Source organism: Haliotis rufescens, unplaced genomic scaffold, assembly GCF_023055435.1.
Source record: "Haliotis rufescens isolate VD_foot unplaced genomic scaffold, xgHalRufe1.0.p SCAF_9, whole genome shotgun sequence".
Lineage (NCBI taxonomy): Eukaryota > Metazoa > Mollusca > Gastropoda > Lepetellida > Haliotidae > Haliotis > Haliotis rufescens.
Genome location: NW_025964383.1, coordinates 45,088,474 through 45,201,752, shown reverse-complemented (window position 1 = coordinate 45,201,752; position 113,279 = coordinate 45,088,474). Strand labels below are relative to the sequence as shown.

The 113,279-nt window shown below is 40.2% G+C and overlaps 5 protein-coding genes across 8 annotated transcripts; 1 reads left to right on the top strand and 4 right to left on the bottom strand.

The window, feature by feature from the left end:
- Positions 1–2,721: 2,721 nt before the first annotated feature.
- Positions 2,722–24,080, bottom strand: LOC124149940 (serine/threonine-protein phosphatase 6 regulatory ankyrin repeat subunit B-like). 2 transcript variants are annotated; one of them, XM_048391467.1, is made up of 7 exons: positions 23,998–24,080; positions 17,926–18,042; positions 17,156–17,233; positions 15,750–15,818; positions 13,079–15,129; positions 4,847–4,906; positions 2,722–3,260 (listed from the first exon to the last, which is right to left on the bottom strand). In XM_048391467.1, exons 2-7 carry the CDS (start codon positions 17,999–18,001, stop codon positions 3,249–3,251), a joined length of 2,346 nt encoding a protein of 781 aa, XP_048247424.1. In that variant the 5' UTR covers positions 18,002–18,042; positions 23,998–24,080; the 3' UTR covers positions 2,722–3,248. The 2 variants fall into 2 exon arrangements, with proteins under 2 accessions (XP_048247424.1, XP_048247423.1); XM_048391466.1 differs by lacking the exons at positions 2,722–3,260; positions 4,847–4,906 and having other exon boundaries at positions 12,486–15,129.
- Positions 24,081–28,502: 4,422 nt separating this feature from the next.
- LOC124149938 (aldehyde dehydrogenase, mitochondrial-like) lies at positions 28,503–53,953 on the top strand. Of its 2 annotated transcripts, XM_048390879.1 has the most exons (15): positions 28,503–28,674; positions 35,459–35,563; positions 36,608–36,748; positions 38,430–38,556; positions 39,508–39,569; positions 40,185–40,313; positions 41,440–41,553; positions 47,274–47,376; positions 48,159–48,343; positions 49,329–49,414; positions 49,512–49,590; positions 50,072–50,229; positions 51,803–51,877; positions 52,836–52,875; positions 53,395–53,953. In XM_048390879.1, exons 1-15 carry the CDS (start codon positions 28,627–28,629, stop codon positions 53,425–53,427), a joined length of 1,485 nt encoding a protein of 494 aa, XP_048246836.1. In that variant the 5' UTR covers positions 28,503–28,626; the 3' UTR covers positions 53,428–53,953. The 2 variants fall into 2 exon arrangements, with proteins under 2 accessions (XP_048246836.1, XP_048246835.1); XM_048390878.1 differs by lacking the exon at positions 49,512–49,590 and having other exon boundaries at positions 49,329–49,493.
- Positions 53,954–56,568: 2,615 nt separating this feature from the next.
- Positions 56,569–62,468, bottom strand: LOC124149936. Its single transcript, XM_046521782.2, has 3 exons — positions 62,169–62,468; positions 61,640–61,858; positions 56,569–59,046 (listed from the first exon to the last, which is right to left on the bottom strand). The coding sequence occupies exons 1-3, from the start codon at positions 62,466–62,468 to the stop codon at positions 58,711–58,713; spliced, it is 855 nt and encodes a 284-aa protein (XP_046377738.2). The 3' UTR covers positions 56,569–58,710.
- Positions 62,335–65,897, bottom strand: LOC125377425 (ribosome-binding protein 1-like). 2 transcript variants are annotated; one of them, XM_048390675.1, is made up of 3 exons: positions 63,538–65,897; positions 63,182–63,249; positions 62,335–62,528 (listed from the first exon to the last, which is right to left on the bottom strand). In XM_048390675.1, exons 1-3 carry the CDS (start codon positions 65,893–65,895, stop codon positions 62,480–62,482), a joined length of 2,475 nt encoding a protein of 824 aa, XP_048246632.1. In that variant the 5' UTR covers positions 65,896–65,897; the 3' UTR covers positions 62,335–62,479. The 2 variants fall into 2 exon arrangements, with proteins under 2 accessions (XP_048246632.1, XP_048246631.1); XM_048390674.1 differs by having other exon boundaries at positions 63,182–65,897.
- Positions 65,898–65,899: 2 nt separating this feature from the next.
- Positions 65,900–93,851, bottom strand: LOC125377377 (the record flags this gene model as incomplete). Its single annotated transcript, XM_048390438.1, has 4 exons — positions 93,730–93,851; positions 75,790–76,079; positions 73,610–73,792; positions 65,900–66,051 (listed from the first exon to the last, which is right to left on the bottom strand). Coding segments are annotated over exons 1-4 (747 nt in total), but the record flags the coding sequence as incomplete, so codon positions are not given.
- Between the last annotated feature and the right edge of the window lie 19,428 nt (positions 93,852–113,279).

The window sequence follows — 113,279 nt, the reverse complement described above, 5'->3', positions numbered from 1 at the left end:
TCGCCACCTGCCACTAGCCTCAGTCGCCACAAGCCTTAGCCGCCACCAGCCTCAGTCGCCACCAGCCTCAGTCGCCACCAGCCTCAGTCGCCACTAGCCTCAGTCGCCACCAGCCTCAGTCGCCACCAGCCTCAGTCGCCACTAGCCTCAGTCGCCACCAGCCTCAGTCGCCACCTGCCACCTGCCACCAGCCTCAGTTGCCACCAGCCTCAGTCGCCACCTGGTACCTACAGCCTCAGTTGGCACTAGCCTCCACCTCCACCTGCCTCAACCTCCACCTGCCTCAGGTACATCACCTGACATACTCTAAACTCTTATCAAACTAATCCGGACCAGCCAACATGTCCAGCTGTCCATGGTCTAACCGTAAACAAAGTTATTGTTCCTAAAGTTATTGTTAGTAGATTAGTGATGGCTAGTAATAGATGTTCCTATCCTGATGCTTGTTAAATCCTCTTTCATATATGTTAACGAAAATCTCATCACTTCAGGTGTCGTTCCGACTGACCAGAGCGCAGCCTCAGTCACCTCAACAGTTGCCAGGCGTAGTTGCCGTCCACCCTCACTTTCCACCAACATCAGCCTCACCCTCCAGCTGCCATTGGTCTCACCGTCAACAGTCCAACAGTCACTGACTCATTCCTCCTTCAAGCCATCTGGTGTTACCTCCTAAGATGCAGTAAGTAAAACTGAAGCTGTAAAGGAATCATTTATACTGTAGGAATTAATTCTTAATGTATAAAGATACAGTTGTCATATTAGTGCATGCAATTCCTAAATTATTTATCCGTCTTCAAAAAATGTTAATTGATCGTCATATTTGTTTTAAAAAGTGATTAAATACTTCTGAAATTAACAAAATATTGTTTTTCTTCAGGTGCGGTGACAGCTACCTTCTCCAACATCCACCAATTACACCGCTTCATGTGCAGGAATTGACACCCTCTGATACACTCTTTATCCATGTATCTTATTACTAAACTATACAAAGCATTTCATCAATCTTCACATAACCAGGATGATCCAATGATGCCAACTTAACATGTTGGAATGATCAGGATCTGTTTTGTATGTTTAAAACTTGGTACAGCATCCTGCTTTTGACACGATCGTCCTCTTACAAGTCCCGGATGTTGTCCATGTGTACCTCCTGATGACTCGGCAGCTCTGAGGTGTTGAGGGGCGTTCCATGTTTCATGGCTCACATTTCTACCTGAAACACCCGCTAACACCTTCTAGTTGAACGATGACTCGGTTGTATTCGCAAACATTTTTCTCGGGTAATTGTATTTGGTCAGCGTCTTTAGTCAGGGGATAGTTGTAAAAGATTAATTTTTATTCAGGAATTATGTACTCGTTTTAAAATGAGCGTGTCATATCTCACTGGTATCTTCCGAGAACGTATGAAATTGCATTTGGTTAAAACAACTCAACAAAATATTTCGGTTGACATTCATGATACAATGAGTTGATGGAGAATATTCCCAATCATGTGCGGTGTAAGGTAGGATGTTGGCAGTATCAGTCTACCACTGACGTGCAGGGATGATAAGGTAAGTTTCAACCTGGGCTTTTTTGATGGTTAAAAATGTTTAGCCTCACTTATAGACAGTTTCCCTTTACAAAACACGCATTTGGTCAATTCAGTTCTAAACTTCTGTTCCTATGTAAGCAAATGACATCTGATCACAATCTCAACTTTTACAGGCACCCTTGCTGCAGCTATACACCGCCCCGTCTACCGCAACCGTCGCCGTTCTAATCAATGGTGAGTGTATGAACGCTCGGTCGCTGCAGTTAATGTCTGTAGTATTGATTGTATACCAGCTGTAGTAGTCACCGTGGCTCACCACAGAATGGTAGCGTGTTAGTGCCAGTCTCAGACATATTACCATTACACTTTCGTCGACGTATGCGATTTTAGATATTATATATACGTTTCTTTACTCAGACAGTGATATTGTCTTGTGAAGTTGCGACCCTAGTTGGACACTAGTTTATACAAACCTTTGTTTAGCTGATTCCTAATTAAATATTTGGCAGCGCGTTTATTTGGCCTTTCCATATTTGTATAACATACTCGAATCATTTCAAATTGTCAAACAATCAGCTCTGAAATAAAAACACAGATACTGCAGAATTGTACCTTCAGTGCTTCATTGGATTTGACGGGTATTGGTTTGAAAAAGTTTTATATAGTTTGGATAATTCTCATGCTTTCATATTCGCGTTTTACCTCCTAAACCCACTTTCAGTAATAGAGAAATCATGACAAACAACATATTCGAGTGATTTCTTCAGCTCCCATCATGTTGTAACTCAGCTAAAGGTTTGAGTAATGACCTATGGTTGTTTCTTTGTTTGTAGTTGGAGAACATTTTGTACTCACCTTATTACCATTGTAAAACAGTGTGACAATTCGATGAGGAAGATACTTTCTTCTATGTAGGACGCGAATGTGTTTGGGGATGGTAAATATCCTGTATTACGAATAAACACTATGTTTATCTCGCCAAGGCTCGCTAAATACGACGTTTGTTCCTGATGCAGGATCTTTACCATCCCCAAACACACTCGCGTGATAACCTCTATATACGTAGATGCTATATTTTAGACTGTTGCACTAATACGATTCCATACCACGGCCCTGTCATATATCAGTAGGCAAATAATGACAAGAAATTGTAGTATAGCATATTTATCCATAGGGCCAAAGGTACTGATACAATTATTTTCAGTAAAATGTCACTGAGCATTAAAATTTCTTCTCCATGCTTACTGTCTACGTCCTTCCGTTGTCACATTGTTTGCGACACGTACCCCAGCAACGTCACGTCATATCTAGTCACGGCTTGCATATAATGATTATTGATGCCATTCCTTGTTGATGACGTCTGTCTGTGACGTAGTCAATCTGTTATTGGAACTGAGATTATGTCTCCACTACTGATAACACAAAAACACCTGAGGTGACTGTGGTAATACATAGAATATCCCCCTACTCGCTACTCGAATGACGCATTATATGTCCCTAGTGAAATAATGTTGATAATAGAGATATGAATATACACATGCGTGATTAACCATCTTCCATCTGCATTCATATAAAACGAATGTATCTCTTCAACAGGCATTTCCCCCGAATACCAATGGACTAGTATGGACCCAGCTTCTGTCCTCCACGATGTATATCAACTCTCCAGGACTGGAGTGTCCCCATAGCCATGCTGCTCCCACATCTGTGCTTGTCACACTGAAGCCTACAACACGACAATCTGTATAATCATAGTTACAAAGGATGCTGACTACATCACATATCAGTTCATACAGTTAACCAAGTCTTTCTTTAATTCAAATCCCTTCTCCTAGATCGGTTATAATTGTCTTTCAACGTCACCTGTTTTGGGGTACAACGTAATTCTTACCCCCCTGTTCTATTACCACTAACTCCAAAACCGTCACATGATATTTATTTTGGTATCTATCAGATGGATGGATATATACAGGTGTAGTTGAGCCATGCTGCCCTGGATATATACATCTGAATACAAATAAGTACAGATCAAACGTGAATATGTTGACACTCGGGGAATTCAAAAGTTTAGTGTATATAGTTGTAGGATACACACAGGGTGCCGCAATGCTTCAAATTCTGTCTGCATTTTTCATCTTAATTTGGAAACTTTCTTTCGGCCTTTCATGAGAATGGATACATACAGAAGTGGTTGAGCCATGCTGCTCTGGATGTATTCATTTGATACCTTCCAAACAAGTATAGTCTTCAAAGCATCAGTAAAAAGAGAGGTATCAAACCATAATTAAACTGTACAAACAAGTCAAAAAGTAAATCGAAATGTTGATCTGGGTCACATTTGATCATGTCATTGTAAATTCCAGTGATATCAATGACGATAAATATTTCATATCTATAACCACATATTCATAAAGTATAAACGTTTTACCTTGAGGTGATATCTTCGTTGAAGTGTTTAAAGGGTTAGGTTCGATTGTTTACATGTCAGTGTCTTATTTTCTGATATTCTTAATATACAGCTAAGAGCAGTCAAAAGCCACAAAACCATGATAAAACATGTATATGTTTCTATATATTTGTCATACACCTTTCATTGTCTCATTGTAACATCTTGTAAGAAAACGTGTCTGTTTAAATGTGTGATTATTTGGTGCTTTCCCTTATTACATTTTTAGCGGTCGGGTAGCCTAGTGGTTAAAGCGTTCGCTCGTCACGCCGAAGACCCGGGTTCGATTCCCGACATGGGTACAATGTGTGAAGCCCATTTCTGGTGTCCCCCGCCGTGATATTGCTGGAATATTGCTAAAAGAAAGCGGCGTAAAACCGTACTCACTCACTCATGACATTTGTAAATTTGTTTTTAATAAAGTTTTAAACTCGGCTATATAATGTTGTCAAGTTGTCACCTGGTTACTAGTTGCTGCCACGTCTCCTGCCTGGATCCCTGAGCGTGGGTTCGAATCCCGGATCCCAATTTGTAAGCACCACGCTCTTTCTGACTGGTTTTAGTGCCAAACGTGTACGAACTGCATCATTTCAGGCTCTCCTCACACATCAAGCTGACACGCCGTGATATGACTGGAATTCTGTTCAACACTGCGGTAGCCTCCTACATGGGGTCCCTGACTATAATGGGGAGCGGTTTTCATTTATAACAGCCATTCTTAATGCCAAATTCTTCCCTATAAATTGGTATCAACAAAACATACAGAACAGGATTCATAGCTTTTATATGATGTACGACAACAGAAACACGAATAGTAAAATGTGTTACGTGATGTGTGACAGTTAACGCTAATGGCGGACACATACCATGTTGAATGCCATCTGAATTCTTCGTGACCAACTCGCGCCAAAAGGAGACTGGTTTCCCTTGAAGGAATGCAGAGGTATGAACATCAGATGCTGCTTCAAACAAGAACGATAACTCCTATTCTTCCAGCGTCAAAGCTTATCGACAAATGCATGTATTTTTTTAAAGAGCACATTTATCAACCAATTCAATTCATTTATCTTAATGTTTTACTTGCAAATTAAGATTGTAAACTTAGATGTTAAATAAAATGTCAGTAAGGTGGATTTTGGTTTAATAATAATTTCCACAATGTAATATTCAAACCCCGTGGTGATTCCGAGTTGGACGTGAGCTCCAGTTTGTAGTTAGAGGTGACAATGTATCGGTTGCAATTGGTCAGGCACGGCGACTTGGTTGATTGCGTGTCATTGTACCACCCCAAATTTTGATTTTGTGCATATTACCAACTTGCTTTTTTCGAAGTGTGTCAGTATATACAAGATCAAAGGCACATATTGTAATATATGTTGGACTAAGACTTTTCTTTCACAAATTTCGAAATCTTCTCATGTTTGTGCGTACATAATTCATGCTATACGATCCTCCATATAGTTGTGAATTTTATCCGAGGAATCTAAGTTTACAAACAACCTACAAAAATATATTTAGTTCTCTTATTAATGTAATAAAGGTATGTGATACGGATCAGACAACAGAGGACACACGTCGCCACTCGCCCATTTCCGTAACCTGCAAGAAGACTCTTGGCCCCATCGATGAATGTTATGCGCGAAAATACGACAAACCAATCAGAATGCGCGTATGATTTTAAGTTCTTCGTCAAAGAATCCCTCAGAAATTATTTTTGATTTTACATATGTCTTGCATCTAAAAATGTACCAAAACACAGTTAAGTGTGTTCAATCATACTGTATAATTCCGCATGTCCAGATGCACTTTAAATTACATCTGAAAAATATATAATATATGTGAACCATTACGCAACGTGTTGACAATTGTTTTAGCTATGCCCGTTTGCGCTAAGACAGTACCCGGTCGCAAAAATGGCCATGAGAGGGGTACGAGTTGCTATTCGGCTTGTCCCGGAATAACATGCTGTTCACGAATGCAGCGAGGAATCTATTAGGGAATTGCAAAATAATTCAACATCCGGAATAGTCTGCGTAACTAGTCCGGGCTAGTATATGCATGCACGCCCAACAATACATAAGTGCAACATTCGTGACCGGAATAGTAAACCCATTTCATCTCACCTTAGATGCACGGATTTTTTAAAGTGTAGCGAACATCAGATTTCCGAGGCCCGTGGTTGGATTCGAAACAGAATTTCTGATTCAATTTTGGATTGGTTTGATTGGTTTGTTGTTTAACGCCGCACCCAACATTCGAGCTATATGACGGCGGTCTGTAAATAATCGGGCCTGGACCAGACAATCCAGTGATTAATATCATGAGCATCGATCCATGCAATTTGGTTCGATACCATGCATCAACTTAGTCAGTGATCCCGTTAGTCGCCTCCTACGACAAGCATAGTCGCCTTTTACGGCAAGCATTGGTTGCTGAAGACACCAATTTTGGATGTCTTGTGGACATGGTCAAATGTCATGATTCAAGCTGCCGAGGTAATTACGTCATCTGTGGGAAAGCTCCACGGCTTTGCTACAAAGGTACAAGGAACACTGGTTGATTGTCATGTACTAGGCATTTAGACGCCCATTTCACGGAACACATGCTCTACAAATCCTGCAATCGACCGAAATCTGTACAGCAGTCGCCGTTGATATTTCAGACAAAAACAAAGTCAGCCGTCTTTTAACGTTCAAGGGAAAAGGGTTTGCTTTCACAATTGAACATTTGTTTTCACCAAAGGACAATCAAATCAAGCCAAAAACAGTAAAAATACAAATATAAGGATAGCGACCGTCATTATACAGCGAGGGGGGAAATTCGTCTGCTCTAACTGCCTTCACAAAAACATTCCAGCCCTTAATTACCGAGGCTGATGTGACGTAGTAGCATTACATTCGCTGCGTTTGCAGCATATAAGATGTGTAATCTGTGGAGTGACTGAAGTAATATTACGGCTGAAATCTTACTTGCATGGTTGTTTAAAAAGAAAAGTAACGGTTTAAAAACACAATTGTTCTTATATAATGTTTTTAGGTTTGGTTTATAAATACAAGAGAAGATTTTTTATACATATAAAACTGGTCGAAAATACAGTTGTGAATAGTGACAAATTTTAATTACATCACCGTGTCAATAATTATTGATTGATTCCGTCAAACAACTGTCAAACCATTTATTGCCATGTACGTACATGTACACAGGAAGTCGGCGCTGTCGGAGGCTCCAGGTAAATAAACACCGTGGTTTTATGACGGGAGATCAGACGAACCGTGAACCAGGGGCATGCGACGTAATTACACCTAAAGGTGGTAGAACCAGGGTATTGTCTCTTGGACTGGCTAATTGACCGTACGTATAATTGGTAAATATATTCGTTTTGACACCCGTGTTTCATGCGCATCCCGGCTCATTAGCAGAATACAGACAAATGAGGCCCCGTGATCAGCGGAGCGTGAACAACATGGATGCCGCCTTTCGGCCGTACCGAACAGTCAAGCTGCGATCTCGGAACTGAATCCAATTGCAAGCGGAGACAAGATTACTTCCCTTACCCAAACATGATCGTTGCTCAGAAATGTTCAAATCTATCTTCAGTAAATCATGAAATTAATGCGAGCATGACATTTATGCGAAAAATACGATCGGAAGTCCCTCTGATTATTTTAATATGTTTCATTTCATCATGATAAAAAAGTTAGTCACTTATAAGGTTACCACGTTGAAAATGGAAACGATCGTTAACAAAAACAACAAAATGTATTCTCTCATCACTCAGCCTAACAGTGATATAACTGCAAATTAAACAATCAAGTACGCTAAAGTATTACACATGGTGGGTGGAGGACCAGGGGCACTTTGAGTTTGACTGGTGTCATCAACTGGTCAAGTAACATCACGGTTTGTATATTCACGTTGATTGGACAGTCTAGACTGGCGCCAACTAATCATGACGGCGTCTTCAGAACAGAACAGAACTGTATTTCTCTCAGGTTTAGGCTTACGTGGATAACGGAAAATTTTGTTTAAGTGATAGCACATTTGTAATTCAATCTAATATACTTTCCTCGATTGATTATATGGCTGCGGTCGTAGATCCGGATGTATCTAAATATGCTCAGTATATACACAGGGTTTATTGTTATACTATTAGGATTAATAGATACAATTGAGTATTTATACCCTTGATCATAAAGTTAGTCACTACTTTCACACTTTGATTTGTATGATTTGGGTTATGATTAAATTGACAAAATAAGAAATCATTCGGTGTATATGTGTATTATATATTGTACCCCAATACGTAATTGAATTGTGTATATATAAGGACACTAGGTTAATTACTGTAATTGATTATTTGATAAAGATATTCACATTTAGTTGTGTGATATGTCACAGAGGTAAAGCTAATTCATTACAACTAATTGTCCCATTTATTTGGTTTCTATCTTTTATATGAAACAAATGCTATAACATGGGGTGATAAACTTCATTGGCAATAGACGTAGCATATAATTGTCCACATGAACAGTCTACTCTGTTCCAGATATGTTTATTCATTTTGTCAGCATTTAAATCGTTGCATTCCTGGCTCAATGATTCATTTGACGAAATATTGTTCCCTGTTTTGAATTACCGTCAGATAGTTCCAGAACAATTATAAAATTTTCAGCCCTAATTCCGAGATCATTCGAATTTCATATTCTTGTACGAACACTTATCAAAATTCATTTATACCTAGTACTATTATGTACATATGTATATTAGTTCAAATTATAATAATGAGGCCCTCTATATTCTCGAAACGGTCTTTGTTCTACGACAACCGTAAGTCGGTATGGGAAAACAAAATATTTGTTTAATTGTTCAAAGTTCAAAGTCAATGTCATATGATTATAGACAAGGAAGATAAGAAATTAGATATAAAGAGTATCCACTTTAAATGACAGAATTTCATTTAGTTAAATTTGCTCATAATTTGGTCTTTTCGTGGTACATAGTGCCAAAATACTCTTAATTATTTACTTTCATGTCATTACTAATCTCACATAAGGTCAAAAGTTGTACAACGTTTAACAGATATGATTATGACATGTTGTATCCAAACATTTCCAAACATTTCCAAACAAATCCAAGCTTGGAAATATGACCTTTCCAAATATTGGAATGGTCATATTTCCAATTGGAATGGTGGTATTTCCAAGTTTTGGATTTTTTTGGAATGGATGATATTTTGTCCAGTGCACGGCTCGGTGGCCCGTGCCCCTCCTTGGCATATCGCGGGATAACAGCTTCTAATATTAAACTCCAAGATATAGCCCCTACTCAACTTTTCTCATCTCCTCTTTGGCAAATGGTAAAGCCAGAGGTAGACCTGACATTAACAAAACTAAAGAAATCAGATACTAACCAATTAATTTACCAACAAGAATTCCATCAACTAAGAAACACTTACGACACTTTTAAATATATATTTACAGATGGATCCAAGGATGGTGGCGCAGTTGCTAGTGCCACTGTCATTGGATCCAGATCAATATCTTCACGATTACCCAATAATAGTTCCATATTTACAGCAGAAGCACATGCCATTTTTACAGCACTAAAATATATTGGTCATCAATCTAAACATAAACAATTCATTATTTTTTCTGATTCACTTTCGTGCCTTCAGGCGATTAACAATATGTCTTCGAAACATCCACTTTTAATCCAAATTCTCGAATTATTCAATGATCTTGCTACTGGCCAATATGACATCGTCTTTTGTTGGTAACCAAGCCATGTTGGTATCACTGGTAACACAATGGCCGATGCTTGTGGTAACGCAGCACTCACCAAATCTGTGACACCACTTCCCACCCCCTACACTGATTATAAACCTGCAATTAGATCCTACATTCGTGATCTGATGCAAAAGAAGTGGGACACCCAAGTAGGTATCAATAAATTACATGAAATTAAACCAAATATCGGTTGCACCTACTTGGGCTGTCAGTCCAGATTTGAAGAGGTCATAATACGACGATGTCGTATTGGCCATAGCAGATATACAAATGAATACTTATTGAAAGGTGAGGATCCTCCGTTTTGTGTCCCTTGTCATGAAAGAATCACGGTCAAGCATGTCCTGCTTGACTGTATTGATTTTTCCATCACAAGGGATACATATTTCAGTGTTAAAACAATTAAGGACCTTTTTAATGATGTTAATTCTCGTTTAATATTATGTTTTTTAAAAGAAATAGAACTTGTTCATAAATTTTGATGTTTTTTATGCATTATTTTACATATTGGTAGTGCTAATTATTAACTTAGATTGTTAGTGGCTATACCCTCAAAGGGGGGTTGAAGTAGCGTAAAATTATTGTCCCCCTAAGATGGTATGTAAGTCCCACATCATTCAAAGTATTGTTATTCATGCCAGAATTTTAAAACGTAGGATTTTTGTCATTTTAGTATAAGGCTTCACTGGTAAACTATCGCCAGTGACTGAAGGGTTGATATAAATCCTGCCAGGGTCCATGCAGGAAGCAAAGCTACTGTAAGTCCCCATGGTCCCTGGTATGGTGATCTCCCTTTAGTTACTGACGATCTCTAGCCCATTTGTATATTGTGTTGATCCTTAATACTTAATGCTTTTAAATGTTCCGCAACTAGTTTTAAATCTTATCTGTGATATTCTAGTTATCATACTGTCCTTCGATGACAGATTTTTATAAAGTTTAAATATATCTATATTTCATGTATAAATTCTCGTCACGATATGGCTGAAATATTGCCGATGTGACGTATGGCATTAACTCCCTCGCTCACTCCTTTGATTGTTTTAGAAAACTTAAGGTGCCTTGTTTTCTTGATATGCTTCACAAAAGGATCATCACACAAACAAATGTGTTTAAAAGTGCACAAACCAATTCTATCATGAAGAGCCTCCACAGTAATCAAACCATGCCCTCCCATGATATTTGGTAAATATCAGCGATTGAGGGAAGAACGTGGATGGGTGGATCTATTGTCTGACATGATTCTTCGTGTACCCTTCGTGTTCTGCAATACCCTGAATTTCTATCTATAGTATACTTAATTTTAATGACTTGATTCACAAGGATGTTGTAAATATACCCTTCAAAAAAAGAAACTTGACATGAGAACCAAATAAGTCAAACAGAAAGATGATGTGTCTATAATTCGCGAAAACACACGCAAAGCACATAAACGTAGCGTTTGGGGACTGAATGCAACTCAACGGAACAACGCCATTGGGAGATTACAAGCTGGATCAACTCAGCAAGAAGTGGTCAGGCACTTTGGTGTATCCAGACAGACAATCTCCGTACTGTGGACCCGATACAACAACACCAACAGAGTTGACGACAGACCAAGGGTGACAACCCAAGCACAAGATCGATACATCCGGCTGCGACACCTCCGAGACCGCACTACCATAGCCACGTCTACAACCACACAGATCCCTGGGGTACGCAGAATATCAGATCAAACGGTACGCAACAGACTGAGGGAGGCTGGACTTTTTGCACGAAGACCTGTTCGACGTCATATATTGACCCCACGCCATTGCGGACCGTCTGCTTTGGTGCCAACAGAGGGTTAGATGGGCACGTGCAAGGCGGAGAAATGTACTGTGTACTGACGAGTCCCGTTTCCTACTCACACGTGCTAATGGGCGCGCACGTGTTTACAGAAGTCGGGGTGAACGTTACGCCCCCAACTGTGTGCAGCAGGTTGTCCCATTTGGCGGCTTGACTGTCATGGTATAGGCCGGAATTCATCACGGTGGTCGGACACCTCTCGTGCAGGTGGCAGGTGCATTGAAAGGTGTGCGTTACAGAGACTTGATCCTACATCCTTACGTTCTTCCTCACGTCAACGTTCATGGCGGACAGTTCCAGCAGGACAACGCTCGACCGCATATTGCACGTGTTTGTCAGGACTTACAGCACAACAACATCCAGACAGTACCTTGGCCAGCCCGGTCATCAGATTTGTCCCCGATTGAGCATCTGTGGGACGAGTTGGATCGACGCGTTCGCAGAAGGAATCCACCGCCCCAAACACTTCCGGCGCTTCTTCATGCACTTCATCATGAATGGCAGCACATCCAACAGCGTGTTACTGACAACTTGATTGCATCTACGGGTCGTCGGTGTCAAGCGGTGATTGATGCACGTGGTGGGCACAACCGATACTGATATTTCTGTACCCCTGTGACATTAACTGTATCGTGTACGTGTGTCTGTCTAGGTGACACGATTAATGTTTTGAACATTGTGTACATTGATCTTCCAACAGTGTTTCAATTATGGTTTCTGTGTCCTATTTTGAAACAATCGCATTATGTTACATTTTGAAAGTCAGTGTCAAGTTTCTTTTTTTGAAGAGTATACTACCATCTTATGGATCTATGTTACCCAAATATCAAATATTGAACAAATAATAATAATAATGATAATAATAATAATAATAATAATATCAAGCGTGTCAATATGAAACCAATATTCTACTTTTCAATTAGCTTTCGAAACCACAGGTGATGGTGTCCACTCAATCCAACTGATTTGTGGAATGACCCATCACTACTTATACTCTTTTAGAGATCCACATAGGGTTTAAGGTGAAGATGTTGAAGATATCAAACATCACCATACTTGCAAGTTGAACAGTCCATAACTATATAACGTCCAAGTCTTCATCGTAAGATCAAGGTTGCTACATTGATCTCCTTTCTAACCATATGCCCTTGGTCATTTTCTGATTTTGAAGATGTCTTTGCCTCACTCCATTGGCTCTGGGATGTGAGAAAGGATGCTTAAATATCAACACAAGCAGCATCGATTATTTTGTCGCATCCTTCTCATGCCATATCCTTTGCTTTCAAGGAGTCTAATAACTTTCTCGTTACACTCCTTTTCCGCCACCATCATTGGTGTTAGCCCTTTCTTATTTTTGCTGTTTAGATCATCTAACTCTTGTGTGATAATGTACTCAACAATCTGTACATTGTCACTAACACATGCACAATGAAGGATGTTTCTATCTGAATTATCTACCAATAATAAATTACATTTTTTGCTCACCAGTAGATCAAAAACTTTCTTCTGTCCATTCACAGCTGCAACCATCACTGGTGTGAGCCCATTCTTATCTCTGCTGTTAATGTCAGCAATGTTGTGTAAGAGAATGTACTCAACAATCTGTACATTACCACCAACACAAGCATGATGAAGGATGTTGCTCCCTGAATCATCTACCGTTGACAAATTACATCCTTTGTTCACAAGTAGTTGAAAAACGTTCTTGTGGCCATTCATAGATGCTGTCATCACTGGTGTCTGATCTGTTTCATTCTTGCTATCAATATGAATCATATTGTGAGCCATCAGATAGCCACAAGAAAGGATGTATTCAACAATTTTGACGTTACCACCCGAGGAACCTGCATGAAGAATGTTGTTCCTCTGATCATCCTTAACAGAAAGATCACATCCTTTCTTCACGAGGAGATCAAACACCTTCCGCTGACCATTCACTGCTGCTTCCATTACCGATGTGAGCCCATTTTCACCTCTGCTCTCTATGTCAGCTAGATCACGCGAGAGAATGCAGTTCACAAAATTGACATTATCACTTGCACAAGCTGCATGCAAGATATTGTCACCCATGGCATCTACTACCGATAGGTCGCATCCTTTCCTGGCAAGGAGATCATACACTTTCTTCTGGCCGTTTGCTGCTGCCATCATGACTGCTGTGAGCCCGTCTGAAGTTCTGCTGTTAATGTGGGCTATCTTACGTGAGAGGATATCTTCAACAATCTTTACATTGTCACTACTACAGGCAGCATGAAGAATATTGCAACCATCATTGTCTAGTACCTCTAGATTACATCCTTCACTTACAAGTAGATCAAATACTTCCTTGTGTCCTTTCTCAGCTGCCAGCATCACTGGTGTTGCTCCATCCTCAACCCTACTCTCAATGTCAGATACACCGCGTAACAAAATGTCTTTAACTAACATTGCATCATTGCTAAGACATGCTGCATGGAGGATGTTGCCACCATTATCACTAACGTCAAACTGATCACATTCATTGCTGACAAGGAGATCAAACACTTTCTTATTGCCTTCTTTTGCCGCCACCATCAATGGTGTATTTCCATCGTAACCTTTACTGTTTATATCAACTAACTTCCGTGAAAGAATGTCCTTAACAATACTGACATTATCACTGTAACAAGCATTATGCAGGATGTTGTCCCCGTGATCATCAACTACAGATAGGTCACATCCGTTCCTTACCAGTACATGGAACACTTCTGTTTGTCCTTTCATTGCCGCCACCATAACTGGCGTTATCCCACACGCATCTCTTCTCTCAATGTCAACTATTTTATTTGAAAGAAGATAAGTGACAATATACACACTGTCACCACAGCAGGCAGCATGAAGAACGGTGTTATCTAGTTCATCCACTACCGATAGGTTGCATCTTTTTCCACGAAGGAAATCAAACACTTTCTTCTGTCCGTTCTTTGACGCCACCATCACTGGGGTCATCCCATCCTCACCTCTACTCTCTATATCAGCTACCTTTTGTCGCAAAAGATACCTTACTATAAACACACTGCTACCGGAGCAAGCATAATGAAGCATATTGTTCCCCTCATAATCCATTGCCGAAAGATTACAACCTTCTTTTACAAGTAAGTTAAACACTTTCTTATTTCCAGTGCTGGCTGCTTTCATCAGTGGAGTTCTACCCAAAAGGTCCTTTTTCTCAAGACTTATCTTATCGTTTGAAACTAACTCTTTGACAATGGCAGCATTGCTTCCAGAACATGCCACATGAATTATGTTGTCACCATTATCTAACACTAATGAAAGGTCGCACTGTTCTTTCAGTAAAGTATTAAATACTTGTGTATGTCCTAGACATACTGCAATCATCACTGGGGTCCATCCTCCAGGGCTTATGTTGTTTATATCCACACTACCTTTGGATATCAGTTTTGTCACTCGATTATTTTTTCCTTCAATGCAAGCTTTATTGAATATTTGATTCGAATATGTTGGATTACTGGTCCCATGTCGAAATTGCGGCGTTGATGTCATGGGGTGTTCATTAGCTGCAATTACATGAATAGTTGATAATTGTAATACATTAGTAATTCATAACCACAGAACAACATACATGTACACTTATTCTTGTGGATGTTCAAAAAGCTGTTTATGAATATTTGGCCTCTTCTGTTCATTTCAAATTACTATTGTTATTTCAGGCTAATAGTTTTACAATCGATCAAATTATTGATGCCTCACAATTGTCCCTGAACCAAATTCAGGACATCACTGACAGATACAATTATATAAAAACTACATAAGGAAAACAAATAAATAAATACAATGTTAACCATTGGAGCCATGTGGATATTCTTTCAGAAAACGTTAACATCTATAAGCATAACATTGTAGGATAATACATATACAAATCAAATCAAATCAAATCATACTTGTATGAGAACAGTATCACAATAATAATTGTTAATATTATGGTATTGTCCCCATTGACTAGCAAGCATTCTTTTCTTGAAAAGATAAGCCGTACATTTAAAGCATTGTAGAAACTAAATTGAGAATGGTTGTAACATGTGCTTCAACCGTAATACAGTCACTGCTCTATGTGCTGGTTGATGAGTTTGATACTGAATTGAGGGCAATCCCTTAAAAAGATTGGAGACTAACTTACGCAGTTCTCTTGAACTGTCTGTGGCAAGCAGTCCATCTGGTGTCACATGAATTACATTCTTTGTGTATGCTGAAATGTTAAACATACACAAGTATGTTTTGTCCATATCATAATGTTAGCATACGAGTTCCTCAAAACATTCGTAATGTTTGTAGTTTGATGAGTTTGATACTCCATCCAGCAGGAGTGAGTGAGTTAAGATGTATAGTCACATCGCCAGTATTTCAGCCATATCGTGACTAAATCAAGTAGTACATGAATAATACATAAATATAGACATTTACAATCTGTCGACAAAGGACAGTAGACACACTAGACTATCACAGTTGTAGATTTTAAACTAGCATATCATCATAAAATTTTATCAATTCAAAACAGTACACAATACAAATGGGCTATAGATCACCAATAACCAAAGGTAGGTCACCATACTTGGTACCATTGGGACTTATGATACTTCTGCTACCTACATGGTAACCCAGCAGGATTTACACCATCCCTCTGGCTACTGGTGATTGTCGGTAAGTTTAAGCCAAAACATTAAAAAACAACAAAAATTCTACGATTAAAAACATGGAAAATGAAAAATACTTTGAATGAAATGGGACTTACATACCTTCTCAGGGGGACAATTATTTTACGTTACTTCAACCCCCTTTGAAGGTACAGCCACCAACAATCTCAGTTATTAGTTCATTCTACCAAATTAAAATCACATACTTTTTACAATACATTATCAACATTACAAAATTTATCAATCAATTCTATTGCTTTTTAAAATTCCAAGAATTAAACGAGGACTTACAGTTCATCCAGGAGGAGGTGAATTAAGTCTTTAATATTTCCTCAAGTTAAGAGTATGGATGGTTTAAACGTGTTCTTTGTTCATACCAGAATCTAAGCACACTCCTGACACAGAACTGTAACTAACAGTATTGCAGTATATCAACACTTCAGTCCTTCATTGGAAAAATACATGAAAAATAACCTCTGGTTGAAACAGATGATTCAACAGCTGCATTCTGATATGTATATAAAAGTATGTATTTCTCTTTCCAAATAACGACATTTACCAATTCTTAAAATATAGAGCATATCTCGCAATATGTTTAAGGCAGAAAACGTCGTCACTTTACACTTTACGAAAACAGAGCTTTGAGCCTGGCACTTCTTAGTGATACTTTAGGTACTCGTTGAGTCTCATGCCAGAAAGTAACACAATGTGCGATTGTAAGTGAGTCTCAAACCATACTGCTTCAAACATTATCTTAAAAAAAACAACAGAGTTTGTGATTGGTTTTATCATGTAACAATCCAAAGGTTACAGGTCCAAACATCCATATGAGTTCAATTATTATTCCTATTTATCGATTGATCATAAGAATACCAAATGGCCAGTATCTTACCAATATAATTTCTGATCCCAGTAGTATGGCTGTTTTCAATACTTGCATGATCAGTGCCGCCTCGAACATTCAATTGTCCTGAAAAAAACAACCATGCAATTTGCTATCGAAGCTTAGTGTGGGTCATCATAATATTGATTGTGTACTCTTGACTACACGATGCACCACATATAAAAAATTTCAGTACACACGACAAATTGTCAAATATTGCAAATGTATTGGTCACTAGTTTACATTTCAAGTAGATGTCCAATAACACAGTGTTTGTAATTATTGGAAGTACAACTACAGCTACCAGTACTACAAGTACTACTACACTACTGATAATAATAACAATACTGCATGTATTGAGCACATGTAATGAACACACTCTTATCATGAAGCACTTTTCCATTTAGATGGGATTTGTCCAAAAACTCCCTATAGAGTTTTGAACACACAATGCCATTTAGAAAGTGGTCAAATGTAACAAACGTTATATTTTGGGTAACACTTTCTTAGTAAAGTACAGATATAAATCTTGTTGATTGATTGATTAAATTGACATAAATGTTTGATACTGATCCTCTCTTATTTATGACTTGTAACACTGGTACTGAAATGATGATGTCTACTGTATCCAATGAAATGCAACGGTTCTGTGGTATCTCAGTTCGTGACTTAAGTGACATTATCAAGACAACCTACTCAGCCTTCATTTACTACAGGAAATGAAGTTGATCTCATACCAAGATACATATACTCTTAACATTTTGAATGTGGTTATTTACCTATAGTTCCTTTGGGTCTCCTTCTCTGTTTGGTTTGCACAGCCTTAGATTGGAGAACTCCTTTTCCTGAAGCCATGATGCAGAACTCGAAACCACAGGATGAAAAGGAGAACAGTGCTGAAAGAGACATACAAGACAATTTATGTTTTAGAGTGTCATCGTTATCTCTTTTTTACAGTTCAATTTGAGTCGATTAAGTCTATGTTCGTCTGCCATTCGTCCGTCAGCACTTAACTAAATACTTTTTCTCCTCCAGAACTAATGAACACATCGAAATAACTTTCACAGAACATATCCTACTTTTCTCTTTTGTTGATTGTCAAACATTCAAAATGGCATCTACAGCTGCAGTAAAGACTACAGCCATCTTCCTAGATATGCCTTTCAAAAACGTTTAGAGAATGTTCGTGAAATCCTTCATTACATTGTAGCAAGTATTGTTTGACATATCAAACAATGTGAACCTGAAACACAAACAATCTGTGCAAATTGGCGGTTTGGTGTTCTAAGAAAGCAAATCACTTCATTGTTAATTGGCTTGTAATTGAAACACATATACTACTATTACATTTTTATTAAAGATTTGTTTCCTTCACTACTAACACACACGTATTTGTTTGCATTGTTTTGTTTTAGTATGGAATACATTATTTTATCAAATCATCAGCGTCTGCATGATGATGGCTGTGGTCAAGTTTCTGAGGGATAGATGCACCTATTGCACCTCAGATGATGGTGTCCCAGAAGGCGTGACATCAGGTGATGTTGTCTCTGATTATTAAAATGTGACAGTTTGGTCAGTCTCCGTGCATGTCTCTGAGGATGGTTTTAGAGCCGAAATTGCCACTATCAGATTATTGTCACGGAAAAGGAAATTGGAAGCTGTCAAACTAATGTTTGCCATCAGAACCTAATTAAAAAGCAGCTGAGGGAATCCCCCAGATTCCTCTGTGATGACAGGAGTCCTTCTGAAACTGGACAAACGTCAGTCCTACAGTCCTTCAGTTATTGGTATTGTAATCAGCTACTCAAGCAGCCAGTATGTCTTTCACATCACAGGTGGCTCTTTCAACAGAACCTTGATGTCTGGACTTGCGACGTAACAATCAGGTCAAATTTGCTTCAACTCGTAATGATTGTAATCACATGTGCAGTGAATTTTCAACCATCGTCGCTCTGTATGCATTTTAATATGTTTGATGGTCATTAGGAAAATATCCAACAACTGGTACGTGACTTATGATGGTCATTTGGAGGGTAGAGGTTAGAGCACGAAGAATTTAGTAAGATGATCCTGGTAGGTCATGATCCAGCTATACTGTATTTGTCACATCGAATGCATATCAACCAGATCAACATGAGCAGGGAAATTTCGTTGACAGGATTGCTCTACAGAAATACCAAGTGCATGAAATAACAAAATAAAAGAGTTGGCAGTCTTTCCAAATAACGCACTGTCAACGTCAATGTGTTGAGTCTCTTTCAGCACCACACAAGACGTTAGCACAGGCATAGACACAAGAAAGGACAATACATTCATCTGGAAGGGTTGTTGTTTCTCTTTCAGGAACCGATGGGGTTGCACAAAGTGAGAACATGACTATACTCTGTGACATTGAAAAAAATTAAACTCCGTCTCTATATAAAATATGTACAAAGAGAGAGATGTAAAGTAAATAGACAAACAAACATGATAGAACATTAGTTACATTGAATGACAACAGCTATATGACTATATATGTTTGAGTCTGAATAAAGCTCACCTTATTATAATCATATGCAAATATACAAACTGACAAAAACTTACCTACACCACACCTCCTTAGCATGTACATGTACTACACTGGAGATAGAAACGGCATGTGGTGACTGCATATGTGACCTGCATAGCCTATCTATTCAGCCAAGATATTGATTGACAGTCATGTTGTGTACCGTCGAGATAAATCTCCTACTGAGCCTCCTCTCAACGAAGAATTGTGTTTTGTGTCGTGTAGGGGGGGCGGGGGGGAGGGGGGGGTGGGGGGGTGGGGGGGTGGGGGGATGGGGATGTGGTGGTGGTTCACGTGACAACGTACGGTGCTACTTGTTGACGGCGTCTTTGATCTCGGCTCCATATATTTTGAACCAGTAAAGAGGACACGTGTTGACATTTCTTGACAAATCTTGTGAAGTTGATTAGAATTTTACTTTTATATATCCATGGTAAAATGATCACATGTCTGCACACTGTTTTTACGTTTATTACTGCACATATACGTATATACACAAAACAAAAAAACACATTAGATTGATATAGATATGCCTGTCTTAACAGAAAGTGTAACGACCAACGCAAACATGTTTAATCAAACAAGTACTATTATTGACCGCACTGAACTATGATAAATTCCTTCACGTATTCAGAATGACTTTTGCTAATAGTTATCTTCGAGGCCCCACACGACCATCGTGCACCCTAGCAACAAAACATAGCAACATGTATACCCCCTGTGCAGCCCACTGGGAGAAAATCAATACACATGTTTATCTTGGCAATAAGGAAGTATGTTCAACTGCAGTTACTTAAAGGCGCAAAGCAACCACATATTTAAGTAAATTGGAAAAGAATATTCTCAGGATAATAGTCAATAAATCATGTACGTGAAAAACAGTAACTTTAGGGACACTTTGATTAACTTTCCTGTCCACGAAAATATAACAGTAACAACGCCTTTTAACTGTATATTTTTTGTCTGTGGCAGTTTGATATCAGCCAAGTGTTGCTTATCATGTTGTGAGTCAACGTTCATATCAAGAATTTCATCCAGTAAAAAGGGTTACACTAAGTCTGGTATAATTTAAGATTTAATGTCGTTTACAATGAAACATTATCTACATCTTGGTCAAGTAAATAAATTCACTATTCAAGGAATTTCGTATCTATAGTAATATTTTCCATATATTTATAACATCACAAACTTTTAATATTTAAGTGGCATTATGATAGTATTTCTATACTTACAATCAGAAGAAACTATAAAATATATAGTGAGACATCTAATATTCTACTGCTTGACACATATTACATATATATTTTAATACATCACTATGTTGCCATAACTGTCTCCGCTTGTGAGGTTTAGCAGAAACCTTACGCGATCATTGCTAAGACCTCGGGGTCTTTCTACTCGACAATTCGACTGTGAAATGCCTTTGAAAACCTTTTAACATAAACATGGTCTCCAGCCACATGTAAAGCTATATCACCTAAATGATAGAGATAATGTGTTTCTTCGTATTCTCCTAGTACAACTCAATCGTTTAGAGTGAATGCGCTACCGTCAATAAATAAGGAAACTGATGATGTAGCTGTCGGGTACATTTACAATATCGTGGCAATGAGCTTAAAACTACCTCCAAGTATCTCAATGAATAGACAAAATGGCATGTTGTTGGAACAATAGATGGAGTTGGGGTGGGGAGGCTGGGGCGCCTGTATCCCGTGTTGCCCAAATGTTCCTCAAGGAGCACAAATAGTCAACTGTGGGGCAAGTTCTGTCAAACGGATGGAGTTGCAATGAGATCTGGGGCGTGGCAGCCATAACGACATCTAGACAAGATCAAAGCATTACTTTAATTACACTATGCAATACATCTAGATCTGCTCCTGTTATCAAAGGAGATTTCCGTACAGTACCTGATATTTCAATATCTGAGGTTAAAAACTGAAAGCAATGCATCCTGTGCCATAGGCAAAGGTTGGTGTGGGCTCGGCAACACCAGTTACGGGCCCACGATTAGAAATTATCTACAGACATTTTATATTTATACCCCCTACAAATTGTCATTTTGCCAACGTACTTCAATGTTTTACAGCCAATCAAGGTTTTGTCTTCAATTCAAAGATGTCTGAGAACGTAGTTGAGGTAAGCTAGAATTTTTGACCAAGATCGGAATGGGAGTGGCAGTGTCATGGTGTTCTGCGGTACCACACATGACATGAGTACTGATTTGATTATTGTGATTTTCATTTGAACGGCAGTGATATGTTAACGAAATTGTGCATCCTGTCATTTTTCGTTTCACTAGAATTGAACATCTGTGTATCTGTGCGACGTTCTCGGTTGGAGATTGTACTCCAGAGGCCTAGCACTCGCCAATCTGGCACAGCTTAGGATAAATCTTTATGTGAAATGGCAGGCGATATCAGGAAGACCATAGGCAAGTTAAGCATCAGCGTGTCACTAAGGTGTCGAGCATGTATCGCCCAACATGGTGTACACACCAGATATTGATCTACATGCACGAAATTCGTTTTACAAAAATTTATCGTCATTCCACATTCACTACCATTTCACCAGTTACCTTATTTGTTTTGTCGGTAGTATATTGATCAACTTTTATGCTCCATATTTACTCAAATGTAATCTTTACTACCAAAACATCAGATAAGACATTAGAACTACTCATTGAAATAGATATTTGTCATTTCACAACTATAAATCTACAGAGCACATAGACTGTGGTTCTACTGCTAACCGAAGAACAACACAATGAATCCTCAAAGAAGAGCTCAACACAATAGATCTATAACTAACACGACACATTCTTCGAGTCGAAAACGAAACACGAGTCATTCTTATGCTTGACCCATCACAAGTTTAAGCTTTAAATGTCATACTACTTGCTCAAAACCATTCCTGACTGCAAAAGTGCTCAATAATCACGCTATAATATATACTCCGGAAACTCAGCATATATCCAAAGTTGTGGTGGGGAAGAAGGGTGCGCGAGACAAGCTACAATGCGTATGTCTGAGCATATCCCCGATGATCAAGAAGAAAATAACGATTAGGCGGTTGATTGGCTATGGTGTGGGGTGGCATCACCATGTCTGACCCAACCCCACTCCATATTATACCGGGAAACAATACCGGGACAACATTCTTACACCCTTCGTTGTCGATTTGTATGGCTTTTTGGTCGACGTTTAATCTTTCAGGACAATGCTCACCTCCTGCAGCACAAGGTCCATAGAATGCCATAGTCAGCATTTACATTTACCCCATTGCAAACGTCCAGGACCCTTATGCTTAGCAACGGAGTGACAACAACCAAGTGATGAGAGGAATATATGCATGATATGTTGTAATAAGCAGCAGATTAACATTGACAACTACAGGTAATATATGACAAGTAGCATGTACAGTAAGAATAACAAATATCACACAGGTAATGAAGCACGCGGGTAATAAAGCCACAGTTAGGATATGGATTAAATGGATTAAACAGTTGTGACAAGCTGAGTGGATCCTAATTAACATTGTCTGTTGCTGTATTAGATCTTCATAGGCAGACGAGATTTAATACACTTAGTCTTTGTTGATCAAAGGTTTGTAACAGTGGATTTCTATAGCTTCTGAGTTTTCTTTGGGTGAAATCTTGATGTTTGATAAATAATTATACATCAGGTTCCACAGCATACCTAACCTTACTAGAGAGTCTAGATATGCGACCTGGTTTCACGTTCTGTTTACTCAAGCCTTACACTGTGAACATAGTGAGACTTAAGACTTGGTTTATCTATAGCGCAGGGCTTAAACAATGTACCCCAATGTCATTGTGACATCCAGATATAGAGGCATAATGTAACATGTGTAGCCCCGAGAAAAAGCCTTGATACTACCTGTTACTTACACCAGTTGAGACACGGGAGATTAAATTGTAGCGGGAAGATCAACAGCCGATATTGCTACGTGCGTCACTAGGATTATTTGAACTACACTGGCCTTGCAGAATGTTACTAAACTTTTATTATTTATGTGGCCATTTACGGATATTATTTCAAATGTATTGATACTGACCCCACAGGTCCCTGGTTGCTAAGACACATTGATTGTTGTACCGTTGAGATAACGCTATCGTTGCACAGAGGTGCTAGGTGGTTCATGCCACAACGTACAGCACTGTCCTTTGTCTATTAGACATATAAGATTACATAACAACCGTCATATAAATATATATATTCGACCCTGATTTAAGCTCATAGTATCAAATTCAAATGTAAACATACGCACTAACACAACTTACCTCCAGCACGCCTCCGTGTTTACTGCGCAGTGGGCAAGACCTACAGGTAGTGACTCCACAGTCACCTACATAGCCTATCTTCTTAGCTAAAATCATTGAGGAAGGTGACGGTCACGTGACTGGGAACAAGGATATAGTAGTGGTGTAGAAGCCACGTAAGGGGTGGGTTTTGAAACTGGCCTGGATCATCTTTGCTGAATTTTCCATGGCGACATCTTTTTAACTGCTTTATTTATGCCCCCCTTATATTACCTTTCTGAACGGCATAGCCTCTCTGTGTCCTCGCCCTGTCTTCTAAGGTACAAATACATCCATCTGTGGCTGAGCGTGATTCCAGTGCAATCTTTCGAGTTGAGTTGATTGGTTCAATTGTGTCATATGGCCCTGTGACGCAAGGGTAGGATTATGCAGATGGCTGTTACAATGAATGCTCGTTCCACCCGTGACGAACAGGTCTGGTTGTTGATGAAATGTAGTGATAGCTAAATAGACATACTTTTTATTCATGCACCGATTGCCCTTAAATGTAATATCCAGTTATGTATGACTGTTTAATAATCTCATACCAACTTTGACTGGAGTAGGTCCAATAGTTTTTCAGATATTGTAGTAATCGTCGGTACCTTAAATTAACTTCCAAACTATAGTTGTGTAGACAGGCTCTTGTGATCCGTGCTGTATGCGGTCGAGCGTTGTCCTGCTGGAATACACCCTTGCCGTTGGCTGCAATTAGGAGGACGTGTTGTAGGAGAATTTCGTTGATGTATTGCCCTGGGTATGGACCAAACCTGTCCTGTCATGATGACAACTAGCGCCCACATGATAACGCTACCCCCACCAAACCTGTCCACTTCCTGTACGCAGTTTCTGGCGTAACGTTCTCCCCGACGTCTTTGGACCTATGCTCTGCCATCCCCTCGACAGAGGAGATATCGTGATTCGTCGCTGACTCAGACATCTCTTCATCGCAGTTGCGGTCATAACCTATGTGACGACACCAATGCAGTCATTGTTGAGGATATTGTCGACTCAATATGACGCGTCGAACAGGACGTCTTGCTCGTAGACCTGTTGCTCTTAAACGGTTTTGTACGGTCTGGTCATAGATTCTGCGCAGTCCTGGTATTTGGATGCGGTTGAAGTGGTTGTGGTCGTCCTGTCACGTAGGTGGCGCAGTCGGATGTAGCGATCTATGGCGGGGGTGATTTCTCTTGGTCGTCCCGACCTTGGCCGATCCCGTGTTGACCCATACTGTTAAAACCGATCACATAGCCTTGTTATGGTGCTCGGCGCTACATTGAAAACTCTGGCTACAGCTGATCGGGATTCCCCTACCTGCAAGCGGCCTATGACGTTGTTTCATTGCACTTCTGTCAATCTTGGCATGTTGTTGAACTGTCACTGTTGATTGACGCAGATGCCAGGAAATCAAAAACCCTGCACTTTAATACCGTTCATAGTGCTGCTGCACGTGCAGTACGTGCAGCTCCATGACCCTTTTGTTAATGCACTGTGCGCGTTTTTTCCGAATCGTACGTGTTTCCTGACTAATGGTTTGCATGTCCTTGTTGTGATCATTTTGATCCGGGAAATTTGTCACTGGCACTATAACACATTAAACCTCTTCATTGTGCACCTCTTGGTCCGCTAACTTTTGCTTTTATGGCCTCAAATATCGGTATTGCGTTTCTCTCTTTTTTAACGTGTATAGTTAGACTGTTTTGCACGCCCCACATTTGAATGTGCTTTGTTTAAATCCTTTTGACCTTTATGAACGTCAGTTTAAGCTCCAATACCTACTGTTCATACAAGCCTAGTAATGACTCCTTGCCGGATCAGTATTGGGTCCGTACATTTGTTGTTTGTTTGTTTGTTTGTTAATGCCGCACTCAGCAATAGTCCATCAAGCAATAATCAAGTCTGGGCAAGACAATCCAGTGATTGACATCATGAGTATCGAGAAAAGCATTTGGATCAACCAGGTCAGCGAGCCTGGCCACCCGATCCCGTTAGTCGCCTCTTACAACAAGCATAGTCGCCTATTATGGCAAGCATGGGTTGCTGAAGACTTATAATCAGTCAACAATCATAAAAGGCAATGATTGTGTAGAATCTCTACACTCTACAGTATATATTTAATAATATTGGCACATTACCATCTCATCCTACCGGGTACCCGTTCATTGCTGGTGAACAGAGGCACATTTCGAACAGAGTCACTTTGCCCAAGGAGACACCACATGTGCTACAAGTGGTTCAGTTTGGGGCAGAAAATATTCAGGAGTCAAGCTGCCGAACGTGGTCACCCATCCAACTGTATATTCAAGTTCGTATTTCTGCTATTCTAAGTGTGACTGAGGCCGTCCTTTCAACAGTCATTTCTGAGACATTTATTCATTAATTCCACCCGCATTTTTTGCATTCATAATTAACTCTCAAGTTAATTTAAAGATTTATAGTTCACACTATTCAAAAGAAGTTAAAGAACACCCGATTGTTTCATATGACTATGGTCAGTTATGAGAGAAAGCGAGAGCGAGAAAGCGATATTTCCCATAATGCCGTACATTAAAACGTTTTTTGCTGATATACAGTGATCCATTCCTATATATAATTCTCATCGCTATTTTGCCTCTTATATTTAGATTTTTTAAACATCTTGTAGTAGATAAATATGTTACATATACATACTTAATGCTATCTCGTTTAGTTTTCATTCACGCATGTGTTTCTTTCCTTGTAGTGTAGTAAATTAGCAAGATTGACAGACTACAACAGAATAGTCGCTATTCAAATTTTAATTTTGTTCATAATACCACCCAAATCTTCCATCAATCTTAAAACTGAAACTTTAAAGGATAAATTGAACAGGAACAATAAAAAGATCATATATAGACAAATATTTGTCAGCATTATCATCAGCCACTGTTTGTATTGTTTGTAATGTCCAAAGAATTATTTTGTCGGTTAACAGATTTGGAATTAAAGCTGAATATTTGCTCGTCCGATTTCGGGATGACAATTATATTGTTAAAGATGCATGTACATCATGCAGACAAAAGTTATAAATGTGCAAAGTTATGTTTCCCTTACAAAATACAGATCGATTAGATATATGTCTCTACCTTAAGTCACATATAGGACTTTTGAGAGCGTCATCAACCCGTAACCTCATTCCTTGGACAATAGAAATGAAATGCGTTAAAAATAACATTTGAAAATAACTCGTTTATCATAATTCCTTTCGATCAAACTGTCTTCGGGAATCAAATTTAATGCTGAAGTGCTTGTAAAATAGACTATAACTTTCCCGCCAGGGGGGAGACTAGATATCCAATTATAGTATCGGCTCAAGCAGGAATATATATACATATTTATGTAACAATTCTCTATCTATTGATCTGTATGGTTAACAATTGTGCGTTGTGTTATGTAGTTATCTACCACATATATACACAATGACTCATATGACAATGAGTCACACACACACACACACACACACACACACACACACACACACACACACACACACACACACACACACACACACATACATAATTTTGACAAAACTATACTTAAGATATACATAAAATATTAGAATTATGAATTCCCCGAGGTGATATTTCTGGATTAATGTTAAAAGCGACGTAAAACCATTCTCACTCACTCACAGCGGTGTTTATCAAATTACAATATGCAGGTTCATATACTTGTAGATTTGCACAAGACAAGAGACACAATACAAGGTGATCATAAATCAAATATAAAAAGGAATATTTACGGACAACAGTATGACACACTGTACCATCATATACTACTGAAAACAAGTTATAGAACACCCACAATTATAAGATTGTATTTTGCAATACAGTCAGCCGTGACTTATTAACCATAGTCTTCTTACCTTATTTTGAAAAGTATATATTAACATTTTAACCTGATTTATTTAGAGCGTATTGACATGATCCGCCACGCGCTTTCGGCGTGATGGTCAAATAAAACTAAATAGGGCCATAAATAAAGGAATTACATATTATTCAGAAACCTGTGGATTGTTTTAAAATCACCTACGTCTGTACAGTTAAATTATTTTTTTAAGTAAATAGTGAGAAAAGTTCTCCATTCCCTCCCAATTGAAACAGATAACACCTGCAGCCTACAGTGGTCGTGAGGGGATATGGCTTTACAGCGAGAAAGCGGTGTCCCCTCTCGGCCACCATAGTATACAGGTACAGATAATTGTCAATTCATCGCCGATGAGTCTTCTCCTAAAATATTGCTGATTCGTCGTTGTGCAATAATGCTTTGGACATACTAAAAAAAGCGCCCTGAAAATCATCATAAGCTGAGCTTCGTCTCTTGATGTCCATAAGTAGACAAGGCGCATAGGTAGCCGGGAACTAATTTAATGTCATCCCACAAAGCTCTTCACAGCGATGTCGTAACCCGATCGATCTTCATCTGCCGAGAGCATTCCACGCGATGCATAATATGGGGCACGTGGTGATGTGGAGTGCGTATCTAAAGGTGAAGGTTGGATCCGAAATCACAAGTTGGTGAATCTGCTGGGTCTTTCTCAGGACGTGGAGTTGTGTTCCTCCGTGTGCTTGCAAGCAATAACAGGTGACAATGTCTGATCCGACGCCCAACCGCAACCCAGAAATCAAATACAAACAAGTAAGTAGTTGACACTGTCTAGAACCAGTGTGGAAGTCGGTCGCGTGTCGGCGGTTGTATTCAGGTCACACCCCCACATTGGGTCAATGATTGGCGACATTGTTTTGCTACTGTCAATGACAGTGTCATTTGTTGAACGGTCCAGATGAGTATTAGCCTCTCAGTCAACACGACACGAGTCAGTGAATCTTACTTTTGTTTAGTTTGGCCACAGGAATTCGTAACTGTGTGTGCTAGGGCTGGGCTGGGTAACTCGGGTATTTGGGTCGGGTGGGTACTGAGTAGGACCCGGGTACCCACAGGACTCCCCGGACCCGTGGTGAGACACGTGATAAATTGTTTAATGACAAAAAATATCTAGAACTCTATGGTTACACTACAAGTCACTAATGATCGCATTTCTTTCTGACTGTGCACCCTTCTGATTTTTCATGTGGTTGAATAAAGATATAACTTAATTCAACTTCAGTGTATGAATGACCAGATTGTTTAATATGTGTATCTAAATACGTTTTGCTCCCAATCGGACATTTTGAGACATCTCCTGAGACCTACAGTGGGTACCCAGGTAGGGTCAGGTAATAGGGGGATGGGTACCCGGGTAGTAAATTTGGACTCGTCCTAGACCAAGTGTGTGCAATTACAAATCATTATTACCCATGTATATGATTTGGCCGTATATATATATATATATATATATAATTATATATATATATATATACCGGTACCCTATCAGTTTTATTTGTGTGGTGTACAGCTACTAGTTCATGTGGTTTTTTCCCAACGTCAGCTAATTGTGAGGCGTACAATTTCCAGATCTGTGAATCATGACAATTATGATGCAGTTTTTCCATGCATGTAATACGTAATAGTGATGGTTCTTTCAAAGACTTGATTCTTACGTTACACGCACATATAAACTATAAGTGCTTTTGCCCCACCTTTCAACTCCATTGGTTTCTATGTTGGATCAGGTTCCACACAATTCATTTTCATATTTTAACAGTGAGCAATATGTTGAATTGAATTTGCATTGAGAGTCATAAGGCATCCTTGAAAATATTTCCAGTTATATGCAGTATATGCAGTAATTGTACACCTGTCGTGTGCATACTAAAAAAACACAATATATTATCTGCACTTGTTTTATATTCTCCTGGTTTTGGCATTCAATTATCTTCCTGCCATTATGAGTCTGAAACTAGTTACTGCAATGACATGTGTACAATATGATACATCAAAATTACTTATGTGGCCAGCCTAGATCTGTCACACACACACTGTCCCACATTGTCACATCTTACACAGTCCATTCAATTCTATTTCATCTGTATCATTTTGGACAAATCTAAACATTTAGATAAACATATTTCATGATTAAATACCCTAAAATTTGTGAAAAACTGTTTTCATTTCCGTATTTATCCTGTCCTCGAAGCCCTGCAGAGACCTGGCGATACAGTCACTTTGATGTAATCCAAGAGACCTGGCGATACAGTCACTTTGATGTAATCCAAGAGACCTGGCGATACAGTCACTTGGATGTAATCAAAGAGACCTGGTGTTACAGTCACTTTGATGTAATCCAAGAGACCTGGCGATACAGTCACTTGGATGTAATCGAAGAGACCTGGCGTTACAGTTACTTGGATGTAATCAAAGAGACCTGGTGTTACAGTCACTTGGATGTAATCGAAGAGACCTGGTGACACAGTGACTTGGATGTAATCAAAGAGACCTGGCGATATAGTCACTTTGATGTAATCGTAGAGACCTGGCGATACAGTCACTTGGATGTAATCCAAGAGACCTGGCGATACAGTCACTTTGATGTAATCGAAGAGACCTGGTGTTACAGTCACTTTGATGTAATCCAAGAGACCTGGCGATACAGTCACTTGGATGTAATCGAAGAGACCTGGCGTTACAGTCACTTGGATGTAATCAAAGAGACCTGGTGTTACAGTCACTTGGATGTAATCGAAGAGACCTGGTGACACAGTGACTTGGATGTAATCAAAGAGACCTGGCGTTACAGTGACATGGATGTAATCAAAGAGACCTTGAGTTACAGTGACTTGGATGTAATCAAAGAGACCTGGCGTTACAGTCACTTTGATGTAATCCAAGAGACCTGGCGATACAGTCATTTGGATGTAATCAAAGAGACCTGGTGTTACAGTGACTTGGATGTAATCGAAGAGACCTGGTGTTACAGTCACTTGGATGTAATCCAAGAGACCTGGCGATACAGTCACTTTGATGTAATCCAAGAGACCTGGCGATACAGTCACTTGGATGTAATCAAAGAGACCTGGTGTTACAGTCACTTTGATGTAATCCAAGAGACCTGGCGATACAGTCACTTGGATGTAATCGAAGAGACCTGGCGTTACAGTCACTTGGATGTAATCAAAGAGACCTGGTGTTACAGTCACTTGGATGTAATCGAAGAGACCTGGTGACACAGTGACTTGGATGTAATCAAAGAGACCTGGCGTTACAGTGACATGGATGTAATCAAAGAGACCTTGAGTTACAGTCACTTGGATGTAATCAAAGAGACCTGGCGTTACAGTCATTTGGATGTAATCGATGAGAACTGGCGATACAGTGACATGGATGTAATCCAAGAGACCTGGTGTTACAGTCACTTGGATGTAATCGAAGAGACCTGGCGACACAGTGACTAGGATGTAATCAAAGAGACCTGGCGATATAGTCACTTTGATGTAATCGAAGAGACCTGGCGATACAGTGACTTGGATGTAATCGAAGAGACCTGGCGATACAGTGACTTGGATGTAATCGAAGAGACCTGGTGTTACAGTCACTTGGATGTAATAGATGAGACCTGGCGATACAGTCACTTGGATGTAATCGATGAGACCTGGCGATACAGTCACTTGGATGTAATTGAAGAGACCTGGCGATACAGTGACTTGGATGTAATCAAAGAGACCTGGTGTAACAGTCACTTGGATGTAATTGTAGAGACCTGGCGATACAGTCACTTGGATGTAATCGATGAGACCTGGCGATGCAGTGACTTGGATGTAATCGATGAGACCTGGAGATGCAGTGACTTGGATGTAATCGAAGATACATGATAAGCCTACACCAGGGGTGTGGTCACAGGAGCAGAAACATCTCTTGTGGAATAAGGCGAGCAAAGCCTAGTGAACTCGGGGGTTATCGGCTGTTGTTTACAATCAATGCTTCAAAACGGTCAACATACTGACCCTTTCATACAAGAAAGTTCAAATCCTATATCATGAGAGCTACCACGTTTTATGTCATGTAAATTGTAAACCAACCATAGCGCTCTCAGAATCTGACTGACCCACTTCACATCACGTACCAGGAGGGTCCTGATGGGGGTTGTCACAGTGCAGTTGTCACTCAGATTTGGAACCTTTTGTCAGTTGTCATTAATTTTTCACCTTAGTAAAAAACGTCGAGAAGTTTTTCACATCATATTTAGTCAGTTAATTTTGAAATGTAAATCACTCCAGAAGAAAGTGTTGAAAATTACATTATCTAAGATGCGGGAACATGTTGCTTTTACTGCAGTAGAATATACATCAGCATAAAGGAACGCAGAAGAACTTCTGTGAATCATTCAGCTGAATAGAAATCAAATACTAGAACACCGCTGTTTCGAACTTTGATGTGTCGAACCTATGGTAGTCTTGAAGTAAAAGCTTGGTCTTTCAATGTGACACACACACACACACACACACACACACACACACACACACACACACACACACACACGCACACACACTGCAGCACATTAGGGGATGTAACTCTGACACTCCTTTTTATAACTTTGCCAGTAGACGCCTTGAGTGAATTTATTATGCGCATTCATGTTCTGTGAGTGATAATTAAGAAGCATGTGTGCATGAATTACAATGTGGCATTTCCTGTAGGTTAATTGGCCATGTTACGAGCTCTGTACATGCTTACCCCTATCCCCTCCTCATATGTTTAATAGTTATATATGTTTAGTCTGACCTGATGTTATGGGCCTTCATCAGCTCTAGTTAGTAAGCAATAAGGTTCTAATCCAGTGATTAATATAATGAGCATTGATCCACGCAATTGGGATCGATGACGCGCTTCAACCAAGTCAGGGAGCCTGACCACCTGATCCCGTTAGTCGCCTTTTACGACAAGCATAGTCGCCTATTACTTCAAGAATAGGTTACTGAAGATCTATTCTACTCCGATTCTTCACGGGTCTTGTCAGTTTAGGGCAAGGTATTTATATTAACAGGTTTTGATGTTGGATATGATCATTTAAGTGTGTCTTTTGTCAGCATGCATTATAAAATATGAAGTAATTACAAAACCAAAAATTAATTAATCCATTGTGTAGGGAGTTTGTTATTTATACAAATACCTGTTTGGCACGTCCTCCCCCTAACATATTGGGTCACTGATTGAAGGTGAGCCCCTGTACCTGCTGGTGGAATACTGTGGATAAAGAAATACTTTGAAATATGGGTTATCTAGTTTATAATAAAAATTGCATGGAAATGTGGGTTATCTATTAATCTCAGAGTTTCACAACCTTTTCAAAATTGAGATCAAATGTGTCACAAAGTCAATGTCACGTAAATAGTTTGATAAGAATCATGATCTAGCAACAAAAATAAATCTTACTGTTATTCTCACGAGGTTTTCCCAGATGCAATACATGTGTGTACAATTTGTAAAGGGATGAGGGGCGGTCGGGTAGCCTAGTGATTAAAGTGTTCTCTCGTCACGCCGAAGACCCGGGTTCGATTCCCGACATGGGTACAATGTGTGAAGCCCATTTCTGGTGTTTCCCACTGTGATAATGGTGGAATATTGCTAAAAGTGGCGTAAAACCATACTCACTCTCTCACTGTAAAGGGATGCACACAGGATGGACCTTGTGAGTCCCGGAGAACGTCTGTTTGAAACATCCCTTGGGCACGCCAGAAACCAAGGATTGGGGGTTCGAATCCCCACCCCTCTTATGTTTCTAGGTTTGTCAGCACCATACCCAACGTAATAAGACATGACATAGTGACGTGTTCCAGTTTCATTATACAATGACTATTGTTCCAGGTTCACCCTTGTGTTTAATCAGCAACAATTAAGTTATGTATGTCCCATGGAAGGCGGTGTGTTTGCCCTTGTGTTTAATCAGCAACAATCAAGTCATGTATGTCCCACGGAAGGGGGCGTGTTTGCCCTTGTGTTTAATCAGCAACAATTAAGTTATGTATGTCCAACGGAAGGCGGCCTGTTTGCCCTTGTGTTTAATCAGCAACAATTAAGTCATGTATGTCCCACGGAAGGGGGCGTGTTTGCCCTTGTGTTTAATCAGCAACAATTAAGTCATGTATGTCCCACGGAAGGCGGCGTGTTTGCCCTTGTGTTTAATCAGCAACAATTAAGTCATGTATGTCCAACGGAAGGCGGCGTGTTTGCCCTTGTGTTTAATCAGCAACAATTAAGTCATGTATGTCCCACGGAAGGCAGCGAGTTTGCCCTTGTGTTTAATCAGCAACAATTATGTCATGTATGTCCCACGGAAGGCGGCGTGTTTGCCCTTGTGTTTAATCAGCAACAATTAAGTCATGTATGTCCCACGGAAAAGGGCGTGTTTGCCCTTGTGTTTAATCAGCAACAATTAAGTCATGTATGTCCCACGGAAGGCGGCGTGTTTGCCCTTGTGTTTAATCAGCAACAATTAAGTCATGTATGTCCCACGGAAGGGGGCGTGTTTGCCCTTGTGTTTAATCAGCAACAATTAAGTCATGTATGTCCCACGGAAGGGGGCGTGTTTGCCCTTGTGTTTAATCAGCAACAATTAAGTCATGTATGTCCCACGGAAGGCGGCGTGTTTGCCCTTGTGTTTAATCAGCAACAATTAAGTTATGTATGTCCCACGGAAGGCGGCGTGTTTGCCCTTGTGTTTAATCAGCAACAATTAAGTCATGTATGTCCCACGGAAGGCGGCGTGTTTGCCCTTGTGTTTAATCAGCAACAATTAAGTCATGTATGTCCCACGGAAGGCGGCGTGTTTGCCCTTGTGTTTAATCAGCAACAATTAAGTCATGTATGTCCCACAGAAGGGGGCGTGTTAGCCCTTGTGTTTAATCAGCAACAACCCCTATGTCCATGCCCTGGACCCCTATGTCCATGTCTTGGACCCCCATGTCCATGCCTTGGACCTCCATGTCCATGTCTTGGACCCCCATGTCCATGTCTTGGACCCCTATGTCCTTGCCTTGGACCCCCATGTCCATGACTTGGACCCCCCCAACTTATTCCATAGTCTCCACATGAATCCCCCTTGTAATATCAGTAAGCTGTTAAAACACAGACTGATTTCTCTTTTCTAAATTCTAAATTTCTCTTTGATGTCATTATTTTGATGTATGTACAGAAGTGTTAAATCTGTCTTTGATACAGCATGATGCATAAATTGCTTCCAGATATGGATGCATACAAGGCATTTTTGAAATCAGTTTAGCAGCGTTTTGTGTTGTCAGTTATGTTACGATATGCACTTGCTGGAATGATTGATATGACTGGTATAATGTTGGTCACAAGATGTTTGTCATGTTAGATTTATCAATGCAGTATTGGTGAATGAACTATGAAAATATTGCATCACAACGTGGCCCTTGTTGAGAATCAGGGACTTCAGGAGGAGATCTGGATGGTCAGCTTGATTGACGTTATAACAATATTTTACGAGCTATGTTCAGTTGATTATGACTGATGTTTCTTCCTCCAGCTGTTCATCAACAATAAGTGGGTGGATGCTAAGAGTGGCCGCACCTTCACGACCTTGAACCCATGCACAGGGGAGGTAATCTGTGAGATTCAGGAGGCAGACAAGGTGAGCATTGAAAGCGACTTTGGTTGTGGACATTATGAAATAATATGAGTTCCTTTTCTTTATTGTTCAGAACGATTTTGTTACAAAACAAGAACTTTTACAGTATTTTCATATAGTTTATTTGTTTAACGTCACACTCAGCGATATTCCAGCTATATGATGGCAGTCTATACATAATCAAATCTGGACCAGACAATCCAGTGGCTAAAATAATGAGCATTGATCTACGCAATTGGGATATGCTGACATACATCAACCAACTACCAAGACAGTGAGTCCGACCACTGGATTGTCTTGTCCAGATTTGAATTTTCACGACCATATCGCTGGAATATTTCTATACAGACCTGCAGTGATTGGGTTGAAAGAGTTAACCAAAGTGGATGAGTGGCCAAGGCTGATTGCATGTCATCGCAACAAGACATCATGAGAAATTGCTCATAATATCAACCACTAGCTCAACTGGCCCCGATTCACATACTTATAGGTTGTAGTGACCATGGTGATATAGCTGCAATACCGCTGTGTCCTAAATTACAAACATAACAAACAATTGACATTTGACATGTTGTATGTTAACTGAGTGTACTTGTAAATTAAGTTTAGATCTACCCGTTTTGACCATGCAATCCTGAAGCTGGTCGCACGTATTACCATGGATACAGTCACATGAAGTCTGTCCAGACAATTCACTCATAACTCATGACATCCAGTGATAGAAACTGTTTTAGTCCTCCAGACCTTAAAATGAAAACACATAGCAAACCCCTTAAAACTGCAAATTTCTACTCGTCCTTGTGATACCTCAACCATTGGGTATTTTTGCAAGGACTACAGGACTAGTGCCAATTTCTAATTCTGACATCACTGTACAATGAAATTGCCAAACTGAGTGAGTGGTCTGGCTTGATGACGAGGCTGATTGCGTGTCATCACAACAAGATGGCATGAGACTTTGCTCATAACATCAACCACTAGGTCATGTGACCCAGATGCACTTACCTCCAGGCCGTCATGACCATTGTGACATGTTGCATCCTACAGATCGATGTAGACCTGGCAGTTGCAGCCGCCCGATCGGCCTTCAGGACGGGGTCAACATGGAGGACGATGGACGCATCCAAGAGAGCAGCTCTCATCAACAAGTTTGCCGATCTACTGGAGCGAGACAAGGAATACATTGCGGTAAGCAATAAAAACAAACTGGCCTTCCACCATCTTATTTCACGGATCTACTACGTTCCTCCATCGCCTGTGGCCACATTGTTCTGATATGAAGTGTGGTAGTGATGTGTGGCTACTTTTAGTTTGCTGATGAAATGAATGAATAACTCACAGAAGTCAAATGAGTCCTACTCCATTTTGTCATACAGACCCTGAAACAAATATATCCAATACAGCCCTTGCAAGTCTATAAAAGTGGGCAAGTCTAGATTACTGCAGTATCTGAAAATGAGGAGAGTCTCTGGAGTCCTTTTTATTCTTCGGGTCATAGGTTTTTGGACATCCTACATTTTCGAGCAGCCATGTTTATTGCGATTCCTCGTGCTATAACAAGGGGTGTGGGGTCACTCAGACATTGTAAATACTCAGATGATGATCTGTTTTTAAGATAAAGTTGTCTGTTAAAAGAGAGTGACTTGTTTTACAGATGTTCTTGTGATTAACAAAATAGCGACTACACCACAAAATGGCTGTGTGTATTCACGGATGATGGAGGAACGTAGTGTAGAGAAACCTTTTGATATGTTCATAATCACATGGAAAGAGATTTTGATTCCTTATAGGGCTTGGACAATACACAGTGTACTGATACAATATGAATACATCTTGATTCTGAAAGAACGTCCCAGGTGATAAGGGTGGTCGATGTGCAGTTCCCACCAATCACAGTGTCTGTCTGTCTTAGCATGATGTTTCCAGCCAATGCAACCAAACGCATAAATTGATGCTGTATCAGGATGTCAAACTGTTACATGTCATTTGATTGGCTGATCCCTGTTGAAGCATATTGGAGGACCTCCGAGACCTAACTTTGCATACATTATAAGTTGTAGCATCCCATGTTAGGTTTTATACTACAAGCCGGAGGGACACAAAACCCCTTGTACCCCTCATGATCCTGTTACAACATTTATCATACCTACATGTTTTAATATGAATATGTAAAAGAATTAAAACAAATTCAATATTGACAGAAAACAGCTGTTCATTTGAGCTGAGGTTATCTTATGCTATGTCACATGACTTCATTGACTCAGAAAAAGCATGCAGCTTTTTGCTTCAAAGCAAGGTATAAGGGATTTATTTGACCTCAGAAATCCTTGTGGAGCCTGACTTGCTCATGTCGGGGTATACGGGATTTACTCTCCCACTGTGAAATATATTTCCCTCCAAGCCAGGATACATCATATTTTGTCAAGACCATGTGAACCAATCAGGTCTCATCATTCTGACATGGATAACAGGTTTTATGCGTGACATGTGTTAAGAGTACCTCAGCAGTGTCACTATATTGGTAATGTTATGAGAACCTTTTTTACAATATTTTGATGCGTCAGTGTGTCATGATTCTGTTGGCTGTGTTGACATGATTCTGTTGGTTATATTGACATGATTCTGTTGTTGTGTTGACATGATTCTGTTGGTTGTGTTGACATGATTCTGTTGGTTGTATTGACATAATTCTGTTGGTTGTGTTGACATAATTCTGTTGGTTGTGTTGACATGATTCTGTTGGTTGTGTTGACATAATTCTGTTGGTTGTGTTGACATGATTCTGTTGGTTGTGTTGACATGATTCTGTTGGTTATATTGACATGATTCTGTTGTTGTACTGACATAATTCTGTTGGTTATGCTAATAGAGCCTGGAGACTCTGGACAATGGGAAGCCATTCCTGGATTCTGTGGACGACATTGGAGCAACCATTGACTGTTTCCGCTACTTCGCTGGCTGGTGTGACAAGATCACTGGTCAGACTATCCCTGTCGGTGAGTCGTCCAGTATGAGAGGGAGAGGGTTGCAGTGATTAACCCAGTGTTCAGATACTCTTTACTTTGACAGGAGAATTGTACTGGTCATGCATTGATACAAAGTGATAGATGTATGTAAGGAAACATGTAAAATTGTTTGAAATTGATTGTAATTTTTGCTTTTTTCTACAGTTATGTGCAATTGGTTTCAAGCTACTGTTTCATGAATTTAACTCAAAATCTATGTAAACCATTCATTCAATTGATGTTTGAATGTTGACAAGATTTGATTCTATGTGTATATAAGTTCCGGCGGAACCATTGTCTTTGGAGGTGCAGATCACGCCAAGGTTTGGTTCCTCGCACACTGACATTTGTTCATACAGGAACTCTCACACACATATGTTCTACCTTGTGAAACTGTCAAGTGTCTAAAAGAGGGATTACTTTTATGGGGATGTATTAAAAAAAGTGCTCGGTTATTAGGGGGTGAGAGAGAAATAGAGAAAGGATACAGGAATTTTAAGCATGGAATCAAACTTTTCAGTACAGGGTCAAAATTTTGTCACCACAATTTTATGTATCTGATCCTGATACTTTTTACGGGTGAGAACTAAATTTGAGCAGATCAAAAGCATGAAACAGATGTGATAGGGATAGCCATGATCAATATGTTACAGGTTTGTAAGCACTGTCACGGGTACATATGTATGTCCGCTTTGTGATGAAGTCACAGTTTAAAAAAATGATTCAATGATACAAGCCATGTCTGCTGTCCGTATGCTCAGATTAATCAGCAGTTTTCCTGGTGCAACATGTGCAATGTTTCTGCCTAGTCCCTGAGTCCACTGTTTTCACAGTTTCATCTTGTGTCATGTTGTGTTTGGGTGTGTAACCCGATGTGTTGATGCTGCTTCATCTTGTGTCATGTTGTGTTTGGGTGTGTAACCCGATGTGTTGATGCTGCAGATGGAAGTTACTTCACATTCACTCGGCGTGAGCCTGTTGGTGTCTGTGGACAGATCATCCCGGTGAGTTATGCATACTTAGTTTACACAAAAATATTGTCTTTTTCTAAAAAATCATCTGTCTTTCATGCAGTGTTTGTTTGTTTGTTTGGTTGGTTAAATCCGTACTCAGCAATATTCCAGCTTTGTGATGGCGGTCTGTAAATAATCGAGTCTGGACCAGAAATTCCAGTGACTGACATCATGAGTGTCGATCTACGCAATATGGATACGCTGACATGCATCAATGAAGTCAGCGAGCCTGACCACCCTATCCCATTAGTCACTTCTTATGACAAGCATAGTTGCTGTTTGCGGGAAGGATGGGTTGCGGAAGACCTGATCTTCACAGGTTTTTCCATCCAGTGTGATACATCATTTGCTGCCTGATATGGAGATGTAACCTGATGCCATTAAGAATAATGTGAAAAGATATCAGCCAATAACAGTGATTGGACTTCTAGAATTTTTAGACTAGAATATGCATGATTATTAGAAAATACCACAGCACACAGTGATCTTTTGTGCTTTTTGTCTTTGAAAATATCAATGAATTGGTTTATGATTTACAATACATATAGTAAAATATAGATGTGTTTTAGTTATGTTATTGATGATATAATGACACGGTTATTTCAGTGGAACTACCCCCTGGCCATGGTGTCCTGGAAGTGGGCTCCTGCACTCGCCTGTGGCTGTACCGTCGTGATGAAGCCTGCCGAGCAGACCCCCATTACTGCCCTGTATGCAGGGGCACTTATCAAGGAGGTAGGTGAAACCAGGACAGATCCCTCACAGACCCACTCACAGGCCCCCTCACAGACCCCCTCACAGACCCCCTCACAGACCCTCTCACAGACTCCCTCACTGCCCTGTATGCAGGGGCACTTATCAAGGAGGCAGGTGAAACCAACAGGACGGACCCCCTCACAGACCCCTCACAGACCCCCTCACAGACCCCCTCACAGACCCTCTCACAGACTCCCTCACTGCCCTGTATGCAGGGGCACTTATCAAGGAGGCAGGTGAAACCAACAGGACGGACCCCCTCACAGACCCCCTCACAGACCCCCCTCACTGCCCTGTATGCAGGGGCACTTATCAAGGAGGCAGGTGAAACCAACAGGACAGATCCCCCTTACAGACCCCCCTCTCAGACATCCCTCACAGACCTCCTCACAGACCCCTCACAGACCCCCTCACAGACCCCCATCAGCCCCCCATCACTGCCCTGTATGCAGGGGCACTCATCAAGGAGGTAGGTGAAACCAGGACAGATCCCTCACAGACCCACTCACAGGCCCCCTCACAGACCCCCTCACAGACCCCGTCACAGACCCTCTCACAGACCCTCTCACAGACCCCCTCACAGACCCTCTCACAGACCCTCTCACAGACCCCCTCACAGACCCCTCACAGACCCTCTCACAGAAACCCCTCACAGACCCCCTCACAGACCCCCTCACAGACCTCTCACAGACCCTCTCACAGACCCTCTTACAGACCCCCTCACAGACCCTCTCACAGACCCTCCCACAGACCCTCTCACAGACCCTCTCACAGACAAACCCCACAGTAACAACATCCCCCTCCCCAAAGCCTCCCTACCTCTTCTTCACCTCTAGACAATAACACTACAGTTACATCAGCAGTACCTTAAAGGGCTTCAACAACTGAGTTGTCAGTTTCACAGCATGAAGTTTTGTCCTTATTTGAGCAATTTCTGTATTTTTTTAAAACTGTGGAATTTCTGATGATTTAGCCATATATTTTCAATGGATAAAATTTATGTAAACGTGCTAATGTTTAGCACATGATTTAGTGCTTTTGTCCCATATACATGTTTAAGAAATACAAACTTTGATGATAACTGACTGTGAGTCTTGTGTTGCAGGCTGGATTCCCCCCTGGGGTGGTCAACATTGTCCCTGGATTTGGTCCCACAGCCGGCGCCGCCATTGCTGAACACATGGACGTGGACAAGGTGGCCTTCACAGGCTCCACTGAAGTAAGCAGGGTGTTACACTGTGCGGGGCCTTCACAGGCTCCACTGAAGTAAGCAGGGTGTTACACTGTGCGGGGCTAACCCCGTGGACAAGGTGGCCTTCACAGGCTCCACTGAAGTAAGCAGGGTGTTACACTGTGCAGGGCTCACCCCGTGGTGGCCTCCACAGGCTCCACTGAAAGAAGCAGGGTGTTACACTGTGCGGGGCTCACCCCATGGTGGCCTTCACAGGCTCCACTGAAGTAAGCAGGGTGTTACACTGTGCACGGCTCACCCCGTGGTGGCCTTCACAGGCTCCACTGAAGTAAGCAGGGTGTTACACTGTGCAGGGCTCACCCCGTGGTGGCCTTCACAGGCTGCACTGAAGTAAGCAGGGTGTTACACTGTGCGGGGCTCACCCCGTGGTGGCCTTCACAGGCTCCACTGAAGTAAGCAGGGTGTAACACTGTGCGGGGCTCACCCCGTGGACAAGGTGGCCTTCACAGGCTGCACTGAAGTAAGCAGGGTGTTACACTGTGCGGGGCTCACCCCGTGGTGGCCTTCACAGGCTCCACTGAAGTAAGCAGGGTGTTACACTGTGCGGGGCCTTCACAGGCTCCACTGAAGTAAGCAGGGTGTTACACTGTGCGGGGCTCACCCCGTGGACAAGGTGGCCTTCACAGGCTCCACTGAAGTAAGCAGGGTGTTACACTGTGCAGGGCTCACCCCGTGGTGGCCTCCACAGGCTCCACTGAAAGAAGCAGGGTGTTACACTGTGCGGGGCTCACCCCATGGTGGCCTTCACAGGCTCCACTGAAGTAAGCAGGGTGTTACACTGTGCACGGCTCACCCCGTGGTGGCCTTCACAGGCTCCACTGAAGTAAGCAGGGTGTTACACTGTGCAGGGCTCACCCCGTGCTGGCCTTCACTGGCTCCACTGAAGTAAGCAGGGTGTTACACTGTGCAGGGCTCACCCCGTGGTGGCCTTCACAGGCTCCACTGAAGTAAGCAGGGTGTTACACTGTGCGGGGCTCACCCCGTGGTGGCCTTCACAGGCTCCACTGAAGTAAGCAGGGTGTAACACTGTGCGGGGCTCACCCCGTGGACAAGGTGGCCTTCACTAGCTCCACTGAAGTAAGCTGGGTGTTACACTGTGCGGGGCTCACCCCATGGTGGCCTTCACAGGCTCCACTGAAGTAAGCAGGGTGTTACACTGTGCAGGGCTCACCCCGTGGACAAGGTGGCCTTCACGGGCTCCACTGAAGTAAGCAGGGTGTTATACTGTGCAGGGCTCACCCCATGGTGGCCTTCACAGGCTCCACTGAAGTAAGCAGGGTGTTACACTGTGCAGGGCTCACCCCGTGGACAAGGTGGCCTTCACTGGCTCCACTGAAGTAAACAGGGTGTTATACTGTGCAGGGCTCACCCCATGGTGGCCTTCACAGGCTCCACTGAAGTAAGCTGGGTGTTACACTGTGCAGGGCTCGACCCATGGTGGCCTTCACAGGCTCCACTGAAGTAAGCAGGGTGTAATACTGTGCAGGGCTCACCCCATGGTGGCCTTCACAGGCTCCACTGAAGTAAGCTGGGTGTTACACTGTGCGGGGCTCACCCCATGGTGGCCTTCACAGGCTCCACTGAAGTAAGTAGGGTGTTATACTGTGCAGGGCTCACCCCATGGTGGCCTTCACAGGCTCCACTGAAGTAAGCAGGGTGTTACACTGTGCAGGGCTCACCCCGTGGACAAGGTGGCCTTCACTGGCTCCACTGAAGTAAGCAGGGTGTTACACTGTGCAGGGCTCACCCCGTGGTGGCCTTCACAGGCTCCACTGAAGTAAGCTGGGTGTTACACTGTGCAGGGCTCACCCCATGGTGGCCTTCACAGGCTCCACTGAAGTAAGCAGGGTGTTACACTGTGCGGGGCTCACCCCATGGTGGCCTTCACAGGCTCCACTGAAGTAAGCAGGGTGTTACACTGTGCGGGGATCACCCCGTGGTGGCCTTCACAGGCTCCACTAAAGTAAGCAGGGTGTTACACTGTGCAGGGCTCGACCCATGGTGGCCTTCACAGGCTCCACTGAAGTAAGCAGGGTGTTACACTGTGCAGGGCTCACCCCGTGGTGGCCTTCACAGGCTGCACTGAAGTAAGCAGGGTGTTACACTGTGCGGGGCTCACCCCGTGGTGGCCTTCACAGGCTCCACTGAAGTAAGCAGGGTGTAACACTGTGCGGGGCTCACCCCGTGGACAAGGTGGCCTTCACAGGCTGCACTGAAGTAAGCAGGGTGTTACACTGTGCGGGGCTCACCCCGTGGTGGCCTTCACAGGCTCCACTGAAGTAAGCAGGGTGTTACACTGTGCGGGGCCTTCACAGGCTCCACTGAAGTAAGCAGGGTGTTACACTGTGCGGGGCTCACCCCGTGGACAAGGTGGCCTTCACAGGCTCCACTGAAGTAAGCAGGGTGTTACACTGTGCAGGGCTCACCCCGTGGTGGCCTCCACAGGCTCCACTGAAAGAAGCAGGGTGTTACACTGTGCGGGGCTCACCCCATGGTGGCCTTCACAGGCTCCACTGAAGTAAGCAGGGTGTTACACTGTGCACGGCTCACCCCGTGGTGGCCTTCACAGGCTCCACTGAAGTAAGCAGGGTGTTACACTGTGCAGGGCTCACCCCGTGCTGGCCTTCACTGGCTCCACTGAAGTAAGCAGGGTGTTACACTGTGCAGGGCTCACCCCGTGGTGGCCTTCACAGGCTCCACTGAAGTAAGCAGGGTGTTACACTGTGCGGGGCTCACCCCGTGGTGGCCTTCACAGGCTCCACTGAAGTAAGCAGGGTGTAACACTGTGCGGGGCTCACCCCGTGGACAAGGTGGCCTTCACTAGCTCCACTGAAGTAAGCTGGGTGTTACACTGTGCGGGGCTCACCCCATGGTGGCCTTCACAGGCTCCACTGAAGTAAGCAGGGTGTTACACTGTGCAGGGCTCACCCCGTGGACAAGGTGGCCTTCACGGGCTCCACTGAAGTAAGCAGGGTGTTATACTGTGCAGGGCTCACCCCATGGTGGCCTTCACAGGCTCCACTGAAGTAAGCAGGGTGTTACACTGTGCAGGGCTCACCCCGTGGACAAGGTGGCCTTCACTGGCTCCACTGAAGTAAACAGGGTGTTATACTGTGCAGGGCTCACCCCATGGTGGCCTTCACAGGCTCCACTGAAGTAAGCTGGGTGTTACACTGTGCAGGGCTCGACCCATGGTGGCCTTCACAGGCTCCACTGAAGTAAGCAGGGTGTAATACTGTGCAGGGCTCACCCCATGGTGGCCTTCACAGGCTCCACTGAAGTAAGCTGGGTGTTACACTGTGCGGGGCTCACCCCATGGTGGCCTTCACAGGCTCCACTGAAGTAAGTAGGGTGTTATACTGTGCAGGGCTCACCCCATGGTGGCCTTCACAGGCTCCACTGAAGTAAGCAGGGTGTTACACTGTGCAGGGCTCACCCCGTGGACAAGGTGGCCTTCACTGGCTCCACTGAAGTAAGCAGGGTGTTACACTGTGCAGGGCTCACCCCGTGGTGGCCTTCACAGGCTCCACTGAAGTAAGCTGGGTGTTACACTGTGCAGGGCTCACCCCATGGTGGCCTTCACAGGCTCCACTGAAGTAAGCAGGGTGTTACACTGTGCGGGGCTCACCCCATGGTGGCCTTCACAGGCTCCACTGAAGTAAGCAGGGTGTTACACTGTGCGGGGATCACCCCGTGGTGGCCTTCACAGGCTCCACTAAAGTAAGCAGGGTGTTACACTGTGCAGGGCTCGACCCATGGTGGCCTTCACAGGCTCCACTGAAGTAAGCAGGGTGTTACACTGTGCGGGGCTCACCCCATGGTGGCCTTCACAGGCTCCACTGAAGTAAGCAGGGTGTTACACTGTGAAGGGCTCACCCCGTGGTGGCCTTCACAGGCTCCACTAAAGTAAGCAGGGTGTTACACTGTGCAGGGCTCGACCCATGGTGGCCTTCACAGGCTCCACTGAAGTAAGCAGGGTGTTACACTGTGCGGGGCTCACCCCATGGTGGCCTTCACAGGCTCCACTGAAGTAAGCAGGGTGTTACACTGTGAAGGGCTCACCCCGTGAACAAGTTGGCCTTCACTGGCTCCACTGAAGTAAGCAGGGTGTTACACTGTGCAGGGCTCACCCCGTGGTGGCCTTCACAGGCTCCACTGAAGTAAGCAGGGTGTTACACTGTGCGGGGCTCACCCCGTGGTGGCCTTCACAGGCTCCACTGAAGTAAGCAGGGTGTTACACTGTGCGGGGCTCACCCCGTGGTGGCCTTCACAGGCTCCACTGAAGTAAGCAGGGTGTTACACTGTGCGGGGCTCACCCCGTGGTGTCCTTCACAGGCTCCACTGAAGTAAGCAGGGTGTTACACTGTGCGGGGCTCACCCCGTGGTGTCCTTCACAGGCTCCACTGAAGTAAGCAGGGTGTTACACTGTGCGGGGCTCACCCCGTGGTGGCCTTCACAGGCTCCACTGAAGTAAGCAGGGTGTTACACTGTGCGGGGCTCACCCCGTGGTGGCCTTCACAGGCTCCACTGAAGTAAGCAGGGTGTTACACTGTGCGGGGCTCACCCCGTGGTGGCCTTCACAGGCTGCACTGAAGTAAGCAGGGTGTGACAGTGTGCGGGGCTCACCCCATGGTGGCCTTCACAGGCTCCACTGAAGTAAGCAGGGTGTCACACTGTGCGGGGCTCACCCCGTGGTGGCCTTCACAGGCTCCACTGAAGTAAGCAGGGTGTTACACTGTGCGGGGCTCACCCCATGGTGGCCTTCACAGGATCCACTGAAGTAAGCAGGGTGTTACACTGTGCAGGGCTCACCCCGTGGAGAAGTGGGTTTGAATCAGCTCCCCAGGATCCTATGTGTGTGGACGGGGAGACTGTGGGGGATTGGGTGTCATGGTAACTTGACGACCTGAGATTGGATTCTTCTTTGGTTGACTACAGTCCTCAAAGTTTAATTTTTTACCAAGTAGCCATATGGCTGCAAGTATTTTTTCCAGGTAGCCAGTGGTAAAATTATGAAGTGTTGGTAGCAAAAAGCATTTGAAATTGTCTTTTATCAAATAATTATTATATGTACAAGTCATAGCACTAGTCTTGGAATTGTATATTAGTATAAACTGTACTTGAGTTATTTGTGACTCGAACAATGATGCTAGATTGTATAGGTATATCCTTGCTTATCCAACTATCAACTAAAATAAAATACTAATTACATTCATATTTATGTATTTCGGTTCATTATTTGCGGAGGAATTATTTGCCATTACAATTAGTAGCAGACATGTTTATTTTTGTGTCTACATATGAGTAGCAATAGACTTTAGTTGCCACAAGATATTTTTCAAGGTAGCCATTTGGCTACCTCTGAATTTTAGACAGCGGACAAATTGAAATTTAGGTTTTGAGGCATGTTGCCTATGATACTGCTATGTATTCTGACAACAACATGTACGTGTCTTCCCTGCACAAGCTACTAAAGGGAGGCAACTCTTCTCTGCACAAGGATAGCTACGAAAGGGAGACAACTCTTTCTTAAAGAAAATAGCCGCTACAAATAACAGTGCGCCATATTTACATGCTTCAATATTATAATCATAAAATAACAATTATTTCCCAGTCATAATCCATGATTATTGACATATTTGTTGACCAAACATTACCCTGTGTGTGACTGCCTGCTCCCCACCTAGGTCGGCCACCTCATCATGCAGGCTGCGGGGAGGAGCAACCTGAAGAGGGTCAGTCTGGAGCTTGGGGGGAAGAGTCCCCTCATCATCCTGGCTGATGCTGACGGTGAGTCTCTCAGTGTGACGACCCTTGGAGCATCCTGATTTCCTGGCATGATAATAATATATATATTGAGCTACATCACACAAATCGCTAAACTATTTAAACCGGTCACTAGATCAGTTTGTGATGAGTTTTCGTTCTCTGCTCACTGAGGAGTATTCAACCCAAGCTGCCTGTGATACGTTAGAAGGTTAACAGTCACATCACCACTCATCCTGGGTGAGTAGAGGCACATTTCGAGTGAAGTCACTTGCTCCGGGAGACTCCACGTGTACTATTATGTGCTTCAGTGTGGGGCAGGACTAGAATCCCTCATTTGGCCCCGAACAAGGTCACCCATCCACCTACTCACCGGGACCTACTTTGCTTAACATCACAACCACAGTTTTCAGTAAAAATGTGTTTGATTTTTATGTAAATAAATTGGAAGTGAATCTGTGACATTTGATTGGTTAACCAAGCAACGATAGTTTGCATTTATATGTTTCAATAAACCTCCAAGAAACTGACCACACCCACTAACGGCTTGCTTGTTCCCTGATTGGTAGTTTGGGTTGCATTATTACGCTGTATGATGTCACTCATTCCCTGTTGTTGTCCTCAGTTGTTTGATGTAAATGACGAAACAAGCATTCTGTGAAGTTCTTTTTGTTGGCATTTTTATGTTATAGGAATTGACTTAAGTATTTTTGCATTTTTGCTACAGATATTAATGCACACCAGTTTCTACTCCAGAAGTTGAAAGAAATATTGAATTTCAATTCTTATTGTGTGTATTTTTACAGTTGAGGATGCGGCCATGTGGGCCCACGCAGCCATCATGACCAACCACGGCCAGAACTGCTGTGCAGGGTCAAGGACGTTTGTGCAGGAAGGGATCTACGACAAGTTTGTGGAGGTTGCGAAGACCATGGCGGAGAACCGAGTTGTCGGAGATCCGTACGATGTCATGACGCAGCAGGGGCCTCAGGTAATAACTCTTTGTGGTCAAAGTCTGGTGTATATGACATCATTCAATTTCAGTGATATTGTTGTCTGCTTACTACAGATGTCCGGGCTAGACATGGCCACTAGCCTGTTAGTCAGAGACTATAGTGTATTCTACCAAAAGCTAGTATATTTCACAAACACCACTTAAAAAAGTAAAAAGTAGCCCCTGACAAGTAGTCTACTCCTGAATGTGTATCAACATAATAAAGGAGTTGGTCAAACATTAGGAATATGCCATGGGTGTTACTGAAAGTAAAACGAATATTTATGGCAGACACATGTAACCCTAAAGATGCCACAAAGTTTAAGTGATAGAGGATGAGTAGCAGTACTATTTGATATGAAGGTACAGTTGGGAGTGAACAAACGACAACCAACTGTTCCTGTTAATCATAATAAAATACTATCACATGTCCTCTATGTGACTGAGAACATTCGAAATTCCTGTCTAGCAACAATTTTGATCCAGATTCCACTAAAACTCATGACCTTTGCAAGTACTGAGGTGCATGCGACTCAAGTGGCACCGTTGTATGAAGTGTATGGATTGGAGAACATTATCGGGGTACATGTGGCCCAAATAATAAACGTCCTCTGGATCAGAGCCATAGGCTGTGTTCTGATGTGATGAAGATGTGGGTTTGGTGTTGGGAGTGACAGGAGTGTTTGGGAGGGGCTGAACCAGAACACGACTGTAGGGTGCTGGCGCTATTGGCCTATTTATCTATGAAATTCATGGTTCAGAGTTGTGTCTCTTAGTGATGCCAGAATTTGCTGATCATTGGTGAGACTCCAAGATCCTGACTGATCATGGTCCTTGGTTTGTCAGCATCATCCATGGAAACTCCTCTAGTATTTTGTCTGACTCAGAACATAGGCTGCAAGTCCTCCACCCTGTTGTTGGAGCTGACTTATACGCAAGTTGTATTGAGTCTGTGGTCAATCCTGACTTCTGTTTGCTGTAGGTTGATGATGCCCAGTTCAAGAAGATCCTGGACATGATAAAGAGTGGCAAGGATGAGGGAGCCAAGTTGCAGTACGGGGGAGAGAGGTGGGGCGACAAGGGCTACTTCATCAAGCCCACAGTGTTCTCCGATGTGACGGACAACATGAGGATTGCCACGGAGGAGGTAGGTTGTAGGAGAGAGGTGGGGCGACAAGGGCTACTTCATCAAGCCCACAGTGTTCTCGGATGTGACGAACAACATGAGGATTGCCAGGGAGGAGGTAGGTTGTAAGAGAGAGGTGGCGTACATGCCTGTATCAGGATTCATAGGGAGGTGTGCCCTGCTGAGTGCTGTTTGTGGATTATGACACAGGATTATTCACAGGCTTGAATATTGCTAAGATGTAAAACAACATTCACTCACTCACTCACCCACCTCACACAGTTGGGGGCATGGATGACCAAGTATCCGAAAGTGCTGCAAGTCTCTGAGCGTAGTTGTGTCCCTTTGACATGCCAGGACCTTGTGATCATGGGTTTGAATGCCACATTTTCCAAAAATATCGTCATTGGTTTGTCAGTACCAAACCTATACTTGTAGGTTATAGTAAAAACATCTTAACACATCACTTTTTCCCACATTAAGCTGACACAAAGAGGTACGACTGAAACACAGCTAGATTTGGTGTTACGCTGAGGCCACTTCCTCACACTCTAATTGTAATCTAATTGTAATCTAATTGTAATCTAATTCTGTTGCAGATATTCGGGCCTGTGCAGTCTATCATCAAGTTCCGTGACGTGGAGGAGGTTCTGGAGAGAGCCAACGCCACCAAGTACGGTCTGGCGGCAGGCGTCATCACAAACGACATCAACAAGGCGCTCGTGTTGTCACAGAAGCTCCAGGCTGGCAGTGTATGGTGAGTAGGTGTTGTCATGGAAACCATTCAAATCTTAACCCTCAGCTATTTGAGATGCTTGTTTGGACACTTGTGATGACTTTTAGATATCAGTCAAAAGTCATATTTGTTATGAATTAATGTCACATGTCATTGTCTGGAAGTTGTTGACAAAGATCAGTATGTTCTAAAGAAGCGTGCATGTGAAACTGCTGTCTATGGCACTGGATGAGGTGAGGTGAAACAGGGTTTGATGTCACATTCAGGATGGCTGTGGTTATATGGCAACGTGCATGAATGTATGTGTGTTGCTACTTGTTCTGGGGGAGCACGGGTGGCCCAGTCGTCTAAGGTGCCGCAAATCGCTGTGCAGGGGTGCACGCCAGAAACCTATCTTTGGTTCGAATCCCGGTTCACCCCGATTATGTTTCTAGGTTTGTCAGCACCATACCCGTGCTCGTGGCTTTCTCCGAAGTGGTAAACGCCTGAGAACTGCATCACTTCGGGCTTCCCTCCCACATTAAGCTGACATAAACTGGAATACACTTAAAAGCGGCGTAATCCCAACTCACTCACTCACTGCTTGTTCTAGTCCATACTAATGCTGGTTTCATAGTAATATCCCACTGAAATGTGGCAGTTCTAACATCAGCTACACGGCACAAGCACTCTATACTGACTCCGAGACAACCAGTTCATGTTATATGTCCTTAATGCTGAGCTCTACGTAGGGTACATGTACCATCTTTTAACATCTTCTTGGTGTGACATGTCTTTGATATGCTCACCATACAGACGTTTTATTCACAAGACAACTGATGTCGCCTTGATGCTGGATGAAGTAAAGGATCTACCAGACATTTCTCTATATAACAGCAATTGAACAAAATACTGCATTCCAATCTCTCTATCCATTAACATTTTAGATAGATCAAAATTATGTTTGTAATATTTTTATATCCCCGACAAAATGTCGGGGGTATAAAGTTATACCAAGATTCCGTCCATCCGTCCGAAAACTTTGTCCTTGCGATTTCCCTTAAACTATTCTGGGGATTCATCTCAAACTTAGTACATATAATTTTGTCATATGGAGGGGTGCCGTCAAAAGAAAAAAATTCTTGTTATTAATTTTCCATTTTTTTATGAATTTTTCAAACCCTAACGTCCGTCTGCAAAATTTGTCCGTACAATTTATCTTAAACTATTCAGTGGATTCATCTAAAACTTACTACATATAATCTGTGTCATATGAAGGGGTGCAGTCAAAAGAAAAAATTGTTTTTATTAATTTTCCATTTTTTTAATGAACTTTTCAAACCCTAAGTTGCCCTAACCCTATCCTAGCTATTTAATTTGTAACTACTGACACACTAGGCGGGTTGGGGGCATTAGCGAGCCACGCTCACTTATGCACTTGTTAATTATTATATTCATATTGAATTTGTTAGGTTTTGTGATGTCTTGGAGGTCAACTGGTGAATATCTGAGGATCAAGTTTTGCAATGTTAAAATAAATGAAAAAATAGTATCATTTTCTTGTGTTTGTAAAGAAATCAAGCTTTCACCATTTCTATTTTCATCTGTTTTGAAGGGTGAACTGCTATGACATCGTCACCTGTCAGACACCATTTGGAGGCTTCAAGATGTCTGGGCAAGGGAGAGAACTGTAAGTTGACAACACAGTGGACTGTTATCAGTAATATCTTGGTTACAGATTTGTATTATTTCTCTTGATGGAGGGAGGTGGAGGGATGTGTTTCATCTAAGGGTTTAAGAGTGGGAAGAAAGGCACGTACAATGGTTGCCAAGTGAACCAACAAATGTGACTCTGATTATTGTGTCATTGTTTGAGATGGTGTGGTTCATTATTCATGCAGTCAACCCTCCTTCGCCAAACAAAGGCGTAATTATTTACAGGCTGCCATGATATAGCTTGAATATTATTTCAACATTCAATCTATCTATTGACAAGTCAAACATACGATCACACAACGTAAATCTATGTGTTTAAGTCCGGGTCCCAGACATGTAAACCAGGAATGTCTGCAGGTATGTTGTTCATTGCTCAAATCACATTGTTGTGTCTAGATAATCTTTTACGTTTTTATCAATCACGAATATGGAGTGATACTGCCAAGAAGTTGTGATAGACTAAAAGTTTCATGGTCAAATACACAGTGACTTTATCTAGAGTGGAGTCTCCAAGTTTATACCTCCCACTGTGTGCAGTTTACCTCTTCCTCCTCCGGGATTGGATGGAATCATTTTAGACTTGATGCTGAAACTGCAAGCAGTATGATAGGTGGAAAGTGGTTGGTCAATAGGAGGGACTTAATGGCAACTGGTTGCGCTAAAGTCAGGCCACAACATTGCAGCCTAGTTCCTTCGGCAAGGCTGGAAACTAGACTTTTATAGTCAGCTAACTCACTTGCCTCGGGAGGGTGAGAAATTGTTGTGACAGACTAAACGTTGTAAGACACAGTAACTTTACATGGCATGGAGTCTGTATGTTTTACTTCCCATTGTATGTAGGCAGTATACAGTCTCCCTCCTCCAACATTGCATGAGGTTACATTAGACTTGAAGCTGAAACTGTATTGATGTTTGTGGTTTTCAATTTTCAGGGGTGAGGAGGCCCTAAAGCAATACACAGAGACCAAAACAGTAAGTCAGTGTGATGATTGCAAACATATATCACTGCTTTTCTGGCTCAGAGGCGATCAAGTACAGGTCACTGTGATGGAATATCGCTGACTCAGCGTAAAGCATGATGCACTCACTCCAAGTCCCGTGGGGATTCTGGGCAACCTATGCTTGGCATACGAAGCGATGTCATGGATCAGCTTTTTGATTGAGTGTCATCGCTCCGAGACGAAATAGATCCTTGCTCACAATATCAACCACTGGCTTGTCTATTCAGACTTGATTATACACAGGCCAAGTCATTCAGTTCGAATATTGCAGCATGTTGCATTGAACAACAAACACTCAACATGCTCAAAGTAGCATCTTCATATCTATTTTTATCTTGCTACCTGGACAAATGTTTTAAGCAATTAATTTTAATAATAACCAATTTATTGGAATATCAAATTCAGCCACCAAACATGATTTTGATTAAAAGATTATGAGCCAAGGAGTATAAAAAGCAAAGGTCTAACTTCAGTTGGTTTGTTTCCTCAGGTGACCATCAAAATCCCACAGAAGAACTCTTAGCAGCCATCTTGGAAGGAAGAGCTTTGATTCTATGGAAGAGAAGTTGTGCCATAATTGTATGGTTAGCTTCAATCACATATATACAAACAGATGTGTGTGAATTGTTGCTTTCCACTTTACACATTTTCCAGATTATCTGTATCCATGGTAACCAGTTTTCTAAATCTATATATTTACACAGATATCTGTCTTTTAGTGCTCTGTGCACTGAACAAAGTATTTCATAGATCACACAGAGTGCACGCAACCCAGAAGTCCTGCAGGGTACAATATGAATGGGTTACAGTTCACCTCCCTGTTGTTGCTCCTATACTGTAACATGGACGAGACTGTCATTCAATAAAGCCTTGTTTTTCTGGCATATATTTGTACGCACAAAGACGAGGTGCCGAGAACTTTGACCCATGGAGTGTCAGTGACTGTTCTGGCAGGGGTTACTACAGTGAAGGGGTGAGTGCATGGTCAACAGTTGACCTATACTAGATGAAGGGCATTTATTTCAGGAATAAAATTGTGTTTATAGTCATAGAACTTATGTTAAAACATTACCAGAGGCATACATTCAGTGTTGATACATATTTACTCAAGTGTACCCATTTTCCTTCAAATCTTCAAATGAATTCGACCCGTGAAGATCCGGGGTAGAATAGGTCTTCAGCAAACCATGCTTGCCGAAAAAGGTGACTATGGGATCGGGTGGTCAGGCTCGCTGACATGGTTGATTGCGTGGATCGATGCTCATGTCAATCACTGGACTGTCTGGTCCAGACTAGATTATTTACAGACCGCCGTCATATAGCTGGAATATTGCTGAGTACGGCGTTAAACAAAAAACAATACAATACAATCAAAGAATTCTTTTGTGTTTTTCAAAAAGGGTGGTGTTCAGAATGCTCAACCAAATCGTTTGTCCCAAAATGTCCCCATCATGCATTGAGGCCACTTTCCACAAAATGGATCTCTGCGAATAGTCAACACATCTATTTACCATATTTTCCCATACCTTCCAATCAACAGGTACTTTGTAAGGTCTCCAGTGCAGCCGTTCATGCTAATTGTGTGCAGGAGACTTGTCATTAACCAGCACAAATTTGTCATCATTAATCAGAACACAACTTCCTGACATTATTGTCATTAAACAGCTGAACTTGTCTCTATTAAACAGAACTTGTTATCATTATTCTCAATCAGGAAGTAAAATTGTTTTTTTATGACTGTCTGTTGTGAATAAAGGACATATTTCTCCTGCAATGGTTTGCTGTTGTTTTCACAACAACCAGTAGCAAATATGTATGTAGATGACGGGTGGGAGGTTTTCCCTACACTTTTTCTGTAATATGACAGCAAGCAGAACAAGAGCTTTTCAAAATCACAAATTATCAAAAGGCACAAGTTCAACACTAGATTGATCTATGTAGCAAGTTTCTGCCTGGGCCCACTTGCACAAAACGATCTTAGCGCTAAGACTATCTGAAGCCTTTGTTAATGTATAGGAGTTAGGAGCACTAAGATCGCTTTGTGCAAGTGGGCCGTGGTGTCTCCACGGGCACACAATCATTGGGTATTGGGAATCTGTTCTGCCCTGGTATCTCCCGTCCCTTTTCGCCATATTATTACATCATGATCAGATGTTTCTTGTTATATATTCCTAATTTATACAATATTGAATTCATCAACCAATCTCAGTCTGTATCGTTTTTGTGTGATGTAATCAATCCTTTCTTACTTAAGTACAAAAGACCCTCTTGGCTGTGCAATGAGCGTCTGGTAGGAGATATTTTTAACGTTCCCTTCTCTGCGGTAGTCTTAGGTAAATGTGTTGCACGTTTCCTGTCGGAGGTAAACATGTTTCACCTTCTCTTTCCGAGGTATATATGTTTCACGTTCTGTCTGAGATGTTGCCCACTGTTTGTATGAGGTAAATTCTTGTTGCCCGTTCACTGTCTTATGTAAACGTGTTGACGTTACCTGTTTGAGGTAAACATGTTGCACGTTACCTGTCTGAGGTAAATAACACACAAATGGAAATTATGAATAAAATGTATTCAGAAACATTTTCAAGTACTTGTCTCAGCACCTGATAGATCATTAGTGTAGTCACACATTGATCGATAAAGACGCCTCTTATGTCCCTCCCTAAGGTGGTCGGGTAGCCTGGTGCTTAAAGCGTTCGCTCGTAACGCCGAAGACCCGGGTTCGAATCCCGACATGGGTACAATGTGTGAAGCCCATTTCTTGTGTCCCCCGCCGTGATATTGCTGGAATATTGCTAAAAGCGGCGTAAAACTCACTCACTCACTCTTATGTCCCTCAAGTCCTGCAAAGGGTACTTGTTGGTGTTCATATCAACAAGGACGGTCTCTTTATAGTCAACAGAAGCATCCACGAGGAACCAATTCCTGTGGAATATTTAATCTCTCTGTTTCATACCTTCCCCACAGCTTTGATCAGCTGGCTACAGCCTACGGTGATACTGAACCATCATTTTCAAATATATACACATATATCTGTTGTCAAATAAATCATGCCTTGCGCTTTTGATCTCTGATCTCTCAACCATATCTGATAGATTTAAACTCAAATATTAGTAGTAAGACATTTGTTGTCTGAAAAAGGATGCATAGCGCTTTCAATCTGGCGTCGATTCTTTACAGATTAATATTCAAATATCCATAATATTAATATGTCTGTAACATGGTGCCTTTGATCCTTGACATATTCTCACTCAAGTGGGTTTTCTGCAAGTAGTTTTCCAGCAGCATCTTTATACATATGAATAAGAAAAATGGATAAAAAGGACTTTAAAAGCATACAACACCATCAACTCTAATAATTGGAAAATGTGAAAGATATACTTTACATTTATTTTGCAAAACAACCACTTGCTTAACGGCTACGTTAAGAAAACTATCATATTCAAAACGTCTAATAAATGTTGCGTAGCGCCTGCCTCTCCTCTCCTCACCATCTCAGACATATTCATATGCAAATATATATAATGATATAACTGTTGTCTGCTTTATATCGCGTCTCCATCCTTGATAGATTAATATTCAAGTTATGTAATATATCTGTTGTCTGATGAATTATGCGTGACGCCTTTTGTCTCGCCTCCATGCTTGACAGATTCATACTCAAACATGCGAGGGTTTTTTCAGCAGCATTTTATTTACACGAACAAGAAAATTAAACATCCACAAATGTATCACCATTCACCTCTAAAATTGGACAACGAAAAAAAGAATAATATACTTTAAATGTATTTTGCGAAACTAATTATAAGCGTTTATAGATGATAATGATTTGGGACATATTAATGCTCTTCTTGTATCCTCACTAACCATATACTTAACCAAACGTAGGGGATAATTTTAAATTAACTTCACGCGAAAAACAAAAGATTACCTATTTTGCAATAAAAAAAACGCATATACATATTGAAACGATACACTTTACTTTGCCATCGGCAAGAATCACTTTATTTATCATATACCTGTCTATGGCAAGAGGCATTTCAATTGCATGTCCGATGGAGCCAACAGAGAACATATGTCAACATATCCAGGAGGTGTAATAACCAAATCCGTATTACACTCGTCTGCTGGGCTGTTATGATGATCGATATCAGCCCAGGTGGTACGAAATTGGAGTTACGTCCCTTAGTTCGCCGTCTGTTCGTCTGCTCGGGCTCTCCTCACACATTAAGCCTACACAACGTGATGTAACTGAAATGTTAAAAGCGGCTTTCAAAACCCAACTCATTCACATACTCACTCCACAGATTCACAGGATCTCCAAGCAGGCGGTGACAATACATATACCAGGATACTCTTGAAAGAGAACTAAATACTTTGTATAACACCTGACATAATTTTGGTGTTTGATGCTTGTGTTAACATTTGACATAAATCATTAAGAGCCTCTCCTGAAAGCACGTTGCGAGTAGGTACTGTTCATATGAAAAAAGTTTCCCCATATGCTCGGATATCTCCCTTCATTTGTGATATTCATAACTGGCTTCTAATTCACGGGCCAACGGGTCTCTGACAGGGAGGGGGTCGCCAGCGGCTTGATCGTGCCTGGGTTGGGAGGCTGTGCCTTCATGTTTAACTATATCCAGACTAGACGATCCGGGCTAGAATTGCGAGGATCCATACTCATGAAATTGATTACTGGGGTCTCTGGTCCAGTCTCGATTATTTACAGACTGCCATCATATATGTAGCTGGAATATCACAGGCTATTTTGTATGAGATTTATATAATGCAAGGTTCACCAACTTTGTGACAAGACCTAATTATGAAAAAAATGAAATATACATGTAAGTAGAGGTATTGTTAAAACAAAAGAAAAGAGTTTGAAATGGAAATTATTAATCGCCAAATGTTCAGTCAATGATACAGTCACAGAGTTTCATGTGTAAAATATGATAATGATGTCATCTGCCTACTTGGAGATCAATATCTCAGAAAGAAGAAATGGAGAACTATGAAACAGCAGAGAAAAGCTTCCAAATTACTCCATGTGGAAGATATTATGAGAGAGAAGAAGAGATGGAGTCATTAAACAAGTGCGGATACCAATTATGACTTAGCCCCGGAGATAAAGCTATGTACATATTTGAGAATAGCATATATCATTTTTGCGTGCCATATATGCAGCCTCAAAAGAAGACGGGCGACTGGCTCGGTAATAAGTATACACAATGTCAGAGGTCAGCACACCCGTCCCCAGCCCAGACGTGTTTCTTCCATGTTGTATGTTTAACTTATTTGTTGATCGCCTAAGTTGTGGTAACTTGTTCCCAATCCACAAATGGAAACACAACAACATATTTATACTAAACAATGTTTTCAAGTGCTCAGCAGGGATTGTTTCCACAACATTGGCACTACTTTTTGTCTTGTGATGAACGACGCACTACTTTTTGTCTTGTGATGAACGACGCTCTATGTTGGGGTAGGTCATGGTAGGACCACTGCGTTTTGAGGCAAAACAGACCTTGTTTACGTGTAGAGAAAAAAAAGCTTGCGCTGACAAATTGAGATTTTACGTAGGCAATTTTAAAGATGAACATCAGTGTAAAAATACGATATTTTTGGGCTTGTAAGATACTTTAAGGACATGTAAGGAATTTTACGACCCCCTACATGTGAAAAGCGTTTGATAACAGTTGTACAAGAACGAGTGCATTACTCTAAAGCAAAATGTATAAAACAAAATGTCAATGAGTCTCGAAATAATAGGTTGTAAGCACCTCTCAACTATCTTCTGCTGTCGTATCTAGCAGCGTCTGAATTTTTCTACAGTTCCGCATGCTTTGTATTTTATCTTCTTTCCTTGAAGTTTCGTCAACAACTTCACGATATTTTCACCATCATCGATTGATGGAATCGTCATGTTGTATATCTCGAACAGTTGGATCAGCTGGGCGCAAAAGACCATGACTGTGTCCAGCTTTCCTCCTTTTCTACGCATATCGATATCAACTCGTGTCATCGTGTTCGGTTCTGAATCGAGCTTGATGTCTGAATCTAGGTCAACATCAAATGCCTGAATAGTTCCTCTTCTGTACAATTTGTCGACATCATTTTGTTTTAGTTCTAATAAAGGCAGTTTCTGAAAACGTACGAGAATTGACTTTAATATATGAATATTTATTTCTATGCATGGTGCTTGTCAAACGACTGTTTAAAGCTAAGAGCCCCTGTTATGACGTAAATTGTAATAAAAAGGTAAATTGTAATACTTGCAGCAAATTGTAATAATTTTGACGTAAATTGTAATAACAACGTAAATTGTAATAATATTTGACGTAAATTGTAATACGCAAATTGTAATAAAAATTGACGTAAATTGTAATAATCTCTACTTGCGGTAAAATGTAATAAATTCTTACGTACATTGTAATAACCGTACTACCGTAGTGTCCAAGACGCCAATTGACTAGAAATGATCTTTGTCAGTTGAGCTTGCGTTTCACATGTACAATTCGAGAAATACTGTGTATGATGACAAACGTACAAAACTGTTAAGTTAGGGATGGTTGGTATAGGCTTTATCGTACAATCGTCATTAAAGGGTGGTGTCAACATAGTGAAAGACATTTATTGGAAGTGATGTGATGTTTGTGGCATGCTATCATCTACGTAGAAGATACTACCATCTGCGTAGAAAATACTATCATCTACGTAGAAAATACTTTCATCTACGTAGAAGATACTTTCATCTACGTATATGATAGTATCTTCTACGTAGATGATAGTATGCCATCTAGATACTATAGTCCACTTACATACTTTCATCTACGTACATGATACTGTCATCTAGAGTATGTAGAAGTGCAGTCATATATGTGATACCAATGACATAGAGTTCACATTTATATATATATATATATATATAATTACTGTCATTACATACACACCTACATGCGCGCACATACATACATACATACATACATACATACATACATACATACATACATACATACATATAGTGTTTGTGCGGGGGTGTTTTTGTATGGGTATGTAGTGTGTGCAACACGTGTTTGTGTCTGTATCTCGGTGTGTGTGTGTGTGTGCGTGTGTGTGTGTGCGTGCGTGTGTATGTGTGAATGTATGTATGTGTGTGTATGCGCGTGCGTGTGTGTGTGTGTATGTTTGTGTTTGTGTGTCTATGCTGATGAGCCCAAGTATCGCAGCAACAGTATGATTTGGTTTCTTAGATAGTTACTAGTCTTTTCATCAGAATTTTAACAAAGTATGTTGTAATTTCATTACAGTGCTTGTTGTTTGTTGGAATTACTTTAATCAGGGGATTTATTGTCCGTCTCAAATTAGTGATAAAAAATGAAAAACGTATTATCTACGAAGAATATACTTATGTCTTCGTTGGACATACTTTTATCTACGTAGAAGATACGTTTATCTAATGTATTTGCTACATTCTAATTCGTATATCTACAGGTTTGTGTTTCTATTTTCTATTTTAAAATATCTTACTTTGTTCATTTGTTACATTTTGTATAACCTTTAATTGCTCATATCAGCATTTTTGTGGGACCTCTCACAAAGTAATGTCACTTATCTTTCACTTGGAACTATATGTAGAAGTGCAGTCATAGATCTGATACCAATGACATATAGAGATCGTATACACACACACACACACACACACACACACACACACACACACATGCATAAACACACACATGCATACCTATGTTTGTATGCATTTATTTATTATTATTTCTTTATCTGTGAGAAGTTCACAGAGATCGAGAATACGCAATATCTAATAGTATATGCAATGTAGGTAAAGAATATCTACGCCCCTCTTTTGATATTAATAAAAACATTGTATATAATGTTATGTATTAAGTATTCTTCTTTCCCATGCATGGGAAATCTATGCTGCATTTGCTGACGACCGTTTTTTTTCATTTGACATTGCACAGATCTGTCACTCATATGTTGTATTTGAATTCTTCGTCAAAATATAATACAAAACACACAGAGTATTTCTCAAATAAATAAGAAAACTAAGTTCATTCTAGTAATTAATCCTCTTCTGGACAACCATAGAAATGAAATTCCAATGCATTTATATATACATATAATTATACAACAATGTACGATAACGACCTCAATCCTCCCCCACACACATACTTCAATGACAATTGTATGATAAACCCTGTACCAACCCTGACAAGGATAGGTTCTAGTCATTTAACGCCTTTGACACTAAACTTATAAGGTTATTACAATTTACGTAAAAGGTTATTACATTTTACCGCAAGTTGAGATTATTACAATTTACGTCAATTTTTATTACAATTTGCGTATTACAATTTACGTCAAATTTTATTACAATTTACGTTGTTATTACAATTTACGTCAAAATTATTACAATTTTCTGCAAGTATTACAATTTACCTTTTTATTACAATTTACGTCGTAACAGCCCCCTCAAATGAATAAAACGAGGCAATGGAATATGAATTTACCAACATAATTTTGGTTCGATTCTGATGAGCATAGTTTTTAAATATCAGTGGAATAAGGTGTATGAATGTCTTTAGATTTGATGATACACATGAACAACGCTCTGATGTGCCAAGGGAAGAGGGAGAGCAATGCAGAAAGCACAGTCGTTACTATTTAGTTCTGACGTTGCAGAATTATTTATATTTCTAAAAATCACTTATTACCTTAACCAATGTGTCTGGTGTTGTGGAGATAGGTGGTCCGTCTGGTCTCTGGGGTTCCCGCTTTCTACAGCTTGTCATTTTGATAACAATTCCCCTTTCCATGGCTTCCGCAGCGTCTCCCCAGACATCAACATCGACGAATCCTTTGTCATCTCTCAGCTTAATTTGACAATAATTCAATATTTTCTTTTTAAACGGTCGGATCAGAAGAAAGGATTTCTGTATTTGAAATAAAAAGGAAACAAATATAAGACATGGCAAAAACGCATGTGAGTTGGTAAGATCGTGACTCCTCATACGCTCAAATTACTTTCACTGTCTTTACATCAATAAACCACAAAGCGAACAAATATTTCTAATGTCTGCTGTGACAACACTGAAACATATATGTTCTTAGGCATAGCTATAAGTACTAAATCCGATCATTAACCAGTGCATGGGTACTTTAACATCACGATAGGAGAGCTCTCTTTATTCGTGGGTTACAACACTCAGTATTTCAGTGAGGCATATTAGGTGATGAACGAACCTTCACAACTTTCCCTTTCAAGCACATCAAGCTCAGGTCAGGTAATGCATTTGCTCTCTTGATGGAAATAGGTTGTCCTGTTCCTAAAGCTTCTGTAATAATGTGCTCTGGGATCTTGAATCCCGAAAATTCCAAAATACTTCCATTCCATCTAACATTTCGCAGAATAACACTGGCCTGATCACTAAAATGTTTGAAAAGACTGTCATCGTAAATCCAAAGGTTCACCGCAGACGTTTTATCAGCGACAACGGCTTTCATCTTAGTGGAGGTCTTCCTTTCCGGTTCCCCAATCACCATTACATGCACGTCTACACGTCTTTCCGTTGAGTCCAAAATAAAACTTTGATTTGGCACCAGCTGGAAGGTAAGAAAATAATATGTTGTAATTTACCCAATACACCGTTAATCTTACTTTTTGTAGTCATTCATATTTTATCCCACCTCCGCAGACTGGTCGGCATGTAGTCACTATAGTGTAAGTAGTGTATAGTTAGTGTGGTATCATGTTAAACTTTAGTATAATATCTCAGCAGGGTAGGATTATAACACCTGCATAAGTTAGAACTAGTACAAATTACTACAAACGCGCACATACGCTATATTAGTGCAATAATCTTGATTGTGACGGTAACCCCAACTTAATCTCATCTCACATTTATGTATGGGTAGCGAGGGAGTGGATATAGGAGGCGGCCTGTAAAGAATCAAATATTTAAAGGGCAGTCCAGTGGTGGACTAAATAATCAGTTCACCACACTGTGGGGTTAGGATGAAACACAGTCTGTCAAATCATACACTTTCATATTAATGACTGTGGTATTGAATAACATTCACTCACTCATACAGCTGACATGATTGATAAATAATGAATGAACACTAATGCGTACTAGCAGCATGTCTACATTCTGTTGATTGGATATACAGCAGGAAACAAATTGTCTTTACAAAGTTGGCGTTGACGTTAATACAGTTTAAAACAATGACACGTCTATTTTCAAACGAAAACCAGCCTTTCTACTGCAACAAGCTTCCTCTTCCTCCTCAGTCTCGCTGGTACTGTCACCATCAGAACCTTCATCTTCCTCCCTTGCTTCATCTTCACCGATTGATTCATCTTCCTCCCTTGCTTCATCTTCATCCCTTGATTCATCTTCACCGATTGATTCATCTTCCTCCCTTGATTCATCTTCCTCCCTTGATTCATCTTCATCCCTTGCTTCATCTTCATACCATGTTTCATCTTCCTCCCTTGCTTCATTTTCACCGATTGATTCATCTTCCTCCATTGATTCATCTTCTTCCCTTGATTCATCTTCATCCCTTGATTCATCTTCATCCCTTCCTTCATCTTCATCCCTTGATTCATCTTCATCCCTTGCTTCATCTTCCTCCCTTGCTTCATCTTCCTCCATTGATTCATCTTCCTCCCTTGATTCATCTTCATCCCTTGATTCATCTTCCTCCCTTGATTCATCTTCATCCCTTGATTCATCTTCCTCCCTTGATTCATCTTCCTCCCTTGATTCATCTTCCTCCCTTGCTTCATCTTCATCCCTTGCTTCATCTTCCTCCCTTGCTTCATCTTCATACCTTGCTTCATCTTCCTCCCTTGCTTCATCTTCATACCTTGCTTCATCTTCCTCCCTTGCTTCATCTTCCTCCCTTGATTCATCTTCATACCTTGCTTCATCTTCATACCTTGCTTCATCTTCATACCTTGCTTCATCTTCATACCTTGCTTCATCTTCCTCCCTTGATTCATCTTCATACCTTGCTTCATCTTCCTCCCTTGATTCATCTTCATACCTTGCTTCATCTTCCTCCCTTGCTTCATCTTCATCCCTTGCTTCATCTTCATACCTTGCTTCATCTTCATCCCTTGCTTCATCTTCATACCTTGCTTCATCTTCATACCTTGCTTCATCTTCCTCCCTTGCTTCATCTTCCTCCCTTGCTTCATTTTCTTACCTTGCTTCATCTTCATACCTTGCTTTATCTTCATCCCTTTCTTCATCTTCATACCTTGCTTCATCTTCCTCCCTTGCTTCATCTTCATACCTTGCTTCATCTTCATACCTTGCTTCATCTTCCTCCCTTGCTTCATCTTCATACCTTGCTTCATCTTCACCCATTGATTCCTCTTCCTCCCTTGCTTCATTTTCCTCCCTTGCTTCATCTTCATACCTTGCTTCATCTTCACCCATTGATTAATCTTCATACCTTGCTTCATCTTCCTCCCTTGCTTCATCTTCCTCCCTTGCTTCATCTTCCTCCCTTGCTTCATTTTCTTACCTTGCTTCATCTTCATACCTTGCTTTATCTTCATCCCTTTCTTCATCTTCATACCTTGCTTCATCTTCCTCCCTTGCTTCATCTTCATACCTTGCTTCATCTTCATACCTTGCTTCATCTTCCTCCCTTGCTTCATCTTCATACCTTGCTTCATCTTCACCCATTGATTCCTCTTCCTCCCTTGCTTCATTTTCCTCCCTTGCTTCATCTTCATACCTTGCTTCATCTTCATACCTTGCTTCATCTTCCTCCCTTGCTTCATCTTCCTCCCTTGCTTCATCTTCATACCTTGCTTCATCTTCATACCTTGCTTCATTTTCCTCCCTTGCTTCATCTTCATACCTTGCTTCATCTTCCTCCCTTGCTTCATCTTCATACCTTGCTTCATCTTCATACCTTGCTTCATCTTCATACCTTGCTTCATCTTCATACCTTGCTTCATCTTCACCCATTGATTCCTCTTCCTCCCTTGCTTCATTTTCCTCCCTTGCTTCATCTTCCTCCCTTGCTTCATCTTCATACCTTGCTTCATCTTCATACCTTGCTTCATCTTCATACCTTGCTTCATCTTCCTTCCTTGCTTCATCTTCCTCCCTTGCTTCATCTTCATACCTTGCTTCATCTTCATACCTTGCTTCATCTTCCTCCCTTGCTTCATCTTCATACCTTGCTTCATCTTCATACCTTGCTTCATCTTCCTCCCTTGCTTCATCTTCATACCTTGCTTCATCTTCATCCCTTGCTTCATCTTCATACCTTGCTTCATCTTCACCCATTGATTCATCTTCCTCCCTTGATTCATCTTCATCCCTTGCTTCATGTTCCTCCCTTGCTTCATCTTCCTCCCTTGATTCATCTTCATACCTTGCTTCATCTTCATACCTTGCTTCATGTTCCTCCCTTGCTTCATGTTCCTCCCTTGCTTCATCTTCCTCCCTTGCTTCATCTTCATACCTTGCTTCATCTTCATACCTTGCTTCATCTTCACCCATTGATTCATCTTCCTCCCTTGATTCATCTTCCTCCCTTGCTTCATCTTCCTCCCTTGCTTCATCTTCCTCTCTTGCTTCATCTTCATACCTTGCTTCATCTTCCTCCTTTGCTTCATCTTCACCCATTGATTCATCTTCCTCCCTTGCTTCATCTTCCTCCCTTGCTTCATCTTCCTCCCTTGCTTCATCTTCATACCTTGCTTCATCTTCCTCCCTTGCTTCATCTTCATACCTTGCTTCATCTTCCTCCCTTGCTTCATGTTCCTCCCTTGCTTCATCTTCCTCCCTTGCTTCATCTTCCTCCCTTGCTTCATCTTCCTCCCTTGATTCATCTTCATACCTTGCTTCATCTTCCTCCCTTGCTTCATCTTCCTCCCTTGCTTCATCTTCCTCCCTTGCTTCATCTTCCTCCCTTGATTCATCTTCATTCCTTGCTTCATGTTCATCCTTTGCTTCATCTTCAACCATTGATTCATCTTCATTCCTTGCTTCATGTTCATCCTTTGCTTCATCTTCAACCATTGATTCATCTTCATCCCTTGATTCATTTTCTTCCGAAGTTTCCATATCTGTATGATCAAGCAACCGCTGTTTTTCTGAAATAAATAAAGTGACAGATCAGGTATTCACAGCAGACAAAAAGTCCTGTTTTGTTTCATAACTTTATGGCCACAAAATTATTTCCATGCTTGTTTACCTTTTTGAAGCAGTTTTTCTAAACGTTGCTTTGCAAGTTGTGGAACTGCTGACATGAAATGTTAAAATCTTTTAACGGTTTTCTTTCCATGTAAGATATCAACTTCCTTTTTTTGACGACGACGAGTGTCTTGCTTTTCTATTATTTCCTGTTTGTCCTCGCCAGTGGGATATTTTTGATAAGGTTTATCAAACAGATATGAGTTTGACATATCTAATTCCTCTTTAAGAAAGCAAACATCTTCCCGGAGAACTGTCTTATGGAGATCATCCAAGCCCATTTGTGAAAAATAATGTACATTAGTATTGTCACACGCCAAGTCTATTTTTGTCTAAGTTGGAAAAACATGAATACATGACACCTTTCATGGATGATGACTCCTACTATTTTTTGTAACGAATTTTCCGGGTGACTTCCTCCCCCTTCAGGTGAGTACTGAAAAAGCATGTAAAGTTTATATATTGTTACGGGTCAATTCCCACACTGAAGCAAAATGGTAACCCAGAAAGCTTGTGTTTGTGTAGACTGTGCAGTGTACATGACCTGTCTCTTTGCATAGACTAACTGCCTTGATCTGATCATCGGGTTGTCCCTACTCAAAATGGGTAAATGAATTAAAATGTTTAAAATGTCAAATTCAAATGATTATCATTATCACAGGATAGGTTGAATTTGTTGTCTCCAGTATTTTCAAGAAACATATAAATACCCACGCAAGTCACCTTAATAACAGATAATCTTGTACATTTTTCATGCCACACTCACAGTGAGACGTTGATACTCACTCGGCTATACGGTGAATGATCAGTTATTTTCTCAGATATGTCATACATCAATACACAGATGACAAGTAGAACGGGCAGATCAACCATTTCTGTGAACAACTTTAGCCTGTCAACAGCCACTTCATATCACTGCGCACATTATCTAATATTACAAATATATAATCAGTATGCCATCATATAGGTTAGGACTCTTAATACCAAAGAACAACAGGTTCATTCATATAGCACAGATAATTCAATCTGTACCATTTTCATCTCATGGCAAGTAACACTTGCAAGCAGGCTTGGTTGGCGTATGGTATAAACACGGATTGCAGGACACGTATTGGTAAATACCAGGGCTGCAACGAATGCACTATGGCAGCCCTAGTAAATACGTGTGATATGTTCCCTAATAACCATCAGTTTATCAAACTAGACTCACTCGTTACACTTTCAATGGCTAAATGTTACTTTAATCGTACAAGACTCTGCGCTCGGCAGAGATTTCTTATGACTATGTATTCCAAAGAGATTACTATGGTGAATATCATTTTCTCTAAATCGTCAGTTATTTTGAGCATGACATTATGTCATGAACACATCATTACCCCCATGTGTGTCCACATCGTTAATATCATATATAAGGACAAACGATATGTATTAAGCTCATGATTATGTCATGATTACGATACAAAGACACACTATGCTAATAATCGTTGTCTCCCAGTCTATGGGCTCTCACCTTGCCCGAACCTACCATTCAACCAGACACTGAACCAGACACTGTACCTGACTTGAGAACAAGAAGCAAGGGCCCTCAAACATGTTGAGGAGTCTTTGCCTTTGAATGTTCCTCTGGAGGTTCATAACCCTTTTGAACCTCTGGATATGGAGGTTACTCCATCGCTGCCATTACAGCGTAGAGGACCTTCCCCCCGCTCACAATCTCCAATTGAGCCTCGATGATTTGTTCTCCCAGTTTAATCCAATGGAATTGTAGAGGACTTCGGATCAAGTTTAGCGACCTTCAGCTATTATTTCAGGATTTAAAACCTTCAGCATTTTGTCTTCAAGAAAACTTTCCTCAAATCAACAGATAATTTTATTTTAAGACAGTATGATTCCTACCATTGCTTTTCTCCTCCGAGTGATTAAGTGAGTGAGTGAGTGAGTGAGTTATGGTTTATAGTCACATCGGCAATATTTCAGCCATATTGTGACTAAATCAAGTTATATAGTCATGAAACACAAAACTGAACCTGAGTGATAAAGCTACTGGAGGATCTTCTGTTATGGTGAGGCAGGGCGTCATTCATAGTCCTGTTCCTCTAATTACTCCTCTTCAGGCTGTTGCAGTCCGTGTCACTTTGAATGTTGTATTTACATTGTGTTCTTTATACATTCCACCATCTTATTCTCTGCGACAGTCCGATCTGCAGGCACTTTATGACCAACCCCTAAACCCTGTGTTCCCATGGGAAATTTGAATGGCCACAACCCACTTTGGGGTAGTACTGACAGCAATACAAAGGGTAAATTACTTGAAGATTTTTTCTTAAATAATGATTTATGCATTTTGAATGACGGTTCTACCACATATCTACATCCGGCAACTGGTACTTACTCTTGTCTGGATTTAGCAGTTGTAGATTCTAACTTCCTAAGTGTATTTGAATGGTCAGTCCACGATGACCTTTGTGGAAGTGGCCATTTTCCAATCATTTTAAAATCTGTAAATCCATCTGATGTTCCTTCATCTTCACGTTGGAATTTTACTAAAGCCACCTGGGCTTTATATGAAGTACTTTGTTCTACAAACTAAAACCTGAAGTACTTCTTTATGTTCCCGACTCCCGACTCTGATTAACTTACTAAAATAGCTGATGAATGTATTCCGAAGTCCTCCTTAAATCCTCACATACATAAACCATGGTTCAACAATGATTGTAAACAAGCTAGGAAGGCAAGGAAAAAGGCTGAACAATATTTCCGACGCCATCCAATGGTCCATAATCTCATTAAATTTTAAATTGTAAATGCTAAAACCCGGCGCACTTTCAAACAAAACAAACTTCAATCTTGGCAAAATTATGTATCCAAGATAAATTCACACGTATGGAACAGGATTCGGACTATAAATGGTAAGGGTTCTTAATCAAGCATCCATCATCTCTAAGATTGGGATCAATTATTAATTGATACATCAGATATTGCAAATAAACTTGGTGAAACTCTGGCTCAACATTCTTCCTCGTCTAATTATGTCCCTCAATTTCAAAAAACAAAAAGCTGCAGGAAAAGAAACATTTACATTTTAATTCAGATAACAGGGAAAATTACAATGAAGTCTTTTCCATTCATGAGCTCCATACTGCACTTGAACAGGCTAAGGACACTGCTGCAGGGTCTGATAACATACATTATCAACTATTAAAACATTTACCGCAATCCCGTTTAGAAACCCTTTTTGATAATATTTGATAACATCTGGACGTCAGGAGAATTTCCTTCTTCGTGTCGTGAAGCTATCATTGTTCCCATACCTAAACCTGGACATGACCATACTGATCCTTCCAATTATCGACCAATTTCATTGACTAGCTGGGTTTGCAAAACCATGGAACCCATGGTCAATAATAGATTAACATGGTACTTGGAATCCAATAACTTAAACACAAATATTCAATATGGATTTCGTAAAAATCGCAGTACCATTGACCAGTTATTTCGATTGGAGTCATTCGTTAAGAATGCCATTATAAATAAACAACATGCAGTGTCTATCTTTTTCCATCTAGAAAAACCCTATGACACTACAAGTAAGGACGGTATTTTAAAAGATTTACATGATTTTGGATTGCGAGGCCGTTTGCCTCAATTTATATCCAAGTTTTTAACTGACAGGCAATTTCAAGTCCGCGTGGGTTCAACCCTGTCTGATCTTTATAATCAGGATCAGGGTGTCCCACCAGGCAGTATTTTGTCTGTCACTTAGTTTAGTGTCAAAATCGACAGTTTAGCAAAGGTTTTAAACGATTCAATTGATGGATCGTTGTTTGTGGATGACTTTAATGTTTCTTGCCGTGGTAGGAACATGCATACGATTGAGAGGCAAATGCAATTGTGTTTAAATAAAATCCAAAAATAATGATTAGAAAATGGCTTTAGATTTTCTAAATCTAAAACTAACTGTATTCACTTTTGCAGAAAATATAAACCTCACAAAGACCCTGAACTAATATAAGATAACACCCCCATTAAAGTTGTAAAAGAAGCGAAGTTTTTGGGTATAATTTTCGATCATCATTTAACCTTTTTACCTCATATAAAATACTTAAAGAATAAATGTCTGAAAGCCCCAGATTTGTTAAAAGTTGTCTCTTATTCCAAGTGGGGAGGGGATCAGAAAACCCTCCTCCAGCTATACCAAGCTCTTATATGCTCTAGTCTTGATTACGGCTCCATCATCTATTGTTGGGGCTTGTACGAGCAATTTAAAATTATTGGACACCATTCATCACCAAGGCCTGAGGCTTTGTCTTTGACCCTTCCGAACTTCACCTATTCACAGTACAATAAAAAGACATCTCTTAATCCACCACTTGGAATAAGAATACAGTCTGATGTTTCTGCTGCCCAAATCAATCTTGAAACCATAGCCCCCACTCGGCCGTTCACTTCTCCACCTTGGCAGTTACTTAAGCCAGAGGCGGACCTGACATTAAGCAAACTAAAAAAATCGGACACAAATCAACTAATTTATCAACAGCAATATAATTAATTACGTAGCACGTATGATACTCACAGATCTATATTTACAGGTGGATCCAAGGACGGTGACACTGTTGCCAGCGCCACCATCATTGGATCCAGGACTATCTCAACCAGATTACCAGATAAATGTTCTATTTTCACAGCAGAGACAAATGCTATTTTAACAGCTCTAAAGTACACCCACAGCCAAACATAAACAGTTCATTATTTTTTCAGACTCTCTTTCTTGCGTTCAAGCTATTAAAAACATGTCTTCCACGCATCCACTTTTTTTAATTGTTTAATGATCTTGCTACTGGCCAATACGACATCGTTTTCTGTTGGTTACCAAGCCATGTTGGAATCACTGGTAACACAATGGCTGATGCTGTTGCAAAAGCAGCTCTCAACAAATCTGTGACACCACTTCTTCTTCCCTACAGTGATTATAAACCTGTTATCCGTTCTTACATCAGAGATCTAATGAAAAAGAAGTGGGACACCGAAGTGGGTATAAAAAAATTACATGCATCAAAACCAAATATCGGTTATACCTACTTGGGTTGTCAGTCCAGATGTCGTATTGGCCATTCAAGATATACTAATGAATATATATTGAAAGGGGAGGATCCTCCATTCTGTATTCCTTGTGATGAAAGAATCACAGTCAATCATGTCTTGCTTGACTGTATAGATTTTTCCGTCACAAGGGATAACTATTTCAAAGTTTCATCGTTAAAGGATCTTTTTAACAATATCAGCTCTCATTTAATCCTTAGTTTTTTAAAAGAAATAGATCTTGTACATAAATTTTGATAAATGTGTTTTGTAATTAATCAATGATCTTTTAATATTGGTAGAATAAATTGGATAACTAAGATTGTCAGTGGCTGTACCTCGAAGGGGGTTGAAGTAGCGTAAAAGAATTGTCCCCCCGGAGATGGTACGTAAGTCCACGTCATTCACAGTATATTTATTTTTAATCGCAGAATATATGTTCGTTTAATTCGGCTAAATTGACAATAATCGCCAACCACTGAAGGGATGGTGTAAATCCTGCTGGGGTCCATGCAGGTAGCGAAAGTACTGTAAGTCCCCCATGGACCCTCGCGTGGTGATCAACCTTCAGTTGTCGGCGATCTTATAGCCTGTTTTTATTTTGTGTTGCAAAATGATAATATATTTTTACATGTTCTCTAACTATGACACAACTAAACTGTCGTTATCAATACGTCTCCTCGTGCTCACCTTCGAAAAGATGCATGATATGGGGTGCTGATCAATGTTTTCGAGGTACTCCAATACTGATGGTTCATTTTACGAAAGGGGTGGTCACATGTTCAAGCCCATTGCTCAGAAAATAAACAAACAACAGGAAATATCACAATTTCAATTCTTTATCACAGTTCCTCATCTTACTTGTAATTCGTAGATATGCATATTTATAAAATACAAGAAGTACATACTGTTTAGCCTCTGTACAAGATTGTGTCAACTCGCCTGAAACTGAGGTGGTGACGTTAAACGTGCGAGATTTTAGACATGCAGCTTAGCTGGGGTGGAAAAAGTTGTTTACTGTTACGGTGGAATTACATATGTGAAAGAGACCATGGGAATTAGCAGAAGAATTAACCTGGAAGTTATTCACGGGAGCAGTGGACAGTGGCTGGATATTTGTATCTTGGACAGGTACCAAATAACGTTCGCCAGCGAGCTGCTGCTGTCCCTGAAGAATGTTCGAATAATGTTGTTTTTGAGCTGAGCCTGAGTCAATGGAATACGACTGCAACGGTTATGTGGCCAGTAATTTTGCAAATCTCGCGATTTTCAATGCCTGCGTTTGACAGCGAAGTGACGGCAGTTGCCTGAAGACAATGATTTGTATACACTTTGAGACCAACGTTGGTAGAAATTTCTTTCATCATGTTGCCAATTACATTTACACCAACTGGCCTCGTGGTGTTCCATTCGGTGTCGTCGACATGGACTCGTCTCTTGTGAGCCTGGTAAAAGGCACCATTGGGGGATTGAGGAGAGACATGTATTTATCAAATGAAAGTACAGGACAGAATTGGTCCGATGTTGCATAAATGCGTTTGTTGGACCCATTTGAGTCTTTGAGGTCCCCCCTGTGATTTTTAGTGACTTCGGAGTGTGTAATTTCAATAAACTCGAACACCTATTCATCAGTGGATACACGAAAGGAAGATGCAGTTACTTCCCTTTGGTTTTCTTTACCACGACGAGCGAAACCGAGTGTAAGGGCGAACCACACTTTACGAAGCAAGCCGAAAGGAGTTTCCGTATCCAAACTTTCACAATTGTTTTTAATCATTCTCGGGGATAGCAGCATGATGTGTTGTCTGGTCAAGGCCATCGCGCTTAAGTTTTTTTATCATGGACAGAAAAACATTGTTTGCAGTGTGAAATTCCCGGTCTTGGATAAGCAAGATCTGCACACTTAGGTTGAAATGAGTGTTCTTTTACTGATTTAACTGATAAAGGTGACATTTATCATCTTTGGTATATGTTGGGAAGAAACATGCCATGTGAAGAAACGGACTTGAAAATACAGAAACAAATATCAACTAACTATTATCTATAATATTTATAATAATGGATTGGTTGGAAGACAGACCAACATAATAGAAACATACATGGAGAAACACACACAGAGAGAGAGAGAGAGAGAGAGAGAGAGAGAGAGAGAGAGAGAGAGAGAGAGAGAAACATACACTGATATAAACACACACGCATTCCAGAAACACACACACTCATAGAAACTGCATAGAAACATGCACACAAAATAGAAAGTGACCAAATATTATTTTAGTCTGAGCTATTTTCCGGAAAGATGCAGGTGAAAACTGCTTCACTTGTAGCCTTATGATGAAATTCGAACTGATTCCCAAAACAGGAAATCACAAGCTGACCTACCCGTGTTCTTGGACTGCCGGAGACGGTCTCTTACATTTTTCTGATCATCAAGCGCGCACAGAAATTGTTCTATGTAGTCGGCCTCTTCTTTTCTCATCAAGACATCCAGAAGAGCAATACATTTCTCTCGACGTGGAGTTTTTCCTTGAATCTCCTCACGCTGTTTCTGGCTGATGACGCCTTCTTGAAACAGATAAGCTACTACATTATCTACTTCTAGTGTTTTCAGCAGGAAGACATAGTTGGAACGGATTAGGCCCAAATCAATTTCCTTCGTAACAGGATACATCCTGAAGCACACAGATGAAGAACCTAACACATGGGAGGATTGGTACAAGATGGTCCTATTTGTCAACTCTGTCGACTGTCAACACACCGACAGAAATGTAGTTTGTTCAAGTGTGCCATAGGAACTAAAGCGCCAAAAAGAAGAATCATTTTCGATCCGTCATAGATAATCAGTTGTAAATTTGAAACTTTGCCCTCTTCCTTTTCAGTGAGATTGAAAATGCGATTTTTGTTCATTTCTGAATAAGCAACTTTTTACCCTTTGAATCATACTGCACATTATCGATGTGTTTGTCACGTTTTTTTGTGGTTTCACATATATTATAAACATTGTCTCCAAAACTGGTGTTAGAACATATTACTTCTATCGCACCGGTAGCTTTCCTAAAATGTCATTTAATTTTAATACGATCAAGGAGTGAGTGAGTGAGTGAGTGATGCTGCTTTGAACAGTATTCCAGATATATCATGGCGTGTCAGTTTAATTTGTGAGGAAAGCCCCAAATAATGCAGGTCTCAGACGTTTATCAAGTGAAACCCAGGAGCAGGGATGTGGTGCTGACAAATCTAGAAACAATACCGGATCATAGTGGGATTCGAACCCACGACCTTAGGTTTCTAGGGTACCGAATGTACGCAACTCTGCATAGCGAAAATTGTGGCACCTTAGACGACTGGGCCACCCATTCTTCTCAATCTGATTGAAGTCCGTAAGGTGCATTTTTCTCTAATAATCAGTCCAAGCTGATGATAAAATCTTTTAATACACAGTCATTAAACATATCGTAACCCGCAGTGATAACAGCCGGTTTGTGTTGACATAAAACAAGCTATTTATAGCACTACATTTGTTTAATTTAGGCCTATAAGTGAAAGTTGGAAAGTGATGGTTGTTTACGAATTATCAATGACACATGACTTCCAAAAAGAAATATGTATTAAAGGATCTTTGAACGATGTAACTGACGACGGATTTATCAAAATGAAATGTGAATTATTTCCATGTTTGTTTGGCCTTCATAAATCGCAAACTTTAACAAGATTGCAAATACCATGTATATGCTAGAGCCTTTGGCCTTTGTGTCTTATGATTAGTTTGAGGCGCGACTGACACCAGGGTCCGATTGCTCTAACCTTATCAATGACTGTTTTGATAACCCTAGTTGAAAATATTTAAAAAAATATATGCCAGTCTGTGAGAACATTGTTTGAATCGCCTCTCCATGATGCACGTGAAATATGTGAAATATGAAATCTCGATCTTTGGCAACTCTGGTTATGACATGCACGACCTTGGGTACATACCGGGGGAAGAATGGGTGGCCCAGTGGTCAAAGGTGCCACAATTCAACATACATACTATCTGTCAATTAATCCTTTAAACAATTGAATGGATGCATGAAGCTTCCTAATTAATTAAGGTAGGATGGACTACAAGTGGATGCATGAAGCTAATAATTGACCTAGAAATCCATCTTAACTTAATCAATTGTTTAAAACATTATTTGACAGATAGTATGTTCTGGCGCACTGAAAACTGATTGAATAGCAAATTGAAGTCTTTAGTACTTTAGTTTTTAGGCACTTAGAAGTTGGGAGGACATGAATACATGACACCTGGATGGTGGCTACTCCTATTATTTGTAATTTCTTCCCTCTTGATCACGTGAATACTAAGAAAGCGTGTAAAGTTTATTAAAGAATTGACCTTCACTTTGTGTGAGTTTATTGGAGTATGAACCTTCATAGAGTGAGGGCCAAACAATGTTCATTTCTGAACTCACACAAAGTGAAAGACAATTCTTATAATTTGTTATCACAATTTCTTACCTCAAAAGATGTAGGTCAAGATCTAAACACAATTTTATTTAGTACGTCACAAGCTGACCTACCCGTGTTCTTGGACTGCCGGAGACGGTCTCTTACATTTTTCTGATCATCAAGTGCGCACAGAAATTGTTCTATGTAGTCGGCCTCTTCTTTTCTCATCAAGACATCCAGAAGAGCAATACATTTCTCTCGACGTGGAGTTTTTCCTTGAATCTCCTCACGCTGTTTCTGGCTGATGACGCCTTCTTGAAACAGATAAGCTACTACATCATCCACTTCTAGTGTTTTCAGCAGGAAGACATAGTTGGAACGGAGTAGGCCCAAATCAGTTTCCTTCGTAACAGGATACATCCTGAAGCACACAGATGAATAACTTAACACATGGGAGGATTGGTACAAAATGGTCCTATTTGTCAACTCTGTCGACTGTCAACACACCGACAGAAATGTAGTTTGTTCAAATGTGCCATAGGAATTAAAGCGCCAAAAAGAAGAATCATTTTGATCCGTCATAGATAATCAGTTGTAAATTTGAAACTTTGCCCTCTTCCTTTTCAGTGAGATTGAAAATGCGATTTTTGTTCATTTCTGAATAAGCAATTTTTTACCCTTTGAATCATACTGCACATTATCGATGTGTTTGTCACGTTTATTTGTGGTTTCACATATATTATGAACATTGTCTCCAAAACTGGTGTTAGAACATATTACTTCTATCGCACTGGTAGCTTTCCTAAAATGTCATTTAATTTTAATACGATCAAGGAGTGAGTGAGTGAGTGAGTGAGTGAGTGAGTGAGTGATGCTGCTTTGAACAGTATTCCAGATATATCATGGTGTGTCAGTTTAATGTGTGAGGAAAACCCAAAATAATGCAGGTCTCAGACGTTTATCAAGTGAAACCCAGGAGCAGGGATGTGGTGCTGACAAATCTAGAAACAATACTGGGTCATAGTGGGATTCGAACCCACGACCTTAGGTTTCTAGGGTACCGAATGTACGCAACTCTGCATAGCGAATTGTGGCACCCATTCTTCCCAATCTGATCCATTCTTCCCAATCTGATCTGTTTGGCCTTCATAAATCGCAAACTTTAACAAGATTGCAAATACCATGTATTTGCTAGAGCACTTGGCCTTTGTGTCTTATGATTGTTTTGATAACCCTAGTTAAAAATATATTTAAAAAGTATATGCCAGTTTGTGAGAACATGGTTTGAATCGCCTCTGCATGATGCACGTGAAATATGTGAAATATGAAATCTCGATCTTTGGCAACTCTGGTTATGACATGCACGACCTGGGGTACATACCGGGGGAAGAATGGGTGGCCCAGTGGTCTAAGGTGCCACAATTCAACATACATACTATCTGTCAATTAATCCTTTAAACAATTGAATGGATGCATGAAGCTTCCTAATTAATTAAGGTAGGATGGACTACAAGTTGATGCATGAAGCTAATAATTGACCTAGAAATACATCTGAACTTAATCAATTGTTTAAAACATTATTTGACTGATAGTATGTATGTTCTGGCACACTGAAAACTGATTGAATAGCAAATTGAAGTATTTAGTACTTTAGTTTTTAGGCACTTAGAAGTTGGAAGGACATGAATAGATGACACCTGGATAATGACTCCTTCTATTATTTGTAACTTCTTCCCTCTTCATCACGTAAATACTAAGAAAGCGTGTACAGTTTATTTAAGAATTGACCTTCACTTTGTGTGAGTTCATTGGAGTATGAACCTTCATAGAGTGAGGGCCAAACTGTATGAACGTCGGAGCTGTGACACACACAATAACCACGTACCTCAGAAGCAACGTCAGTCCGGCTGCAACTCAGGTAACCTCCCCGCTGTGGTGTGTGCTGCACGTCTCACCCTGATCACGTATTTAAAAATGGCCAATCACAGTTCACATTGCTGATAGCCGGGTTAATTTCCTTGTACACTGGTTGTTTCACTCAACATGTTATGCTGTCGTTTTTGTCTCGTGTGCCGAGGTACCGTGTCTGAAGTCTGAGTGAAAACAGTTCTGTTCTGTGTGGCATGTAACATGTGTAAAATGTTGTGAGGTTAGATATATGCACACAACAGTCACAAATAATAATGTACACTGATCAGACAACTCATGTCAAATATGTTTACACCAGCTAACCTCCACCATTTCCGTTTGGGGAGGGGGCACGGGTGGCCCAGTCGTCTAAGGCGCCGCGATTCGCTGTGCAGAGTTGCGTCCCTTGGGCACGCCAGAAACCTATGATTGTTGGTTCGAATCCCGGTTCGCCCCGATTATGTTTCTAGGTTTGTCAGCACCACGGGTCGGGAAGGAATGGAATATGTTAGACCGATTTATGAGAGCTATTTTAACAAATATGCTAGCAAATAATTTCTTACTTTATTACAAATAATGTGGTCAACACATGCCTAATATTCCAGAGGTTACTAAAGTGAATATCATTTTCTCTAAATCGCCAGTTATTTTGAGCATGACATTATGTCATGAAGACATCATTACCCTCATGTGTGTCCATATCGTTAATATCATATATAAGGAAAAACGATATGTATTAAGCTCGCAAAAGGCTCATGATTATGTCATGATTACGATACGACAACACAATGCTAATAATTGTTATCTCTCAGTCTCTCTCTTTATTAACATATTAACATAACTTGCTTAACAGTTGCCCTAACCAATTGTAAGGATGCGCAAACAAGTACAAGCTCTGCGCCTACAATTTGCATGTATTAAGTACAATACTTCCCATGCTTGCAGAATGCATTGGAACCAACTACACAACCAGGTAGCCCTAGGTAGCACCAAATGACCAGGTATTTTCTGTTGATGGTATTGGGTAATATTAGCTACGGGAAAGATCATCAAGAATCTCCAACTGAAAGGGGAAACTCCAACAGCCTCTATGCGGACTTCACGGGATGATGCTCCTTCTGTGGCCACTGTTGCGGTGTGAGCAACAGAGTTCAAGGGGGGAAGAGAGTAACTCAGGAAGACCTCCGACTGGCCCCACTAAGGAAATTAGATACAATACATGATATGATTATTATGATCGCCGACTCACCACACGCCAAATAGCCAGTAGGGTAGGCATCCCTCGTGAGAGAGAAGAGAACATTCTGAGGAATGAAATGGTTGATGACGAAGTTTTCAGCACGCTGGCTTCCAATGCTTCTTCTGACTCTGACTGATCAGAAACGCTTGCAGGGTCATCATGACTCGCGAGAATTACGTCTCTTTTAAGTTGTTCCAGCTGATTCAGTTCTAACCAAGGACAGGTCTTGGTATCACTACACTCAGGAGCAAATAAAATATTGTCATAGTCGTGAAAACATCTCCTACAAAGAATGCGAAGTTCTGTAAGCTGGTAATGTAATGCCTTCATATTTTGAAATTCAAAAGGAAAATGGTAGACCACCTTCCGATATATCAAACCATTAATGGCCAATAGTATACTAAACTGCCTGAGAATATCAATCCTAAACGTTATGGAAGAATCCCTCCTGGTGAGTTGTCCCACCAGGATAATCCATCTGTGCACAAGTCTGTGGTCGCCATGGCTGCAATGCGTGACTGGCTTTGAACTTATTGAACCATCACCGATTGACCTGATTTGTTATGTATAAACCACTGAATTGAGTGACACAAGATGTTCGAGAAAAGGGTATGTATGTCTTGCCCCACCAGTAACACCCGCCATTCACACAATATCCATGGAAATGTAAGTAGTTATTGCCTGACGCGGCACATCTGTGGTCCTGTCATGCAACGGCGGCCTGTCAGGTGACACGATAGTGCACTGACTTTGTTTTTGTGTATTTAAGAAATAAACAGTGAGCGGAAGTTGTTTATCGAACAATAAAACACTGCAGTGAGAATATACAAATCGGGGCTGCGCTCCTCATTGTTCAATCTCCCTGCAGTGTTTTATTGTAAGATAAACCACGACCACAAGTCGATTATTTCTTATATGAGTTATTAACATCATGTACGGCCTCTTTAAGGGTGTTGATAGAATATACTAGCTTTAAAACCATTTACCCAAATTTTCATAATAATGACCCCCTGAATGAGAATCCGACCTAGGAAGTTGGTATTCCCCGTATATTCTCACTATCCTCACGTCGATTATCTGTACTTTTTCTCCTAATACCGATGGTCATATCTCTCCCACATCCAAAATATGACGTCATCAAGTTGCGAGGGCATATTCGAATCTCCAGAAATAATTCAATATAGAACAATGTTTTATCGTGAAATTTACCCCACTTCGTTCTTCGTTGGCAGCGTGCTTAACCTTTATGTGTCACAGGCATCTTACAGGTGGGCACACGTCAGTTGTACATGCCAAAACGGTGCAAAATTATCTGCACATATGACATGTGTGTGCACGACGTCCACGTGCCATCACTTAACTACACGTTACTGAATCAGAGGCGTGGGCAGTGTGGTGTTGGCAATGTAAGCACTGGGATAATCAACGTTGGGCTAATGTCATGTCTCCTGGGGTACCGAGGTTCACGGTGGGCTTCCATGACCGACGTAATCGAGTATTAAGACGTCCTGGGGATGGTTGTGTGGATGTTAAAGTCGTACATCACGATTGTTTTAGTTGTGGGGCCATAATGGCATTTGGCTGTATCACTGACCGAACGGCGCTACAAATTGTCCTTGGTGCCATGGGCAAAACGTTTCAGCTTTCAAGACGATAATGCACGTGCTCATCGTGCCTGGATTGTTACCAAATTCCTCCGGCATCAAACGAGCTATGTCATGCCTTGGCCAGCACTTAGTCCTGACCTGACAATAAAATGCTACTAAGATAATATGTCATATCTGTCAAATCAAAGTAATTGATTAGATTAGAAGTTTGTGATGTACTTTCCATTTTGTATTTTGGGGCACGAGTGGCCCAGTCGTATCAGGCGCCGAGATTCGCTGTGCAGAGTTGCGTCCCTTGGGCACGCCAGAAACCTATGATTGTTGGTTCGAATCCCGGTTCGCCCCGATTATGTTTCTTGGTTTGTCAGCACCATACCCGTGCTCGTGGGTTTCACCGAAGTGGTAAACCACTTTTTTGGATGGACCAACCAGGAGAGAAATTGATGGAATATTAATATCACATGTTACCACTGATCCAGTTAAATTCATCACACAATAATATATTAAAGTACTCACGGAAATGAACAAAACCTGTTTTTCTCAATTTAAAAATCGATTCAAAGTGTCACGTAAGTGTAAATACGAAATAACAAAACAACTCGAAAAGTACTAGTCTGGATTTGCTTGTTTGATCTCAGTGAACAACACAAAATGTACTTTACAGGAGGTAATTTGTCGGCACTTTCAACATTCAAAAATAAAACTAAGTCCAAATTAACATAGCAGAAACAGACTATAGGCATTATGCACCTGTTCTCACCTGTCGTGAAAGTGTCATAGGTCACCTTGATCAACTTACACCTGGTTATGCCCTGTTTCACAATAGTCTGTTTTATTCACATTTTTACACACTTTTACGTGTAAAAAGGCATAAAAACATTTGATACACTGTATTTGTGCCAAGGCCCAATTAGTTCTAATTTAGTTGTATGAATATTTACATATTTTGTATAATAACTGCATTTATTTAAGATCTGAGGTCGAAAAAACAGGGTTTTTTTCATTCCCGTGAGTACTTTAGTATTTGACATTACGGCATTTGATTATTAGGGCATGATCATGTACATGTTCACTGTAGTAATGTACACACCAGTCAACTTGATTATAATTTATATTATAGTGTAGCGCGGCATCAACGATTACTTTATGATATCCTCACTTGTCATCGATGTATTGACATCGAACAATGGACGACAATTCGAAATTCTTATAAATAGCTTCAATAGGGACAGCGCCGGTGTCAGTACAATTTTCCTAGTTAAAAATATGTCTCTACACAATATAATCTGAAGCAGACAAGAACAATATTTTTTTATTAATGCTTACTTTCATGGATAGAATTGAGTCAACCTAGCTAGGCTTGCCAAATCGTTCTAGACTTGAGCTGGATTCCTTTTAAATTTATTCACTATGGTCTGGGAGACGAACGGGCGTCAGTATCGCATTAAAACTGGGACAGCCTGAATCAGTGTAATCGGATATGTTGTGGAGTTTCGGTTTGGGGCTGTTTGCTGAAGGGCTCACGAACAAGGGCATCAATGTAGAGATTAAATCATTACCACCTTTCTTTATATCGGATATGTTATTGTGATTTGAAGAATTTGTTTTGGAGAATTGCGAGTTATGTATACTCTGTATTCTTTCGTCATGGTAGCATATATATTTTCTGTGTTGCTTTTTGAATTATCCACAAATAATGATAACTACAATGTAAACCTCTCTTTGGAGATATACAATAATACTACTGAAGGGGCATATCTGAAAAATGGGACTTATCGACAAATATTTCTTTCTTAAATACTACCCGTTACAGGCATTCTGATCATTATATTATACTTTGTACAGTTTAAAAGTCAAATAATGGCAAATTGTGTATCTTTCTACATTTTGAATCAATTATAATTTCTGCAATAAAACCTTAGCATCAGATAGTGATATAAACGAATATGATCTATACTGTGATAAATGAATTATCAATTTCGTATTATGAATTAGATAAACATAAATATGATAGTGAAACACATTATTTTATTCTGTTCGTGTGAGTAGGTAACGAGAGATCTAGGCAACTCACTAACGTAGCCATTTGTGAAAAATGAAATATTAAAAGTTTAGGGGGTTGAACATGTACATTGAATGACAAGGAAGAAAGCAACGTAATAATTAAATTACAAATCAAATTATGTTACAAATATAACAGAATATATAGAAATATTAGTTTAATTTCTTATTGTTGGAAGGTGTTTAATTATAGATTTTGTTTGTTTGCTGTTTAACGCTATCTTTAAGGAGGTATATCTATATCATCCAAATGTCCATATATATATGTCCACATATATATTTATAAAACAAGTCGTCCAGCACTCTTCCTTAATAGTACTTTGTGTTTGATTGTTTGTTGTTAAACGCCGCACTCAGCAATATACCAGCTATATGACGGTGGTTCGTAAATAATCCAGTCTGGACCAGACAATCCAGTTATTATCACCAAGAGCACCGATCTACGCAATTGGGATACGATGACATGCATCAACCAAGTCAGCGAGCCTGACCACCCGATTACGTTAGTCGCCTTAGTACAAGCATGGGTTGTTTAAGGCCTATTCTAACCCGGATCTTTACGGGTAATGTTTTTAATAATAAGGTACAATGAAATTCTGTATATGTCCATAATAGGTGTGTATAAGTAAATGGATAATATATCCATACAAGCCAATTAAATGGCTGCATATTGTTCTTTGATGAACTCTTTTACAAGTCTATATTTCAAGACATGTATTTGATATTCATAATAACTCCATAATAGCTACACAATGGCGACAAAACGGTACCAGCATCACATATATCTATATAATTACTTTTAAGTTGAATCATGTATCTAAATAGTAAATTAGAAGGATTAAAAATATACACTTCCGACATTTTTCGGGTTTTTTTCGTTTGGAGAGAGGAGTAGTGACAGTAGTGACTGGTATCTGATGGGTGCAAACAGGTGTCGAGTGGCTGTCTCAGATGGCTCTAATTTCGTTACTCTAAAGATCACGACGGCGATAAAGACCGTGAAGTAGTTTGTCTCACAGTCCCTGAACCATATTATTTTCCCTTCCGCCCAGGCCTTACTGCAATGCTATAGCCCAAAATGAAACAAAGCCTAGATGTTCAACGGGTTCAGGCTGAAATTTCCATCACACTTGGGCTCCTTTTGAATTTAAATATAGTTTCTCGTTTTAACCAGAATAATGTATTTTCAGAGACTAAGCGTTTGTCTAACCGTGAAGTACAACTATCCAAAAGATCCCATGCATGTCTATATTTCTTCAGACAGACTCTCCATGTTCCTATCTATATGTATCAAAAGACAAATGAATTAAATCTTACAGCACTGGTGAATAGGTTATTTGCGCATGTAATCGTCGATCTACAATATCCTTTGCGGAAAAAGCATATATACTGATGAATTAACGTAGTAACACTACGCAAATATATGCCCAGATGTATACATAAGTTTCATCTCGTGATCTTTATTCGTGCTTTTAGCTCTTTTTCTACATTAGATTATGGGGCGTTACATCACACCAGAAAGCCAGGTCCAAATTCAAGTCATAATTTCATGGTCCGTCTTGTATGTTGGAAACCAATATTGCAACATGGCTGAATATTCCTAAACGTGGTATTTACCCGATTACTCACATAACTATTCCATTTTCTTCGTGCACGTTCTACAATCATCTACGATCACTATCTAGAAGGAGGTATAATCATCCAAATGTACATACATATATGTCCACATACATATGTATTAAGCAAGTCCCACATTCTTTCTTAAACGATAAATGCTAAGCATTTCCTCTGCATGTATTTATATATGTAAAAATCGTTTTTATGTCAACGCTGATGCAGTATACGTACCACAGACCGGATGCTAGAATAACATCTAATATCTGAAATGAACATATCTTACAGAAAAAAAAAAAGTTGTTAAACAATAGTTTTAAAATATAACAAAAAGGAGCCAAGAGACTTTCTTCATTTTGCCAAATTTTGGGCTGTATTGGACATATTTGTTTCGGGGTCTGTATGACAGACACACCTAATTCTTTAAAGTATAAAGATAAGTACATGTAAGTATAGATGTGGTTTATATTCAAATATGTTTGTGATTAACCCGACCTTGAAAAATATTGAAGGGTGAGTGGTAACCATTTATGTCATTATTTCGAATTAGAATGATAGCACATCAGAAAAGCATGGCACTTTAATATACGTATCTTGTTAGCCCAATAGTGTTTTAAGTAAGAGCAACATGTATATCGAGAATATATGTTTGGTGCGTGACTTACCCCACATTACTGTCAGAAAGTGTGCATGCTCTGTTTATCGGGAATAAATGACATAAGGCGATTCATGCGGGTAAATACGATTTACTTCAGAACTAGTATAGATTACTTTAGGTTAGGAGAAAATGTATGTAATTAACAGAACTTTTGATTTCGGCAAGCTTCGTGATATAATCAACTGTGATATAATGTCAGGGTATATGGTCATGTAATTAAGAAACAAACCGCGAGTGGGAGTTGTTTATTGTGCGATAAAAAACGACCACGACTCGTTTATTTCTTATAAAAGATATCAACATTACATACGACCGCGGCAATGCCAGATAAATCCATTTTATGAAGAGGAGGGTTTGAATTTGGTCTTTCCCCGCATATTCTCACAATTTTCTCGTCTGCACCTTTTCTCCCAATACCGATTAACATTTCGCTCTCACTTTCTGATGCGATTGTTCGGGCATTGCATTTATCTACCTTCCCCAGCTACATCTATTGGGAACAACTCACTGGACACGTCCCTCTCACAAATAACATCAAAGTTACAACGTCCTCAAGTTGCGAGTGCATGTTCGAATCTCCATAAATGACGTCATGATAGAACAAGGTTTTATCGTGAAATATATATCGCTTCCTACTTCTTTGTTCTTTGCGATTTATCGCGTAGCTGTCTTATATCGAATGTCAATTTCTCATTGCTTTATCATGACGTATCCGTGTCATAACCAATCATGTAGCAATAGCAATCACAAATATAGTTGACTTAGAATACAATAGTGTCATGATATATAATTATCCTTTGGTGTGCAATATTTCCGGTTGATAAATCTAACATATGCTTACTTTTAAGAATTGCGACTGTACATTTTTATATTGCTTTATCAGGTCTCTGTAACATTTGCAAAATAAAACAAATTTAATAATACAACTGAACCTAAATGTATGTTGTAATATCCTTAAGTTCCTGAGAGCGGCATTAGACCATAAACAAAACATAATATCTTCAAATATTATGTTAATAATGTCGATGCTAAAAAATAATCTCCACAATATCCATACCTCTTTCTCTATGTTTAATGTGAAACATAATAACTCTTTTTAATGATCTGAAGGAACAATAATGACAATAATTTCAAAATAATATCATCATTATTTATGTTACTTATACTCAACTGAAGTAGTCCTCAACACTATACGTTCAGAGAAGAAACCCATGAACATATTATCAATGTAACATACATTTATGGAAATTAGATGAACAGTTGATTGAACAAATGATATTATTCGGTCGAACATCTATCAGCCAATACTACATGATTAAATTGTGAGACTACAGTGATTTTTGCAAGGCTACTCTCATAAATGTCATGACGCATTTGAGGCCAGGGTTCTTCTATACTCGCATTAATGTGCTGACTTATTATTGCGTTAATTTCATGATTTACAGTATTCATGAAGAACATTTCACGTGGGACCAACAGAGGGAAATATGACCATCGACTATGTTTTTTTTTTATATTTAGCTAGCTCAAACGATCTGTTGGTTTGATTTATTGTTATGATATCCACAAAATAAGTTGGATCCGTTTTCCCGTTTTTGTTGTTCCCTGTGTAACGCCGCACGTAGCAATATTCCAGTTATATGACGGTTGTCTGTATATAATCGAGTCTGGACCAGACAATCCAGTGATTGATATCACGACCACCGACCCACGCAATTCATATACAATGACATGCATCAACCAAGTCAGCGAGCCTGACCACCCGATCCCTTTAGTCGCCTCTTACGACAAGCAAAGTCGCCTATGACGGCAAGCATGGGTTGCTGTAAATCTATTCTTAACCGGATCTTCAAAGGTCAAGTGGGATTAAACTGATATGTTAAGATGAAATAAAACTGAATTATATGTGCTGTTTTCATATCAAAGTTTGCCAAATTGTTACAAAATTATTGGCCACAGCAAGGCTACGTATTCACAACTTATTCTTCCCCGCCCTTAAGGCGGGGACGTATACGGGAGAGGTTAATTTTGGAGCATGTAAGTCGACATGTTGGTTTCTTAGAAATTTCAAGCCACAAAGTTACCGATACGAAACATACAAATCATGTGAAATGTGCGTGAAATGTTGATGTTTATCTTTTCCAGCAATAAGAGATACTTCAAAATCGTCTTGCTATCCTGAGACTTAGTCACTTTTCGTAATGCTGATAACCCATGAAATTTGTTCATTTTGTTTTTAAGAGTTAAAAATGATCCCATTTCGCTAATGTTAACCGGTCTATATCTTGTAAGAATAAACTTTTGCGCAATGAGCGAGTATCTCCATTAGCTATAGGCGTAGTATAGAAGTGATAAATTCACGCACTGACCTTGCATTGCTGTACATCGTATCTTATTCAAGCTGTATCACTGAGAGTGAGAGATTATCTCCCTTCCCCGAACAGTTCAATGGCGCACTACCTTTGCAATGTATCGTATGTTATTCAGGCAGCCATCGAGAAACGTTCCAGGAAGGAATTTAGGCCAAGCCTGTCACGCGCACTCAATTTTCACACTGCTATTGCAACATATTGTTCAACACGATTAAATAACAGGCTTCTATAAAGTATGACTTTCTTCAATAAACAACACATGTAAAACAACGGGTTTGATATGAGAAATTTTTTATTAGTTGTCTTCATAATCACATGTATGGCGCTTGCTGTGCATAGTTGAGCACAGCATTGTTTTAAATACTTCACTGTATGTAATGTATGGTACATACCGTTTCATGCGGCGGTTTACGTTTCTGCATGGTTTATTGCTTTGACAAAAAAAATTAACTTCCAGCCGAGATCATACACCCGTATATTTTCTTTGCTTCTGGATACATAGGAAATCAACAGGTTGGTCTGTAATTTGCAATTATTTTCCAAAAAGATAATACGGTTGCATGATATCTTCACGATGTTTGGGTTGAACAAAGTAACATTCTTCTAAACAAATTTCCAATCTAAGCCGGAAGCAATCACAACACAAACCCAGTTAACCAAACGCAACCATACACAAGAGTGAGTGAGGTAGTTGGGTTTAACGCCGTCTTGAATAGTATTCCGTGTCAGCTTGAAGTGGGATGAAAGTCTGAAGTGATGCAGGTCTTAGACGGTCACCACTTTGGTGAAACCAACGAGCAAGGGTTTTGTGCTGAAAACAAAATCGGGGCGAACCGAGATTCAAACACACTGTCATAGGTTTCTGGCGTGTCCAAGGGACACAACTCTGCATAGCGAATTGCAGCGCCTTCGGCGACTGGGCCAACCATGCCCCCGTAAACAACTGTAAGAAACTATTATAAAACAAAGATGTTTTAGATGAGATATGTATTGCGGATCATTCCATAAAGAAACAGTGGCAATATTGCACAATCACAAACTACAAAATACATGCACAATAAACGACAATTAAAAAACACAGGAACATTCAACATTCAAAAGAGGTAGAATTTAATTTCTAAAACAAGTGTTTTATTATGATATGGAAACAATATGAGAATTGAGCAAAACTATGGTAATGTAGTACATACATGTACAAGGAATTTGTTTGTAATTGTTGATATGTTAACAGATCTTGGAAGTTGTTTCTGGATAACTGTTGGTAAACTTATTAAGAATCTGCTCCTTTTAACAGAGTGTACCAAATTCTTTATAATGATTGGGGATTATTTGTGATTCTCTTTCTTGGTTCTATTATGTAAGACAGTGCGTAATGTTGGTCATCTTCTGAGACATCACATGTTTCACAGAGACGTTGTTCAAATGGGGTTGGTGTTTGTGTATATCTACAATTTTTTCAATTTTTAGTTTGCGATTACTTAAACGAAGTTTTGAGAAAAGTGACCTATGGCCTTTGTTTTTACAATATGTAAGATAATTCTCAATATTTATAGATAACGTGACCAAACTGTATGTTCCTAACATGCTGCTAGATAAATGGGAATCCATTAATGATTGCGTGAATTTTTACATTTGAACTGAAGTATATTTAGAGTGTATTCATTACATTTTTTGTGTTTACTATTTTAAAAGTTTGCTTTATTAAAACCAACCAACATTTTGACCAGAAATATTGATATTTGCTGCAAAAGCATGCTTTAGAGTGACATTTGTTATGTTATCTATATAGGATTTTTTTTATTGGTACTAATAGTGGGTATACATCAAGTTTTGCCTGACAGGCCCAGTTTTCTTGCCTGGGATTTCTTTGTGCTGACCAATTTAAGACACTTTTTCCTCTTTTGTGCTTTCCAAAGATAAGTACATTAATAACAACCAATTTGTACTTAACACAAATTCTCTCCTCCCATAGCTTACACTTCCTTCCTCTGCACATAACATTATATGGCGGGGAGCTATTGATGCTCTGCAGCAATCTCTACTTGTTGTGGTAGGCACAGTATAACTCATGAGTCTGGACTGAGGGAGGGCCGTATTCCTCCTTGTGGGTCACCTGCTTGGTAATATGGGACGGAAAAACTGCAGTGGGTGAGGGCAGTTAAGCTGATGGTACAGACAGATAACAGAGATCATTTTACAAATGTGAAACCTCATTCCACAAAGGAAGAGGCGAAAGCTGAAACTTGGTGAGATTTACAGAACAAAGGCAGTTATTTCTAGTTTCTTACTGACTCTCGAGGAGACATTTATTAAAAATTCGTGTGTGCGACACGGCCACCAGTCACTAAATTTGGGTTACAATCATTCGGTCTTCTTTCATCTGTCATCTGAAATACCATCCCTTCGTGCACTTATGCTTCCTACTCAAGTTACCAAACACATGTTTGTTTACGTACACGTGCAAGATATATATTACGCCGAGTAGAATTTACGATTTTTGATACGTCTAACTGCTGGCCTGGTACGCAATGTCATATTTCTTATCGCCAGGGATCACAGGTGTGATACCAGTCTCCCTCAAGGAGACGTCTGATTGAACTCTTTGCTTCGTCAATGCTTCGTCTAGCACAAACCGGTAACTGGTACCACTAGCAACGATACAATGGCTACAAAGACTTACAATGAGTCAAGCATCCGTCACTCGATTTCCATTTTGATTGATTGTTTGATAGATAGATTGATAGATTGTGAGTGAGTGAGTGAATGAGTAAGTGAGTGAGTGAGTGAGTGAGTGAGTGAGTGAGTGAGTGAGTGTTCCACTGTATGTCCGAATCTGGGTACGGGTCACCGGCTTAGCGTCACTGATCTAGATATATCTGTGCATAAATAGGTCATCCATGCGAATAGCGTAATCTCGATTAATGTATTCAGGAACCTTTCGTGAACAACATTTATTGAAAATGCTACCGAAGAATCAAACAACTTTGGCTTCTGTGGTGGAATCATTCTAATATTTCACATAACCGTTAACGTATTTCTTGAATGTTGTCACGCCATTCATTCAGACAGATCTCGAAGATATGTTAATATCTATGCGAGGACAGCGGATTAGATATCGCGAGGCCGGTTCACAATCCATAAAAGCCTGTGATATGCCATGAATAGCCCATTGCATCTCGTATATACGGTACTCCACACAGAGATTAACGAAGGGCATCTATTTGATCAGGGGTTATTTAAATATCTATAACATCTGTGTGTCAGTATATCCAGTTTCTGTCAGTGCAGAGAACGGGGGGATAGAATGATGGATTTAACAACAAGTAAGGTCATCTTGAGCGGGATGGTTTTCGTAGGCAATAGATGGATTAGCATTATGAACTATGATTCTCTTTAGGTAGTAAAAGATCCACGATATTCCACCTGGTAGAAGTGTGTAATCAAACCGCACAGCATTGGTCTTTGATTGACTGTGGCGTCAAAACAAACTCATTCATGTACTTGATCTGAATGTTCATCTTAATTGTTATGGATAGTCACGGAGCCCTGATCCAGAGAACAGGGTGTCATTCGATAAAAATGAAGTAATAATAGGATTACCAGAAAAACGGGGTATAACACCCAAGCCAATAACCTCCCCTCAGGAACACAAGAGTAAGTCAGTACAAGATTGAAAACTGCCCCATAAGTATGTATGACAGGCTAGTCGGGTATTGCTTCTTGTATATGTGAAAGCAAAGTTATTAAAATTAATAGCAAAACTGATGAAAGTCACCAACAAACGTGTATAAGTGTTACATCGTCACTGCAAAAATAATGAGTGTTGTCTTTAGTATTAACATTCAAATACGTGATATCTATATTAGCGATATTGTCTACGTTCCGCCGGTGAGTAAGCGTTAGCCTTACTATCTCGTAGTATAAATGTTGCAAGAAATTGTATTTCTGAAGACATCACGATACAGTTACGATGCATCACGTCTGCACCAGCGCTTGATAACAGCCTTGTGTTTGGGTGTTTCAGTAGTTTAAATTGCTGTTCTTGATGTTGTTGAATAAACTTTGATACTATGAACAATATAAGGTTATATGAGAGTATGACTTTAGAATGGTAACATGTGTTAATGTATATCTAATATATATATATATATATATATATATAAATAATAGGAAGACATAAATAGAACAATGAGTAGTACGTCCAGATTAGTGTATAGGCAAAATTTAAAAGTAGATGAAAGAACACAATCGTCCGGAATAAAATGTATAATTCTAGTGCACTTCCATGTGACTATATAGCATACAATTAGCTATCGGGTCCCGTTTGGGTCGGTTTGGGTGGCAGCTTAGATATCCATAGAGTAGGTTCATCTCGGAATCTCCCATATAACTGGGGCTCCTTTTCAATTGAAATGCAGTTACTTGTTTCTTTCAAAACTATACAGTTTTAGAGATTAAGCATTAGTCTGAATAGATATCACCAGTTTGTAATTTGAAATTAATCTGTTTACGGTAACAGAACACTGTTTAAGTGTCATGTTCAAATGAGAAAGTGGAATCCCGTCAATTAGGCGGACGAACCTTAAAACTGTTAATAAACATTAAAATAAGCAATATCGGGAAAATGTATATGCATATACTATCTGGCAATAAAAACCAAGATCACCTTCTACAAAAATAAGTTTTAAAAGCCGGTTGATATTCTTTTGCGTATTTGACGATTATATAACTTTCGAAAGTATAAATCCTTTTCCTATACTCAGACGTTCCTGAGCCTTGCGCTTTCCTAATTATTTTGTCTAAAATTATTACCGTTATCATTGTATTTGTTAATGGGAAATACGCGCCGATCAAGTACGTGCCATAAATTAAAGCGACATTGTACGATTCCGAACTCATCAGGAGACCGTGTTTACGAATCACTGTCAAATAGTGGTGACATATAGTGGAAACAAAACGCGAAATCGCGCATGCACAGAACGGAAAATTTGGACAAGGCATTAAGCAATCCGCATGCGTAGAACGATTGATTTCAGTACTTCCTCTAAGCGCTTCGAGTAAAAGCTCGGGCCTGTAATCTAACACGCGAGAACTGACCAAGGAAATCTGAGAAGTAGGAATACCGGTAGACGCTGCTGCTTGATTGACAATGCCAATCAAGAAAGGGAGGAGCCTGATGATATCGTTCTCTCCCAGTAAATTCCGATGTCAAATAACGACGTTATTTGGACGGAAAAACGATGGTTTGAAAGCATCCAAATAACGTCGTTTTCCGTCCAATGACCATATTCGGAAAAAACGACGTTTTCGTGTTTGCAGTGTAAATTGACTACAACTTAACAAAGTTCGCTGTGCAGAGATGCGTCTCTTTCACAAAAAATGACTGAAAGGAGGTAAATCACAACTGTATGATGAGCCGAATCAATAAGACTGACAGAAGTAATGGTCCACATTGGTTAACCGCCAATGCGCGCTGCACGTGCAAAATATCGGATGTGTTTTCTTGTTATATTTTACAAACAAACGTTCTAACATGGGAAATATGTCACGAACACATATATTTGTTTTAAAACTTCATATTTATATATTTATATTTCATCATCCCCTACGTTTTCTGAAAAGTATATATCGTCACATATATTAATAAAACCAGAAGCCCTGTTGTGGCAATTGTAAATACTACCACCTGCGCTTCAACCTTTTCTGGCAATGTAATGTGGGCCTTTGTATTCAAACAAAACTGTCTGTCTGCATACAGACTGGCAACGTGCACGTTGCGAGTGCAAGTTCGAATCTCCAGAAATGACGTCATGATAGAACAAAGTTTTATCGTGAAATAATCCACGCTTCGTTCTTCGTTGTTCTTTGCGATTAATCGGGTAACTATCCTCTATTACAGGATAAAGTACAGTCGGTGATTTTGATCTTTTAGTGAAGCATTTTAGAATTCCCCATTCCACTTTCACTCCGATGAAGCCCTAGCATACATGTGCCAGCCAGCTTAATCGAAGTAATAAATGTCGATTTTTGACTTTCCTCCAAGTCTGAACACCTCTTTCATGCAGTTCTTAAGTCCACCCTCACGCACTCCTTCTTTCTACTGTGTGAATCAAGACTCATGAGGTGGCTGACAGCGTGTACTTTAATGATGCAGATACTGCATTGATAAGACATAATAATCATAAGGTCATATCTAGATGTTGTCTATAAGAGAGGTTCTTTTATTAACATGTCGGAGATAATTTGTGAAACATATTTTGCTTTTTCGGGACAGAGGTTTAGGATATTTGCCAATAGTATAATACCATTTTGGCAGTTTTTTAAGTCTAGTGTTCAAAGAAGTATCTGCCTTTCATTCTGATAATTTGGACAGTACAAAAGGAAGTGTTTTTCATCTTCTATCTTAAAGATGGTAGGGCTGCAGACACATCCTTGCTTGACACCAATATTAGAACAAATGGGAGTATTCACAGCATAATAAAGTGTAGAGTATATATTTTCAAGTAGATTATAGATTTTTCTCATTTATATTGTTATTTAGTAGCTTGTGTCTCAGACCATTTCTCCACACAGTGTCAAAAGCTTTACTAAAATTAACAAAGCAAGCATACCATTTCTTCTTAGACTTCTTATATTTCTGAATCAGAGTCCGCAGTATGAAGATGATATCAGATGTTCTAAAATCTTTTCTAAAGCCAGCCTGTCTCTTATCAAACACCTTGGATGATTCCATGTGCGATATTATTCGCGAGCTGATAATACCGAGCACAATTTTAGATAGTCAGCTTCCGAGGGCGATCCCTCTTTAGTTATTAACATCGTCAACACCCCCCTTCTTGTGTATTGGAAGAATGTAGGAAGTTCTCCACTGTGATGGGAATATACTGCTGTCCAAAATCATATTAAATGACTTCATGTGGTGGTCGGCCAATAAAGTAATAGAATTACAAATTATTTGATTCAGAATCAAATCTGGGCCACCAGATTTGCAACGTTTTACACAGCAGTGTAAAGTTCTGAGGCTGTTATTTGAGAATTATTCCAGGTTTATCTTCTAGTTTAATTTCTTTTGTGTCCTGATTTAATAGAGATTCTGAGATATTAAAATGAAATTCTGTGTTATCTGTTATGTAACAATTTAGCGTAGTGAAGTGATTTTCCCACTCCTCTGTAGATGTGTCACCTTGTTTTTCATCAAAGTTATTTTCAGTGTGTTCCCTGACAAGCCTCCATTATTCCTGTGGGTTTCTTGAAGACAAAGTTTCAAGTTTGTTTAGTAAATGTTTTACTTTGACAAGTCTTACAGCCCCCTGCTGCATATGAGAAAGATATTTGCAACTTGATCCATTTACTTTACAACTGCATACCTACCAGCCACAGCCACACGCTCACAAAGTAGGTCAGCCAGTCTGTCCTGCCTTACATGATATATGACCACCGAAGAGGCCTAACTGCGCTGATATTGTTTGCATAACAGCGAACTGAGATAAGGCACATACTTTAAACTCGCAGTTGAATAAACACATGACATACTAATCAATATTACATAGCATGTGAGATATGGAGACAAGCGAAACGTTGTGACATACAACATGCATCGTATTAAATGATATACAGTCTTTTTGCTGTCTTTTCTCTGGTTCTGACATGTTTTACATAAGTTTGTTTATGCAAAAGTGTTATGAAGGTGAGGGAGTTCCCCATTTGCCTCAGGGCAGGGTCATGATCAAGTACGCCAATCACAGTAGAATACAAAAACTCACTACCTTTTTTTTGTTTTGACATACCACACCCCACTCTGGATATAAGTATGCCACCAGCTTAAAGAACCGAAATAAATCATCCGATCTAATGACATTATGTTTTGTCTGGTAAAATATATACAAAGAAACAATGTTACTTTAATGTTAACCTATAGCTATGTGTTTGAATATAATTTGTTGATTAGTCATTGATCTCGTGTGGTTATCTATTGAGCTGACAATTTAGATTTGAGGGTTAAACCTTGTGTGTGTGCTTCAATTTTGAAACTACCTCGAAACAGAAATAATTTGTGAAATCATCAAATGACCACAGTAGATCCAAATTGCTAATGATCCGAGTATAAAAATTCTCCCGAGTGTCGTTTGATATAAAATATTTCAACACGAGTCAATAAACGTTCCTCTCTCTCTCTCTCTCTCTCTCTCTCTCTCTCTCTCTCTCTCTCTCTCTCTCTCTCTCTCTCTCTCTCTCTCTCTCTCTCTCTCTCTCTCTCTCTCTCTCTCTCTTGCAAAGAACACAAACACGAGGGTTAAGATGTTATTTATCATCCAAAACTGGCTTCCACCTGAGATGTCGCTACAAGGCTTCCACCTGAGATGTCGCTACAATGAACAGACCAGCTGGACTGAACAGATCAGTTATCAATGTTGATGTTTCAGGTGGAAAGGTTTAGTTCATTCAGAATATGTTCCCGATTTGAAGCTACTGATTGTGCATGTCATGCAGACACAAGTCTAGCTGATAGTACACTTGTATAAATTCACACAGAAAACAATGCGTTTGAAACATTGTCAACCTCTGCAGTAGATTTATCTGGTGACTGAGTGAGTTTGTCCTCCCCACTTCCAGCAATATTTTCAATTTGAGTACACATGACGTTTAAAAGCTTTATGAATCTTTATCTGAAGTCATGTAGTTTAGACAACGTTGTTCGTAAACTGCATACATCTGGTCTGGAAACAATTCCTTCTTTGTTTTGCAATTCAATTTTTTATATCAAACTCCCGAACAATTACTTGATAAATTTTAGTATTTGTCACTACCAACACACACGCACGTACATAACAACACACATACACACACATGTATTAACATATCACACATACACACGTGCACACATACGCACAAACATAACACATATACTCACATGCACACACATACATGAACTTAACCTACAGACACACGCACAGGAACGAACATATCACATACAAACATGAGCAAGACACACACAGAGACACACTTACACTGTAAGCACAAATATAACAACACAGACAGGCAGGAACATAAGACAAACACATGCACACACGAACGAACATAACAAACATGCTCACACACGCGCGCACGAATATAATAAAACACACGTTGATAAAGTCTATACCAAACCATATCAACCTAAATAGAAGCCGTGAAACAAACGTGAAGATATTAACATCTCTTAATTAAGTTCATCCTACCTTCTGTCTGCGTATACTGCGCGATGTATATGAGCTGGCTCTATTTATAGACAAACTGGCTTGATCGGGTTGAAAGGGAGAGGGGGGGGGGGGGGGGGGGGGGCAGCTTACTCAAAACGGGTAAATGAATTAAAGACACATGACATATGTTTTCCAAAGTCTCACGTTTCATGAAATATATCACAGACGCAGGGTGAAGTCATTCTCTCTAATGTTTTTTCACGGTACTAAAATATAAAAATACCCACAGCAGTCACCCTGATAATATGATAGATTATCTCGTAATTTGGTCATTCTATTCGCACAGTAATACGTTGATACTGATACTGTTTTGAGTTTATGAAACATGTCTTGCACAGACGATAATCCGGGTGAACAGATCAACAATGCCTGTGAAAAACTTTTCAACGTGTCAACGTTTACCTGATATCACAGGTGATACTGCTCCGATATCAGCACACATTCTCTACCAACTATTACAAAAAATAATCGGTATGCCAGTATGTAGTTTAAAACTACTTATAAAGAACAATCAAAGAAAAACTGGCTCCCGTCATATTGTAGAAATAATTCATTCTGTAACAATTGCATTTCACGGCTATCCAAACTCGCAAGCAGGCTTGGTTGACCTGCATTCCGGTGTAGCTGTGCACACGAGTATTAAAGTTAGTGGAGGCTGCTAAAGCAGTTGTGTGCATGATATCAACATGGATTTCAGCATTTGCCCTGCGAATCTTATGTCAGTGAATACTTGTGATAGCATCTCAAATAACCAACAGGCAGCTGATCAAGCTAGACTCTCTCACGTTCTCCCGACTACAGGTGTCTCGGCGGGCAGGTTTTGATAGTATAAAGGGGTTGTTACGTGAGCGTGTTTTATGAAAGGAAACCTGATTTGTTTTCCTCAAAAACTGGACTCGGGTTGGATGAAGTATATATAGTGAGTGTACACCTGTCGGCAAGGACTGGAATATTTTAGCTAGCGCTTTCACGATCTATGAGTGCTATATAAACATATACCGTATCAAATAATTTCTTACTTTATCATTAATAATGCGGTTAACTCAGGCTTTACATTCCGATGAGGTTCAGAAATTATTACCACAGTGACTAACAGTTTCTCTAAACCTTCTGTTATTTTAAGCATTAGATTATGTCATGTGTTTCCATATCGTAAATATCATTGGGATAAATTATATGTAATAAACCCTTTGAAAGGAATAAAAAATGTCAAAAAAATAAATTTATATGTATTAAGCTTACCAAAAGCTCTCATAATACAGTTTTTATTGCTAATATATATCATGTTTACGATACGAAGACACACTATGCTTATGATCGTTTTCTCCCAGTCTGTGGACTCTCTTGATCAATTTTACATGCTAAACAGGTGCCCTAACCAAATGTAAGGATGATGATGCACAGACGAGCACAAGCTCTGAACATAACTACAAAGGATGTAGAGTGCACCCGCAACAGTTGAATGTATTAAGTACAATACTTCCTATGTTTACAGGATGCATTTGAACCAAATACACAACCAGGCAGCAAAGTGTCTAGGTATTTTCTGTTGACTGCATTGGACAATATTAGATTCGGAACGGTCATCAAGTATCTACCAACTGCAAGGGCAAACTCAAACAGCCATCTAAGCGGACTGCACGGGATGATGCGTCTTTCGTGGCCACTGATGCAGAGTTCAAGAGGGGAAGAGAGTAACTCAGGAAGACCTCGAACTGCAACCACTAACGAAAATGTTCATGAAATACTACATCTTGTTCTGAATGATCGTTGACTCATCACACGTTACATAGTCAATGCAGTAAGCATGCCTCATAAGAGAATTGACAACATTCTGAGGAATGAAGTGGTCCCGACAAAGGTTTCAGTAAGCTGGATTCCAAGGCTTCTCGGAAACGCTCCAGGTGCATCAATTTACGTCGTTTTTTGCAGATCCACCTATCAACCCGAAACAAAACAATCAAAGCAGTGGAAACATCGAACATCTCCGATGAATACAGCAAAGCTTGTTCTATCAACTGGCAAGGTGATGGTTTCGGTTTTGTAGGATTCCAAAGGACTAAATCCCGATAGGTCAGACTATTAATGACCAACATGCACGAACATAATACATACACACATGCACGCACGAACATAACACACACATACGCGAAAGCATAACACACATGCACACACGCACGAACATTACACACACCCATGCACACAAGCAAGAGCATTACACACACATGCACACACGCAGGAACATAAGAAACATGCGCACACACGCACGAAAATGGCAGACATGCACACACGCATGATGACACGCGCGAACACATGCATGCACACACACGCACGAACATTACACACACACATGCAAACACGCACGAACATAACAAACATGCGCACACACGCACGAACATAGCAGACATGCACACACGCGCGATAACACACGCGAACACATGCATGCACACACACGCACGAACAAAACAACACACACGTTGATAAAGTTTATCAGTGTGCCACAACATACATACTATCTGTCAATTAATATTTTAAACAATTAAATGGATTCATGAAGCTAATAATTAATTTAGAAGTCCATCCTACCTTAAATTATTAATGTAGGACGGACTACAAGTGGATGCATGAAGCTAATAATTAATTTAGGAGTCCATCCTAACTTAATTCATTGTTTAAAACATTATTTGACAGATAGTATGTATGTTCTGGCACTGATAACTGATTGAATAGGTAGTTTCGGGGTTACTTCGTCATTAGGTGAATACTGAGAAAGCGTGTAAAGTTTATATATTGTTTCTGTCAATTCCCAAACTGAAACAAAACCTTAACCTAGAAAGCTTGTGTCTGTGTCTGTGTATACTGCGCAGTACACATGACCTGTCTCTATGTATAACAAACTGCCTTGATCTGGTCATCGGGTTTTCCCCACTCAAAACGGGTAAATGAATTTAAATGTTTAAAATATCAAATTCAAATGATTATGATTACCACAGGATAGGTTGAATTTGTTGTCTCCAGTATTTTCAAGAAACATATAAATACCTACGCTAGTCAACTTAATAACAGATAATATTGTACATTGTTCATGCCACGTAACACGTTGATATTCATTCGGCTATGCGGTGAATGATCAGGATTTTTTCTCAAACATGTCATACATGAATACACAGGTGACAAGTAGAACGGGCAGATCAACCATATCTGTGCACAATTTTAGCCTCTCAACAGCCAATTCGTATTACTGCGCCGACATCAGCGCACATTATCTTATATAACACATATATAATCAGTATGCCAGCATGTAGTTTATGACTCTTGATAAAGTACAACCAGAGAACAACAGGTTCATTCATATGGCAGATATAATTTAGTTTTAGGTCGCTCTGACACATACAATAACCACGTACCTCAGAAGCAACGTCAGTCCGGCTGCAACTCAGGTAATCTCAAATCCGTGGTGTGTGCTGCAAGCCACACCCTGATCACATGTTTAAAGATGACCAATCATAGTTCACATTGCTGATAGCCGGGTTAATTTCCTTGTATACTGGTTGTTTCACTCAACATGTTATGCTGTCGTTTTTGTCTCGTGTGCCGAGGTCCTGTCTCTGACGTCTGAGTGATGTCCAGTTTTGTTCTGTGTGGCATGTAAAATGTGTAAAATGTTCTGAGGTTAGATATATGCACACAACAGTCACACATAATATTGTACACTGATCAGACAACTCATGTCAAATACGTTAACACAGCCTAACCTCCACCATTCCCGTTGGGGGAACACAAAAACACAACACATTTCAACTATTTTTTTCCTAATGAAGAGGAGTTGGGTTGGATGGAGTCGAAAATGTGAGTGTACACGGAACGGGAAGGAATGGAATATGTTAGACCAATAGATGAGTGCTATTTAAACAAAGTTTGCAAGCAAATAATTCGTACTTTATTATAAATAATGTGGTTAACACAGCCTTTATATTCCAACGAGGTTCAGAAATTATTATCTAAGTGAATAGCAATTTCTCCAAATCTTCAGTTATGCAAAGCATGACATTTTGTCAAAAAGACATCATTACCCTCACATGCTTCGAATTCAATATCGTTAATATCATATATAAGGAAAAAACGATATGTATTAAGCTCACCAAAGGCTCATGATTATGTCATGATTATAATACGAAGACACACTATGCTAATAACCGTTATCGCCCAGTCTGTGGAGTCTCTTATTTAACATAACTTGCTTAACAGTTGCCCTAACCAAATGTAAGGACGAGGATGTGCGAACAGGCCCAAATTCTGAATGATTTAAGTACAATACTTTCCATGCTTGCAAGATGCATTTGAATCAAATACACAACCAGGCAGCAAAGTGACTAGGTATTTTCTATTGATGGTATTTGACAATATCAGCTGCGGAACGGTCATCAAGTACCTCCAACTGCAAGGGCAAACTCCAACAGCCATCTAAGCGGACTTCACGGGATGATGCTCCTTCCGTGGCAACTGATGCAGAGTTCAAGAGGGGAAGACAGTAACTCAGGAAGACCTCCAACTGCCACCACTAAGGAAATTAGATGACATACACGATATGGTAAGAATGATCGCCGACTCACCACCCGTCAAACAGCCAGTACAGTGGGCATCTTTCATGAGAGAGAAGAGAACATTCTGAGGAATGAAATGGGTGAAGACAAAGTTTTCGGCATGCTCGGATCCAATGCTTCTGACGAGAATTTGTCACAGTCGTGGAAACATTTCAACAACAGAAGGCGATGTCAGTTCTATCAGCTGGCAATGTGATGCCTTTAGACTTTGAAATTCAAAAGGAAAATGGTAGACTACCTTCCGAGATGTCAAACCATTAATGGAAAAGGGTATGTATGTCCTGCGCTACCAGTAGCACCTGCCATCCACATTTTGCATTAAAATATCTGTCTAAAATATCTTAAAGTTATCGTAAGGAAATCGTAGGCTATCGTTTGCTTTTTTCGAAAGTATCGTAGCTCTAGATATAAGATATCGTAATATTGTCATAAATCTAAGATAGCCCCATACCTGTAGTAAGTTTCTTTTATCTTCATTCAAGACTGTGGCATATTTTGCTATAGATAATTTGCTAAACAAATAGTCTGCTTTACGTTCATACATTGACATTTCATTTTGTTAAACTGTGCGATTCAAATTGACACCTTGAAAACACAACGAACGCATCAAACATTTAACGTGAGAAACGTCCTTAATCCCGACAGCGATCCACATAACTATGAAGCCGATAACTTACAATATCTTTCTATCCGAGTCCATGCTGAAGAAGTGTGAAACAACATACCTTTTCGATAATTTTGGAGTGAGTGAGTGAGTTAAAATGTTAAGTAACATCGGCAATCCTTCAGCCATATTGTGACTATCAATAGCCAAACAAAATACATATATTGAAACTTGTATAAAAATTTATCAACGAAGGACAGTAAAATTACTAGATTCATCACTGAAAAAGATATAAAGCTAGTACGGAATTATAAAAGAGAATAGCACTATACATAACGATACAAGATAAAAACAGGCTATAGATCGGCAGCAGCTGAAGGTAGACCACCATGCTAGGGTCCATGGGGACTTACAGTACTTTTGCTACCTGCATGGACCCCAGCCGGATTTACATCATCCCTTCAGCTGTTGGTGATTATGACAAATTTAACCAAAGTTAAACGAACATATATACAACTATTAAAAACGTGGCCAAAATAAATATACTTTGAAAGACGTGGTTTTACGTACACTCTCAGGGGGACAATAATTTTACACTACTTCAACCCCCTTCGAGGATACAGCCACTAACAATCTCAGTTATTAAATTCATTTTACCAATTATAAAAAGTATATTATATACAAAATATATCAATCAAAATTTAAGTAACAATTCCATTTCTTTTAAAAAGTCAATAATTAAACGAGCACTGATATTAAAAAGATCCTTTAAGGATGAAACTTTGAAATATTTATCCCTTGTGACGGAAAAATCAACACAATCAAGCAGGACATGCTTGACGGTGATTCTTTCATCACAAGCTATACAAAATGGAGGATCCTCACCTTGTTATAAATATTCGTGCGTATATCTACTATGGCCAATATGACATCGTCGTAAAATGACCTCATCAAACCCAAGTAGGTGTAACCAATATTTGGTTTAATTTCATGTATACTAGCCACATAAAGAAACTGTGCACGGAGAAAATATATTCTGGATTGAAATACAACACAGCAAGAACAAATTGATGCAGACGCTCTAGCAGCTGAATGATCGGACCATAAGAAAATGTCAACGGGACCTGAACAACATCTGTTACGATGACGTCAGAAGATCAAAATGGAGTAGGGAGTCAAACGACAAAGTCACAAAGTCAATAACGGGTATGACCACCCTGTGCGTGAATCACAGCAGTGCATCGGCGGCGCATGGAGTCCACCAAATGGGCATGGAAGGCCTGGGTAATGGCCTGCCATATCCTCCTCAAATCCTGTGCCAAGTCACGGACGTAATCTGGAGGATGTGGAAGACGACGCAGACGGCGCTCCATTTCATCCCACCCATGCTCTATTGGGGAGAGATCTGGAGAATTTGCAGGCCATGGCAGTAACATGGCATTGTTATGGTGAAGGAAATCCATTGCGACCCTAGCCGTGTGAGGACGAGCGTTGTCCTGTTGAAATGTCAATCCCGGGCCATGACGTTGCAGGAAAGGAATGACCACAGGCCTCAGAATCTGATCTCTGTAGCCAACACCGGTGAGATTGCCCTGAACAACCACCAAAGGGGTTCGGTGCCGTGCTGTTATCCCACCCCAAATCATCACAGAGCCACCTACAAAACGATTCCTCTCCACAATACAGTTGCGTGCATAACGTTCTCCCAAACGCCGGTAGACACGTTGGCGCCCGTCACGGTGGGAAATGTTGAACCTCGATTCATCTGTAAAGACAACATTACTCCACCATATTCGAGGTTGGTGAACATGATTTCGACACCATCTTAGACGGTTGACACGATGACGGTGTGTCAGGATGGGACATATGGCAGGGCGTCGTGGTCGAATCCCGTACTGACGTAAACGATTCCTGACACTGTTGGGATGGATATGGCGCAGTCCAGGAATTGTCTGGGACGTCGTTACTGCCGTTTGGAACCTGTGTCGGAGATGTGTAACTCGAATCCATCTGTCCTGTCTTGGCGTCGTTACTCGGGGACGTCCTGAACGTGGGTGGTCGGCATCGTCATTTGTGTTCTGATAACGCCTCACCAGTCCGATATTGTGTTACGATGGCATTGGAAATGTGTTGCCATTTGTTGTTGCCTCATTCCCGCTCGGATCATTCCAATGGCTTCATGACGCTGTGCAGCTGTCAATCTTGGCATGATTTGCTTGTAATATGCTTGTGTCTGCGCCTGAGAAGTTTTGAATTTTTGAATGACCACAGATCATGCTTTCCCAAGTGACAGCGAATTTTGAGTTGCACATGCTGTGTACAGCTGCACAGGATGCCCGTGCAGTAACACATTGCACGTCCATAGGTCCCCATCAATGACGTCATATCGCATGGCACGTGCATGGGCGTTTGAATGTCTCCAATAATTGCTGTGTTCAAACCTATATTTCATATGTGGACGGTGTGCCCCTATATCTATATTTTCTCCGTGCACAGTTTCTTTATGTGGCTAGTATAATTTATTGATACCTACTTGGGTGTCCCACTTCTTTTGCATCAGATCACGAATATAAGATCTGATTACAGGTTTATAATCGGTCTATGGGGTAAGAAGTGGAGTCACAGATTTGTCGAGTGCTGCTTTAGCAGCAGCATCGGCCATTGTGTTACCTTTGATGCCAACATGGCTTGGTAACCAACAAAAAACGATGTCGTATTGGCCAGTAGCAAGGTCATTAAATAATTCAATAATTTTGATTAAAAGTGGATGTTGACTTGATATGTTATGGATAGCCTGCAGGCAAGAAAGAGAATCGGAAAATATGATAAACTTCTTATATTTTGACTGTTTACTGATATATTGTAAAGCTGTTAAAATGGCATTGGCCTCTGCTGTGAAAATAGAACTATTATTGGGTAACCTGGAGGAGATAGTCACTATCCTTGGATCCATCTGTAAATATAGATTTGTAAGTATTATAAGTGTTTCTTAATTGATAATATTTTTGTTGATAAATAAGTTGGTTGGTTTCTGATTTCTTTAATTTAGTTAATGTCAGATCCACCTCTGGCTTTATTAACTGTCAAGATGGAGAAGACAAAAGCTGTGTGGGGGCTATATCTCCAAGATTAATTTTAGCGGCTGAAATATCAGATCAAAGTCTTATTCCAAGTGGGGGGAGAACCGATGATTTTTTATTATAGAGATTTTCATAAAGGGGGTTAAAAACACAGTCATATGCTGGATTCGAGTTATTAGAGCGTAATTTAGAGACATACTGTAAGGATAATTTGATTTGGCGTTGTTTAAGAGATGGCTCATCAGCCTCAATGTACAGACTGTCAATAGGAGAAGTTCGGATAGATCCAAGACATAGTCTTAGACCTTGATGATGGATAGTATCCAAAAGTTTAAGGTTGCTTTTGCAGGCTCCACCATAGATGATGGAGCCATAATCCAGTTTAGAGCGAATAAGTGCTCTGTATAATTGGAGGAGGGTTTTCTGATCCCCTCTCCACTTGGAATTAGAGACAACTTTTAACAAATCTAGGGCTTTCAAACATTTATTCTTTAAGTATTTTATGAGGTAAAAAGGTTAAATGATATCCAAAAACTTCGCTTCTTTTACAACTTTAATGGGGGTGTAATCTAATATTAGTTCTGAGTCTTTGTGAGGTTTATATTTTCTGCAAAACTGAATACAGATAGTTTTAGATTTGGAAAATTTAAAGCCATTTTTTTCTAAACACCATTTTTGGATTTTATTTGAACACAATTGCATTTGCCTCTCAATCGTATGCATGTTCCTACCACGGCAAGAAACATTAAAGTCATCCACGAACAACGATCCATTAACTGAATCGTTTAAAACCTTTGCTAAACTGTTGATTTTGATACTAAACAAAGTGAAGTGACAGACAAAATACTGCCTTGTGGGACATCCTGATCCTGATTATAATGATCATACAGGGTTGAACCCACGCGGACTTGAAATTGCCTGTCATTTAAAAACTTGGATATAAATTGAGGCAAACGGCCTCGCAATCCAAAATCATGTTAATCTTTTGAAATACCGTACTTCCATGTAGAGTCACATGCTTTTTTCTAGATCGAAAAAGATAGACACTTCATGTTGTTTGCTTATAATGGCATTCTTAATGAATGACTCCAATCGAACTAAATGGTAAATGGTAATGCGATTTTTACAGAATCCACATTGAATATTTGTGATTAAGTTATTGGATTCTAAGTACCAGGTTAATCTGTTATTGACCATGCATTCCATGGTTTTGCAAACACAGCTAGTCAATGAAATTGGTCGATAATTTGAAGGATCAGTATGATCACGTCCAGGTTTAGGTATGGGAACAATGATAGCTTCACGCCATGAAGAAGGAAATTCTCCTGACGTCCAGATTTTAGCAAATATTTTCAAAAGGGTTTCTAAACAGGATTGCGGTAAATGTTTTAAGAGTTGATAATGTATATTATAAGACCCTGTAGCAGTGTCATGAGCCTGCCCAAGTGCAGTTTGGAGCTCATGAATGAAAAAAAAACTTCATTATAATCTTCCCCGTTATCGGAATTAAGATGTAAAGGTTTCTTTTCCTGCAGCTTTTTGTATTTTTGAAATTGAGGGACATAATTAGACGAGGAAGAATGCTGAGCCAGAGTTTCACCAAGTTTATATGCAATATCTGATGTATCAGTTAATAATTGATCCCCATCTTTGAGATGGTGGATGCTTGATTTAGAACCCTTACCTTTTATTTTCTGAATCATGTTCCATACCTTGGACAAAGGCGTCCGTGAAGATATCTTGGATACATAATTTTGCCAAGATTGACGTTTGTTTTGTTTGAAGGTGCGCCGGGTTTTAGCATTTACAATTTTAAATTTAAATATGGACCATTGGATGGTGTCTGAAATATCGTTCAGCTTTTTTCCGTGCCTTCCTAGCTTGTTTGCAATCATTGTTGAACCATGGTTTACGTATGTGAGGATTTGAGGAGGACTTCGGAATACATTCATCAGCTATTTTAGTAAGTTCATCAGAGAACATTTGTATAGAGTTGGGAACATCAATGAAAGGACTTCATATAATGCCCAGTTGGCTTTAGTGAAATTCCAACGTGAAGATGGAGGAACATCAGAAGGTGTAACAGATTTTAAAATGGTAGGAAAATGGTCACTTCCACAGAGGTCATCGTGGACTGACCATTCAAATTCATTAAGTAAATTAGAATCTACCACTGACAAGTCCAGACAAGAGTATGTTCCAGTTGCAGGATGTAGATATGTATGAGAACCATCATTAAAAATGCACAGATCGTTATTTAAGAAAAAATCCTCCAGTAATTTACCTTAGTGTTGGTGACATTACTACCCCAAAGCGGGTTATGACCATTCAAATCTCCCATGATGACACAGGGCTCAGGGATTTGGTCATACAGTGCCTGAAGATCAGACTGTCGGAGAGAGTACGATGGTGGGACATACAAAGAACACAAAGTAAAAACAATATTCAATGTTATACGTACTGCCACGGCCTGAAGAGGGGTATTGTGAGGAACAGGACTGTGAATGATGCCCTGCTTCACCATAACAGAAGATCCCCCAGTTACATTATCCCCTGGTGGGGAAAAGCAATGGTAGGAATCATACTGTCGTAAATCAAAATTATCTGTAATTTTAAGGAACGTTTCTTGCAAACAAAATGCCGATGGTTTAAAATCTTGAACTAAGAGCTGAAGGTCATTAAAGTTGGTCCGAAGTCCTCTACAATTCCACTGGATTAAATTGGGGGAGCAACACATGGTGGCTCAATTGGAGATCGTGAGCGTGGAGAAGGTCCTTTATGCTGTAATGACAGCGATGTAGTGACCTCCATATCTAAAGGTTCAAAGGGATTTTGAACCTCCAGAGGGACTGTCAAGGTTGAAGGCACCTTATTATGTCTATGGGCCTTAGATTCTTTTTTCCTTTGTTGCTTTCTTTGTTTTCTGGTTTGGGTCGCATCAATTGTTTTTGTCATTTTCAGGATCAGGTGGGGTATCAGGTTGAGATTGAGTGAGTGAGTGAGTGAGTTTCATTTTCCGGCAGAGGTTCTGTTTGTGAAGGTGTTGAAGTGGATTCGGATGAAGTGGTGGTGTCTTCAGTATCAATTTGAAATAACATGGTTCGTTCATTTGACACCAAGCTAATAGCTGTTTGGCATCCGTTATCCACTTTGATAGCAGAGGAAACTGCAGCAGAGTAGGTCAGTGAATGGGTGGAAGAGGTTGATTCAATCGTAAGCAGTTTCTTGGCATCTGAGAATGAGATATCATTAGTATATTTTAATTTAAGTATTTTTGTCTGAGTCACAAAGGAGGGGCATGATTTAGATGACGACATGTGGTCACCACTGCAGTTTGAACATTTGATGGCATCTGTACAGTCATCATGTTTCTTACTGCAGCAGGAGCAAACTGCTGAGTTGCGACAGGATTTAGCTCCATGCCCGAACTGCTGACATTTAAAACAACGGAGTGGATTTGGTATATACACATCAATTCCGATGTTGAAATATCCGGCCTTGATTGACGAAGGGATCCTTGAAAGGGCAAAAGTAAAAAGGTACGTGTTTGTCTTCACAAATATTTCACCATCTTTTCTACTGAACCGTTTGACAGATATAACACCCTGAGGCTTCATTTCTGCTACAATCTCCTCTTCCCACATGTCTGAGAGGCACTTTGCACGATCGCGTACAATGCCTCTACATGAATTCAGAGTTTTATGTGCTGAGACAACAATGTCAGTTTTTGCAAAATGATGTGCTTGTAGAAGATTGAGAGATTGTTGTCTCTTGGCGAATTCCACAAGCAGGGAACCAGACCGGAGACGAGTGACGTTTTTTACTACATATCCCTTGTATAGATTTTGAAACCACAAAGGGGTTGATTCTGGGAGGCTCTCTATCAACTCCTTCGACAACCAGAAATCGTGGCCACGATTCTACATTATGTACAGATTCATCAGACGACACGACACTATCTGTATCGATATACCTTCTTTTCGTTTTTGTACAAGAACCAGTGAGCTGTGAGGTATAGCCAACCCTGCTTCCCACCCACCATGGAGCGTCAACAAGGACAGTGTTGAAGTGGAAACCGACTACAAACACCAGGGCTACAGGGGTGCTACACTCCAGCAAAAAGGACGCAGTTAGCTAAAATTGTCAAACAGGGTAAAAGTCCCAAGACAGATACCAGAAGACAAAAAGAACCCAGAGGTCAATAATTCCAGACTGGCCTATGAGCCACTGCCTTCTGGCATAGGACTCTAGGCAAAACATATTACAGAACATGATATCTAAGATTTAAATATGTCCTGATCAAAACCATTGCTTAACATTGGAACTAAGTTGTCCATACACAGGGCATGGCGTGACCAGCCGATTGATAGAATCGGGTCCATTCTACCACCCGTGTAGGTGAAGTTAGGGTCAAAGTGGTGTGTTGGGCAAAAGGAACACTGTTCCTGGCTCCAGTGCCCTCAACCACCAGAATCCCTTCCTCCACCGACACAGGGGCGCACCCCACGGCAAACAGGTTGCCCAATTTGGTTGCCTTTTTCGACCAGTAATGGGGTGCTGTGGAAATATTCTGCCCCCGTTGGACACGGGGGAAGAGCTATTAGCGTTACCCAGCACTCACCACGGGCAGGTTGCTCTTCACGAGTGCCTCGATAATTTCGGAAGGATAAAAACGGGCGTCGGCAGGCTATAGTTATAACCGTGACCTTATTGATAACTCAGGGGCAGCTTATCTTATTTCATACTCTAGTTGAGAGTGGTTTCCCTTAGTATTCGCCTGGTGAGACCTTGGTCAATGTTACAGTGTCAATGTTTTAGTCTTTATTTTTGTAAAATCAATCTACAATCTATGCGTCAAAGTGCGAAACCATAAGCGTTTCTCATCAGATTTTACATCTAAAATGGTGTGGGATTAGTGATTTAAACAATTGACTTTAAACTAAACGAGTAGTATTCTTGTTTTAACAAGGAAATGCATGTGATATATTTTTTTCAGCAAAAGTAATGGCATTCGTTTTAAAACACCTAGGTTATATATATTATTGAAGTGATATAACAAGTGATTAAACATTATCTGTTTTACATTTGCATTCTTTAAAAACAGGGGATTAACGACATAGATGTGTTTAGTTAATTTACTGAAATTGTGACAGCACAGATTTTCGTACGGTATTTTCGAGAATGACGACTTGAAAAATCGAATAAAAAAATGGTAACCCATGCTCGTTTGGGTGTAAAATATCGTAAAAAAATAGCATATTTTGAACATTGTTTAAAGTTCACTTTCCAATATATTTTCCCGCTTTGTTCGTCATTGTTCTTTACGATTTGCGCAGCTCTCTTATATTGGATCAACAGTCAATGACTTATAACCTCACAACACAACATTGCGAAGCCCTGAAGCACGTTATATATGATAGCACATGCAAAGGTTTGTATGTCAGATTTACCATTGTCACTCACTCACTCTCGGTTGTGAGCAGACGCATATTGTTTTCTTTGAATCAATCAGTCAGACACACTGTATTGAACACATTATATTTAATTGTAAAGGAAGATAGAAACGTGATCATGTGACGTTAGCAGTGTGCTGAACGTTTGTGTGCCATAGGCATGCTGCAGGTGTGCACACGTCAGAATAGTGTTGATAAAACGTTGCATCCTTTTCAATCTGTCATCAGCAATAAACTCATAACGTTGATGATCGACGCCGCTCTGGACGCCCAGTGGCAACAACTCCATCCCAGCCCAGAGCAGATCAGTCAGAAGCATGGCATGAAGATTAGGTTGCAAACTGCCACTTAGTTAAGGGACCAGATGCACAGGCAATTGGTTTAGGAGTACATGCCCAAACGGTGCAAAATTATCTGCACATATGACTTGTGTGTGCATGATGTACACGTGCCATCACACAACTTACTGCACATCATTTGAATCGTAGGCGTCAGTGGTGTAGGCAACGTAAGCACTGGTATAATCGACGTCGGGCTAATGTCATGTTTTCTGAGGTGTCGAGGTTCACTCTTGGCTTCCATGACCGAAGGAATCGAGTTTTTAAGACGTCCTAAGGAGCGCTGTATGGACGTTAACATGGTACATCTTGGATGGGTCCATAATGGTATTTGGTATTTGGCTGTATCACAATGACTAACCGAACTGCCCTACATATTGTCCATGGTGCCATGTGCAAAACGTGTTGGGTAACTTTTTATCTCTAAAGATGATAATGCACGTGCTCATCCCGCCAGGACTGCTACCTAATTCCTCCAGCCACCCTTTTCATACCATGGCCAGCACTCAGTCCTGACCATTCCCCCATTTAACACATCTGGGACGTCATTGGAAACGTGTACATCAACGTAAACACCCTTCCACCACTCTTAATGAACTCAGTGTTGTGCTCCGATGCGTTGAACACTCACAGAAGGTATGTGGCAATAAAATCCTATATAGATAATATATTTAATGTCTGTCAAATCAGAGTAAATGATCAAACATAAGTTTGTGATGTACTTTTTTTTTTGTATTTATAGATAACTAAATGTTACATAGATATAAATATTTAATTGGATTTGGCCTATCTTATGTCTGTGTGTGCTGGACTATGTGCATGACTTTACATAGCTTGATCTGGCCAGGTTCACAACATTCGTACTTGTCAAGTTCTCCTGCCTGACGACAACTCTTGATAGCAACATTAGGTGACACACGTGACCCGTGGTACACAGTCTAAGTTAATGCACTCGAAGATATCTGAGCAGACTGGCACGCTACCAACATTCCAACAGCATGCGATGCACACCCCATAGTGTCAGGTACAATGGATATGTTACTTAGAATGAGGTGTCTGACGCAACGAGCTGACTGGCAGAATTACTGGGTTGACAGATCTCTGATGTAATTGTACATATACACAAGGAAATAAGTTAAGCACAACCCTATTTCTGAACCATGACAAATGGCAAAAATCATGGCATGGGATGACTGACCACAGGAGCTGGGTGATACCAATATCATCGGATAGAAAAAACATTTGACAACAAATAAAGAACATATTCGTGAGTGATTGAAATTGACTGACAAAAACATCATGGTAACACAGGTACTGTTTTTTACCTTAGACAGTACCTAAAAAAGCTTCGAGCTGCAGAAACGAGTTATGTTTGTTTAATGTGAAAATGTTACTTAAAGTTTCTACGTGACATGATACTGAAACAGATTAGTAGCGGGTAAAACCGCCACGCGCCCGGAAGACGCATTCCACCCTACGTCTCATGCCTCCAGTCAGACGTTGGATCTGTTGATGGGTCAACAACAACCATTCCTGATGCACGTTACACTTTTGGGGTAAACATGATGTACGTAAATGTATCCTTCTAAGGTATAAACATGTCACACGTTCTCTGGCTCAGGTATAAACATGTTGCACGTTCTGAATCTGAGTCGGGTGGTCAGGCTCGCTGACTTGGTTGATGCATGTCATCGATCCCAATTGCGTGGATCGATGCTCATGATATTAATCACTGGAATGTCTGGTCCAGACTCGATTATTTTTACAGACCGCCGTCATATAGCTGGAATATTGCTGAGTGCGGTGTTAAACAACAAATCAACCAACCAACCAACATTGTCTATATATAGAAATGGGTTTACATATAAGCTGTCGGAAACGTACACGGAACTCTCCTTTTAGCAGAGATTTCCTCATCATAGAACTGTTTCTCCGAGTTTATTTATATAGTCAATCTGCTTACTCTTCTCCAAGCATCCTTGAAGATACTCCTTGATATGATCTTGTTCCTCTTCAAGTCCTTTCATAAAATGTTTGAAATCAGCAGCAGGCCTTTTTAGCATGAACAAAACAAGGGTTTCGACTTTTAGACTCTGTCGTGACATATTTCCCATCATTTCCATTTGGTCTTGAGTGAGTACCTTATTCGCGAATAGATTGCCTATGAGACCTGTGCCGTCAAGATCTAGCTGGGATTGCAGGTGTGTGTATTCCGTTTGGATCAAAGGCATCAAAGGTTGAAATGCTTCCTGAAACAAAGATGATGTATTAATAATTGTACCAATAAACACAACTGATAATACTTTATGCTACATAAAAAAATATTGGAAGGGAATTTCTCTTTTCTGTACCACATCCTGTTCGTGAATGTTCCAAGTATTTATTGCAAAGGTTCCTTCAACGAAGGTGTTTACATTCATTGCGCAAATGCAATGGGCTGCTGATGATTGTCAAATGCAAAGAGTCATATTATTTTTAGTTATTGATACTTTTGTCTAGTATCCAAAACGTGAGTGAGTGAATATGGTATTACACCGTGTTTAGCAATATTCCAGCAATATCTCGACGGGGGGATGCAAGATGTTGGCTTCAAGATAGCGACCATATTGTCTTCTGTTGAAAAGACCACTTGTTAAGTCAGATTAAATTCTAATAAGCATGGTGATACCAACAGTGATTAAAGCTAAAAGACATTTATTATAACACAACTTTTTTTTGTGTATCAACATTATCTTGGCCTCCAAGTTAGAATGGCTGGAAACGCAGTGTAATCGCCACATTTGTAAAAACAACCACGACAACAGTGTTTTCATTATCCATTATGGTATTCATTATGGTTATGG

What these genes read in the sequence shown, in the direction of transcription:
- LOC124149940 (XM_048391466.1), bottom strand. Translation starts at nt 18,001, where the DNA reads ATGGCTTCAGGAAAAGGAGTTCTCCAATCTAAGGCTGTGCAAACCAAA. An exon ending in GAGACCCAAAGGAACTATAG is followed by an intron (nt 17,234 to 17,925) that starts GTAAATAACCAC and finishes TGTTTTTTTCAG; the next exon opens with GACAATTGAATGTTCGAGGC. An exon ending in AGACAGTTCAAGAGAACTGC is followed by an intron (nt 15,130 to 15,749) that starts GTAAGTTAGTCT and finishes ATGTAATTGCAG; the next exon opens with CTAATGAACACCCCATGACA.
- LOC124149938 (XM_048390879.1), top strand. Translation starts at nt 28,627, where the DNA reads ATGTCTGATCCGACGCCCAACCGCAACCCAGAAATCAAATACAAACAA. An exon ending in TGGTCAGACTATCCCTGTCG is followed by an intron (nt 38,557 to 39,507) that starts GTGAGTCGTCCA and finishes TTGATGCTGCAG; the next exon opens with ATGGAAGTTACTTCACATTC. An exon ending in TGAGGATTGCCAGGGAGGAG is followed by an intron (nt 49,591 to 50,071) that starts GTAGGTTGTAAG and finishes ATTCTGTTGCAG; the next exon opens with ATATTCGGGCCTGTGCAGTC.
- LOC124149936 (XM_046521782.2), bottom strand. Translation starts at nt 62,468, where the DNA reads ATGGTGATTGGGGAACCGGAAAGGAAGACCTCCACTAAGATGAAAGCC. An exon ending in TGAAAGGGAAAGTTGTGAAG is followed by an intron (nt 61,859 to 62,168) that starts GTTCGTTCATCA and finishes TTTCAAATACAG; the next exon opens with AAATCCTTTCTTCTGATCCG. An exon ending in CACCAGACACATTGGTTAAG is followed by an intron (nt 59,047 to 61,639) that starts GTAATAAGTGAT and finishes GTACGTTTTCAG; the next exon opens with AAACTGCCTTTATTAGAACT.
- LOC125377425 (XM_048390674.1), bottom strand. Translation starts at nt 65,895, where the DNA reads ATGAAGCAAGGAATGAAGATGAATCAAGGGAGGAAGATGAAGCAAGGG. An exon ending in AAGCTTGTTGCAGTAGAAAG is followed by an intron (nt 62,529 to 63,181) that starts GCTGGTTTTCGT and finishes CTTACCTTCCAG; the next exon opens with CTGGTGCCAAATCAAAGTTT.